The sequence below is a fragment of the Salmo salar genome, chromosome ssa10 (genome assembly GCF_905237065.1).
Source record: "Salmo salar chromosome ssa10, Ssal_v3.1, whole genome shotgun sequence".
Lineage (NCBI taxonomy): Eukaryota > Metazoa > Chordata > Actinopteri > Salmoniformes > Salmonidae > Salmo > Salmo salar.
This window is the reverse complement of record NC_059451.1, coordinates 78518996-78663174: the sequence shown is the minus strand read 5'-3', so window position 1 is coordinate 78663174 and position 144179 is coordinate 78518996. Positions and strand designations below refer to the sequence as shown.

Here is a 144179-nt window from a genome sequence, read left to right as displayed (position 1 = left end):
ATTAACTACTGGAGTGACTCTCCTCCTCATGGACTGCACCAGATTTGCCAGTTTTTGCTGTGAGATGTTACCCTACTCTTCCACCAAGGCACCTGCAAGTTCCCGGACATTTCTGGGGGGAATGGCCCTAGCCCTCACCCTCCAATCCAACAGGTCCCAGATGTGCTCAATGGGATTGAGATCCGGGCTCTTCGCTGGCAATGGCAGAACACTGACATTCCTGTCTTGCAGGAAATCATGCAGAGAACGAGCAGTATGGCTGGTGGCATTGTCATGCTGAAGGGTCATGTCAGGATGAGCCTGCAGGAAGGGTACCACATGAGTGAGGAGGATGTCTTCCATTTAATGCACAGCGTTGAGATTGCCTGCAACGACAACAAGCTCAGTCCGATGATGCTGGGACACACCGCCCCAGACCATGACACGGATCCTCCACCTCCAAATCGATCCCGCTCCAGAGTACAGGCCTCGGAGTAATGCTTATTCCTTCGACGATAAACGCGAATCCAACCATCACCCCTGGTGAGACAAAACAGCAACTCGTCAGTGAAGAGCACTTTTTGCCAGTCCAGTCTGGTCCAGTGACGGTGGGTTTGTGCCCATAAGCGATGTTGTTGCCGGTGATGTCTGGCGAGGACCTGCCTACAAGCCCTCAGTCCAGCCTCTCTCACAGACATTCTGAGCACTGATGGAGGGATTGTGCGTTCCTGGTGTAACTCCAGCAGTTGTTGTTGCCATCCTGTACCTGTCCCGCAGATGTGATGTTCGGATGTACCAATCCTGTGTAGGTGTTGTTACACGTGGTCTGCCACTGCGAAGACGATCAGCTGTCCATCCTGTCTCCCTGTAGCGCTGTCTTAGGCGTCTCACAGTACGGCCATTGCAATTTATTTCACTGCCCACATCTGCAGTCCTCATGCCTCCTTGCAGCATGCCTAAGGCACGTTCATGCAGATGAAAAGGGACACTGGGCATCTTTCTTTTGGTGTTTTCCAGAGTCAGTAGAAAGGCCTCTTTATTGTCCTAAGTTTTCATAACTGTGACCATAATTGCCTACCGTCTGTAAGCTGTTAGTGTCTTAATGACTGTTCCACAGGTGCATGTTAGTTAATTGTTTATGGTTCATTGAACAAGCATGGGAAACAGTGTTTAAATCATTTACAATGAAGTTATCTGGATATTTACGAATTCGCTTTGAAAGACAGGGTCCTGAAAAAGGGACATTTCTTTATTTGCTAAGTTTATATATTTTATATATACTGCTCAAAAAAATAAAGGGAACACTTAAACAACACAATGTAACTCCAAGTCAATCACACTTCTGTGAAATCAAACTGTCCACTTTGGAAGCAACACTGATTGACAATACATTTCACATGCTGTTGTGCAAATGGAATAGACAACAGGTGGAAATTATAGGCAATTAGCAAGACACCCCCAATAAAGGAGTGGTTCTGCAGGTGGAGACCACAGACCACTTCTCAGTTCCTATGCTTCCTGGCTGATGTTTTGGTCACTTTTGAATGCTGGCAGTGCTTTCACTCTAGTGGTAGCATGAGACGGAGTCTACAACCCACATGAGTGGCTCAGGTAGTGCAGCTCATCCAGGATGGCACATCAATGCGAGCTGTGGCAAGAAGGTTTGCTGTGTCTGTCAGCGTAGTGTCCAGAGCATGGAGGCGCTACCAGGAGACGGGCCAGTACATCATGAGACGTGGAGGAGGCCGTAGGAGGGCAACAACCCAGCAGCAGGGCCGCTACCTCCGCCTTTGTGCAAGGAGGAGCAGGAGGAGCACTGCCAGAGCCCTGCAAAATGACCTCCAGCAGGCCACAAATGTGCATGTGTCTGCTCAAATGGTCAGAAACAGACTCCATGAGGGTGGTATGAGGGTCCGACGTCCACAGGTGGGGGTTGTGCTTACAGCCCAACACCGTGCAGGACGTTTGGCATTTGCCAGAGAACACCAAGATTGGCAAATTCGTCACTGGCGCCCTGTGCTCTTCACAGATGAAAGCAGGTTCACACTGAGCACATGTGACAGACGTGACAGAGTCTGGAGATGCCGTGGAGAATGTTCTGCTGCCTGCAACATCCTCCAGCATGACCGGTTTGGCGGTGGGTCAGTCATGGTGTGGGGTGGCATTTCTTTGGGGGGCCGCACAGCCCTCCATGTGGTCGCCAGAGGTAGCCTGACTGCCATTAGGTACCGAGATGAGATCTTCAGACCCCTTGTGAGACCATATGCTGGTGCGGTTGGCCCTGGGTTCCTCCTAATGCAAGACAATGCTAGACCTCATGTGGCTGGAGTGTGTCAGCATTTCCTGCAAGAGGAAGGCATTGATGCTATGGACTGGCCCGCCCGTTCTCCAGAACTGAATCCAATTGAGCACATCTGGGACATCATGTCTCGCTCCATCCACCAACGCCACGTTGCACCACAGACTGTCCAGGAGTTGGCGGATGCTTTAGTCCAGGTTTGGGAGGAGATCCCTCAGGAGACCATCCGCCACCTCATCAGGAGCATGCCCAGGCATTGTAGGGAGGTCATACAGGCGCGTGGAGGCCACACACACTACTGAGCCTCATTTTGACTTGTTTTAAGGACATTACATCAAAGTTGGATCAGCCTGTAGTGTGGTTTTCCACTTTAACTTTGAGTGTGACTCCAAATCCATACCTCCATGGGTTGATAAATTGGATTTCCATTGATTATTTTTGTGTGATTTTGTTGTCAGCACATTCAACTATCTAAAGAAAAAAGAATTTAATAAGATTATTTCATTCATTCAGATCTAGGATGTGTTATTTTAGTGTTCCCTTTATTTTTTGAGCAGTGTATATTCATGTTTAGCTCACATGAAATAATTAAAAAGTATGCATTAAAGTAGAATTTCACCCTGGCTCTGCCACGACATATAGTCATTAGTATATTAACAACTTTACGTTTTTGTCATAAACAAGCTAGAACAAGCACATTTTCATTTCACTGGTAGAATTTGGAAGTTTTGACTTCCTGTGAGTTCGTCTGCTCATAGTGAACCACAAAGTCCAGCATTCATAACAAATACAGATACTGCCTCGCTAGGTAGATGGGGGGTGCCCACAAACTTGGTACATGGCGTTGTTTACTGTCGAAAGACCAACACACAGTAATCTCAAAACTTCTCTAAGCAAATATTTGTTTTTCACTAACGTTTGTCGTAAAGCCTGTGTGGATATCTGTCTGGCTGTGCTAACAAGCGCGAAAATGAGTTGTCCTTCACCATTCTACCTACCAGAGATTACTCCAATGCTGCCAGCGGTTTGCGGCTATCAAGAATGATGCTTATGGTAACCAAAGATTATCAGAGGGGTTTTCATGCTGAACGGATGGGCAATCCATCAGAGCTGAGAAGTGATGCGATAGCATCGTTTTCTCCTTTCACAACAACGTTAGCAGGACTTGGTAAATTAGCTACGTTAGCTAACGTTACAGTACTGTATTGAATTATGAACGCCATCAGCTAAATCATATAGCTAGCTATCTTTTGGATACACACTGTCAATCAATGTCATCTATTCCATGTTATCACTGCTAGACTGGTAGCTAGCAGAGTAAACATGTTTGTCCATTCGTTTTATCTTTGGCTAACGTAAGCTAGCTAATGTTAACAAATAAGAGTAACTCAATCCGGTTGTCATCTATTCCACCCTTGCCTCAAAAACACTCTGTTAATAAAAATCGAATTGTCAATATAGCTAACTCACTCTCGGTGTGTTGGTTGTAATGAATGTGAATACATTGTCTTTGGTTGCTTAGTTGGTTCTCAGCTGGCTAGCAATATTGCTGCCAATTAAGTGACGCCAACTAACAGAAAGCTGACAATATAAATACCCCAAAGCGGCGGCATTTTTGGGTACACGAGCATGAGGGATTGTGGGACAAAAGCGAGCAAGGACACTGAAAGTATAAAATCAAGACTACAACAGTAATGACACAACCACCTAATTCTTCTGTCTGTAGATTCTCAAAACAAAATAATAGGTCAGCAAAATTCCCCTGCTACTATGGACAAGAAGGATCTGTCAAAGTCAATGGGCTGGGGAGGTTTACAGATAAAGTAGGTTTTTGAGACGAGGAAGGGGGTTTTGGTTGTGCTTTGAGACAGTAAATGTATTGTTGTGTATGAGCACGGTTGAAAGATGCCATTTCTACTCAATCTCCCATATACAAAAATACGTACTGTGTAAGAACTGCCCTCCTAAGACTTTTCACACTTTCTGCAGCCCCCCACCCCAGCCCATTCACTTTGATGACTGATCTTTCCTCTAAAAAGCAGCTCCCAATGTCCCTCATTGTCCCTAAAGAATACAGTCTGTCTCTAAACACTTAGATCCTAATCGGTTGACACCTTCACCAACAAAAGCGTGTTTCCCTATATCCCTTCCACAAAAAGTGTAAAATGGTAACACCACAATCATGTCTGTAAACAGGTAGGCCTTCTAAAGCCATGACATCATTATCTGGAATTTTCCAAGCTGTTTAAAGGCACAGTCAACTCAGTGTTTGTACATTTTCTACCCACTGGAATTGTGATACAGTGAATTATAAGTGAAATAATCTGTCAGTAAACAATTGTTGGAAGAATTACTTGTGTCTTGCACAAAGTAGATGTCCTAACCGACTTGCCAAAACTATAGTTTGTTAACAAGACATTTGTGGAGTGGTTGAAAAATGAGTTTTAATGACTCCAACCTAAGTGTATGTAAACTTCCGACTTCAACTGTATGTATTAATTAAACAGGAGCTTGCCGACACCTGTCACAAACAGGCTCGACACCAAGCTAGTTTTTAGAAAGACTGAGTTTAGTCCAGTGAGTGCAGTGTAGGATTATTCATTGGATCAAACCATGTTTGGCACAAATAGGAGTGGACATGGTACAGAATATCTTCCCGTGTGTCATCAGTCAGCTCATTTCCTAGATCCTGTTCCCATAAAGTTTTTTTAAGCTGCAAATGAAGCATTGTGAAGAGAGTAAATGTGATCATAGCTATAAGAAATAATACCTTTTATTGTTGGGGATGGTATGAAAAATGCATCAGTGGGAGGGTCCACAGCAAGAGTGGGGAATTGAGAGGTCATATCACGGACCAAGCTGTGCATTTGTAGCTATCTAAAGAAATGACTATTCGGAAGATGGAATTTAGCTGAGAGTTGTTGGAATGATGCAAATGTGCCGTTAATAGACAAATCATTTAATGATTTGATGGCAAGGCTGAACCACATGGAAAAGGCTCCATATACTAGGGATGGATGGAAAACGTGATGGGGCCCTTAATGAATAGGTTTGCAAACCAAAGTGTTGTCTAAACTGGTTCCAGATCTTGAGCGTGGTTTTTACTAAAATGGTTTTGGTATAACTTGAAGTAGCAGAATAGATAGGGGAATGTGCCCAAGCAGCCAGTGAGGATGGCATACATGAGGAAGATTCTAAATTAAACCATGCTGGAATGATATGTGGGGTATTTGCACAGATCCAATACCAAATTACACAGAAGTTGGCAGCCCAATAATATAACTGGAAATAAGGTAGGGCCATGCCTCCTAAGGGTTTAGGCCTTTGCAGGATCCTTGGACTTTTTTTTATTCCAGATGACGTGTGAGATACTGTCACGTGTGCACCCTCTCTGGCATCCAGGTCACCAGTCTGCTCGTCATGGGTCACACCTGTCACCATCGTAACGCATAATTGTGCATTATGACACTCACCTGGACTCCATCACCTCCTTGATTACCTGTCCTATATTTGTCACTCCATTTGGTTCCTTCCCCAGTCGTCATTGTATCTGTCTCTGTTTCATGTCGGTACGCTGTTTGTGTTACGTGTTTGTTTCATTTATTTGTTAAATATATTTACTCCCTGAACTTGCTTCACGACTCTCAGTGCGCATCGCAACAAGAGTAGTAAAATTAGCCTTAAAAAGGTTATCAAATTTGTCCGTGACATGTACCCCCAAGTATGTACATTTGTTGAGAACTTCTCTGAAAGGCAATGTGTGTAATGGGAAGTTACGAGCTGCCGCATTTAAAGGGAAAAGCTCACTCTTATTCAGATTTAACTTGTAACCAAAGACTAGACCAAATAAAATAAAAAGTTTGCTTGTGCTTCTAATTCTGACCAACAAGTTCACAACAACTACCTTATACACACAAGTGTAAAGGAATGAATAAGTACATAAAAATATGAATGAGCGTTGGCCGAACTGCATATGCAAGATGCAGTATATGGTATAGAGTACAGTATACACATATGAGATAAGTAGTGTAGGGTATGTAAACATTATATAAAGTGGCATAGTTTAAAGTGACTGGTGATACATTTATTACATCAAATGTTTTATTATTAGTGGCTAGAGATTGAGTCAGTATGATGGCAGCAGCCACTCAATGTTAGTGATGGCTGTTTATCAGTCTGACGGCCTTGAGATAGAAGCAGTGTTTTCAGTCTCTCGGTCCCAGCTTTGATGCACCTGTACTGACCTTGCCTTCTGGATGATAGCGGGGTGAACAGGCAGTGGCTCGGGTGGTTGTTGTCCTTGATGAGCTTTTTGGCCTTCCTATGACATCGGGTGGTGTAGGTGTCCTGGAGAGCAGGTAGTTTGCCCCCGGTGATGCTTTGTGCAGACCTCACTACCCTCTGGAGAGCCTTACGGTTGTGGGTGGAGCAGTTGCCGTACCAGGCGGTGATACAGCCCGACAGGATGCTCTCGATTGTGCATTTGTAAAAGTTTGTGAGTGTTTTTGGTGACAAGCCGAATTTCTTCAGCCTCCTGAGGTTGAAGAGGCGCTGCTGCACCTTCTTCACCACACGCTGTCTGTGTGGGTGGACCATTTCAGTTTGTCCGTGATGTGTACGCCATGATGTGTACCTTCTCCACTACTGTCCCGTTGATGTGGATAGGGGGGTGCTCCCTCTGCTGTTTCTTGAAGTCAACGATCATCTTCTTTGTTTTGTTGACGTTGAGTGTGAGGTTATTTTCCCTGTAGGCCTTCTCGTTGTTGTTGGTAATCAAGCCTACCATTGTAGTGTCGTCTGCAAACTTGATGATTGAGTTGGAGGCGTGCATTGCAAATTGGGTGAACAGGGAGTACAGGAGAGGGCTGAGAACGCACCCTTGTGGGGCCCCAGTGTTGAGGATCAGCGAGGTGGAGATGTTGTTTCCTACCCTCACCACCTGGGAGCGGCCTGTCAGGAAGTCCAGGACCCAGTTGCACAGAGCGGGGTTGAGACCCAGGGTCTCGAGCTTAACTTCTCTAGGGCCAGTGGGACGATTTCATCCCACCTACGTAACAGCCAGTGGAATCCCGTGGCGCGTTATTCAAATACCTTAGAAATGCTATTACCTCAATTTCTCAAACATATGACTATTTTACACCATTTTAAAGACAAGACTCTCGTTAATCTAACCACACTGTCCGATTTCAAAAAGGCTTTACAACGAAAGCAAAACATTAGATTATGTCAGCAGAGTACCTAGCCAGAAATAATCAGACACCCATTTTTCAAGCTAGCATATAATGTCACATAAACCCAAACCACAGCTAAATGCAGCACTAACCTTTGATGATCTTCATCACATGACAACCCTAGGACATTATGTTATACAATACATGCATGTTTTGTTCAATCAAGTTCATATTTATATAAAAAAACAGCTTTTTACATTAGCATGTGACTAGCATGTGACTAGCATTCCCACTGAAAACTGCCGGTGAATTTACTAAATTACTCACGATAAACGTTCACAAAAAGCATAACAATTATTTTAAGAATTATAGATACAGAACTCCTCTATGCACTCGATATGTCCGATTTTAAAATAGCTTTTCGGTGAAAGCACATTTTGCAATATTCTCAGTAGATAGCCCGGCATCACAGGGCTAGCTATTTAGACACCCAGCAAGTTTCATTATATGCTAGCTTGAAAAATGGGTGTCTGATTATTTCTGGCTGGGTACTCTGCTGACATAATGTAATGTTTTGCTTTCGTTGTAAAGCCTTTTTCAAATCGGACAGTGTGGTTAGATTAACGAGAGTCTTGTCTTTAAAATGGTGTAAAATAGTCATATGTTTGAAAAATTGAAGTTTTTGCATTTTTGAGGAATTTGAATAACGCGCCACGGGATTACACTGGCTGTTGAGTAGGTGGGACGCAAGCGTGGTCCAGGATTTTCTCTGCCCAGGTAGCGCATTCAATATACTGATAGAATTTAGGGAGTCTTGTTTTCAGATTAGCCTTTTTAAAATCCCCAGCTACAATGAATGCAGCCTCAGGATATGTGGTTTCTAGTTTACATAGAGTCCAATTATGTTCATTCAGGGCCATCGTCTGCTTGGGGGGGGATATATACGGCTGTGATTATGATCGAAGAGTATTCTCTTGGTAGATAATGCGGTCGACATTTGATTGTAAGGAATTCTATGTCAGGTGAGCAAAAGGACTTGAGTTCCTGTATGTTATTATGACCACACCACGTCTTGTTAATCATAAGGCATATCCCCCCGCCCTTCTTCTTACCATAGAGATGTTTGTTTCTGTCGGCTCGATGCGTGAAGAAACCAGGTGGTTGTACCGACTCCGATAGCGTGTCTCGAGTGAGCCACGGTTCCGTGAAACAAAGAACGTTACAATCTCTGACGTCTCTCTGGAAGGCAACCCTTGCTCGGATTTCATCTACCTTGTTGTCAGGAGACTGGATGTTGGTGAGCAGTATGCTCGGGAGCGGTGCGCGATGTGCCCGTCTACAGAGCCTGACCAGAAGACCACTTCTTCTGCACCTCCTGCGGCACTGTTGTTTTGGGTCGCCGGCTGGGATCCGATCCATTGTCCTGGGTGGTCGAACAAACAGAGGATCCGCTTCGAGAAAGTCGTATTCATGGTCGTAATGTTGGTAAGTTGACGTTGCTCTTATATCCAATAGTTCTTCCTGGCTGTATGTAATAAAACTTAAGATTTCCTGGGGTAACAATGTATGAAATAAGACATTAAAAAAACAAAATACTGCATAGTTTCCTGAGAACGCGAAGCGAGGCGCCCATCTCTGTTGGCTTCGGATGGAATCGCTGACCAAATGCATTAAGACAGATAGCACAATAGGTTTGAGATATAAAGAAGCAAGTCATCTGCATAAAGTGAGACCCTTTGTTCGATGTCACCTCTGAACACTCCCATTATGTGGGTTGGATCTAAATGCAATTGCGAGGGGCTCGATGGCAGTGGCAAAAAGCAAGGGAGACATTGGACCCCCTTGTCTAGTGCCTCTGAAGAGAGGGAAATAGTCTGAGTGGGTGTTATTCATTCTGATATTATATGAATTGAGGCTTACTATTTCAGCCAACAATGAAGAAAATGTACATATAATGCAACAACAAAAAACAGGAGGCAATGTAGTAGGCTACTTGTGTCAGGCCTTAGGTTCATGCTCTACAACATTCGCAGAGTACGACCCTGCCTCACACAGGAAGCGGCGCAGGTCCTAATCCAGGCACTTGTCATCTCCCGTCTGGATTATTGCAACTCGCTGTTGGCTGGGCTCCCTGCCTGTGCCATTAACCTCTATGGGCTAGGTGGGACGCTAGCGTGCCACCCGTGGTGCACTCCATCAACAGCAGGTGCATTTCAAGAGCGGCAAATTTGAATCCAAATAAATGTCAAAATTCTAATTTTTCAAACATACAACTATTTTACACCCTTTGAAAGATAAACATCTCCTTAATCTAACCACGTTTTACGATTTCAAAAAGGTTTTACGGCGAAAGCATAAATTTAGAGTATGTTAGGACAGTACATTTACAAGAGTTGTGTGTAATGTTTTGTCAAGTCAAAGACAGGGTCACCAAAACCATAAAACCAGCTAAAATGATGCACTAACCTTTTACAATCTCCATCAGATGACACTCCTAGGACATTATGTTAGACAATGCATGCATTTTTAGTTCTATCAAGTTCATATTTATATCCAAAAACAGCGTTTTACTATGGTATTGATGTTGAGGAAATCGTTTCCCTCCAATAACCGGCAGTCAAGTCAGCGTCACAAATTAAATAATTAAAATTAGAAAACATTGGTAAAATATTATATTGTCATTTAAAGAATTATAGATTTACATCTCTTGAACGCAATCAACTTGCCAGATTTAAAAATAACCTTACTGGGAAATCACACTTTGCAATAATCTGAGCACTGCGCCCAGAAAAATACGCGTTGCGATACAGACTAGACGTCATGTTGGGGAGATCTAAAATCGAAAATACTATGTAAATAATCCATTACCTTTGATTCTCTTCATCAGATGTCACTTCCAGGTATCACAGGTCCATAACGAATGTAGTTTTGTTCAAAAAAGCTCATCATTTATGTCCAAAAATCTCCGTCTTGTTAGCACATGATCTAAGCCAGCCGGACTTCTCGTCATGAACGAGGGGAAAAAATATATTTACGTTCGTTCAAACATGTCAAACGTTGTATAGCATAAATCATTAGGGCCTTTTTTAACCAGAACATGAATAATATTCAAGGTGGACGAATGCATACTCTTTTATAACGTATTGGAACGAGGGTACCCAACATGAACTCGCGCGCCAGGTGTCTAATGGGACATCATCGTTCCATGGCTCTTGTTCGGTCAGATCTCCCTCCAGAAGACTCAAAACACTTTGTAAAGGCTGGTGACATCTAGTGGAAGCAATAGGAAGTGCCAAAATATTCCTCAGCCCCTGTGTTTTTCAATGGGATATGTTTAAAGGTAATACAACACATCAGGTATCCACTTCCTGTCAGAAAATGTCTCAGGGTTTTGCCTGCCAAATGAGTTCTGTTATACTCACAGACACCATTCAAACAGTTTTAGAAACTTTAGAGTGTTTTCTATCCATATATAATAAGTCTATGCATATTCTAGTTACTGGGTAGGATTAGTAACCAGATTAAATCGGGTACATTTTTTTACCCAGACGTGCAAATGCTGCCCCCTAGCCCTAACAGGTTAAACCCCTACAACTCATCCAGAACGCCGCAGCCCGTCTGGTGTTCAACCTTCCCAAGTTCTCTCACGTCACCCCGCTCCTCCGCTCTCTCCACTGGCTTCCAGTCGAAGCTCGCATCCGCTACAAGACCATGGTGCTTGCCTACGGAGCTGTGAGGGGAACGGCACCTCCATACCTTCAGGCTCTGATCAGGCCCTACACCCAAACAAGGGCACTCCGTTCATCCACCTCTGGCCTGCTCGCCTCCCTACCTCTGAGGAAGCACAGTTCCCGCTCAGCCCAGTCAAAACTGTTCGCTGCTCTGGCACCCCAATGGTGGAACAAGCTCCCTCACGACGCCAGGACAGCGGAGTCAATCACCACCTTCCGGAGACACCTGAAACCCCACCTCTTCAAGGAATACCTGGGATAGGATAAAGTAATCCTTCTAACCCCCCCCTTAAAAGATTTAGATGCACTATTGTAAAGTGGTTGTTCCACTGGATATTATAAGGTGAATGCACCAATTTGTAAGTCGCTCTGGATAAGAGCGTCTGCTAAATGACTAAAATGTAAATGTATGTTACCTATCAAACACTGCACCACAGATAGTCTAATTATCAATCTCATTGCTCCGGTCAGTCTGGGGGGTTCTTGTTGATAAAGTCAATTGCAGCGGTCGGGTAGCTGAACTTGTAAAGAGCTCTGCTTGGTAGTGTGATCCTAAGCTCGGCTGGGAAGAAGAGTCCAAGCTTGAAAGGTGTGCAGAAGCTGCTTTACGCTACCCAACGCCACTCAGTGAAGTCTGGGAAAATGGACAGTATCTTGCCTCTGTACAGTAAGGATGATGCTTCTCCAGCTCTGCGCAGGATCTGGTCCCAGATGTGGTAGTAATGCGCTCTAGTGACAAAGGGCCATGGAAGGGTCACCCTCTCTGGGTCTAGCTCACAGTGACCTATGGGCACAGTCTAATAGGGGTTTTTCTTCAAGGTTAAGAATTTCCTGCAATAGTTGGAGGAAAAAGTATGTTGGGCGGAGCCCTTCCAGACCTTCAGCAATGCCCACCAGGCGTATGTTGTGGCGTCTATGACGTCCTTTAAGGTCCTCACATTTTTCTTTAAGCGATTTAACAACAGATGACAGCGAATTCACTGTGGCCTGAAAGGAGGTTAAGTCATCCCTGTAAGAAACAGAGCGCGCTAGTTCAAATAGGGTAGTGCCCTGTTTAGTCACTGTTGCCTGTAGTGCAGCTACAGATGATTTCAGTTGTTCTTTAATTAAGGACATTTCTGAGTGGAGAGTTGTGGAGAGAGTGTCAATTTTCATGTGAAGTTTATCATATATGTCTCCTTTGAGCCCATCCAATGCTTCTGTGAACTTACTCAAACTAAGGGCAGCGTCCTGGCCATCACTGTCCTCCTCCCACCCTGGCAAGTTGACTGGCGGGGTTGCTCGCCCAGGCAAGACTGGGGCTTTAGTGGGGCCTCCTATTTTTATTTTTATTAAACCTTTATTTAACAATTTAATGGGGCCTCCTTTGGGAGCGTCTCTTTTAAAGCGAGTGTCTCTTTTATCGGCAATTTCCGGGAAGAGACAGATTATGTTTCGGAAATTAAGCTCAGCAATAGAAGATAAGTTGTAGACTAGAGAAGAAGTTTAAAATTACATTAATATGGCCGTTTGCTCCATTGGCGGCTGTGCTAGCTTGCTGACGAAAATTTGGTAACTGAATGCGGGCGTCTTATGTCAAGTCATGTTTACATTGACTATATCCCTTTTTTCACTGTTAAGAAGAGAAAAGAGATGAAAAACCTTGCTTCAGGCAATTCTACCGACCAAGGAAACCGAAACTGTGTCAGGAGCAGACAAATATGCCCGCCTCTCCACTTGGTAAATCGTTCAGGAAAATCCAAGGCTTTGCTGTGGCCTACTTTAGCAATCATCCATTCAGCAATTCACTGATGTTATTACCGTTCGGAAGAGCAACGAGATATGAAACTATGTCAACAATGCTTACTAAGGCGAAATGAAATAAACAATAAATGAAACTGTGCTCTAAATTAAACAAAGTTTGTCACAACTTGGCGGAGCTCCAGGAAACGTGAGTTACGTCATTTGTGCCCCCAGAAAAAAATAAAATAAAAAATTGTTTAACATAATTTTTCATGACTACCTTGTCTCTGTACCCCACACATACAATTATTTGTAATGTCCCTCAGTCGAGCAGTGAATTTCAAGCACAGATTCAACGACAAAGACCAGTGAAGTTTTCCAATGTATACTGTAAAAAAAGCAGACATTGAATACCCCTTTGAGCATAGTGAAGTTATTACTTACACTTTGGATGGTGTATCAATACACTCAGTCACTACAAAGATACAGGCGTCCTTCCTAACTCAGTTGCCAGAGAGGAAGCTGACCAAATTATGCAAGATTTTACTTCTGAGTTAACTTAGAATAGACTGCTGTAAGAAGTGATGGCAATCCACACTTTGGTTTTGGTAGAAAAATCACTGCCAAGAAATGCTTAGCATTTTTGGACAAAAATGGCGCAGCATGAGTAGCGTTCCACATCTTTATTAAATAAAGTGAAACTTGCAAACTACAAAACAAACAAAAGAATGAATAAACGGACCGTGACTACAGAGATGCTACGTCCACTAACTCAAAACAATATCCCATAAACACAGGTGGGAAAAACAGCTACTTAAATATGATCCCCAGTTAGAGACAACGATTACCAGCTGCCTCTAATTGGGAATCATACAAATCACCAACATAGAAAATCAAACCTAGAACCCCATATAGAAAAAAATCAACTAGATCAACCCCCCAGTCACGCCCTGACCTACTCTACCCTAGAAAATAAGAGCTCTCTATGGTCAGGACGTGACATACTCAAAATAAAGTGTCTGAAGTTACACATCACACTATTACAACCGTGTGACTGTTTTGGAATAAAATGTTCAATATATTTTCTTAAACATCCCTCTGTATTGTGTACTTATTGATACGTTGTAGGGGGAATTTTGAGACCATAAGGAGCACCAGGTACATTTGGAATGTCTACCAATGGCATGTCCATTTTTTTATTTGAAATTACAATGGTCACCCAAAACATTTCTAAAGTATTTCTAAAGCATAAATAGCCCACACAAAAATACTTACTGATGAATAGTAAATGGTTTAAAAGGACCGATATTAAACATATTATGATCTTATGAATCATTATTAAATACTTAATTTGCTTATAAATATGTGAATAATTAAGTTATTAACATTTACAAATGTGTAAGTAATGATTAATACACGATGAATAAACTATTTACTAATCCATTATAAATGCTTTATTATGTGGAGTTATTACCATTTTTGTTTGAGACATTTGACAACCACATCCCTAACTGTACTTACTCAAACAGTGGTAGAGTAGAGGGCCAGGGGACAGGACAGTTTTGAAACACAGATAACTTACATCTCTGCTAGCTGAGCTACGTTCAAGACCCAAAACGTTAAACGTGACACAATTAACTCTCTGGCCATGGAAGCACGATTACAATATATTAGATGCAAGATGGAATTGAACGAGAAACACATTTTAGAACAATCCAGTTCTAACGTGTGTACGTGTGCGTGTGCGTGTGCATGTGCAGTGACACTGATATTCAAGCTGCAATTATCCTGCCAAGTCAAGGGGAAAGCAGAAACTACATCTCAGCTTACAATAGGTTACAATCTGCACAAAATGAAAACATATGGGGACTTAGACTCAACACGAATAGAGAGAAAAACATAATGAGATTTTGATCAGTCACTAAATCCAACAGCACTCTCTTAACTTTTACAATGACCTTAGCGGGGTGGACACATAATGACCTTAAATCACTTTACAACTGGGTCACTTATTAGGCCCTGCATTTGCTACCTTTATGAGACCAATGGGGAGCAATATTTCATGGCATTGTGACATTAGACGAACCAGGGTAAGGATGGTGTGGTTGATTATACTATTGACCATAATATTAAGACAATAGGGAAATACCATAAAACACCCGCAGTAAAAATATTGATGAAGAATTACATTTTCCCCTAGTAACTGTGAAGAACTCTTGATAAACATCTTTCAAACGATGGATTGCTCTTTGATCTGTGATACATGTTGCACCTTGTGTATTTATATAAGTCATTTGGATGAACGTACCTCTCTGAATTAAACCCTATGGTCAAGAGGCTCGATCAGCTGTTTAATAACAGTTCAATCAGATTCACCATGAGGTAGCACAGCTTCAGTCATTTGTGCCAGCTAATGTAGTAGTCAGCTACCCAAACAAGCTGACATTAAACAGAGCAAACATGCCCCCTACAGACCTTTCCCAGGACTGGTTAAGTGAGGTGAATAACTGTAGTAAAACTATGGGAAACACTGGGACACTATGGCGTGGTCGGGGGGAAATTAACCACAGCAAACAAAATGTAAATCACATATCTCTTGTTTTTAAGTTAACATGAATAATGATTGTCTGTGACTGAAACGCTGCATTTGTGGTGAAGTTAGTTAGTACAAGTACATACAGTACCAGTCAAAGTTTTGGACACACCTACACATTGAAGGGTTTTTCTTTATTTTTACTATTATCTACATTGTAGAATAATAGTGAAGACATTACAACTATGAAATAACACATGCGGAATCATGTAGTAACCATAAAGGTGTTAAACAAATCAACATATATTTATTATTTCTGATTATTCAAAGTATCCACCCTTTGCCTTGACAGCTTTGCACACTCTTGGCATTCTCTCAACCAGCTTCAGCTGGAATGCTTTTCCAACAGTCTTGAAGGAATTCCAATATATGCTGATTACTGGTTCGCTGCTTTTCTTACACTCTGCGGCCCAACTCATCCCAAACCATCTCAATTGGGTTGAGGTCGGGTGATTGTGGAGGCCAGGTCATCTGATGCAGCACTCCATCACTCTCCTTCTTGGGCAAATAGCCTTTATAGCCCAAATAGCCTGGAGGTGTGTTGGATCATTGTCCTGTAGAAAACAAATTATAGTCCCACTAAGCGTAAACCAGATGGGATGGTTTATCGCTGCAGAATGCTGTAGTAGACATGCTGGTTAAGTGTGCCTTGAATTCTAAATAAATCACCGGCAGTGTCACCAGCAAAGCACCCCCACACATCACACCTCCTCCTCCGTACTTCACGGTGGGAACCACATATGCGGAGATCATCCATTCACCTACTCTGTGTCTCACAAAGTCACTAAGGTTGGAAGCAAAAATCTCGAATTTTGACTCATCAGACCAAAGGACAGATTTCCACCGGTCTAATGTTCATTTCTTGTGTTTCTTGGCCCAAGCATGTCTCTTCTTATTATTGGTGTCCTTTAGTAGGGTGGTGTCTTTGCAGCAATTAGACCATGAAGGCCTGATTCACAGTCTCCTGTGAATAGTTGATGTTGAGATGTGTCTGTTACTTGAACTTTGTGAAGCTTTTATTTGAGCTGCAATTTCTGTGTCTGGTAACTCTAATGAACTTATCCTCTGCAGCAGAGGTTACTCTGGGTCTTCCTTTATTTATTTGATTTATTTCACCTTTATTTAAAGGTTAGGTAAGTCAGTTAAGAACAAATTCGTATTTACAACGACGGCCTACCAAAGGCAAAAGGCCTCCTGCGGGGATGGGTGCTGGGATTAAAAATAAATTAAATAAAAATATAGGACAAACAGACATCACGACAAGAGAGAGAACACAAAACTACATAACATGACAACAACATGGTAGAACACAACATGGCAGCAGCACAACATGGTAGTGCACAAAACAGGGTACAAACATTATTGGGCACAGACAACAGCACAAAGGGCAAGAAGGTAGAGACAACAATACATCACGCAAAGCTGTCACAACTGTCAGTAAGAGTGTCCATGATTGAGTCTTTGAATGAAGAGATTGAGATAAAACTGTCCAGTTTGAGTGTTTGTTGCAGCTCGCTCCAGTCGCTAGATGTAACAAACTGAAAAGACGAGCGACCCAGGGATGTGTGTGCTTTGGGGACCTTTAACAGAATGTGACTGGCAGAATGGGTGTTGTATGTGGAGGATGAGGGCTGCAGTAGATATCTCAGATAGGGTGGAGTTAGGCCTAAGAGGGTTTTATGAATAAGCAACGGATATACAGAGATGACCAGTTTACAGAGGAGTATAGAGTGCAGTGATGTGTCCTATAAGGAGCATTGGTGGCAAATCTGATGGCCGAATAGTAAAGAACATCTGCTCAAGAGCACCCTTACCTGCTGATCTATAAATTACGTCTCCATAATCTAGCATGGGTAGGATGGTCATCTGAATCAGGGTTAGTTTGGCAGCTGGGGTGAAAGAGGAGTGATTACGATAGAGGAAACCAAGTCTAGATTTATCTTTATCCTGCAGCTTTGATATGTGATTTAATATGTGCTGAGAGCAGTACAGTGTTTCCTGTCGCAGTCCTCATGAGAGACAGTTTCATGATAGCGCTTGATGGTTTTTGCGACTGCACTTGAAGAAACTTTAAAAGTTCTTGAAAATTTCCGCATTGACTTACCTTCATGTCTTAAAGTAATGATGGACTGTTGTTTCTCTTTGCTTATTTGAGCTGTTCTTACCATAATATGGACTTGGTATTTTTGTATTTCTGTATACCACCCCTACCTTGTCACAACACAACTGATTGGCTCAAACGCATTAAGAAGGAAAGAAATTCAGCAAATTGGTTTTTAACAAGGCAAACCTGTGAATTGAAATGAATTCCAGGTGACTACCTCATGAAGCTCCTTTGAAGAATCTCAAATATACAATTGAACACTTTTTTGGTGACTACATTTTTCCATATGTGTTTTTTAATAGATTGATGTCTTCACTATTATTCTACAATGTAGAAAATAGTAAAAACAAAGAAAAACCCTGCAATGAGTTGGTGTGTCCAAACTTTTGACTGGTACTTTATGTCCTACCGTCTCTAATTGTGCTGCTACATGTATGGCCATTGCTAATCAGGGAATATTATTATCAAAAAGATATTCACAAAATGCAAGAGGCATTTAGACTACATTCCAATTGTAATTCCTAATAATGGCATCACCGATCAACATCAGGGTCAGTATGTGTCACAATCAACCCTCCATGGGGGGCGCATTCTTCCTAGTCCAACGAAGACAGTGTCCCTAGCTGCCATTTGTATTTGTATTTATTATGGATTCCTATTAGCTGGTGCCTAGGCAGCAGCTATTCTTCCTGGAGTCCAGCAAAATTAAGGCAGTTATACATTTTTTAAAACATTACAATACATTCACAACAGTTTTCACAACATATTAAGTGAATGCCGTCAGGCCCCTACTCTACTACCACATATCTACTACACAAAACCCATGTGTACGTGTGTGTATAGAGCGTACGTTATCGTGTGGTTGTATGCATGTGTCTGTGCCTAGAAGATAGGCTTTTGTCTGTGAACAGAGGATCCTTCAACCCTGATCTATGTCCCAAATGGCACCCTATTCCCTATATAGTGCACTACTCTTGACCAGGGACCGTAAGACTCTTGTCAAAAGTAGTGCACTATATAGGGGACAGGGTGCCATTTGGAACGGAACTGCTAGCCTTTCAAACAGAGCAGCAGCCTGACTTTATCAGGACCTGGACCATTCCACAGGCCAAAGGTAAGGGCTCAACATCCAAACAGTCCTGACAGGAAGAGCCTGGTCTCGGCTGGGTTACTATGGGCCATTAGAGCAGTCTGGCTGCAGTATGACCTCGTATCCCAGCTATGAGCCGCCTGGGTCCTGGGGGCATTGTGACCTGCTTCATTTGCCTAATTTCCACACAACCAGAAAATGACTCAATTGCTAATACAGTTGTAGTTAACATTCATCATTGGTGGTTATGGCTGACCCTTAAGGGTCTCATCAGAGACGGTATAGTTGGCGGTATAGTGTAACCCTTCATATACTGTAACTGTACTATGATCTTGGTACAGCAGTAGAGGGGTTAAAATAGTGTCTGAGTGTCAGAGGGTATCATTGGATGATCATAAATAAAAGAAAAGGCCCTATTGGCCATGTTGACCATTGGTATTATAAAGACATTTCAGTTCTCTCTGAATAAAGGTCAAGAAAACGGACACAGGTTCAACCCCGAATCTCTGCCAACTTTACTGTACAAGCCGGCAATAGTGTCTGTTTTTGTCTTTGCTTCTGTCAGAAGCATGTTCAGGTCAGTGAAATTACGATCATGATGAGGAAAACAAAGAGGACTTGTTTCCATATGTCCACTTGATTCTGTATATCTGGTCTACATGTGTGTTTATGAAGAAAGGATTGGTATATATTCCCCTCATGCATTTTATTGTGTTTCATTTTAGTCATTAAGCAGAGCAACTTACAGTAGTGAGTACATGCATTTTTGTACTGGTCCCCCGGGGGAATTGAACCCACAACCCTGGTGTTGTAAGTGCCATGCTCTACCAACTGAAACGCATGGGACCAAAAAACAGGGATTATTTTAAAGGCTGCCATTGCACCTACAGTAATAAATGCTATCTTGTGAATGCTCGCTCTGTTTCTACGGCTGACTGACCTGGGTTTGAAATAAGCCAGAACACAGAGTCATGACATCACTGACAGAATATCAACACATGCTTGGCTGAAGACTGGATATGCCAGTAAGGGCAATATGACTACCAATGTTAGCATTTTTCATCTATAAATGTAATTTCTTATTTCTGGATGCAATCTGTCATGCAACCAAGTCGTAAAATTAAAAGGGTCTTAACTATCTGAATAACAACCAGGCCGGCATTGTAAATAAGAATTAGTTCTTAACTGATAAAGCTTAAATAAACAGCCCTCCACTCAAATTCTCCTTTTGCCGCTCTCAAATAATAACATAAACATCCTCCATTTAGGTGTGGAGACAGAGGATCAGCAGCAAAATGATGATCTATATAACTACGTTAAGGAATATGCCTACTAGAGTTGAACCAAGGCCTAATGAAACCATAACTACCAGACTGCACCTCTTCACCAAGGGCCAGATTCAGACTTCGGAATTGTAACGCCTTTCCTGCTCACGCCTTTCCTACATGCTTCACAGTAGTTGGTGTTCAGACTTATCTTACGCAGGTGCATAACAGGCTTTGCAGACATGGTTCTCTTGCACACGCTGAATAAATGTAATTTCAACTGCTGAAAACAATCCCAAAATAATTTCTGGTGTAGTTTTCATTCAATACGCTTTTCAGTGCATTTATCTAAAACCATCCCTTTAAATTTGGTGTACCTTTAATTTTGAAAATTCTCAAAAGACTCACTAGGATATGGATGGGCAACTTTGATGGGGTAGGGGCCAAACCTTGCATGCAAAATATTTTGTGACAGCAAAGAGAAAAACTAAACTCAGCAAAAAAAGAAACGGCCCTTTTTCAGGACCCTGTCTTTCAAAGATAATTCATAAAAATCCATATAACTTCCCATTGTAAAGGGTTTAAACACTGTTTCCCATGCTTGTTCAAAGAACCATAATCAATTAATGAATATGCACCTGTGGGACGGTCATTAAGACACTAACAGCTCACAGACGGGAGGCAATTAAGGTCAAATTTATGAAAACTTAGGACAATAAAGAGGCCTTTCTACTGACTCTGAAAAACACCAAAAGAAAGATTCCCAGGGTCCCTGCTCATCTGCGTGAACGTGCCTTAGGCATGCTGCAAGGAGATATGAGGACTGCAGATGTGGCCAGGGCAATAAATTGCAATGCCCGTACTGTGAGACGCCTAAGACAGCGCTACAGGGAGACAGGACAGACAGCTGATCGTCTTCGAAGTGGCAGACCACGTGTAACAACACCTGCACAGGATCGGTACATCCAAACATCACACCTGCGGGACAGGTAAAGGATAGCAACAACAACTGCCCGAGTTACACCAGGAACGCACAATCCCTCCATCAGTGTTCAGACTGTCCGCAATAGGCTGGACTGAGGGCTTGTAGGCCAGTTCTCACCAGACATCACCGGCAACAACGTTGCCTATGGGCACAAACCCACCATCGTTGGACCAGACAGGACTGGCAAAAAGTGCTCTTCTCTGATGAGTCGTGGTTTTGTCTCACCAGGGGTGATGGTCAGATTCGCATTTATCTTCAAAGGAATGAGAGTTACACTGAGGCCTGTACTCTGGAGCAGGATTGATTTGGAGGTGGAGGCTCCATCACAGTCTGGGGCATTGTGTCACAGCATCATCAGACTGAGCTTGTTGTCAGTGCAGGTAATCTCAAGGCTATGCGTTCTAGGGAAGACATCCTCCTCCCTCATGTGGTAGCCTTCCTGCAGGCTCATCCTGACAGTACCCTCCAGGGTTTAACTGCCTTGTCCAGGGGTTGAACGCCAGATTTTTACCTTGTCAGCTCAGGGATTTGATCCAGCAACCTTTCGGTTACAGGCCCAACACTCTAACCACTAGGCTACCTGCCACCCCTGTTTGATAACTGATGATCAATGGGCCCCATCCCGGTCAGTAATTCGACCATGCTTAGATAGTTGGCTGATATGTCCATTTGCCATAGATGATCATAGGAAGTCTGCTTCTGAACCCAAAAGTCAGTAAACCATGTCCAAATGGCATAAGAAATATCCAAATGGTATTTTTACTGACCAAATGATATATATCGCTATGTTAAGCCCTGAATCAACCTCAAAGGTCTATTTGTCATGTTTGATCATAGGAAGTCATAGGAAGTAAGAATTTGGTGCAATGAGAGAGAGGTGGGACATCCAAAATGACCAGGGGTGCCCCTTATTGGATGGGCACAGGTGGGGGGTGCTCCCTACCCAGCCATGGACCACTTGCACCCCCCTAAAGGCATTAAAAACCATTGCTCCTGGTAAACTTTCAGATTACCATGTGCATGGGTGTCCATTTGCAATGTTTTACAATGGGCATTTACCATCACGAATTGGCCATGGTCTAATATAATGCATGGGGTGGCAGGTAGCCTAGTGGTTAGAGCGTTAGACCAGTAACCGAAAGGTTGCAAGGTCGAATCCTTGAACTGACTAGGTAAAAATCCATCATTCTGCTCCTGAACAAGGCAGTGTTCCTAGGCTGTCATTGAAAATAGGAAATTGTTCTTAACTGACTTGCCTAGTTAACCTCTCTAGGGTAGGGGGCAGTATTTTCACATCCGGATAAAAATATGTACCCGATTTAATCTGGTTATTACTACTGCCCAGAAACTAGAATATGCATCTAATTGTTTGATTTGGATAGAAAACACCCTAAAGTTTCTAAAACTGTTTGAATGTTGTCTGTGAGTATAACAGAACTCATATGGCAGGCAAAAACCTGAGAAGATTCTCTACAGGAAGTGCCCTCTCTGACCATTTCTTGGCCTTCTACACTCTCTTTATTGAAAACTGAGGATCTCTGCTGTAACGTGACACTTCCTACGGCTCCCATAGGCTCTCAGAGGGCGCCAGAACGTTGAATGATGACTTTGCAGCCCATGGCTGAAAAACAGTAGCGCATTTGGTAAGTGGTCGATCTGAGAACAATGAGAGGGGCGCACGCGTGCACGTGAAGAGGCCATTTTCAACTTTGAGTCTTTGAACGAAAACAGGGTTTCCCGGTCGGAATATTATCGCTTTTTTTATGAGAAAAATCGCATAGAAATTGATTTTAAACAGCGTTTGACATGCTTCGAAGTACGGTAATGGAATATTTAGACATTTTTTGTCATGATAGGCGTACGCGCGTCACCCTTCGTCACCCTTCGGATAGTGTCTTGAACGCAAGAACAAAACAGAGGATATTTGAACATAACTATGGATTATTTTTAACCAAAACAACATTTGTGGATGAAGCAGAAGTCCTGGGAGTGCATTCTGACGAAGAACAGCAAAGGTAATCCAATTTTTCTTATAGTAAATCTGAGTTTGGTGAGATTGGTGGGTGTCAAAATAGCTAGCCCGTGATGGCGAGCTATCTACTTAGAATATTGCAAAATGTGCTTTTGCCGAAAAGCTATTTTAAAATCGGACACCGCGATTGCATAAAGCAGTTCTGTATCTATAATTCTTAAAATAATTGTTATGTTTTTTGTGAACGTTTATCATGAGTAATTTAGTAAATTCACCGGAAGTTTGCTAGTTCTGAACGTCACATGCTAATGTAAAAAGCTGGTTTTTGATATAAATATGAACTTGATTGAACAAAACATGCATGTATTGTATAACATAATGTCCTAGGATTGTCATCTGATGAAGATCATCAAAGGTTAGTGCTGCATTTAGCTGTGGTTTTGTTTTTTGTGACATTATATGCTAGCTTGAAAAATGGGTGTCTGATTATTTCTGGCTGGGTACTCTGCTGACATAATCTAATGTTTTGCTTTCGTTGTAAAGCCTTTTTGAAATCGGACAGTGTGGTTAGATTAACGAGAGTCTTGTCTTTAAAATGGTGTAAAATAGTCATATGTTTGAGAAATTGAAGTAATAGCATTTCTAAGGTATTTGAATATCGCGCCACGGGATTCCACTGGTTGTTGAGTAGGTGGGACGATTTCGTCCCACATACCCTAGAGAGGTTAAATAAAGGTAAAATCAACAACAAAAAATTCTGAAGATTTTTTGAAAAACATCCAAAATGACCAGGGGTGCCCTCTATTGGATGGGCACGGGTGGGGGGGGTGCTCCCTACCCGGCCATGGACCCCTTGCACCCCCCTAAAGGCATGAAAAACAATTTCACAAAAATGCTACTGGTAACCAGTTCAGATTACCAGGTGCATGGCTGTCCATTTGCAACGTCTTACAATGGGCATTTACCATCACAAATTTGACATGCTCTAACATCCTGCAGAAATGACCAATTGACTGGCCAGTTGAACTCGGGATGGCCGGGCAGTGATAGTGGTTCCTCTCCATCGCTCGTTGGGGTTGATTTCAGCATATCCATTTGGTGATGATAAATCCCCCATTAAAAACATTGCAAATGTACTGTCCATTTGCAATGTCTTAAAATGGGCAGTTACCATCACGAATTTGACATGCTCTAATATACCGCAGAAATGCCCAATTGACTGGTCCATTGAACTCGGGATGGCTGGGCAGTGATAGTGGTTCCTCTCCATCGCTCGTTGGGGTTGATTTCAGCATGTCAGTTTGGTGATGGTTCATCACTGTTTAAACTTATTGCAAACGGACAAAAGTCAGCCATCAAGTCAGCGTCCATCAGTCAATAAGATATCAATCTGACACCAACTGATACATACTGACACCAAACCCACTTTGTCCAACACGTTTAGAAGCCAACTATCACATATTTCAGAGCAGGCACAAAATTCCCAGCGCCTTCTGTTTAAACCATAATAAAAACTTAAAACACGTAGTTACATTCTAGCTATGGGTCCAGTTCTGACATTATATATAGGCCTAGCTGAGGCAACCCTGAATCCCGAGTTTCGGCTTGATAGGTCATTTGGAGCCCAAACAGCAACCTTAATTAGTGCTGAAAATGCACTTTTTCCGGGAGCTGCTATGGGATCCCTGAATGAGCTATCGGACAGAAACTTTAGGGTCCATCTCTATGGGCCGAGGAGGTTTCAATGCACCTAGTCTTGTGATTCTGGGACTTTTCTAAATGTCATCATTTTTGCAATGATCAAAATAAATTGAAGTCATTGCAAATGGACGAGGTTGTTTCTCGTCCTGAGAAACTTCTCGTGCCACTTAACCTGTTGGGTCTAGGGGGCAGCATTTGCACGTCTGGATAAAAAAAATGTACCCGATTTAATCTGGTTACTAATCCTACCCAGTAACTAGAATATGCATATACTTATTATATATGGATAGAAAACACTCTAAAGTTTCTAAAACTGTTTGAATGGTGTCTGTGAGTATAACAGAACTCATTTGGCAGGCAAAACCCTGAGACATTTTCTGACAGGAAGTGGATACCTGATGTGTTGTATTGACTTTAAACCTATCCCATTGAAAAACACAGGGGCTTAGGAATATTTTGGCACTTCCTATTGCTTCCACTAGATGTCACCAGCCTTTACAAAGTGTTTTGAGTCTTCTGGAGGGAGATCTGACCGAACAAGAGCCATGGAACGATGATGTCCCATTAGACACCTGGCGCGAGTTCATGTTGGGTACCCTCGTTCCAATACGTTATAAAAGAGTATGCATTCGTCCACCTTGAATATTATTCATGTTCTGGTTAAAAAAGGCCCTAATGATTTATGCTATACAACGTTTGACATGTTTGAACGAACGGAAATATATTTTTTCCCCTCGTTCATGACGAGAAGTCCGACTGGCTTACATCATGTGCTAACGAGACGGAGATTTTTGGACATAAATGATGAGCTTTTTTGAACAAAACTACATTCGTTATGGACCTGTGATACCTGGAAGTGACATCTGATGAAGAGAATCAAAGGTAATGGATTATTTACATAGTATTTTCGATTTTAGATCTCCCCAACATGACGTCTAGTCTGTATCGCAACGCGTATTTTTCTGGGCGCAGTGCTCAGATTATTGCAAAGTGTGATTTCCCAGTAAGGTTATTTTTAAATCTGGCAAGTTGATTGCGTTCAAGAGATGTAAATCTATAATTCTTTAAATGACAATATAATATTTTACCAATGTTTTCTAATTTTAATTATTTAATTTGTGACGCTGACTTGACTGCCGGTTATTGGAGGGAAACGATTTCCTCAACATCAATGCCATGGTAAAACGCTGTTTTTGTATATAAATATGAACTTGATAGAACTAAAAATGCATGCATTGTCTAACATAATGTCCTAGGAGTGTCATCTGATGGAGATTGTAAAAGGTTAGTGCATCATTTTAGCTGGTTTTATGGTTTTGGTGACCCTGTCTTTGACTTGACAAAACATTACACACAACTCTTGTAAATGTACTGTCCTAACATACTCTAAATTTATGCTTTCGCCGTAAAACCTTTTTGAAATCGTAAAACGTGGTTAGATTAAGGAGATGTTTATCTTTCAAATGGTGTAAAATAGTTGTATTTTTGAAAAATTTGAATTTTGACATTTATTTGGATTCAAATTTGCCGCTCTTGAAATGCACCTGCTGTTGATGGAGTGCACCACGGGTGGCACGCTAGCGTCCCACCTAGCCCCAAGAGGTTAACCTCTCTAGGGTAGGGGGCAGTATTTTCACATCCGGATAAAAAACGTACCCTATTTAATCTGGTTATTACTACTGCCCAGAAACTAGAATATGCATATAATTGTTTGATTTGGATAGAAAACACCCTAAAGTTTCTAAAACTGTTTGAATGGTGTCTGTGAGTATATCAGAACTCATATGGCAGGCCAAAACCTGAGAAGATTCCATACAGGAAGTGCCCTGTCTGACAATTTGTTGTCCTTCTGTTGCATCTCTATCAAAAATACAGCATCTGTGCTGTAATGTGACATTTTCTAAGGCTTCCATTGGCTCTCTAAAGCCGCCAGAAAGTGGAATGGGGTGTCTGCTGTCTCTGGGCAAAGAACAGCAGCAGAATTTGTAAGTGATCAGCCTGGGGACAGTGAGACTGGAGATGCGCGGTCACGAGACTACTCCATTTTTTTCTTTCAGCCTTTGAATGAATACAACATTGCCCGGTTGGAATATTATCGCTATTTTACGAGAAAAAAATAGCATAAAAATGTATTTTAAACAGCGTTTGACATGCTTCTAAGTACGGTAATGGAATATTTTGAATTTTTTTGTCACGAAATGCACTTGCGCGTCACCCTTTGGATAGTGACCGGAACGCACGAACAAAACGGCGGTATTTGGATATAACTATGGAATATTTGGAACCAAAACAACATTTGTTGTTGAAGTAGAAGTCCTGGGAGTGCATTCTGATGAAGAACAGCAAAGGTAATCCAATTTTTCTAATAGTAATTCTGAGTTTAGTGAGCCCCAAACTTGGTGGGTGTCGAATTAGCTAGCCTGTGATGGCCGTGCTATCTACTCAGAATATTGCAAAATGTACTTTCGCCGAAAAGCTATTTTAAAATCGGACATAGCGATTGCATAAAGGAGTTCTGTATCTATAATTCTTAAAATAATTGTTATGTATTTTGTCAACGTTTATCATGAGTAATTTAGTAAATTCACCGGAAGTTTTCGGTGGGTATGCTAGTTCTGAACATCACATGTGTCATGACTGTCCTGATCAGGTTAGGGTACAGGAGACCACCATCCTACAGATTATCTCCCAAACCCCCAACAGAGGAGGAGAGATCTAGAGGTCTGAAGATTTGGGGGTTTTATGACCCCTCACGCCCATAATAAACCTTAGGCCACAGAGAAATTCCTTTGTCCTCACAATGGAGAACTGGCCTCAGAACATTAAACATGCAATAAAGGGACTTTGGAACAATGGTTTCCGTCAGCCACAATGGTGGTCATGACGAGAGGTGGAATATGAAAATGTATGTAACTTTTGTATTGTTATTAAAGTTTAAGAGATTACGTTATTATGAAAACATTGTACCTTTAAGAGTTTTCCCAGTATATGCCTGATGTTTATACATTGTACGTTGTGTGGAAAATATCCAAATCAAAGAGAATGTTTTGGTAAGGATGAAATGTGAAGTTAGTGTCTAAAATTGGATTTTAGTCAAATCTAGGCTTTGTCCCTTAACTTGGTACGCCCAGAGAATTGCCCTAAAGGCGGTTACGCCCACTTCTGACCCGAGGGTATAAGACAGGAGAGTGAAGAATTAACATATCAGACTAAGTGACCCCAAGCTGCAGTGAAGGTCTAACAAAGTCAACGAACCCCAAAACGAAACACAAGGTTGAAGACAAAGAAATATTTTTCTACACGAGCTACGGACGAGTAGCTGTGTCTGAGCGGGTGAATTCAAGCCGAACCACCCAGCCTCCACTCTCCATTGAATCGTGGTATCTACACCATTCGAGTCCTAAGCTGTGAGCTCTGAGCTACAGAGCTGTCTGTCCTCAGAAGACCCCTTTCAGATCAAGGGCGAGGGATCAGACCACTAAGCCAAGAAGGACACTGACATCGTGAGGACAACCAGAGAGTTGCGCCGGAGAAGTGCGTCATTGAGAAGCCTAAACGACCCACACGGAGCTTCCCACCTGAGACCTCCAACACGTAATTACATCATTATATTCTGACCCATAAGAGCGGCAGTTCGGGGCAAGGCTAGGTTTAAATAAGCATAGCTGACAAATGAACCCAAATGTATATTTCTCTCGTGTACTTTGTTTGTTTCTCTCTCTTTTAAATCCCCATTTTGGGTAACACGTGCCATAGTGTGTTGGCCCGTTATACTAAGTCCTAATCAATAGCCTAGACTGTGTTTTGTGTATGTGTATTTTTATCATCATTTTAGCTTGCTAGTAAATAAATAATCAACTAAGATTGGTGTGGTAAACTCATTGGTGTAGCCCGGGTTCATGCAGATTCCCGGATTATGCGACGTTCAGAAATGAGACAAGAGGTTGATTAATTTAGCGACTGTTGTAAAATCGATATTCTGATATTCTTTGAGTTAATTTGGGAAATAGAAACTCAATCAAACTAATTTTCCCATGATGCCCCAGGTTGATGAGTTAATAATTGCTTGATTCATTGCTTAATTCATTTAATCACGCAATTATAAACCGTTAATCATTCGATGAGCAACAGTCGTCACATTAACTAATACAACGTCACAACATATGGCGCCCCCTGTGAGGAGTCTAAGATAGGACTAGGCCACACTGTTGGGTGAGTCCATATCAATTGTGTAGCAAGATATATACATTCCATTAATAGCTATAGGCAGGACTAGTGCGGGAGAGAAGTGTGTGTGTCGTTCCATTTCACCCAGATACTGGTCGGAAGAGAACGACCCCTGTTGTATATCTGACCAAAGCCAGTGTGAAGGGGGGTCTACTGAATGTTACGAGCTAGGGCATATGTACCAGCCGATGTAGGCATTCTGAGAAATAATACTAGTTGGGCCTAACGTAGTGTTATTCCTGTCGATCGCTTTCAGAAGTGATCTGACTTGGTCATAAGTAATTCCTAGAGCAGAGGACATATGAGCCAGCCATTACGGAAATTAGAGTAGATCTATTCGTTTGACCGAAGCGAAGTTATTATCTCTCTACCTCTCGCGTTTGGTAACGGGAAGAGGTTAATGGTTGAACGTGAGATGTCACCAAGTAAACCTGTTCCCTTGTTGGAGGGAACTTCCCTTGTGCGGCGAGGGGGAAACCCCGCGCAAGGAAGGCTAAGCATTGCGCCAGATGCTAAGCTAACAAAGGGGAGCAGCCATTTTTGTTTTCCTCTTTGTTCATAGTGAATTCCCGCGTTAGGCGGGAATCCTGTGAGATCTCAGCTTGGGCTATCCGTAACCTCTGGCGAAGAATCGCCAGTCATTTTTCGTGAAATAAGTCAGGTTACGCTGTAGGATATCAAACCAGTCTTAACTGATATCATTGTCTTGTTCAATTTTATACATACATTAAATTGATACACTACCTTTCCAGGTTGGTTATGGGAATAATACACACACGAATGTGCCATAACCAATGAGACATGGTTAAACTGTTCCACGTTAACTTAGATATAGCAACTATTTCAGGTTAATTAAAGCTAATTCCTTTAGCCTATACGGGGTTGACTAATCATTCAAATTGATTAATAGATTAAAGCTGTTTTACCAGCTTAAGGGTGTTTAGGTAGACTTTTTAACAGTATTGTAAAATTCTATTTTCACTGGTACCCTGTCGATTTTAGCTTGTGTTAACAGTGACCTCCGGTGGTGAAGAATCACCAGTAATTATTTTTAAATAATTCAGGTTATGCTGTACGATATCTAACCAGTCTCAACTGATTGGATATCATTGTCTCGTTCAATTTAATATACATTAAATTGCTACACTACCTGTCCAGGTTGGTTATTGGAATAATACGCAAACTAATGTGTTCTAACCAATGAGACATAGTTAAACTTCTCAACGTTAACTTAGAGATAGCAACTCTTTCAGGTGAATTAAAATTAAAATTCCCAAATAGCCTATACAGGTTAGATTTATCATTAAAATCGATTTAATCAATTAAACCTGTTTTGGCAAGTTCAGTAATAACCAACTCACATTACTGACCCAGTCATGATGATTCATTGACGTTTACAAACTGAGTTAAATCGTGTTTGCAGCCTCCAACTAAAAAACCCAAACATTACGTAAATTGAAATAACTGACAATCATAATAATGAGCAATCCATCAGATGGGTTTCCACCCATTTCCCCTCTAATCAGTGGACCTTCACCCACGGAAAGATTGATCGCGGACCTCAGCAACGATGCAAATCCTAACTATGCCGAGGGGCTGAAAATGTTAGATTTCAATGCCATAAGCGAGAAAAATGCAGACATTGCGACAGACGCTCTTCAAAATAGACCATCAGGCGGAGGCCTTGTGAAGGTTCTCTCCAGTTTAGCCCTCAACTATGCCCACCAGCAGAGATGGACAGTGCACCAGTACCTCAGTGCCCAGCAGAGGCACGAGCAGGAAGCTGGGGAGTTCAAGGTACAGGTGGAGAGAACCAGGGAGCTGGCATCGAAAGCCGAAAAAGATAAGCTACTGCTAGCCGAGGAACTGTGTGTGAGAACAGATAAATTGGAAGATCTGTCTAACACTTATAACAAAGAACGCGAACAAACTCTTGACCAAGTCCGTATTCTAAAAGAACAACTCGGTTTAGCCAAAACTAAATACGATGAAGTCCACGCGAAACTAGATGAATCGGACGAGCTAGCTAGAAAACGGGGCGAGCAAATTGATGCCCTGCAAACGGTTGTGAATGAAACCACTCAAAGCAATAATGCTCTATTCCAAAAGCTGCAGACCAAAGACGATCAGTTAATGAACACAATGACCAAGTTGGAGGACAAAACAGCAGAACTCATTGAAGTCGCTGATTTAATGAAGGATGAGAAAGACCAGGTGAGAAAGTTGGAAAATGTGACCTCTAAACAAAAGGAGGACATCGCATCACTGGATCTCTCACTCCACACTCGCGACCTCTCCCTGCAAACCATGACAGATAAGTATGAGGCCGAGCGAAGAAAGGGCGACACCTACGTGTCGAAAATAAACACCCTCAACTCCCAGGTGGACTCTGCGATGCAGCATAACACCACCCTTAGGTATCATCTGGAGGAACTCCAGAACAGTCACGCGCTATCGCGGGACAACCAAACCAAGCAACCTAGCTCACATCCGGAGCTAAGAGATCGAGGGAATGTAGATGACAGGAGATTTCAGCCTCTTTCTCTTGGCCATTCGGCCCACAGTGAATTGGGGCCTCCTCGCCAACACAACCACAGCTTGACTTTTCCTCTTGGCCTCTCGGCCCACAATTCTCTACGGGAGAGTGCAGATGCTCCCCGCACACTTGGCGGGGATCGCCTTGACAAAATCGTCAAAAACTTCCGCCTCTTCGACCCCGTTCCGGGAAAGCCAAACGACACTGAGACATTCTTAGCAGACATAGAGGACGCCTTGGATGGCTACCCAAACGCTACCAATGCAGACTATCTTTTGAAGCGAACGTCCAACAGACACGTGACAAGTTTCATCCGTCTACAAGAGCAACACGTGCAAAACGACTATGCTAAACTTGCCACGGTTTTGAAAATAGAATTCAGTGGTTCTGCGACTCGCAAACACGATAGTTCGTTGGCTAACAATATCAGACAAGCTCGAAATGAACACCCACAAGCCTACTATCACCGGCTTCGTTCAGCTTACTTTGGCATGCTCACTGAAAAAAGGAATGGAAGACCTATTACCGTTCAAACAACTTTTTCTGCCAAACATGTCTCCCAACTTCATTAACTACTTGGGCCCTACTGCCCACGTCGGGTTGCCAATCTCGACGCTCCGAGAGCTGGCAAGCACCGCTTTTGAAGCATCAAAAGCAAGCCGGTCTAAGAGCCCGGACACCTCGACTTTCGAGCTTAGGCGGGAACCATCACTCGAATTAGAAGGGGCTGCATCAGCGACATATGCAGTAAAAGATGACGATCAAAGGGGGTGGCTACCAAGTAACCACCACCCCGACAACCACCGCCGTAACAATAGCTACGATGAACGTCCCCAATCTAACAGGTCCAGTAGAGATCAACCTAGCCGACATGCCCCTCCGCCTAACTCTCACAAAGGGTCAGGACACAAGGGTAACAAGCGTAACAAGGGCAACAAAGTGTTCAACAATGATTTAAATGCTAACCGAAATGATATAGAAGCTCTGATAAAAGATGTACTGCATCATAAGAAATTTGAGAAAGAGGACAAGGATAAGTCCTCATGACTAGGCGTAAAATCGTTGGAAACCAAGTCCGCCGAAATTCATGCAATTCAAGAGGACGCAAACATTTCCATTACCCCCGCCCCCACTCAAATCCCTGTCCAGGTACCGCCCATTCTAGACACAAGCCCGCAGGTTTTGTCTACAGACTTGGACACGGAGGTGGAGCTGCACGAGATAAGCAGCTTTGCAACAGATGATTCCTCTCCCATTCCGATAGAGGACCCACTGGGTCACGTAGGTGACTTATCTGTCTTGGAAATCGACGCAGATTACAAACCGCTCCGTTCTCCCAACCCACTCCATTTTGTTGGGGATATGACGAGAAAAACCAACTCGAACAGGCCATACCTTAGAACAGTCCTGGAGGACTGTGTGACCTGTCACGCTCTGATAGATTCGGGTTCGACAATTTCCCTCATATCCGAAACCTTGCTGGATGAACTAAAAAGGGCAGTGGACCCAACTGGTTGGTTGAAAACGGAACATTGCGATACGAATCTTCGAGGTTTCACTCAAGCTACCTTGCCCCTAACCAAACGTCTCCTACTTAAACTCAACTTCGAAAGCGTGTCACTGATACACCCCGTGTATGTGACTAGCATCGAAATCGAACAGATGCTGATTGGTAGTGATTTAAAGGTACAATGTTTTCATAATAACGTCATCTCTTAAACTTTAACCTGTCTGGGCCAGTGGGACGCTTGCGTCCCACCCTAATCAACAGCCAGTGGAATCGCGTTGCGCTAAATGCAAAACCTCATAAATGCTATAACTTCAATTTCTCAAACATATGACTATTTTACACCGTTTTATAGATACACCTCTCCTGAATCGAACCACGTTGTCCGATTTCAAAAAGGCTTTACAGCAAAAGCAAAACATTAGATTATGTCAGCAGAGTACCCAGCCAGAAATAATCACACCGCCATTTTCAAAGCAACTAGCAACTAGCATGCATCACAAATACCCAAAACACAGCTAAATGTCCTAGGACATCATGTTACACAACACATGCATTTTTTGTTCGATAAAGTTCATATTTATGTATAAAAACAGCATTTTACATCGGCGCATGACGTTCAGAAAATCTTTTCCCTCAAATGCTTCCGATGATCAGCGCTAAAATTTACAAAATTACTATTCGAAAACATTGTTAAAATGTAATATTGTCATTCAAAGACTTATAGATTAACCTCTTACATCTAGACGTTCCGCTAGCGGAACACCTGCTCCAATATCCAATGATAGGCGTGGCGCGAATGACAAATTCCTCAAAAATACAAAAACTTCAATTTTTCAAACATATGACTATTTCACAGCATTTTAAAGATAAGACTCTCCTTTATCTAACCACACTGTCCGATTTCAAAAAGGCTTTACAACGAAAGCAAAACATTAGATTATGTCAGCAGAGTACCAAGCCAGAAATAATCAGACACCCATTTTTCAAGCTAGCATATAATGTCACAAAAACCCAGAAGACAGCTAAATGCAGCACTAACCTTTGATGATCTTCATCAGATGACAACCCTAGGACATTATGTTATACAATACATGCATGTTTTGTTCAATCAAGTTCATATTTATATCAAAAAACAGCTTTTTACATTAGCATGTGACGTTCAGAACTAGCATACCCCCCGCAAACTTCCGGCGAATTCACTAAGAATTTACTAAATTACTCACGATAAACATTCACAAAAAGCATAACAATTATTTTAAGAATTATAGATACAGAACTCCTCTATGCACTCGATATGTCCGATTTTAAAATAGCTTTTTGGTGAAAGCACATTTTGCAATATTCTAAGCCCAGGCATCACGGGCTAGCTATTTAGACACCCGGCAAGTTTAGCACTCACCAATATCAGGTTTACTATTATAAAAGTTTGATTACCTTTTGTTGTCTTCGTCAGAATGCACTCCCAGGACTGCTACTTCAATAACAAATGTTGGTTTGGTCTAAAATAATCCATCGTTATATCCGAATAGCAGCGTTTTGTTCGTGCGTCCCAGACACTATCTGAAATGGTAAATCAGGGTCGGGCGCATGGCGCAATTCGTGATAAAAAAAAATCTAAATATTCCATTACCGTACTTCGAAGCATGTCAACCGCTGTTTAAAATCCATTTTTATGCCATTTTTCTCGTAAAAAAAGCGTTAATATTCCGACCGGGAATCTCCTTTTAGCTAAACAGAGGAAAGTAAACAAAGCTTTCGGTCGACGCGGGCACGAGCCTGAGTCTCACAGTACTGTAACCAGCCACTACCCAAACGCGCTACTTTTTTTCAGCCAGAGCCTGCAAAGCCACGATTCAGCTTTTTACCGCCTTCTGAGACCCTATGGCAGCCGTAGGAAGTGTCACGGGACAGCTAAGATCCTCACTCTTCAATAAACAGAGACAAGAAGAACGACACCTTGTCAGACAGGCCACTTCCTGCCTGAAACCTTGTCAGGTTTTTGCCTGCCAAATGAGTTCTGTTATACTCACAGACACCATTCAAACAGTTTTAGAAACTTTAGGGTGTTTTCTATCCATATGTAATAAGTATATGCATATTCTAGTTACTGGGTAGGAGTGGTAACCAGATTAAATCGGGTACGTTTTTTATCCAGCCGTGAAAATACTGCCCCCTAGCCATAACAGGTTAAATAAGCATAGCTGACAAATGAACCCAAATGTATATTTCTCTCGTGTACTTTCTTTGTTTCTCTCTCTTTTGGGTAACACGTGCCATAGTGTGTTGGCCCGTTATACTAAGTCCTAATCAATAGCCTAGACTGTGTTTTGTGTATGTGTATTTTTATCATCATTTCAGCTTGCTAGTAAATAAATAATCAACTAAGATTGGTGTGGTAAACTCATTGGTGTAGCCCGGGTTCGTGCAGATTCCCGGATTATGCGACGTTCAGACATGAGACAAGAGGTTGATTAATTTAGCGACTGTTGTAAGATCGATATTCTGATATTCTTTGAGTTAATTTGGGAAATAGAAACTCAATCAAACTAATTTTCCCATGGTGCCCCAGGTTGATGAGTTAATAATTGCTTGATTCATTGCTTAATTCATTTAATCACGCAATTATAAACCGTTAATCATTCGATGAGCAACAGTCGTCACATTAACTAATACAACGTCACGACACATGCTAATGTAAAAAGCTGTTTTTTGATATAAATATGAACTTGATTGAACAAAACATGCATGTATTGTTTAACATAATGTCCTATGAGTGTCATCTGATGAAGATCATCAAAGGTTAGTGCTGCATTTAGCTGTGGTTTGGGTTTATGTGACATATATGCTTGCTTTGAAAATGGCTGTGTTATTATTTGTGTCTATGTACTCTCCTAACATAATCTAATGTTTTGCTTTCGCTGTAAAGCTTTTTTGAAATCGGACAATGTGGTTGGATTAACGAGAGTCTTATCTTTAAAATGGTGTAAAATAGTTGATTGTTTGAGAAAATTGAATTGTGGTATTTTAGTTGGTTTTGTATTTCGCGCCGTGCGATGCCATTGGCTGTTGGCTAGGGGTTCCGCTAGTGGAACGTCTGTCCTCAACAGGATAAGCAGCCAGTCGCCATCTGGTGGAATTTTTCTGGTAGAGCAGAAAAATGACAGAAAATTTAACATTTTATAAAACGAAAACCAAATGTCCGAGACTTCATTTGATGACTTCCCGGAATAGCGGGCCCTGGCGCACGACCCGAGGCCGTCAACCTATTTTAATAACACTCGCAGATGTCTAGTATGGGACTGTACATTTGCCACATGGAGATCCTCATCCAATATATGGGAAATGCCAAATTGTTCCCTTCATGTATGTGAGGAAACTAATAAATTAAAGAGAAATTGCAGAAAGGCATTGCGGAAGTGGAGAAAGTGAAAGTTGCTATTCTGAGAGAGCAACTTGGCATATACAGTTCCTAGGAAAGTATTCAGATCCCTTGACTTTTTCCACATTTTGCTAAATTACAGCCTTATTTTAAAATGGATTAAAAGATTTTGAAACAAGATTCTATGGTCTGATGAAACCAAGATTGAACTCTTTGGCCTGAATGCCATGCGTCACATCTGGGGGAAACCTGGCACCATCCCTACGGTGAAGCATGGAGGGGGCAGCATCAAGCTGCGTGGGTGTTTTTCAGCGGCAGGGACTGGGAGACTAGTCAGGATCAAGGCAAAGATGAACAGAGCAAAGTACAGAGAGATCCTTGATGAAAACCTTCTTCAGAGCGCTCAGGACCTCAGACTGGGGCAAACATTCACCTTCTAACAGGGCAACAACCCTAAGCACACAAAGACTATGCAGGAGTGGCTTCGGGACAAGTCTCTGAATGTCCATTAGTGGCCCAGCCAGAGACTTGAACCCGATCGAACATCTCTGGAGAGACCTGGAAATAGCTGTGCAGCAACGCTCCCCATCCAACCTGACAGAGCTTTAGATGATCTGCAGAGAAGAATGGGAGAAACTACCCAAATAAAGGTGTGCCAAGCCTATAGCGTCATACCCAAGAAGACTCGAGGCTGTAATTGCTGCCAAATGTGCTTCAACAAAGTACTGAGTAAAGGGTCTGAATACTTATGTAAATGTGATATTTCCGTTTATTTTTTTATAAATTTGCACAAATGTCTACAAACCTGTTGTTGATTTGTCATTATGGGGTATTGTGTGTAGATTGATGAGAAAAAAATGGTTTAATCAATTCCAGAATAAGGCTATAACCTAACAAAATGTGAAAAAAGTCAAGGGGTCTGAATACTTTCAGAAGGCACTGTATAACAAGGCAATTAGAAATGCCAGACGAGCTCATTTTTCTAACTTGATTACTAACAATCAGAATAATTTGAGAGTTCTCTTCTCAACCATTGATGGCCTGATCAATCCTACTCCTTCAAAACTATGTGAACTTCCCTCCACATTTAAATGTGGTGAGTTTGCGGCATATTTCAAAGATAAGATAACAAACATTAGGCTGGGTAACAGTCAAGCAAGACCTAATGAGAAGTTTGATGATACGTGCCCTAGCCTACCACGCAAAGGCACTGTGGATTTATTTTCCATGGTTGACACAGACATGCTCAGGAAAGGGATATCTCAATTTAAGCCTTCTACCTGCCTTCTCGATCCTATCCCCACCAACTTCTTCAAAACAGTTTTTAATTGCATATCTTAAGAAGTGCAAGCTATTGTTAATCACTCCATATTCACAGGAACCTTCAACACTGCACTAAAAACTTCTATGGTGAAACCCCTTCTGAAGAAAAATAATCTAGATTCTTCAGCTCTTAGCAATTTTCAGCCATTCTCCAATCTTCCATTCTTAAGCAAAATTCTGGAGAAATAGGTTTTGAAGCAGCTACTGGAAATGTTTTTATTTTTATTTTACCTCCAACTTTGATCTTGTCTCATCGCTGCAACTGCCCAACAGGCTCCGGAGGCAAAGGTCAAGTCATGCTATCCTCCAAAACAACATTTTAGAGAAATATGCTTCTTGTGCATATGGAACATTTCTGGGATCTTTTATTTCACCTCATGAAACATGGGACCAACACTTTACATGTTGCGTTTATATATATTTTTTTAATGTACTTTCTATCCTTCATTTACTCAAGTGTTTCCTTTATTTTGGCAGGTACATGTAGAATGGATTGAGAGGTACTGTATCACCCAAGTTGCAACAAAATGGAATATAAAGTACAGAACAACACAATTACATGTGTACAACATCTAAAGACCTGCATCACAGTACTGAGAGCTTTGCTGTTTCTAAAAGGACTTATTTGGGTGTTATTGGAGCCTTTGTTCATGTTTTTTCAGGGCCCCCATACTAGACAAGGAGGATGAGGAAGTGATTTTCTATTTGGGGTAAGTTTCTAAAAAATGGAAATCACAAAAAAAGGTGTCTAGACCCTTCTATAACATCCCATTTACATAACAAATTGAGATTGGCTGTAAAAAAAAGGAAACTTCTCCTTTTAAGTTTAAGGTCAGAATACACTTAGAGAGAAAAGTGCATAAAAAGCCAATTACATTCCATTTACATGCGTTTAACTCTTGTCAGAATTCCCCCCCAAGTAATTCCCAGGAGAACACTGACAGTAAATCTCCACCAAGGAGTCTCCTGAATATCGTGTCTTTTATAAATGATGTGCCTTGGTGGAGTCAGATGCTCCAGATACAGTACTATGGCATCATCTTGCATTCTGAACCCGGGTCAGGGGATATACTTAGCCAGTCCTCCAGTCTTGGGACTGCATTTGAGCTTCTTGGAGGTAACCTAAGATCCCCAGCCCAGGTTTAACTGATGGCCCAGGGAGCTGAGGAGGGCCATTAAATACAGGCCATCGTGACCATAGAAGGACTGCTAAGGTATCGGTATGCCATTGGGAGGAGCTGGCTGCCTGGAGGTTTGATATCGAAACTGAATAGGCTAAGCATTCAAATATTGAGCGTGAATGGGTGGTTAGGTGCTCAGATGGGCACATCTGAGTAAATCTGTGTGTTCAACTGATAATATTTGTGGGTAAATATTATACTGCAAATGTTTATCTAGCAATGTCTGCACAATACATGTGCATGTACAGTCACCTGCCAAATTATTGGCACCCTTGAAATAGATGAGTAAAAAAGACTGTATAAAATAAATAAATACAGAGCTCCATTGAATGCTCCAAAGAATGTGAAAATTATTTTATAATAATGCAATTGCTCAGAGAAAAATATTTTGTTTGATTGGCACCCCTAAAGATTATTAGAAATAAAATCAAACAAAATTAAATCTGCATTAACATTATACACTTTTAAGGTAATTTCAGCTTAAGCCTTCCATGGCTTCCTGTTTCATTGGGGCATACAAATGAGATAACAAGCATGTAAAATCCCTTTGTGATCCATCACCATGGTAAAAGGCAAAGAGCTCACAAATGAAAAGAGACAAAGGGATATTGACTTTCACAAATTAGGCAATTGGTACAAAAGAGGAATAAAACCCCAAATATACTACTTACCACTGCTAGGGAAAAAATTAAGACATTTACAACCACTGGAACAGTGGTAAACTTGTCTAATAGAGGACCTACGTGTATCTTGTCTCCACGCACAGTGAGGAAGATGGGCCACAGTTGGAGAATTACAGAACTTGGTCGCATCTTGGGGTCACCAAGTGTCCAAATCTACAATTATATACCATCTCCATCCCAATTGGCTATTTGGAAGGGTTGCCATAAAAACAAACGTATGAGAGCAACCAACAAATGTAAACGCCTGGAGTTTGCTAAACGGCATTGGCACTTGGATTGGAACCGGGTGCTATGGTCAGATGAGACGACAATAGAGGTATTTGGCCACGCACACCAGTGGTGGGTTTGGCGTTGAAAGACAGATGCATATGCAGAATATGGTGCTGGATTTTTTTAATGTTATGGGGTTGTTTTGCTTCCATTGGTCCTGGGGCCATGGTTAAGGTCAGTGGTATCATGAACTCTACCAAGTACCAGGACATTTTTGCCAAAAATCTTGTTGCCTCTGCCAGGAGGCTGAAACTTGGCCGCATGTAGATCTTCCAGCAATGACCCAAAAGGACACATCAAAATCCACAATTGACCACAAAATCAACATTTTGCTAAGTCTCAGTTAAATTTATTGGATTGGATCTCTACACTGCACAGGTCCAATTTCCAGATCTAAATATACACTACATGACCAAAAGTATGTGAACACCTGCTCGTCGAACATCTCATTCCAAAATCATGGACATTAATCTGGAGTTGCTGCCCTCTTTGCTTCTATAAAAGCCTCCACTCTTCTGGGAAGTCTTTCCACTAAATGTTGGAACATTGCTGAGGGGACTTGCTTCCATTCAGCCACAAGCATTAGTAAGATCAGCACTGATGTTGGGCGATTAGGCCTGGCTCGCAGTCGGCATTTCAATTCATCCAAAAGGTGTTCAATGGAGTTGAGGTCAGGGCTCTGCGCAAGCCAAGATCTTTCACATCGATCATCGTCAAAACATTTCTGTATGGACCTCGCTTTGTGCATAGGGGCATTGTCATGCTGAAACGGGAACTAAGGGGCCTAGCCCAAACAATGAAAAACAGCCCCAGAACATTATTCCTCCTCCACCAAACTGTACAGTTGGCACTATGCATTGAAGCAGGTAGTGTTCTCCTGGCATTCGCCAAACCCAGATTCATCCGTCGGACTGCCAGATGGTTAAGTGTGTTTCATCACTCCAGAGAACGCATTTCAACTGCTCCAGAGTCCAATGGCGGCAAGCTTTACACCACTCCAACCAACGCTTGGCATTGCGCATGGTGATCTTAGGCTTGTGTGCGGCTGTTTGACCATGGAAACCCATTTCATGAAGCTCCCAACGAACAGTTATTGAGCTGATGTTGCTTCCAGAGGCAGTTTGGAACTCAGTAGCGAGTATTGCAACAGAAGACTGACGATTTTTACATGCTACTCGCTTCAGCACTCGGCGGTCTCGTTCCGTGAGCTTGTGTGGCCTAGCACTTCGCGGCTGAGTCATTGTTGCTGCTAGACGTTTCCACTTCACAGTAACAACACTTACTGGGGCAGCTGATTAGTTGGAAAGGTGGCATTCTATGACGGTACCACGTTGAAAATCACTGAGTTCTTCAGTAAGGCCAATGATTTTTGATATTTTATGAAAACATGACAAAAACATTTACAAGCTGTATTAAACATACACATACACACACACACACACACACACACACACACACACACACACACATACACACACACACACACACACACACACACACACACACACACACACACACACACACACACACACACACACACACAAACACACAAACACACATTTTTACAGTACCAGTCAAAAGTTTGGACACACCTACTCATTCCAGGGTTTTTCTTTATTTTTTACTATTTTCTACATTGCAGAACACTTTTTTGGTTACTACATGATCCCATATGTGTTATTTCATTGTTTGATGTCTTCACTATTATTCTACAAAGTAGAAAATAGTAAAAATAAAGAAAAACCCTTGAATGAGTCGGTGTGTCCAAACTTTTGACTTGTACTGTATATTATATATATATATATATATATATATATATATATATATATATATATATATATATATATATACAGTTTATATACAGTGCCGTGAAAAAGTATTTGCCCTCTTTCTGATTTTCTCAGATGTTTGTCAAAGGGACGTGTACACAATTCCTTGAAGCTGAAAATGTACTAGTTCTTCCATGGCCTGCATACTCAGTTGTGGGACAACATTCCATAGGCCACAATCAACAGCCTGATCAACTCTATGTGAAGGAGATGCATGCCCCTACCTTTTTTTTAAGGTATCTGTGACCAAACACTTTCCATTAGCTAAAACCATTGCCATATACAGTGACTTCGGAAAGTATTCAGACCCCTTGACTTTTTCCAGTTTGTTAGGTTACAGATTTTTTTCCCTCATCAATCTACAAACAATACCCCATAATGGCAAAGCAAAAACAGGTTTTTAGAAAATGTTGCTAATTTATTAAATATAAAAAATGAAATACAACATTTACATAAAGTAGTCAGACCCTTTACTCAGTACTTTGTTGAAGCACCTTTAGCAGCGATTACAGCCTCAAGTCTTCCTGGGTATGACGCTACAAGCTTGGCACACCTGTATTTGGGGAGGTTTTCCCATTCTTCTCTGCAGATCCTCTAAAGCTCTGTCAGGTTGGACGGGGAGCGCTGCTTCATGGTATTTTCAGATGTCTCCAGAGATGTTCGATCGGGTTTAAGTACGGGTTCTGACTAGGCCACTCAAGGACATTCAGAGACTATGTTATCTTGGCTGTGTGCTTAAGGTTGTTGCCCTGTTGGAAGGTGAACCTTCGCCGCAGTTTGAGGTCCTGAGTGCTCTGGAACAGGTTTTCATCAAGGATCTCTCTGTCCTTTGCTCCGTTCATCTTTGCTGCGATCCTGACTAGTCTTCCAGTCCCTGCCCGCTGAAAAACATCCCCACAGCATGATGCTGCTACCACCATGCTTCACCGTAAGAATGCTGCCAGGTTTCCTCCAGATGTGATGTTTGGCATTCAGGCCAAAGAGTTCAATCTTGGTTTCATCAGGCCAGAGAATATTGCTTCTCATGGTCTGAGAGTCTTTAGGTGTCTTTTGGCTAACTCCAAGCGGGCAGTCATGTGCCTTTTACTGAGGAGTGACTTCCGTCTGGCCACTCTACTGTAATGGCCTAATTGGTGGAGTGCTGCACAGATGGTTGTCCTTCTGGAAGGTTCTCCCATCTCCACCTAGGAACTCTGGAGCTCTGTCAGAGTGACCATCGGGTTCTTGGTCACTTCCCTGACCATGGCCCTTCTCTCCCGATTGCTCAGTTTGGCCGGGTGGCCAGCTCTAGGAAGAGTCTGGGTGGTTCCAATCTTCTTCCATTTAAGAATGATGGAGGTCGCTGTGTTCTTGGTGACCTTCAATGCTACAGACATGTTTTGGTACCCTTCCTCAGATCTGTGACTCAACACAATCCTATCTCGGCTCTCAACAGGCAATTCCTTTGACCTCATGGCTTGGTTTTTGCTCTGACATGCACTGTCAACTGTGGGACCCTATATAGACAGGTGTGTGCCTTTCTAAATCATGTCCAATCAATTGAATTTACCACAGGCAGACTCCAATCCGCTAGAGAAACATCTCAAGGATGATCAATGGAAACAGGATTCACCTGAGCTCAATTTCGAGTTTAATAGCAAAGGGTCTGCATACTTATGTAAATATGGATTTCTGTTTTTTCTGTCTAATAAACGTGAATATTTTTCTAAAACCTATTTACGCCTTATTTATTTCATCAATTTTAGAATAAGGCTGTCATGTAACAAAATGTGGAGAAAGTCAAGAGGTCTGAATACTTTCCGAAGGCACTGTACATAGAGAGGTAGGCCAGGTTTTAGAACGTCCGTGTTAGCACCGATATAGAATTTTATTCTTGAAAAGTTGGTGTATTCAAGTCTTTACTGTGTCAACAAATTGCATATCTGCTTTCACTGGACATCTTCACAGGTTTTGAAAACGATCAAAAATAAACAGCACAACACAGAAGCGTTAATTGTCCCTTAGCAACCTCTATGGATGATAAAGTTGTGCTTTCTGAACATTTAACCAGTTTGACCTAACTCTCTATGTACTGTATATGGCTCTGGCTAAAACTAGTAGCACAACAGATGTTAAGAACAGTATTATTACGGACTTCAGATTACATCAACAACAATTTCCTAATCTGGATGAAAAATGAGGTTGGCTATTTACTGAATAATAATTGGTTGTTCAATCCAGGGTTGTGTGTTTGTTGTTGTATCAAAAACAAAAAAACAAAAACATAAAAACTATCAATCAAACAATATATATTTTGTATATAATACTTTGCTAAATCCCAATGATATTTATTGTATTGGATCTAGCCACTGTACAGGTCTAATTTCCAGATCTAAATTTAAGCAAACGGATGACAAAACTTTCACAAGCTTTTTTTTTTGATTTTTTATTGTTTTGTTTGGCGGAGAGAGCGAGACAGAGAGAGAAAGAGATCCAAAACCATAGTGTTGAATAGTTCAACAGCTACAGTATAAAAAAATAACAGCATTTCGGATCAAAGATCCTCTTCCTGCAGGGATGCCTAACAACAAGGTCATAGAAATCCATCTCTGTACCACAATACGACAAAACACAAAAGACAGCTGTTTAACCCTGAAACTTTTTCATTCTGCCGTCCATGCCAGCCTGTTCATCAACGTTCTTGCGCCAGTCACCAACTGCATCCGCTGCCTGCATGACAGAAAGTTTGTGATAGACATGTCAAAGACATATTGAGGATATAATATCAACTGATCCTTTCATATAAAAAAAAGATTTAGTAATTTAGCAGATGTTTTTATCCAGAGTGACTTACAGTAATGAGTGCATACATTTCTATTTGTACTGGTCCCCCACGGGAATCAAACCCACAACCCTGGTGTTGCAAGTGCCATGCTCTACCAACTGAGCCACATTGGACAATCGAAGCTCAGTACAGATTCGGTACACAGTACTTTCTGCTTTGCAGGTTTCCACACAAATACCCACCTCCTCTTTGACCTCCTTCTTCACTTCTTTCAAGTTGGCTCTGAAATCCATGGAAGCCTTGTGCTTGGTGCCCAGCAGAGCCTGGAGCATAGCATCAGCAGACATACGCACTTTCTTCAGGGCTGGCTTCTTCATGCCCTGGATCTCAATCACTTTCATCTTCAAGTCCTCAATCTGGGAAGTGAGAAAGTCAGGAGAAAGATTAGATTTGCAGAATATGTTTCAATATGAGGAAAGATACAAGATACAATACAATCTACCTCTTTGTCAGCCTTATTCACTTTTGCTTCTGCGTCATATCTTTCCTCATCTACCTTGTCGATGGTATGGGCCAACTTTTTGAGCATTTCCTGTTGGTACACAAACACATCAGTCATAGAATTTGTAACACAAACTATCTTCTCCTGAAGGAATCATTCTCTCCAGGCAACAGTTATTTAGAGTAAAGGAATTGGAGTCTGTGTACTTAGTATGCAAATACACATTGCTTACTACAAGAACCACCAATGGCCTAGAACATTGGACTAGATGTGCGAAGCTTGTGTAAACGAATGAATGACTAGTATTGTACCATCAGCGCCGCTTGATCTCCAGACAAATCCAGGGCAGGGATCTCAGCCATGAAATTCTTTTTCACCTGCTCCGCCTCCTTTTTCTCCACTTCAATCAGCTCAAATGCTATCTGGAGCACCAAGCTCTGGAGAACAAAAAACAAAGTAAGGCCAAACCCAGTCTACAACATAGTATTGGTGAACAAAATGTGACTTAAGGTGGAAATCTTTGATTGCTACATAAATGTTTGGACTTTTAAATTAATAATATATACCCATATATTACAACGAATTTTGCCCACTAGATTATCTCCAGTGTGTCTCTTGTTAAACCATCAATGTGCACTGAATTCACACATGCAGCTGATTTCAACTGCAACAACATTGGCAACTGATTTGCCACTCCCTAACTCAGATGTTAGGATAATGTTTTTAGCACAGATGATCCATTATAATGACCAGATACGTTCTAGTGTCTGCTCTAACAATGAAAAGAAATGTCTTCATGGAAGGGAGTTGGGAGGAGGCACGATTAGGTGGGAACATTCTAGCCTATGAGTGGCAGATATGTGTGTGAACAACAGGCACAACGGTTTCCACTAATTACAACAGCCACAGAGTCGAAATTGGCTACATTGTAAAGATTCATGAAAACAAACATTTGCTTTTTGGTCTTCATTTAAGGTTAGGGTTAGGCACAAGGTTAGCAGTGTGGTCAAAGTTGAAAATGACCTTTTATGAAGATACATTTTAGAAATGAGCAGAGTTTAGGAATTTGTGGCTGTGGTAACTATTGGTGACCAAGCACATCTCCAATATAAAGTGGTTTTTTTATCTCAAAGTTGCTGGGATGTCACTTGTCCTACGTATATCAATACACTCCTAACAATCTTATCATTGTGAAACTTCTATTCGATCAAATAAGCCACACGTAGCAAATAAGCCATTACAGGTTTGTTAACCAAATTCAACACTTTCTCATTGACCGCCATATAAAAACTCATCACTTGGTGAGCGAAAAAAAATCGGAATAAAATGCCACCTGCTAGAGAAGACAGGTTATCCCTCTCGCTTCGCCTTTTCCTCTGGGCTTTTCAAGAAAATGTTGCCCTCTGGTGTGTATTATCATTGGAACAATTTGTTCTGGCAATTTTACCTAAAGCCGGTTTATCTATATAGCAATTTCGTATTACTAAACTAAAGTATTTCATTTTTTCATTTACCATGGCAAATCTACTATGGCAATATATCATACCCCACACATTGCATGAATGGAAAAATCTTGCTGTATGAATATTTTTTCTTTTCTAATGTATGTATGTAATCCATTAATGATTTTACTTGTCTGAATCTAATATGGACATTTCTTATCAAAAGTTGGAAATGAAATATTCCTGAACTGTAGGCTACACATTTGACATTTGAAACTAAATTGTGTTGTATTTTGAATTAAATTGCATTCTAATAAAATTATTTAAAGTTGCACAAATTACTGTATATTCCATTTTTTTTTATTTAGATGGTGGTTAGGCTGGTATAAGAGTAGCCTAACATTTCCTATGTTTTATGGCAGGCAAAGATTATTTCTTTATAGGTGAACCTTTATATTTTCTTACAGGACAAGAAGACCAGTAGTTCTACTGTGGTATAAATGCCTCATGAACTTAGCTCAACTGTCATGCCCCATCAGAAGCCAAAATATATGCTTGTTTACGCCATTGTTTGTAAATAGTGTTAACTGTAAACAAACATTGTATAGCCCCCAAAAAATAGCCCGATTTTGATATCATGAATGGTCCTTGTATCCATGGCTCTGTCTATGAATTTGAGAGTGGTTACATTTGTCCAGGCCCAAACCATTTTTTATTTATTTATGAAAAAACCACACGTTTTAGCAATTTAGTAGATGCTCTTACCTAGAGCGACTTACAGTAAGTGCATAAATTGTTGTACTTTTCTTTTTTGTACCGGTCCCCCGTGGGATTCAAACCCACAACCCTGGCGTTGCAAGTGCCATGCTCTACCAACTAAGTAAGCCATGCGGGACTATCCCTTAGCTTTTTACCAAAACAGTGGTGAGGTGTTCACTGTGTTATTGTTTGAAGTGCAGATTTCCTCTTTAAAGTATTAAAGAGGGGCCTCCCGAGAGGGGAAGTGGTCTAAGGCACTGCATTGCAGTGCTAGCTGTGCCACTAGAGATCCTGGTTCGAAACCAGGCTCTGTTGCATTTGGCCGCGACCGGGAGACCCATGGGGTGGGGCACAATTGTCCCAGCGTCGTCCGGGTTAGGGGAAGGTTTGGCCGGCAGGGATGTTTTTGTCCCATCGCGCACTAACGACTCCTGTGGCGGGCGGGGCACAATGCACGCTGACATGGTCGCCACGTGTACGGTGTTTCCTCCGACACATTGGTGCGGCTAGCTTCCCGGGTTAAGCGGGCATTGTGTCGAGAAGCAGTGCAGCTTGGCTGGGTTGTGTTTCGGAGGACGCACGGCTCTCGACCTTCACTTCTCCCAAGTCCGTACGGGAGCTGCAGCGATGGGACAAGACTGTAACTACCAATTGGATACCACGAAATCGGGGAGAAACAGGGGTAAAAAAAAGATATACAAAGTATTAAAGAGGTTAAAAGTTTTTAAACTAGTCGTGTGAAAGCCAAAACTAATCTACTCAAGTACTGGGTATTGGTGTGCCTGTAATGATTCTTTCAGACAATGGACCACAATTCATTGTATTCATTTACCTTCAGATGATGCCTGCGACTCGATGTCATCTTTTTTCTATGAAGAAAGGTGGATTTTACATGTTGTTAGGGATATAAGCGCTATTTGCATTACTGAGAGAACTTATGGCTGGATCAGACATGTTTTGTGTCAGGCTGAAAGTCTGGAATGCAACTTTTAGTGAATAAAAAAAAATATGCCAAGACTTACTCCGACATCTTGGCTGTTCTTGTGCTTCACACGCTGAATAGAAGACAGGAAGAGAGAGAACTTGTTTTGATATTTATGATATAAACCTTTTATAATATCATTAGGGTGCAATACGTTCAAAAGCAAGAGACATGTCATGTCTAAAGATCATGCTGTGATATTTAGCTGAAGATTGATAGGGTTTCACACGCTAACAACCATCAACCATAAAAAAAAGTCAGAGATGACACCTGACTCTATCGGTCCAGATTTAGCTCGCTCATAATTGCTCCAGACTCTAGCTCTGAAAAGGGATAATGTTTCCCCTAAGAACCTAGTTTGGCCAAGTGTTCCCCAACAGACTTTAACTGCTGCTGCCTTCAAAGACACACGTCTCGATTTATGAACCTGCCGCATGGGAATGTATCAGAAAAGCCTTCCTAATCACATAAATCAACAGCATCTTCTTCATTCTGCAGACAGATGTGTTGGTGTTGAATAAAGATAGTCACACTTAATCAACTAATATAATGGTTTGCTATTTTCCCTCCCCAAGATTACAGTAAGTCTCAGTTAAAAGTTAATTCAAACATTTTCAAACCTCAAAAATGTTTTGATGTGGAGATGAGCCCTCATCCAATTCCATCTGTTGTCTGGATCCAGCTACGTGACTGAGTTTTAAGTTAATTAGAAAGATAGGCCGTGTCTAAAGGGATTTAACTAATTAATTAGACCACTTTTGTGAACTGAGAACATCTGACACTTTACTTTCCCATTCATTCATAATCTAATCAAATCAATTATTTACATTTCCAATCATCGAATTAAGTCAAGTATACAATTTAGCAAGCCAAGACTGATGAAAGATCACTCATGAAATACAACTGGTTTACCTTTCTCTTCTTGTTTAACATTACACATACATAGCAATTAACATGGCACAGCATGCTGTCTATTATTCCGTTTCCCAAAGCTGTTACACCATCCAACTCCTCAAATAAACACATACAAACTTTCTGGATTTAGGTTAAATGTATTTACCAGCTTTGACTGCAAGAGTAACACCCCTAACCAGAAACCTAGCCAAAGTTTCACAATCTTCTATCTACCTCTATACACCTGAATACAAACACAGAGGCCATGGCTCACATCATTCTGTCAAGACAACTTCATTTTTCTATCAGTATCCACTGGCTGTCAGAGGGAAAACCGGACATGTATACACCTGTATTGCCAGGTGAATACATCTGTTCCATATGTTCAATTTGTAATGATCCATAAGGTGATGTACAGTAATACAGCAATGTGCAATGAGTGTGTTTGATAGTTAAGATTGACATCTGTTGGGAGGCTTTTTAGTCTCTTTCTATTTCTTTGTGCTTTTAATCCCAGTGGTGCTACACACTCAAAGAGTGTGATAGAAAGACAGGAAAAGAGAGATTCTCACCTATGAAAGGAAGAGGTAGAGGGCAGGACACACCTGGAGGAAGAAGGGAAGACTAGCACACTGGCAAGCAACAGGCAGTGAAACAGGAAACACGGTATATATGGTGTCGGATGATACATCAGCAGAAGCACTGGGTCCTCTTTATGGAAGTGGTTTCCGTGTCAGACCAATGGAACATCGAGCTCCTGAAATACATTCTGCCCAACCCTGTTCACCTCATATTATTTCCTTCAAGATGTCTTCCAATGTGTGCTCTGGGCAGTGAGTATAGAATTACAGTACAGTATGGGAGTGATAGGGGAAGTAATTATAGATATGAGTGAAGTTATTCTATGTCTATGATATTCACGGGCAACATGGATAACAAATGTAAGTATTGGAAAAAATTGACTTTCAGTTCCTTTTGGATGTCTAAATATGTAATATAAAAATGTTATTTCTAAAATCTCTATGACTTGAAGTTGGAATCTAATTAAACAAGTGAATCATAGTGATGTAATTAAACAAGTGAATCATAGTAATCTAATTAAACAAGTGAATCATAGTAATGTAATTAAACAAGTGAATCATAGTAATGTAATTAAACAAGTGAATCATAGTAATGTAATTAAACAAGTGAATCATACTATCAATTCCAGAAAACGAAGTACTTTACAATCTTAATACATTTTCAAAAGTTGTACTTTTGTCCTAACAATGAAGTACTCAGAAATTGTATTGACATCTGAAATTAATTTATTGTCTTAAAGACGAAACACAATCTAAAAAGTTGAGTGCTTAAGCAGGCCCACATATAACAAATATAGATGAACAAAATAATTAATAACACATAACTGAAGTGCTACTCTACTCATGATTCTGCTTGGTTACACATTACACTTGGTTACAAGTGCAGATTGCCTTTGTTTGTTCAAAACTCATTAACTTCCTCCCTTTTTCCATTGGCATACTTTCAATTTGAAAGGTTATGGGGGGATGTTTGATGAATGTTTGTCAAAGATGACATGCTTGTTTGTTGGTCAAAGAGGAATCAGAGTCAGAGAAAGAGGAGAGAGTGGGGTAGAGTGAATGAAAGAAAGAGGAAGGGTCATCAGAAAGAAAAATTATGTTCTATTATACTGACATCTTGTGGTTTATAATTCAGATTTGTTTATACAGTATTTTGATAGCCTTGACCCAAGCTGATCTAGGCTGATCTAGGCTTCTCCAGAATAGGGTTGCAAAACTTTCCCAAAATGTCTAGGTTTTCCAGAAATCCTGATTGGAAGATTCCCGAAATTAGAAGGGAAGCAAGTCAACTTTTTTGCAACCATACTTTAGAACATCTTACATCCAAAAGCATTGAGGGACCAAATCTGAAAGGGGTAACAAAATTGAACACAATACAGGACCACGAAATGTATATCATTTCACCATGTTGCTGACATTTATTTAATTACTGCAGTTTGGCAGTTGAATATATTTCCGATAAGCCTATACATTTGGAAAATATGTTACAATTCAATGATAGTTTACAGTTAGTATAAGTGCTTATCAGATGCTATACTCTAACTCTCTAACAGTACCACAAAATAATGAAAAAGATAAATGAATCACTCAGTAGCCTCCATAGTTTTGAACACCAAAACTAATTCAATCATTTATGTGGACTCAAACTTCTTCTTCCTGCCATCCATGCCAGCCTGTTCATCAACGTTTTTACGCCAGTCACCAACTTCCTCCTGCATGACACAAAGTTTATGATGTGACATTTTCAGTGTTTGAGGATATAATATGAAACACATGTAACTGATCTTTTCATCAAAGCTCTGAAAACGTAGGACAAATGTTGCCATCTCCTACAGTGCTGTGATTCTCTGCTCTGTAAGATTCCACACAAATACCCACCTCCTCTTTGACCTCCTTCTTCACTTCTTTCAAGTTGGCTCTAAAGTCCATGGAAGCCTTGTGCTTGGTGCCCAGCAGAGCTGCAAGCATAGCATCAGCAGACATACGCACTTTCTTCAGAGCTGGCTTCTTGATGCCCTGAACCTCAATCACTTTCATCTTCAAGTCCTCAATCTGGGAAGTGAGAAAGTCAGGAGAAATATTAGATTTCCAGAGGTATATGTTTTCAGGATGAGGACAATATGGAATGCAATGTACTGTACCTCTTTTTCTGTCTTCTTCACTTTTGCTTCTGCGTCATATCTTTCCTCATCAACCTTGTCGATGGTCTGGGACAACTTTTTGAGCATTTCCTGTTGGCACACAAACACATTACATATGATTTGTAAAAGGCACCAGAGCACCAGCGTGGCACCAGCATCTAAAGTCTGTGGAATGAACAACTTTCTGCAGGCAACAGCTATCTAGAGAGAGAGCTGATAAAGGCTTTGCCTTACACTGAGTGTACAAAATAGTAGGAACCTTCCTAATATTGAGTTGCACCCTCTTTTTTGCATTCAGAACAGCCTCAATTCGTTGGGGCATGGACTCCATAAGGTGTAGAAAGCGTTCCAGATGGATGATGGCCCATGTTGACTCCAATGCTTCCCACAGTTGTGTCAAGTGGGCGCCGGAGGGGATGGCTGCCGTTTTACGGGCTCCTAACCAACTGTGCTATTTTGTTTGTTTTTTTCGCATCGTTTGGAACTCATTTTGTACATCATTTTGCTGCCACCGTCTCTTATCACTGAAAAGAGATTCTGGATAGTAGAACAGCAATTAGTCACCTCGAACTGGATGAGGATTTTGTCTTTAATGAGACCGACACAAAGGATATACTGCTTTGTCAAAACAAGGCCCAAATCCCCCAAATCCCTGTCATCAAAAGGGTGAGGAGGACAGGGTGCCTTGTAAGAATTTGCAGACAAGTAGGTAAACCACCACTACCCTCTGTATTATTGGCCAACGTGCAATCATTGGAAAACAAAGGGGACAATCTACGTTTAAGACTAATCCTACCAACAGGACAATAAAAACGGTAATATCTTATGTTTCACCGAGACTTGGCTGAACGACGACACGGATAATATAGCTGACTTCTCTGTGTTTCGGCAGAACAGAGCAGCTACGTCTGGTAAGATGAGGGGTGGGGGTGTGTGTCTATTTGTCAGTAACTGCTGGTGCTCGATGACTAATGTTAAAGAAGACCCGAGGTATTGCTTGCCTGAGGTAGAATACCTCATGATAAGCTGTAGACCCCACTATCTACCAAGAGAGTTCTCATCTATATTATTTGTAGATGTCTATTTACCACCACAAACCGATGCCGGCACTAAGACCGCACTCAACGAGCTGTATAAGGCCATAAGCAAACAATAAAATGCTCATCCAGAAGCGGTGCACCTAGGGACTTTAACGCTGGCAAACTTAAATCCGTTTTACGTTATTTCTAACAGCATGTCACATGTGCAACCAGAAGAAAAACTCTAGGCCACCTTTACTCCACATACAGAGATGCATACAAAGCTTCCCTCGCCCTCCATTTTGGCAAATTGACCATAATTATATCCTCCTGATTCCTACTTACAAGCAAAAACCAGTGACTCGCTCAATACCGATGTGGTCAGATGATGCGGATGCTACAATACTTTTTTGCTAGCACAGACTGGAATATGTTCCGGGATTCCTCCAATGGCATTGAGGAGTATACCACCTCTTTCACAGGATTCATCAATAAGTGCATCGACGACGTAATCCCCACAGTGACCGTACGTACATTTCCCAACCAAAAGCCATGGATTACAGGCAACATCCACACCGAGCTAACAGGCTAGAGCTACCACTTTCAAGGAGTGGGACACTAATCCCGACACTTATAAGAAATCCCACTATGCCCTCAGATGAACCATCAAACAGGCAAAGCATCAATACAGGACTAAGATTGAATCCTACTACACCGGCTCTGATGCTCGTCGGATGTGGCAGGGCTTGAAAACTATTACGGACTACAAAGGGAAACCCAGCAGCGAACTGCCCAGTGACGCGAGCCTACCAGACGAGGTAAATGCCCTTTAAGCTCGCTTCAAGGCAAGCAACACTGAGGCATGCATGATAGCACCAGCTGTTCCGGACGACTGTGTGATCACGCTCTCCATAGCCGATGTGAGCAAGACCTTTAAACAGGTCAACATTCACAAACCCGCGGGGCCAGATGAATAACCAGGACATGTACTCAAAGCATGTGTGGATCAACTCATAAGTGCCTTTGCTGACATTTTCAACCTCTCCCTGGTCGAGTCTGTAATGCCTACTTTTTTCAAACAGAACACCATATTCCCTGTAGAAAAAAACGAGGAGGAAAGGAAGCGCTGCTAAGGTACACAATAGTAGATTTTGGTAGACAGAAGGTGCTCTTCGGTAAAAGGGGTAAATTGGTTATCAAAAAGAAAGGAGGACCAAGGCACTCTTCATATAATTAATTAAAATGCCTTCATTTGTATGGCATGTTCAATAGAAACAAAGTTTAAAAAATCTGACGCGTTTTGGCTGCATAGCCTTCGTCAGGGAATACAAAGAAATGATAATACAATGTCCTCTTTTGAACAGCTTTTTCCAATCAGCCCTAATTAGAAGAGGGAATGGTTACAAAATTGATTTGACAACACCTAGTAAGCAATAATATACACATTAAAAATGAAATACTGTAGATATGTTATCAACATGTTTTACTCCAAGCTAGAAGCATCAGAATGCCTAGAAAGGTAGTTCTAACCTTAAATATGACTGGGCAAAGTCCCGAGAAAATAGTCCCTGTGCCAAAGAAAGCTAAGGTAACCTGCCTTAATGATTACCGCCCCGGTAGCCATGAAGTGTTTGAGAGGCTGTTCATGGCTCACATCAACAGCATCATTCCAGAAACCCTAGACCCACTTCAATTCGCATACAGCCCCAACAGATCCACAGATGACGCAATCTCAATCAAACTCCACACTGCCCTTTCCCACATGGACAAAAGAAACACATATGTGAGAATGCTGGTCATTGAGTACAGCACCATGTTCAACACCATAGTGCCCACAAAGCTCATCACTAAGCTAAGGACCATGGGACTAAACACCTCCCTCTGCAACTGGATTCTGAACTTCCTGCCGGGCCACACCCAGGTGGTAAGGGTAGGCAACAAAACATCTGCCATGCTGATCCTCAACACTGGGGCCCCTCAGGGGTGCGTGCTTAGTCTCCTCCTGTACTCCCTGTTCACCCACGACTGCATGGCCAAGTACAACTCCAACACCATCATTAAGACGACACCACAGTGGTAGACGAGGAGGTCAGAGATCTGGCAGTGTGGTGCGAGGACAACAACCTCTCTGTCAATGTGAGCAAGACAAAGGAGCTAATCGTGGACTACAGGAAAAGGACGGCCAAACAGGCCCCCATTAACATCGACAGGACTGAAGTGGAGCAGGTCGAGAGTTTCAAGTTCCTTGGTGTCCACATCACCAACAAACTGTCATGGGCCAAAGATACCAAGATAGATGTGAAGAGGAAACGACAACACCTTTTCCCCCTCAGGAGACTGAAAAGATTTGGCCTCAAAAAGTTCTACAGCTGCACCATCGAGAGCATCCTGGCCAGTTGCATCACCACCTGGTATGGTAACTGCTCGGCATCTAACCGTAAGGCGCTACAGAGGGTAGTGGGTACATCTCAGTACATCACTGGGGCAAAGCTTCCTGCCATCCAGGACCTATATACTAGGCAGTGTCAGAGGGAGGCTTAAAAAATGGTCAATGACTCCAGTCACCCAAGTTATAGACTGTTCTGTCTTCTATCGCATGACAACGGTAATGGAGCGCCAAGTCTTGAACCAAAAGGCTCCTTAATAGCTTCTACCCCCAAGCCATAAGACTGCAGAACAAATGGCTACCCGGACTATTTACACTGACCCCCACCCCCCCACCCAACTGCTGCTACTCGCTGTTTATTATCTATGCATAGTATTGCCTCGTTATTGTTATGTACATTTCTTGTGTTTCTTTTTTCATTTTCATTTTTTACTTTAGTTTATTTAGTAATTATTTTATGAACTATTTCTTGAACTGCATTGTTGGTTAAGGGCTTGTAAGCATTTCACGGTAAATTGGTTGTATTCGGGGATGTAACAAATAACATTTGATTTGTTTTGATGTCCTTTGTGTGGAGAACCCTACTTGATACACACAGGAAACTTTTAACCATGAAAAATCCAGCAGTGTTGCAGTTCTTAAAACACTCAAACCAGTGCGCCTGGCACCTACTACCATACCCCATTCAAAGGCACTTAAATATCTTGTCTTGCCTATTCACCCTCTAAACAGGCACACATACACAACCCGTCTCAATTGTCTCAAGGCTTAAAAATCCTTCTTTAACCTGTCTCCTCTCCTTCATCTACGCTGATAGAAGTGGATTTAACAATTGAAATCAATAAGGGATCATCGCTTTCACCTGGACTCACCTGTTCAGTCATGGAAAGAGCAGGTGTTCCTAATGTTTTTTACACTCAGTGTACATTGTGATATATTGAATAAATTAAAGTAGCTTTGTGGAACTTGTAAAGGATTGAATGACTAGTATCATACCATCAGCATTGCTTGATCTCCAGACAAATCCAGGGCGGGGATGTTAGCCATGAAATTCACTTTCTCCTGCTTCATCTCCTTTTTCTCCTCTTCAATCAAATTGGCTGCAATCTGGAGCATCAAGCTCTGGATGACAAAGACATATAGTGAGGCCACCCAGTCTAGTACTTGGTTTGGTGTACATTTATGACACACTAGCTTGTTTCAGATGCTTAAAGATTATGAAGAACAAAGAGATGCGTATGTACATTGTCATACCTAGAGACAAATACTGCTTTTAAGCAAACCCATCAACAAAATTCAATTTTTGCACCAAACTCGCTGAGCACACCATAAAAATACTTAGAGTGCCTTCAGAAAGTATTTATACCCCTTGACTTATTCCACTTTTTTTAATGTTACAGCCTGAATTCAACATTTCCCTGATATATCTATACACAATACCCCACAATGACAAATTAAAAACATGTTTTTATAAATGTTTTCAAATGGATTGAAAATGAAATACAGAAATATCTCATTTACATAAGTATTCACACCCCTGAGTCAGTACTTTGCACATTTGGCAGCTATTACAGCTGTCAGTCTTTCTGGGTACATCTCTAAGAGATTTCCACATCTGGATTGTGCAACATTTACATATTATTATTTTAAAAATTCTTCAAGCTCTGTCCAATTGGTTGTTGATAATTGCTAGACAACCATTTTCAGGTCTTGCCATAGATTTTCAAGCAGATTTAAGCCAAAACTGTAACTCGGCCACAGGAACATTCACTGTCTTCTTGGTAACCAACACCAGTTTAGATTTGGCCTTGTGTTTTAGGTTATTGTTCTGCTGAAAGGTGAATCCCCCAGTGTCTGGTGGAAAGCAGACTAAACCAGGTTCTCTAGAAATGTGCCTGTGCTTAGCTCCATTCCGTTTATTTTTTATCATGAAAAACACCCCAGTATTTAAACAATGAAACCTCTCTGATCTTTGTGGTTGAATCTGTGTTTGAAATTCACTTCTCGACTGAGGGACCTTGCAGATAATTGTATAGCTGGGGTACAGCGATGAGGTAGTCATTAAAAAATAACGTTAAACACTAATATTGCACACAAAGTCCATGAAACTTATTAGGCGACTTGTTAAGCAAATCTTTACTCATGAACTTATTTAAGCTTTTCATAACAAAGGGGTTGAATACTTATTGGCTCAAGACATTTCAGCTTTTCATGTTTAATTAATTTGTAAAAATGTCAAAAAACATAATTCCACTTTGACATTATGGTATTGTGTGTAGGCCAGTGACAAAAACTATTAATTGAATCCATTTTAAATTCAGACTGTAACACAACATAATGTGGATAAAGTCAAGTGGTGTGAATACTTTGAAGGCACTGTAGAAAGTTGTCACAATGAAATGTGTTGGTTTACCTTCAGATGATGCTTACGGCTCGAAGTCATTCTTTTCCTGTGAAGAAAGGGGAGTTTGACATATAATATTGTTATATACATGACTAGTTAATATGCTGAGGGGACATAACTGGTCAATACGCTGACCAAGGGTTGTATCAATGATATTCTATGGCATGCTGCATAGAATAGAAAGGTCATAAATATCTCATTTACCTTTTCTTTTTTCAACAACAACATGAGAAAAGTAAGAGGCAAACCCAATAGTTTCTAGAGAGTTTAGGAGCAATGTGGTATCATTAGTGGAGTTATGTATTCTACTCAATTGCTATGCAATTAAAACATTTAGCCCTAAGTAAATATTAACTTTCACATACTATACATGTGTATATTTGCCCATATTAGGGTATGGTTTAGACATAGTAGCAATTGGTCGATTTGAGGGTTAGGGTTTGCTGTTTGTTTTCTGTCTGCCTGTCTACCTGTCTGCCTGTTTGTTTTGGTATAAAAGCTCCATTACTTTCTAACACCAAACTGTGGCAAACAACAAGGTAATGGATACTTACTCAGACATGATGGCGGAATGTGTGCTTCAGACCCTGTAACAAAAAGACACAACAGTCAAGAAAAATGTTTTTAGCAATAGTGTGCAATGCAGGGTGCTATCTGCCTAAAGTTAGCAAAGGCTCTTGTATCCAGCTCAAGATTGATTAATGAACACTGACTGCTAATGGAACAATCTGGACTCTTCAAGGAAGGGAGGGAAACCTGATCCTTTTTACTGATAAGACATTTTGGAGCAATTATGATCAGGCTACATTTGGACAGCTGGAGACTGGAGTCACCCATGACATTCATGGGCTGTTATTTCATTGATGCCATTAATAGACAAAACCTCAGCAGGCGTCATGGTCCTGCTCTACCCTGAGAACATCTTGGGTATCACTCATGCCAATGCAACTTGCGTCCTCAGCAAACCCTATCAGTATCTCTTTGAAAAGTCCTTTCAATCAAATACAGTGTGGTCATCAGAATGACTCAAATGTTGTAAGACACTGTTATTTAACCACACTTCAGCAATGAATATCAATGTTAAGAATAGGATATACTTTTCTTTGTCTTAATGAATTAAGAACCTCTCTGTTTTCTGTAGTTACTAATCAATGACACATTCAGTTCAAATAGGTTCACATTCAGCCATATCAATTGATGAAATAAATGGTACTATTATACTTCAGCAAACAGAGAAATAGTGAATAAAAACTCTTGCAAGCACATCCTTTTCCAATCTGTCAACTAGGATCATACACGGCGAGCAAAAGTTGCTTTAAGCTGTTACTTTCTAACGCAAGATAGACATGTCATAACTATAGAGATTCCATACTTCAAGAGAATTATACTTTAATATAATAATAATATAGTCCATTTAGCAGGTGCTTTTATCCAAAACAACTTACAGTCATGCATGCATACACTTTTGGTATAGGTGGCCCCAGTGGCAATCAACCCCACGACCCTTGGCGTTGTGACCTACCAAATGTTTTTAGCCCACACCCAGTTCTTAGCTGTAACCCAAGAGGAACTGGCCACGAACCAATGGCCCCAAAGCCCCATTCAGTAAACACTGTCTGCTGTAACCTGGTTATCGCACACTAGTTATAATCTAAGTTTTAGATCTCCATCACAAATCCCATATTGTTACCCATAACAGTTATTCACATTGAATATTGGAGCAACATAAATCACTCAAAAAAGAGAAGTGTTAAATACCACCTAAAGAAAACAGAAACTCAACTCTTTGGTATGTGGATAGCTAAGTCAACGTCTTCAACCACCTTCCACGCTAGAGTAAAGCCTGTGAGCAGGAGCCTTCACCCCCATGGGCCACATCATTCTGTCTAGACAAGCTAATTTGTCTCTCATAGTATCCACTGGCTGTCAGGAGGAAAGCATGATATATTTACCTCAATGTATTCACCTGTACTGACAGGTAAAATGTAGTGATCTTGTGACAGACGTCACTTAGTGTGATAATTTCCAGATGCCATCTGTAAATGTAGCCATGAAATCACTTTATCATCAGTCTACATGTGCACCCACTGTGTAAGTCTTCAAATTAACAGGTAAAACTACGACCCACTGTGTGACTGTATTTCGTTATTTATCAATAAGACACATCCAGACTTTATTTTCTGTAATAAAGATCAGTGAGGAGGAAAAGAGATGTTCTCACCTATGAGAAGAGGAGGACAGGACACACTCTGGTGAAGAAGGGGAGACACTGGCAAGTCACAGGCCAAGAACAAATCAAACAGGGTTTATATGTAGACTAGTGATGAATCAGCAGAAATCTAGGACCTTCTTATGGTGGTGGACACTACTTAGGCCAATGGAACTGCGAGCTCCTGAAATACCACCAACCCTTTCCTCCAACTCATATCATAAATTTCCCTTCATTCAAGATGTCTCCCAAAACCTGAGCTGCCACTTGGCTTCCATTCCTACAGTGTTGGAAGGGATAGACAAAGCCATCCCAGCTAAGCACGGACAACATGGATAGAGAAACCTGGTTAAGCAAGGGACAACATTGATATATTCTTGGAACTATTTTGGTTGAATGATGAAAAAAATCAGAAAGCAATTGTTGAAGGGGCAATCTGCAGTTCAAACGATAACAAAGTGAACACCCTGCCACTGTTTTGCAGGGCTAGAGTTCCTCATTGCAGTGCACTAACTTAATAATATTAATTGCAATGCCTGCAAATTAAATATCTACAAATAATGACAAATTCCTGAGAAAAAAGTGGGCAAGCAAATAGCCCTCTGTTGCTCAAAGGTGAGATGGGATCGGAGGTGGGGAGAAAGAGCGAGAGATTAAGAGAGAGAGAGCGGAGAAGGGAGGGAGAAAAGAAGAGGCAAGGAGAACAGAAGCTCTATGACATTTTGTGGTTTATGGTTTATATATTTATACTATTATAAATTGTTTAATAATTAAATGACTAAGTGTTTAATTAAATCGAAATAATATTTTAAAATATTAATTAACATCTAAAATGTTTAACTAAATAATGCAATCGTGATTGAGTTAAAGAACCTAGATGCAGCTGTCAGGTATCAAATTAGCTTGACACATGAGATCACATGATCTGCTGGTTTTTTATTGTGGGTTTTCGGTTGCAAGCAAGTTTGTTTTAATGCGTAGGTGCATGTAATCTGCTGTTAATAGCATTTTAATTGATAGATAATTACTTTATTACTAAGGTAAATTTGATGACATCATAATGATGACAAAGTTGTCTCCTACTAATGATTTGCCTGCTTTTTAGCAATGGCATCGAATTTCCAGGCCACTATACTGTAAAACAATCATTGGCCCCTATTATGAATGACTTTGCACCACTCCTTTTCTGGAGTCACTATGGCTGAGAGTGTCTTGAAAACATTCTTAACAATGGCGTGACACAACCGAGTGACGTAGGTGCAACACTATCAATCCTGAGACGCCAGCAAAAATGTCCATTTCATTTAGTAGCCTTTTATATGCATGTCTAGCCCTTATGTTTAGCCTCACAATGAAGGGTTTTACCATTTTCTTTTCAGGAAAACCAGGGCTACAATTAAAACACAAAACAATTTGACATAGACAGTTGACAAATGTCAATAAAAAAAATGTCAGCCCAAGAAAAAAAACCGGATAAAAATGATTTTATATGAATGCTTAAGTATATAAATGGTTTGCTCAGTGGGAAATTAATATTGAACTAGTCAGTGACACTCGTGTGGAGTTTGGAGTTTGTGATAGCAACTATTCGAGCTTATTACAGTATTATAGACACTATGTCCTGGGATTTCCTACACTCTTCTATGTAGAAGAACCCTTTACCTTCTGACTCTTGTGTCGCTTGTTTGCATCACAGAGCAAAACTTATATTTTCGTCAGTTGTCTCACCAATTTATTTCAATTGACTGATTTCTTTATATGAACTGTAACTCAATAAAATCTTAGAAATTGTCAAGACCGGCGGTATTTGTTTCCAGGGTGAGGACAATATGGAATACAATCTACTGTACCTCTTTGTGTGCCTTATTCACTTTTGCCTCTGTGTCATATCTGTCTTAAAATGTATCAATTGAAAATGTGGGTTCACAGCTACAATCCAGATGTGTTGGTCATTACTGAGACGTGGTTAAGAAAGAGAGTTTTGTGCACTGATATTAACCTTTTTGGTTATAACCTTTTTCGACAGATCTTCCAAAGGTGGTGAAGTGGCAATCTTTACCAAGGAGCACCTTGAGTGCTCTGTCACCAAGTATGTCACCCAAACAATTTGATATGCTGGTTTTAAGCATTATGAATTAAGCATTCAAATAGCTCTTGGTTGACTGTTGCTGGATGTTATCGTCCACCATCAGCACCGGCCTGTACCCTACCTGCCCTAAGCTCTCTCTTGGCCTCTTACACTAAGTCTGAGATTGTCCTGCTAGGTGACCTAAACTGGGACATGACTAAACCACCTGACCAAGTCCTAAAGCTTTGGGACTCCCTAAATCTTTCTGAGTATTACCAATTCCACAAGTTATAACACCAAACACCCAGAAAAGGCTACTCTTCTTGATGTTATCCTCACAAATAATCCTGATATTAGTTTGGTGTTTTCTGCAATGACCTTAGTGTTCACTGTTTTACAGACTGTGTTCGTAATGGCTTCTCAGTTAAACAACCTGTCCTGATTTGTCATTGCTAAAAAACTTTAATGAGCAAGCCTTCCTTCATGACCTGGCCTCTGTAAATTTGTATACAATCAGCTTGATCCCCCTCTGTCGAAGACACTTGGACCTTATTTTTTTCTATTTGTTAAACCTCTTAGGGCTAGGGGGCAGTGTTCGGAAGTTCAGATGAATGATGTGCCCAAAGTAAACTGCCTGTTACTCAGGCCCAGAAGCTAGGACACGCCCCATAAAGAAAATTAGAATTAAAAAAAGCTTCAGCCCCTGGTTCGACCGTGATCTGGCAGAGTTCCTCCACCTCAAGAACACCATTTGACAAAGGCTCGGCACACAAATAGTCAGGCTGACTGGCTGTCGTTCAGGCAAATGATAAATAATTGCACTCAGGCTATCCGGTAGGCCAAAGTTAGTTGCTTTAAGGAGCAGTTCTCTCCCTGTGGGTCTAATCCCAAGAAGTTCTGGAAAACGGTGAAAGACCTGGAAAATACACCCTCCTCCTCACAGCTACCCGTGTCCCTTAATGTTGATGATGTGGTTGTTACTGTCAAGGAGCGCATGCCTGAGCTCTTTAATCACCACTTCATTAAGTCAGGATTCCTATTTGACTCAGCCATGCCTCCTTGCCTGTCCAACATTTCCTCATCTCTCAGCCCTTCTAATGCGACTAGCCCCAATGCTCCTCCCTCTTTTTCCCCTGCCCGGGTACACAGTTTCTCCCTGCAGTCGGTCACTGAGTCCGAGGTGCTAAAGGCTCTCCTTAAACTTGACCCCAAGAAAACATCTGGTGTTAGGAAGCTCTCCTTTACATTTATATGCAGATGATACAGTCTTACACTCAGCTGGCCCATACCCGGATTTTGTGTTAAACGTTCTACAACAAAGCTTTCTTAGTGTCCAACAAGATTTCTCATCCTTAACATTGTTTTTGAACACCTACAAAACAAAGGTCATGTGGTTCAGTAAGAAGAATTCCCCTCTCCCCACCGTTGTGATTACTCACTCTGAGGGTTTAGATCTTGAGGTAGTCACCTCATACAAGTACTTGGGAGTGTGGCTAGACAGTACACTGTCCTGCTCTCAACAAATATCCAATCTGCCGGCTAAGGTTCAATCTAGACTTGGTTTCCTCTATCGTAATCACTCCTCTTTCAACCCAGCTGCCAAATGAACCCTGATTCAGATGACCATCCTACCCATGCTAGATTACGAAGATGCAATTTATAGATCGGCAGGTAAGGGTGCTTTCGAGCAGCTAGATGTTCTTTACCATTCACCATCAGATTTGCCACCAATGCTCCTTATAGGACACATCACAGCACTCTACAGTATACTCCTCTGTAAACTGGTCATCTCTGTATAACCAACGCAAGACCCACTGGTTGATGCTTATTTATAAAACCCTCTTAGTTCTCACTCCCCCCTATCTGATATACCTAATGCAGCCCTCATCCTGCACATAGAACACCCTTTCTGCCTGTTAAAGGTCCCCAAAGCACACACATCCCTGGGTCACTCCTTTTTTCAGTTCGCTGCAGCTAGCGACTGGAGTGACCTGCAAAAAAACACTCAAACTGGATAGTCTTACTGACACTTGTGCCTGCTTCGCGTAATGTATTGTTGTCTCTACCTTTTTGCCCTTTGTGCTGTTGTCTGCCCAATAATGTTTGTACCATGTTTGTTCTGCTACCATGTTGCACTGCTGTCATGTTGTGTTGCTACCGTGTTGCTGTCATGTTGTGTTGCTACCATTCTGTGTTGTCATGCGTTGCTGCCATGCTGTGTTGTTGTATTAGGTCTCCTTTTATGTAGTGTTGTGGTGTCTCTCTTGTCATGATGTATGTTTTGTCCTACATTTTTATTTTTAATCCGAGCCCCTGTCCTTGCAGGAGGCCTTTTGCCTCATGGCAGGCCGTCATTGTAAATAAAAATGTGTTCTTAACTGACTTGCCTGGTTAAATACATTTTAAATATATATATTGTCCTCATCAAACTCGTTGATGGTCTGGGCCAACTTTTTAAGCAATGTGGCACCAGTGTCTACACAGTGTGTCTCTCAATGGTCGGGTTCAGCTTTTTGCACAGATTCTAAGGAGGAAGTTTAAGATAGATACATTTCATTCAATTCATTTCATTTCTATGCAAATCAAATCCATCCAAAAGAAGTTTTAACACATACTGCAAAATCAATATGTAGCACGGAAGATAATTAAGTTAGGATTTTGTGGTACCCATTGTATGAATGGTTTTATATGTCAGTTATTCAAAGCAGATCAAATGAGAATAAACTGGTCAGAGTGGTACGATACCTGCAGCTCAGGAAGACCCCCAGGCATATCTGGGAGCAGAGCAGTTATCTTCTATATACACTGCATTTTCCTTTACTGCTTCTTCCTCCAGCAGGTCTTGGGCAATCGAAAGCATCAAGCTCTAGAGAACAGGGGGAGAATGGGTGTTAGAGCAGCTTTACACAGACCAAGACAAAGAGTTGCAAAGAAAAAGAGTTGCAAAGAAAAAGCCATATCGCAGACTGGCAAATAAAAAGAAAAGATTAAAATGGGCAAAAGAACACAGCCACTGGACAGAGGAACTCTGCCAAGAAGGCCAGCATCCCGGAGTCGCCTCTTCACTGTTGACGTTGAGACTGGTGTTGTGTGGGTACTAAACTCAGCAAAAAAAAGAAACGTCCCGTTTTCAGGACCCTGTCTTTCAAAGATAATTAGTAAACATCCAAATAACTTCACAGATCTTCATTGTAAAGGGTTTAAACACTGTTTCCCATGCTTGTTCAATGAACCATATACAATTAATGAACATGCACCTGTGGAACGGTCGTTAAGACACTAACAGCTTACAGATGGTAGGCAATTAAGGTCACAGTTATGAAAACTTAGGACACTTTAAGAGGCCTTTTTACTGACTCTCAAATACACCAAACGAAAGATGCCCAGAGTCACTGCTCATCTGCGTGAACGTGCCTTAGGCATGCTGCAAGGAGGCATGAGGACTGCAGATGTGGCCAGGGGAAAAAATTGCAATGTCCGTACTGTGAGACGCCTAAGACAGCGCTACAGGGAGACAGGGCGGACAGCTGATTGTCCTCGCAGTGGCAGACCACGTGTAACAACACCTGCACAGGATCGGTACATCCGAACATCACACCTGCAGGATAGGTACAGGATGGCAACAACAACTGCCCGAGTTACACCAGGAATGCACAATCCCTCCATCAGTGCTCAGACCGTCCGCAATAGGCTTAGAGAGGCTGGACTGAGGGCTTGTAGGCCTGTTGTAAGGCAGGTCCTCACCAGACATCACCGGCAACAACGTCGCCTATGGGCACAAACCCACCATTGCTGGACCAGACTGGACTGGCAAAAAGTGCTCTTCACTGACAAGTCACAGTTTTGTCTCACCAAGGGTGATGGTTGGATTCGCGTTTATCGTCAAAGGAATGAGCGTTACACTGAGGCCTGTACTCTGGAGCGGGATCGATTTGGAGGTGGAGGGTCCATCATGGTCTGGGGCGTTGTGTCACAGCATCATCGGACTGAGCTTGTTGTCATTGCAGGCAATCTCACCGCTGTGCGTTACAGGGAAGACATCCTCCTCCCTCGTGTGGTACTCTTCCTGCAGGCTAATCCTGTCATGACCCTCCAGCATGACAATGCCACCAGCCATACTGCTCATTTTGTGCGTGATTTCCTGCAAGAGGGGGATGTCAGTGTTCTGCCATGGCCAGCGAAAAGTCCGGATCTCAATCCCATTGAGCACATCTGGGACCTGTTGGACCGGAGGGTGAGGGCTAGGGCCATTCCCCCCAGAAATGTCCGGGAACTTGCAGGTGCCTTGGTGGAAGAGTGGGGTAACATCTCACAGCCGAAACTGGCAAATCTGGTGCAGTCCATGAGGAGGAGATGCACTGCAGCACTTAATGCAGCTGGTGGCCACACTAGATACTGACTGTTACTTTTGATTTTGACTCCCCTTTGTTCAGGAACACATTATTCAATTTCTGTTAGTCACATGTCTATGGAACTTGTTCAGTTTGTGTCTGTTGTTGAATCTTTTTATGTTCATACAAATATTTACACGTTATTAAGTTTGCTGACAATAAACGCAGATGACAGTGAGAGGGCGTTCCTTTTCTTGCTGAGTTTATAAATATACATACACTATCGGTCAGAAGTTTTAGAACACCTATGTTTACTATTTTCTACATTGTAGAATAAAAGTGAAGACATGAAACTTTGAAATATCACATATGGAATCACGTAGTAACCAAAAACGTGTTCAAAATATATTTTAAACATATCAAAATATATTTTATATTTGAGATTCTTCAAATAGCCACCCTTTGGCTTGATTACAGCTTTGCACAATCTTGGCATTCTCTCAACCAGCTTCATGTGGTAGTCACCTGGAATGCATTTTAGTTAACAGGTGTGCCCTTTTAAAAGTTAATTTGTGGAATTTATTTCCTTCTTATTGTGTTTGAGCCCTATTTGGTAAAAGACCAAGTCCATATTATGGCAAGAACAGTTCAAATCAGCAAAGAGAAATGACATTTCATAATTACTTTAAAAAATAAAGGTCAGTCAATACGGACGATTTCAAGAACTTTCTTCAAGTGCAGTCGCAACAACCATCAAGCGCTATGATGAAACTGGCTCTCATGAGGACCGACAGAGGAATGGATGACCCAAAGTTATCTCTGCTGCAGAGGAGATGTTCATTAGAGTTACCAGACTCAGAAATTGCAGCCCAAATAAATGCTTAACATAGTTCAAGTAACAGACACATCTCATCATCAACTGTTCAGAGGAGACTGTGTGAATCAGGCCTTCATGGTCAAATTGCTGCAAAGAACCCACTACTAAAAAATAAGTCTTTGTGAGACGTGGTGTGGGTGAATGGATGATCTCCACATGTGTATTTACCACCGTGAAGCACGGAGGAGGAGGTGTTATGGTGTGGGGGTGCTTTGCTGGTGACACAGTCTGTGATTCAAGGCACACTTAACCAGCATGGCTACCACAACATTCTGAAGCGATACACCCCATCTAGTTTTGGCTTAGTGGGACTATCATTTGTTTTTCAACAGAACAATGACCCAACACACCTCCATGTTGTGTAAGGACTATTTTTACCAAGGAGAGTGATGGAGTGCTGTATTTAAAAAAATATATATATTATTTTTTAAATCTTTTATTTAACTAGGCAAGTCAGTTAAGAACAAATTCTTATTTTCAGCCTAGAAACAATGAGTTAACTGCCTTGTTCAGGGGCAGAACGACAGATTTTTACCTTGTCAGCTCGGGGATTCGATCTTGCAACCTTTCGGTTACTAGTCCAACACTCTAACCACTAGGCTACCTGCCGCCCCATATAAGATGACCTGGCCTCCACAATCCCCCGACCTCAACCAAGTTGAGATGGTTTGGGATGAGTTCGACTGCAGAGTGAAGGAAAAGCAGCCAACAAGTGCTCAGCATATGTGGGCACTCCTTCAAGACTGTTGGAAAAGCATTCCAGGTGAAGCTGGTTAAGATAATGCCAAGATTGTGCAAAGCTGTCATTAACGCAAAGGGTGACTATTTGAAGAATCTCAAATATAAAATATATTTTGATTTGTTTAGCACTTTTTTGGGTTACTACATGATTCCATGTCTTCCCTGTAGAAAATAGTAAAATAAAGAAAAACCCTTGAATGAGTAGGTGTTCCAAAACTTTTTACTTAAAGTGTATATATATATTTTTTTGCTTTTCTTTCAACTTCCCTAAATTGTTGTTTTTTCCTCCTAACTGTTTCGAAAATACAATTTACGTACAGTTTGGAGAAATGACAACACTCCAAAGAAGTCGAAAACAAGCGAATAGTTCCAAAAAGTTAAATATCAGTTATTTTTTTAAAGAATGCTACAATCTTACTCAAACAAAATGCAACTTGTTTTATTAATTCATGAAACAACAAGGTTTCATATTCTGACAATTGTTTATATTTAATTTCTATGCATTCCCGACATCTAGAAGACGATCTATTCAGGAAAATACATTTTTGCATAAGATTACACAGACATAGCGGAAGCAAAACATCCAGGTAACAAGGTTCCCTTGAGCATCTTCATGCATGCAATCTGCCTACGAAGTAAACTATTCTTAGTGACCAAGATGGCTCAAACTATTGAGCTAGCTATACTTCCTGAATAGCTAGATTCACATTTGGTGACGCAAAACAATCCAGCAATGAAATAAAAGCAATTAAGCATTTCAATTCCTTAACATCTGTCAATCATGTGCACATAATGAATCATTGCAAATAACATATTTTACATACAAAACTAACTAAGGTGTGCATACAGACCTATATTTACTTCCACAATTATACTGTATGCCATTTAACAGACGCTTTTAACCAAAAGCAACTTAGCTGTCATGCATGCATAGATTTTTTGCGTGGCTGGCCCTGGGAATTTAACCCACAAGCCTATCATTGCAAGCACTGTGCTCTACCAACTGAGCCATAAAGCACCACACTTCAACTGAGATCTTAATACCTCACAATATGCAGAAACCAACAGTTAATACACAACTGCAATACTAGACACAGTTCAAAACAGAGAGACAGGAGCACATTATGGATGCTGGAGCACTATCAGATCCCACTATAATCCTCACCTATGAGAGAAACAATGATGAGAAATGAAGAGCAGCTGTGAGAGGATGGCAAGACACTGGCAGATGAACGAGGCAGTACACAGTATTAAATGCTAATAGTGGATGCCAGTTGTTTATCCCTCCCTCTACATGGTAATTTTTCCTACGGTCTTTATGGTAATAGAAAATGATGCTGCCGGCCCCCTGCAGCCTGATATACTGCCCTGTCATGCCCTGTAATATCATCATACCCTGCCATCCGCAAGCAAAGATGGGCTCTTGCATTATTCTACATCATGAGAGGTAACACGTGTCATGAGGGTCAGTCTGGGCCCCAAGCTTAAAATAGGCTCCACACTGACCAACCAGATAACTACATTATCAATAATATTTTCACGTCTTGCTCTGTAACATAAACAATAAAAAACAACATGCAACTGCTTGTCACAATTTCATCCCTCTCTCTATATGTATATCCCTCTATAGCTTTCTTGTTGTGATTGAGTTTTAATCAATTAATGTTAAATAATGTGGTCATAGTAGACCTACACTACAGAGCCAGATGTTATACGTGTTGGAAATAGTGGATCTTACTATTTAGAGTCGCTGACACCCTTCGCTGTACTTATGTATTGCGGCGGTGCCTCAGGATCTTATGGTAGGATAGGTAGGGGGTCTGATCCATACTTTGACCACATCTATACTGTTTATTTACTGTAGGTAATTTGGTGCTCGAATTACCTTGCTAACCGTGTAGGCCTAGTCCCATATTCCCCAGCCATGTAACTAAAGGCACAACGTCTGGCAAAACGATCTGCCAAAATGTAATGGTCCCTCCTAGCCAAATGTATTAGAATATGTGGTGGCAAATATTTCTGCGGCTCTTTATAAGATATTGTAGGCATCCTCTAATTTGGGGAGAAGGGCTCCTCTATATTAGTGACATGCAAACTTGGAATGCAACGTTTGCTTAATGTGAAACTGTAAGGGAATCTGTCCATTAAAGACACAGTCGGTTAAATTTGATATCCAGTGAAAAGTGCCACCTTGAAAGTAAGAGGGACGATTTTGCAAATGGGCCTTACAGCAACCAAGAAGTAGAGGCAGAGACTAAGACAGACACCAAGACGTAGAGACAGGGGAATCATGCACCCTATGGTTTATCAGTTAATATATAGAAGATATTGTCACGCATTGTTTACACAGAGTTATGATCCTGTAGAGTTCAACAATGCAATCACACAACCATTTCCTTTTCACCTCATAAAGCACCATGATCTAAACAGTACTTACATCACTCACCCAATATCCTTTTTCCATTAGATGTCTCAATTGTTCATGTAACCAGACTGAATTCTACACTGTAATTGACAATAAAACCAAGGCACTTGTCAATAAATCACATCAAAGCTATTGTAAGTAAAAGGTAAAGATAGGTGTACCACACTGATGGTCGCTGTATTGATTCGTTTTTACATCGTCCAGCAAACAGGTTTCTTATTTCTTCCTTACCTGCAGTTGTGTGAGCTATGGTGGGGCAGTAGAGGGCATCATACCCATGCTAGTCCTCCACTGTCTTGCTCTCACTGCATCGGAGATGTCACAAGATACAGCACCAACCTATGGTGTCACAAGACACAACAAACCATAACTTTTTCATCATGAATACTCAACTACCCTTGTCAACACATGCATGCTGATTTTTGTGTGAGAAATACTAACAATCATATATTCTGTAACTCTTTAAGCTTTATAGCATGTATTTAAATGTACTTTGTTTACAAACATTGGAGTAAAGCAAGCTTATATTTTGGGTTCTGATGGGGCACAACACTTGAACTAAGTTCATGAGGCATTTATAAGAATTATTCTTCAAGAGTCAATGGGTATATATAATTCATTTAGGATTCCAAAAATGTATGTACTGTAGCAACTGCAGATTGCCCCTTTAAAATAACTCTCACGAATAAGCCATTACAAATGCTTACAAAAGCTTTATAGGCCTAAATTATCATACATGTTATAAATGCTTATGAATTGTAATGCTGTTTCTGCTTATAAAAGTCTATAAATGTTTACAAATAAGAGATTATAAATAGTTAATTAAGACATTCATAAAATGTGTTATAACATGTTAGTCTATATTCATTCTTCATTACTTATATCAAATGAGTGTTGTAATTTAGTGTTAGTACTGATAAAACATCAACAATTGATTCAATCCTAGCTTAAATATGTTTCCATCAGTTTTCATGCACAAAATGCTCACACAATACAAATATGCCATACCAGTTATAGGAGTCATAATTACCTCAAGTGCACTAGGTCAGCAGATTGACACAGAGAGAGAGACAGGGGGAGAGGGAGAGCGAGAGAGAGATGGGAGAGAGGAGGCAAGGAGAACAGGTGCTCCACTGACATCTTGTGGTTTTGGTTAATATATATATAAATAGTTTATTGTTCTATTATTTAAAAAGTTATGCAATGATTAATTCATGAAATTATTATTCATTATAAGAGAGCAAAAGAGTACATGCACAGAGAATATGCCTTTTGGTGTGTGTGATATGTTCCAATAAATAAAGTCCTAGGTTTAAAGTCCTTTAGTTATTCCGTTTTTTTTTTTACACCTAGCTTTTCATGCCCATTACCTTCTATTGAGTAATATTGAATAGTATAATAATCCTACCCAAATCAAGTAGTCTTCTGCATAAGTAGTTTTCGTTTTTTAATCTCACACATTATGAAGACATGCAAGAAAAATAAAACTGCTATTCCAGTTGTAAATGTTGAAATATTTATTTCATATACAGTAAGTGCTTTTCAAAATGTGTTCAAGTTGCTGTAAGGTAATTACCTGGGTCTGGCGTATATGGACAAAAAGGAATCAGTGAAATCGATAACAAGATCATACAAATCCACCTCTGACTTAACCACAATACCACCTTATATATCCAACACAAAAGACGGCCATGGCTGACAACTGATTTATTAAGACACAGAGAAAAGCAGGTGAAATGGTCTTGCCATAGCGTTTATGCGGCCTCAAACATCTTCTTCCTGCCGTCCATGCCGGCCTTGTCGTCAATGTTCTTACGCCAGTCTCCAACTGTATCTTTTTCCTTTAATGGAGAGTGGGTGTTACAGCAGAGATATCAGGTCAAGAGTGACTATAAGCTATTTGTTTAGGTCAAGGAAATGCTTTATTTTGAGCTTTAAGGGGTTTATAAAAGGAAAATAAATACATAGGATGATATTAGTCAATATTAAGTGATATTTGTGCCAAAATAATTGAATATAAGTAAAATGGTTGACTACAAATGTGATGTATATTGGCACTGATACATAGCCTTGGGATGTAAGGGTGCTGGAGGTTCTGCAGCACCCTCTGATAAATGAAATACAGTTAACCAAAATTATAGAACTACTCCTGTCTGTACAGAAATAAAATAAAATAATTCAAATTACTACACCAGACAGCATAATTTAGCCAGAGAGGATCAATAGCTTCTTTAGCTGTGGATTGTGTGTAATCACAAGCGCATACTGTCAGGAATCCTGTTACAATTTGGACAGCACAAATATCAAGCAGCTGATTTTTGAATGAACAGCAGCTAAAATATCCTTGCCTCTCGCAATATTTTGAAATACAATCACGGGAAAAACAGTTTGGAAATCAAATGGCTACTGCTGAAAAGAGAAGTTAGGCTACAAAAGTATTATGTTATGTTATCAACTTTGCAATATTGAGTGCACAGCATTGTTTTACAAAGTATCTATGAGAGATAGGCTATTGGCACGACCGCATCTGCCATCGCTGGTGAGGCGTGAATTCAGTATCTTCATCACTGGTAGTCAAAGCTTTTGAGGACTATAAATTCCTCCTCATATTGTACAGTCTGTGTGTCTCCACTCTTTTCGTTGGCCTAGGCTATTGGTTGATTTCAAGGCTAGGTCGTTTCAATTGATCTTAGTTTGTCAGTGTCAGAACCCTGTCTATTTGATCATTTGTGTGGTATTAAAAAATACTCTGGTAAAGTCTCCACACACGTAAAATTATGTAGAATTGCATGAAATGCGTTTTTAAAATGCCACATTTTCCCTGGACCTTACTAAAAGTCTGGATTCCTTTTTCCCCATGTGTGAAAATCCTAGAAACACCTCTGCTCTACTCTATGCCACAATACGCAAATAAGATGATAGACGTACCCCCCCCCCCAACTCAAAACATCTTCCCGCGGCTATGCACTGATATCAATCCATAGTATATATATATATATATATATTTTTGAACATTATTATGCCGCCATGTTACTCACATCCTCTTTGACTTCCTTCTTCACTTGTTTCAGGTTGGATCTCAGATCCATGGTCACCTTGTGCTTGGAGCCCAGCAGAGCCTGGAGCATAGCATCAGCAGACATACGCACTTTCTTCAGAGCTGGCTTCTTAATGCCCTGGAGCTCAACCACTTTAATCCTCAAATCATCAATCTGTAAAGAGAGAAGATCAGGAAAAACACAAGATATGCACTTTTATCTTCAGGTCTTCAATCTAAGCAAGAGAAAGAGAAAATCAACAAATGTAATCAACCTCAACTGGATGACAATACCTCTTTGTCACACTTGCCCACTTTGCCTGCCAGGTCGTATCTCTCCTCATCCACTTTATCAAGCTGGTGATGGATTGTCTTGCACATTTCCTGCAGTTGGTTATCAACAAAAGGAACCTTCAACAACTGTACTGTGGGGTTACAGTGAATTTCCTGACAGTGTAGATTGAAAATTCAGTTTAAAGGCCCAGTGCAGTCAAAAACATGATTTACCTGTGTTTTAAAAACACAGAGTGTATAAAACATTAGGAACACTTGCTCTTTCCATGACATAGACTGACCAGGTGAATGCTAGGATCCCTTATTGATGTCACTTATTAAATCCACTTCAATCAGTGTAGATGAAGAAGAGGAGACAGGTTAAAGAAGAACTTTTAAGCCTTGAGACAATTGAGACATGGATTGTGTATATGTGCCATTCAGAGCGTGAATGGGCATGACAAAAGATTTAAGTGCTTTGAACCGGGTATGGTTGTAGGTGACAGGCGCACCGGTTTGAGTGTGTCAAGAACTGCAATGTTGCTGGGTTTTTGACGCTCAACAGTTTCCCTGTGTATATCAAGAATGGTCCACCACCCAAAGGACATCCAGCCAACTTGACACAACTGTGGGAAGCCTGGAGTCAACATGGGCAAGCATCCATGTGGAGTGCTTTCGACACCTTCGACACAGTTCATGCCCTGACAAATTGAGGCTGTTCTGAGGGCAGAAGGGAGTGCAACTCAATATTAGGAAGGTGTTCCTAATGTTTTGTACACTCAGTGTATATTTCCACACTATGAGGTTGGAATAATACTATGAAATTGTGAAAATTATGATAATTCCCTTTAAAACTTCTTTGGGATCAGTGTCCCCTCCTCGGGACGGTTGAGCTAATGTAGGCTAATGCGATTAGCATGAGGTTGTAAGTAACAAGCACATTTCCCAGGGCATAGACATATCTGATATTGGCAGAAAGCTTAAATTCTTGTTAATCTAACTGCACTGTCCAATTCACAGTAGCTATTACAGTGAAATAATACCATGCTATTGTTTGAGGAGAGTGCACAATTTTGAAAATGAGAAGTTATTAATAAACAAATTATGCACATTTGGGCAGTCTTGATACAACATTTTGAACAGAAATTCAATGGTTCATTGGATCAGTCTAAAACTTTGCATATACACTGATGCCATCTAGAGGCCAAAATCTAAATTGCACCTGGGCTGGAATAGTACATTATGGCCTTTCTATTGCATTTCAAAGATGATTGTACAAAAAAATACAAAAGAACAGTTGGTTTTTTCTTTGTATTATCTTTTACCAGGTCTATTGTGTTATATTGTACTAGATTCCTTTCACATTTCCATAAACTTCAAAGTGTTTCCTTTCAAATGGTACCAATAATATGTATATCCTTGCTTCAGGGCCTGAGCTAGGCAGTTAGATTTGGGTATGTCATTTTAGGCTAAAACATTTTTTAAAAAGGGGCTAATCCTCAAGTGTAAGACCGCATGAAATTTCATCCTGTTTTGGTGGGATGGAGTTTTGGCCTGATATACTACATTAATTAACAGACCGATAAGAGAGTTCCAAACCTCTCTGCTAATGAAAGCTAGTCTTCAGTTTTCCACACCACCCCTCAGACCACTCCAAGACAGTTCTCGCAAAATTCTTGCTTGAGAAATTGCTCTTTGCTAAGAAGCTATTTTTGTTTCCTTTTGACCATTGTATTTGAAAACAATCACAGTAAGGTACTTAAACATTACCCATAAATTATGCCTACATTGGACCGTTATGAATGGCTGTTTAAGCACTGCTTTGTGAAGCTTTGGTAAACACTGGTGATTTCAACTATTGCTGATACTGTACCTGCAGTTCCCCCAATGACCCAGGCAGGTCCAATGCGGGGCAGTTCTCATTCATGTACCTTTTTTTCTCTTCCACTACCTCTATGGCCTCTGCCTCTAGCAAGTCCTTAGCAATCTGGAGCATCACGCTCTGGAGGAGAGAGAAGCATGAATAGTGACACAACTGGATTATGGTTACCAGGGGAATACATAACACACAGAGACTTTTATAATAATAATAATATAATATATCTTGCTCAAGATTAAGTTTCATTACAAAAATAACAATTCAATGTTACGAGTGACCATTTACCTTCAGATGATGCTTGCGACTCGATGACATTTTTTTCCTAAAATAATTCATGAAAAGATGTGTGAATTTCCAGAAAGGTACACATTTCTGACACATATCATGGTTTGACATGGGGCACTGGGGAGGTAAAGATGAGTTTCTAACCATTAATTTAAAAAAGGCCATTTCTTGATTTCCATGGATGCCCAAGATCCTGAAGATGATATCATAATTAGAGTGAATACTATATTTCCTTTTCCACATTGAGCATCTCTCCTCTAATAGGAGGATATTACATAGATGAACACCAATATAAAATATAATATAAATATAATTCAAACAGGGCATAAAATATACAGTTGAAGTCGAACGTTTACATACACTTAGGTTGAAGTCATTAAAACTTGTTTGTCAACCACACCACACATTTCTTGTTAACAAACTATAGTTTTGGCAAGTTGGTTAGGACATCTACTTTGTACATGACACAAGTCATTTTTCCAACAATTGTTTACAGAAAGATTATTTCATTTATAACTCACTGTATCACAATTCCAGTGGGTCAGAAGTTCACATACACTAAGTTGACTGTGCCTTTAAACAGCTTGGAAAATTCCAGAAAATGATGTCATGGCTTTAGAAGCTTCTGATAGGCTAAATGCATAATTTGAATCAATTGGAGTTGTACCTGTGGATGTATTTCAAGGCCTACCTTCAAACTCTGTGCTTCTTTGCTTGACATAATTGGAAAATCAAAAGAAATCAGCCAAGATCTAAGAAAAAAAATTGTAGACCTCCACAAGTCTTGTTCATCCTTGGGAGGAATTTCCAAACACCTGAAGGTACCACGTTCATCTGTACGAAAATAGTATACAAGTATAAACACCATGGGACCATGCAGCCTTCATACCGCTCAGGAAGGAGACACGTTCTGGCTCCTAGAGATGAACGTACTTTGGTGCAAAAAGTGCAAATCAATCCCAGATTAACAGCAAAGGACCTTGTGAAGATGCTGGAGGAAACAGGTTCAAAAGTATCTATATCCACAGCAAAACAAGTCCTATATTAACATAACCTGAAAGGCCACGCAGCAAGGAAGAAGCCACTGTTCCAAAACTGCCATAAAAAAGCCAGACTACGGTTTGCAACTGCACATGGGGACAAAGATCGCACTTTTTGTAGTAATGTCCTCTGTTCTGATGAAACAAAAATAAAATTGTTTGGTCAAAATGACCATCATGGAGGAAAAAGGGGGAGGCTTGTAAGCCGAAGAACACCATTCCAACCGTGAAGCACGGGGGTGGCAGCATCATGTTGTGGGGGTGTTTTGCTGCAGGAGGGACTGTTCCACTTCTTATGATAGATGGCATCATGAGGCAGGAAAATTATGTGGATATTTTGAAGCAACATCTCAAGACATCAGTCGGGAAGTTAAAGCTTGGTCACAAATGGGTCTTCCAAATGGACAATGACCCTATGCATACTTCCAAAGTTGTGGCAAAATGGCTTAAGGACAAAGGCAAGGTATTGGAGTGGCCATCACAAAGCCCTGACCTCAGTCCTATAGAAAATGTGTGGGCAAAACTGAAAAAGCATGTGCGAGCAACTTATTGTGGGAAACTTGTGGAAGGATCCCCAAAACGTTTGACCCAAGTTAAACAATTTAAAGGCAATGCTACCAAATACAAATTGAGTGTATTACATTTCTGACCCACTGGGAATGTGATGAAAGAAATAAAAATTGAAATAAATCATTCCTTCTATTATTATTCTGACATTTCACATTCTTACAATAAAGTGGTGATCCTAGCTGACCTAAAACAGGGAATTGTTACTAGAATTAAATGTCAGGAATTGTGAAAAACTGAGTTTAAATGTATTTGGCCAAGGTGTATGTAAACCTCCGACTACAACTGTATACTGACATCATAAAAACATATTGGAACTTACTCAGACATCTTAGACTCTTGTTTCTTTCCAAAGGGGTCTGAAGCAAACAATACAACAATGTAAAAAACTCACAAAATATGCAGTTCACTTGCAAATGATTTTGTGCTGTTGACAACCTTTTCTTTATTCGAATAACATTTGAATACCAATAGCAATCTTTGACCAAAAATAATTGACTTCAATGACTGAGATGTTTATCAAAAGTGTTGGAGAAACTTGTCAATAATCAACTGACTGGCTTTCTTGATGTTTATAGTATTCTCTCTGGTATGCAATCTGGTTTCCCCTCAGGTTATGGATGTGTCACTCCAACCTTAAAGGTCCTCAATGATGTCACAATTGCTCTTTATTCTAAGAAAAGTTGTGCTGCTATTTTTATTGATTTGGCCAAAACGTTTGATACGGTAGACCATTCCATTCTTGTGGGCCGGCTAAGGAGTATTGGTGTCTTTGACCTGGTTTGCTAACTACCTCTCTCAAAGAGTGCAGTGTATAATGTCTGCAGAAAATCTGCTGTCTCAGCCACTGCCTGTCACCAAGGGAGTACACCAAGGCTCAATCCTAGGCCACACGCTCTTCTCAATTTACATCAACAACATAGCTCAGGCAGTAGGAAGCTCTCCCATCCATTTATATGCAGATGATACAGTCTTATATTCAGCTGGCCCCTCCCCGGATTTTGTGTTCAATGCTCTACAACAAAGCTTTCTTAGTGTCCAATAAACTTTCTCTACCCTTAACCTCGTTCTGAACAAGAAAGAAGAATGCCCCTCTCCCCACCGGGGTGATTACTACCTCTGAGAGTTTAGAGCTTGAGGTAGTAACCTCATACAAGTACTTGGGAGTATGGCTATATGGTACACTGTCCTTCTCTCAGCACATACCAAAGCTGCAAGCTAAAGTTAAATCTAGACTAGTTGCTCCTCTTTCACCCCAGCTGCCAAACTAACCCTGATTCAGATGACCATTCTACCCATGCAAGATTACAGAGACATAATTTATAGATCGGCAGGTAAGGGTGCTCTCGAGCAGTTAGATGTTCTTTACCATTCGGCCATCAGATTTGCCACCAATGCTCCTTATAGGACACATCACTACACTCTATACTCTTCAGTAAACTGGTCATCTCTGTATATCCGTCACAAGACCCACTGGTTGATGCTTATTTATAAAACCCTCTTAGGCCTCACTCCCCCCATCTGAGATATCTACTGTGCTGACAACAAAATCACACAAAAATAATCAATGGATATCCAATTTATCAACCCATGGAGGTCTGGATTTGGAGTTACACTCAAAATTAAAGTGGAAAACCACACTACAGGCTGATCCAACTTTGATGTAATGTCCTTAAAACAAGTCAAAATGAGGCTCAGTAGTGTGTGTGGCCTCCACGTGCCTGTATGACCTCCCTACAATGCCTGGGCCTGCTCCTGATGAGGTGGCGGATGGTCTCCTGAGGGATCTCCTACCAGACCTGGACTAAAGCATCCGCCAACTCCTGGACAGTCTGTGGTGCAATGTGGCGTTGGTGGATGGAGCGAGACATGATGTCCCATATGTGCTCAATTGGATTCAGGTCTGGGGAACGGGCGGGCCAGTCCATAGCATCAATGCCTTCCTCTTGCAGGAACTGCTGACACACTCCAGCCACATGAGGTCTAGCATTGTCTTGCATTAGGAGGAACCCAGGGCCAACCGCACCAGCATATGGTCTCACAAGGGGTCTGAGGATCTCATCTCGGTACCTAATGGCAGTCAGGCTACCTCTGGCGAGCACATGGAGGGCTGTGCGGCCCCCCAAAGAAATGCCACCCCACACCATGACTGACCCACCGCCAAACCGGTCATGCTGGAGGATGTTGCAGGCAGCAGAACGTTCTCCACGGCGTCTCCAAACTCTGTCACATCTGTCACATGTGCTCAGTGTAAACCTGCTTTCATCTGTGAAGAGCACAGAGTGCCAGTGGCGAATTTGCCAATCTTGGTGTTCTCTGGCAAATGCCAAACGTCCTGCACGGTGTTGGGCTGTAAGCACAACCCCCACCTGTGGACGTCGGGCCCTCATATCACCCTCATGGAGTCTGTTTCTGACCGTTTGAGCAGACACATGCACATTTGTGGCCTGCTGGAGGTCATTTTGCAGGGCTCTGGCAGTGCTCCTCCTGCTCCTCCTAGCACAAAGGTGGAGGTAGCGGTCCTGCTGCTGGGTTGTTGCCCTCCTACGGCCTCCTCCACGTCTCCTGATGTACTGGCCTGTCTCCTGGTAGCGCCTCCATGCTCTGGACACTACGCTGACAGACACAGCAAACCTTCTTGCCACAGCTTGCATTGATGTGCCATCCTGGATGAGCTGCACTAACTGAGCCACTTGTGTGGGTTGTAGACTCCGTCTCATGCTACCACTAGTGGGAAAGCACCGCCAGCATTCAAAAGTGACCAAAACATCAGCCAGGGAGCATAGGAACTGAGAAGTGGTCTGTGGTCACCACCTGCAGAACCACTCCTTTATTGGGGGTGTCTTGCTAATTGCCTATAATTTCCACCTGTTGTCTATTCCATTTGCACAACAGCATGTGAAATTTATTGTCAATCAGTGTTGCTTCCTAAGTGGACAGTTTGATTTCACAGAAGTGTGATTGACTTGGAGTTACATTGTGTTGTTTAAGTGTTCCCTTAATTTTTTTGAGCAGTATATATATTTGTGTTTCTATAACAATTATAAAGATAAACAGAAAGAGTATCACATGCACATAATATTTTCCATATAAAACAAATTCAAAGAGCAGCAGACATAATTTTCACCAGCCGATACAATTTTAAAGTACAGTTAGGGCTCGATTCAATAGGATCTTCTTTAGCCAACATCCGCATAGTGGTTGTTTTGGAGGTGTCGGAGGTGAAACTTCATTAGAGCTGTCATATCCACAAGTAGCTACCGGAATTACACCTATGAGTGGGGCGGGTATGGCTTCGGGACAATGATCACAAGGGCAAAAAAAATTGGCTCCAACACTGTTCCACCTCTGACACTGCAAAAACATCCGCTATACGAGTGTCTGCTATCGCCGGTTAATGCAGGATCTGATTTGAATCTAGGCCTTAGTATTACAACTTAGCAGTAGATAGCAGCAGATATAATTTCATAATACTGTTAGTGTTGTTAATACAGATATATTTTCAGAGTTAATCAAAACAAGTACTATAAATGTAGATACAATTTGAAATAGGGGTACTTGCTGGGTCTCAGGATGCTGGACACTTTTTAAGAGCTTTGTTCTATTAATAAGCTACGCCTCTTGAAAATAGCCTAAAGATTACGTTAAAAAAACAGCTGCTAGGTTAACCCAGCATGAAAGTAAAAAATACCCAACCAATGGTTAAATTAACCCGTGTTTGGGTAATTTCAATAACCCAACATGTTGGGTGATTCACACAACTCAATTGGCTGGGTCAAAATAACCGTTCTGTCCATTATTTCTGTCCAATATTTACCCAGCGCTGGTTTACCAAATTTTAACGCAGCATTTTTTTATAGTGTATGTTCCCTGCAATGGTCCTTAAAACCTCTTAAGGTTCCGCCCCCTTTTTTCAATTTCCGCCTAAAATGACATACCCAAATCTAACTGCCTGTAGCTCAGGCCCTGAAGCAAAGATATGCATATTCTTGGTACCATTTGAAAGGAAACACTTTGAAATTTATGGATCCGTGGAAGGGACAACGATCCCGAAGAAGTTAAGGGCATGGCTTTCCGATAGATCTTATTGACCACCCGTGAGAGTAAACGTCATTCCTGTTCATCATGTTAAGTTCACATACTGCACATGTTTTCACAAATTCCTCTATAATATGACAGTTATTTATTACATATTATAATAAAGTATACCACCTAATTGCATAAGGTATACCATGTTATTGCATCCCAATAATTTACATAGGCTTTTAGGGAACTCATACACTTCTGTAAGCCTCATTGAAGCTACACTAATGGCAATGTTCAGTTGGTGGGATGTAATTCTTCCAACACACAAGAATACGCTTCTTTGCAAAGTATAAATAGTTATCAGCAACCTTATCTTGTCTGAATCAAGCATGTAATTAACAAGGTAAAGGCTTGGGGATTGTACCATTCCGTATTTAAATAATCTGTCTGAGTAGCTGTATGAATATGTGCCAGAAATCCATTGGTTTATTGCACTGCCAAAAAAGTTCCTTTTCTCGGCGTTACATTTCAGGCAATTTGGTGAAGTGTCTGGGAACATACGGTTAAATTAAACAGGAGTAAAATACAACTTTAAGATGAATTTGTAGTTAGTTTCTTTAATATTGGGACTAGTAAGTGGGTAGTGGATCTTTTTACAGATCTCAAGCCATACCTCTAATCAAATTCCATGCCGAGGTTGTTTTCCCACACCCTTTGAAGATGGACATAGGAGGATTCACATTGTTTGGATAATGTACAATACAGCTTAGCAAATATTCCTTTGATAGATATTTATGCGGCTATTCATTCTTCAACTTCTGACAAGTGAAATCTCAACCTTTCCTTCTTTTAAAAACATAAAGACAAGCGCTCTAATTTGAAGATACATTAAAAAAATCTGTACCAGGGATGTTATATTCAGTACGGATTTCGTTAAAATTCTTCATTGTATTAGATCCACTATGGAACAAGGCTGCAAACCTCCTAACATACAGTGCCTTGCAAAAGTATTCATCCCCCTTGGCGTTTTTCCTAATTTGTTGCATTACAACCTTTTATTTGGATTTCATGTAATGGGCATACACAAAATATTCCAAATTGGTGAAATGAAATGAAAAAAATAACTTGTTTCAAAATATTCAAAAAAAGGAAAAAAGAAAAAGTGATGCTTGAATATGTATTCACCCCCTTTGCTGTGAAGCCCCTAAATAAGATCTGGTTCAACCAATTACCTTCAGAAGTCACATAATTAGTTAAATAAAGTCCACCTGTGTACAATCTAAATGTCACATGATCTGTCACACAATCTCAGTATATATACACTTGTTCTAAAAGGCCCCAGAGTCTGCAACACCACTATGCAAGGGGCACCACCAAGCAAGCAGCACCATGACGACCAAGGAGCTCTCCAAACAGGTCAGGGACAAATTTGTGGAGAAGTACAGGGTTGGGTTATAAAAAAATATCAGAAACTTTGAACATCCCATGGAGCACCATTAAATACGTTATTATAAAATGGAAAGAATATGGCACCACAACAAACCTGCCAAGAGAGGGCCACCCACCAAAACTCACAGACCAGGCAAGAAGGGCATTAATCAGAGAGGCAACAAAGAGACCAAAGATTACCCTGAAGGAGCTGCAAAGCTCCACAGCAGAGATTGGAGTATCTGTTCTTAGGACTACTTTATGCCGTACACTCCACAGAGCTGGGCTTTACGGAAGAGTGGCCAGAAAAAAAAGCCATAGCTTAAAGAAAAAAATAAGCAAACAGGTTTGGTGTTCGCCAAAATGCATGTGGGAGACTCCCCTGGTCAGATGAGACTAAAATTGAGCTTTTTGGCCATCAAGGAAAACACTATGCCTGGCGCAAACCCAACACCTCTCATCACCCGAGAACACCATCCCCACAGTAAAGCATGGTGGTGGCAGCATCATGCTGTGGGGATGTTTTTCATCGGCAGGGACTGGGAAACTGGTCAGAACTGAAGGAATGATGGATGGCACTAAATACAGGGAAATTCTTGAGGGAAACCTGTTTCAGTCTTCCTGGGATTTGAAACTGGTACGGAGGTTCACCTTCCAGCAGGACAATGACCCTAAGCATACTGCTAAAGCAACACTTGAGTGGTTTAAGGGGAAACATTTAAATTACTTGGAATGGCCTAGTCAAAGCCCAGACCTCAGTCCAATTGAGAATCTGTGGTATGACTTATAGATTGCTGTACACCAGCGGAACCCATCCAACTTGAAGGAGCTGGAGCAGTTTTGCCTTGAAGAATGGGCAAAAATCCCAGTGGCTAGATGTGCCAAGCTTATAGAGACATATTCCAATAGCCTGGCAGCTGTAGGTGCTGCAAAAGGTGGCTCTACAAAGTATTGACTTTGGGGAGGGGGTGAATAGTTATGCACGCTCAACTTTTCTGTTATTTTGTCTAATTTCTTGTTTGTTTTACACAAAAAAATATGTTGTACCTTCAAAGTGGTTGACATGTTATGTAAATCAAATGATACAAACCTCCAAAAAAATCCAATTTAGTTCCAGATTGTAAGGCAACAAAATAGTCAAAATGCCAAGGGGGGTGAATACTTTTGCAAGCCACTGTAGAAGGTTGGTGGCACCTTAATTGGGAAGGACAGGCTCGTGGAAATGGTATCAAATACATCAAAAATATGGTTTCCATGGGTTTGATGCCATTCCATTCACTCCGTTAGAGACATTATTATGAGCCGTCCTCCCATCAGTAGCATCCAATGCCTCATAAGACCCCACAAGCATCAATTATGAATGCCAACCTTTTAGAGACACATTGGTCAACTCAGGGTTAGAAGAAATAGGAGCAGGTGTTTGAAATACCCAAGTGTTTTCTGCAGTCTGCCCATGCCATTCATGTGTTGTACATAGTGAAGGTCTTACTGACATCACAAATATCTTCAGAGGTAAAGGATGGCTAGATTGAGATTCAATCTGAACCCATAGGGAGTCCAGTCTGCCCAAAGTCCAGGACAGCAAATTGCAAGTTTGGGCTGACCAATAGTAAAGTTGCAATTGGGAAAACCCAGAACCCCTATAGACTCAGGTTTGACCAGAGTAGAGTACTTAATTCTGCGTTTTTTGTTGCACCATATAAACATCCTGATTATGTTTATCCATCCAATCATTGTTACTGGGAGTGGAGAAACTGATCAGGTCTTCTTTAATTTTGCTAACAAAGGGAGTGTTATATTCTTTAAACAGATTCTTTATGTCTGTGGTAACATTTATTCCCAGATATTTCAATCCATTTGGTTTCCAAGAGAAAGGGCAGACTAAACTCAACTCATCTGATATCTGGCTATTTAAAAAAACAAGCATTAGATTTGCTTTGTTGCCATAGAATTTACGAAATTGGGCAAGAATATCAAAGATATGTGGAATAGAGTTAATTGGGTTGAGGAGGAGTAGCTGCTGCCAAAGCAGCAGCTAATGGGGATCCATAATAAATACAAATACATTCAACTCTGTCAAACACCTTCTCAGCATCCGATGACAACAGTATAGGAGTCTTATACTCATTTAAGTGGTCAATAACATCAAACAGTCCTGACTTTATCCGATAAATAGCCTTTTTTTATAAATCCCATTTGGTCGGGTTTATTAAGCGAGTGTAATAGGGACGCTAGTCGTCTGGCTATCAATTTATAATCAAAATTCAACAAACTTCAAATGAAGAGCATTCTAATGGGTCTTTCCACTTTTTAGCAAGACAGTGATACAAGCTCTTTTCATAAAATCAGGCAAAATTCCCTTAGTACAAAAGTTGTCTACCATAGCCATAAATATAGGACATAGTTCTGGCAAGGACTGCTTGTAAAATTCACCTGGGAAGCCATCTGGGCCTGGGGATTTATTAGCAGGCATGGACTTAATAGCTACTAACACTTCCTCATGTGTAAAACGAGAATTGAGAAGCAGCTGATCTGGTTCTGATAGTTTGGGGAGGAAAATGCCGTCCAAATATGATAGTAGTTCACTCAGGAACATTCAATGTCATCTTGGTACAGTTAGCAACTCCAGTGTATATTTGGCCTTGTGTTTTAGGTTATTGTCCTGCTGAAAGGTGAATTTGTCTCCCAGTGTCAGTTGGAAAGCACAGTGAACAAGGTTTTCCTCTTGGGTTTTTCCTGTGCTTAGCTCTATTCTGATGAAAAGCATACCCATAACATGATGCAGCCACCACCAGTCTTGAAAATATGTATAGTGGTACTCAGTGATGTCTTGCATTTGGCCCAAACATAATGTTTTGTATTTAGATTGTATAGTTCATTTCTTTGCCACAATTTTTTTTCTTTGTACTTCAAATCAAATCAAATGTTATTAGTCACATGCGTTGAATACAACAGGTATAGACCTTACAGTAAAATGCTTATTTACGAGCCCCTAACCGACAGTGCAGTTCCAAAAAATACAGATAAGAATAAGAGATAAAAGTAACATGTAAATAAAGAGGAGTAGTAAAAAATAAAAATATATATAGGTTAGTATTGTGGAGTAACTACAATGTTGTTGAGCCATCCTCAGTTTTCTCCAATCACAGCCATTAAACTCCTTAACTGTTTTAAAGTCACTATTGGCCTCATGGTGAAATCCCTGACAGCTTTCCTTCCCCTCCGGCAACTGAGTTAGGAAGGACGGCTGTATCTTTGTAGTGACTGGGTGTATTGATACACCATCAGTGTAATTATAAACTTAACCATGCTCAAGAGGATATTCAATGTCTGTTTTTTTTTTACCCATCTACCAATAGATGCTCTTCTGTGCGAGGCTTTGGAACATTTCCCAGGACTTTGTGGTTAAATCTGTGTTGGAAATTCACTACGTGACTGAAGGACCTTACAGATAAGTATATATGTGGGGGTACAGAGATGAGGTAGTCAATCAAAAATAATGTTAAACACTATTGTTTCACACAGAGTGAGTCCATGCAACTTATTATGTGACTTGATAAGCACATTTTTACTCCTGAACATATATAGGCTTGCCACAACAAAGTGGTTGAATCCTTACTGACTCAAGACATTTCAGCTTTTTATTTTCAATTAATAAAAAAATGAAAATGAAAAACATAATTCCACTTTCACATTATGGGTGTGTTAAGCCAGTGACACAAATACTTCATTTAATCAATTTTAAATTCAGGCAGTAACCTAACAAAATGTGGAAAAAGTCAAGGGGCATGAGTACTTTCTGAAGGCACTGTAGCTTTCTAAACAAATTGCTTGTGTAGGAGTCTGGTTTCTGAATGTCACATCAACAGTTCATATATCAAATAGCTGGCAATGTCCCCAAGAATTAGCTACACTTCATCAGACAGCGATGTTCTCCAGAATTGGAATCTGATTCGGTCACGTCAGTCACAAAATTGGAAAGAATATGATACATGTAACACTATATTCCAGAGTATACGGAACTGAAACAAACCTATTAAATGAGATCACCATGTTCTACCCAGCAGTTATTTTTCGCTGTATGATTTCATTTTTCTAAATGAATTCCAGGTGTACATAATATACACTCCCCTACGCATTTGTTAGGCGAGTGAAGGTGACACGTTTAATTTGGCTCTATACTCTGGCATTTTGGTTTTTGATAATATGTTTTATGAGGTGAAAGTACGGAATATGAACTTTTATTTTCATAGAAATGAATATGTCTAGTCCCCCCATTTGAAGGTGTCATAAGTATTTGGAGAAATTCACTTATGGTGTATTACATTTAGTCAAAGTGTAGTATTTTGTCATATTCCTAGCACACAATGTCTACATCAAGCCTGTGACTCTACAAACTTTTTGGATGCATTTGAAGTTTGGTTGGTTGAGTTTTGGATTTCGTTGTGCCCAATATAAATGCATTTTGGAGTCACTTTTATTGTCACTTTTAACAATATAAGTTGTTTCTGAACACTTCTACATTAGTGTGGATGCTACCATGATTACAGATTTTCATAAATGAATCATGAATAATGATGATTGAGAAAGTTAAAAACATGCTAACTTTCTTGGTTATTGGTAACGGTTACAGGTTAGTATTTTTGGGTGGGTATAATCTTTATTCCCTTTAACTTTCTCACTCATCATTATTCACTACTTATTCATGATTATCCATAATCATGGTAGCATCAACATTAATGTCGAAGTGTTCAGAAACATCTTCTATTCTAATTTACAATAATCCTATTGGGCAAAACATAATCCGAAACATAACCAAAACAAACTGCAAATATATCCAAAAAGTTTGTAGAGATACAAGCTTTATGTAGTCATTGCATGCTCGGAATATGGGACCAAATACTAGAACTTTTAACTACTTTAATACACTGTAAGTGAATTTGTTCAAATACTTATGAAAAAAACCTACGTATTCAGTTGGGGGGGGGACTAGATACATAAAGTGCTTTCATTTCTAAATGATCAAATATATATTTATGAAAATACCCTCAAATGAAACATTGTACCTCAAATCCAAAATGCTGGAGAGTAGAGCCACATTTTTTTTTAAATGTGCTTACACATTTTAATTATGTATGGAGTGTATAATGCTGCCTATGTTAGGAAGACCAATTTGCTTGTTAGGGTCAATACTTCTTAATGCCCTCTACACATGGTAAATGTGGAACACTAATAGGACATGCTCAATATAAAATACATAGCTATTGCAGTCATGCCACCTTTCAATGAAAAAACATCATAGCACATGCAGCTCTGCAATAATAATATTAAACAGTCTAATATGCAAATTAAATCACATACAGTAGGTTAGTTCAAATCAACTCACACAATCATAATGGCAATAATAAAGTGTCTCTTTCTCTATTATCGCAATAGCTGAATATGTATTCAGGTACAGTAGGTTTACACCAACAGGTATGAGGCAAACATGGATGGCTTCACAATTTTATGACTAAAAGACAAGTGAGCAAAGTCATTCATGCTCTATAATATGTGTGTTGTGACAGGACTATGTCCTAGGGTTATCACTAGTTACTTTATCATCCAAGCTTTATATATACCAATTTGAACAAGTCATTTTGCACATAGAGAGACAAATGGTCTGATCTCACGTATGCAGCTGATTGCAGAGTTTCCAAATAGAAAAAGTAGTGCTAATCCAGAACGGGAGAGCCGGTGGAGTTGCTGAAATCCTGTCATGCTTAACCAAGCCGAGAACAGAGAGCAGATAGAGTGAGGATAGACAGGTGAAAGGTTCTCACCTATTAAAGAAAGCTGGCGATCAAGCAGGACACACGCTTGGGACTGGGACAGGCAACTGAAATGCTCTGAGGGTTTTAATGGGTTTCTATGATGGGTCAGCAAAACTCTGCATTTCTCTTTATGAAATTGGAACGGAGTCCCACTCCAGACCAATGGTTCAGCAAGCTGCTGAAACTCTAGCCACAACCTAACCTCCATGCATATAAATAACCAACCCTTCAAGATTGTTATTCTAGTTTTATTGCTTATTTATTTAAGCTTTGATGAGTTACAAAACTACAGTGCAGATCGGATAGTTCAACTCTACATCTTTGTACAATCTTGATAAAGAAATAAGCATTGGCCTAATATTCAACAACTCTTTCTGTGAATATAATATGCATGTGAACTGACATAACTGACAGGGTGGCAGGCAGCCTAACGGTTAAGTGCATTGAGCCAGCAAGGTTGTTGGGCCAGCAAGGTTGTTGGGTCGAATCCTTGAGCTGACTAGGTGAGATAAAAAAATAAAATAGATTTTCCCTTGAGCACTTAACGCTAATTGCTCCTGTAAATGTAAAACATATTTATGTGATTTTTAAAAATGTATTTAACTAGGCAAGTCAATTATAAGGTGAATGCACCAATTTGTAAGTCGCTCTGGATAAGAGCGTCTGCTAAATGACGTAAATGTAAAATTAAGAACACATTCTTATTTACAATGATGGCCTAGGAACAGTGGGTTAACTGCCTTGTTCAGGGGCAGAACAACAGATTTATACCGTGTCAGCTCAGGGATTCAATCTAGCAACCTTTCAGTTACTGGCTCAAAGTTCTAACAACTAGGCTACCTGCCGCCCCAAATGATGATGGTGGGAGATGTGATGGCTGGAGAATAAATAAATATCCTCAATATATAGACACTTACCACTGAAGACTCCATCTGATGTTCAAGTGACTGTTTCTGTTGAGAGTAGGAAAGTAATAAATTACAGTAAATGGCAATGTAAATGGGAAAGAATTTGAAACAATTTAACTCTGATTTTGAAAACATAAAATTGCTTAGTCAATGTGTTACTTTTAAAACAATTCAACAATGAAGTAATAATATACTTGATAACTTTGTGATGCAAAAAAAGAAAGAAAAACAAATAAAGAAACTCACCTTATTTTCAATTGCCCTAGTGGTAAAAAAAAAGAACAGAATTAGGAATTAGAATATGCAGAATAGCAGGATCTCTATGGGGAAAAGACCTCAAAAAGTAGAAACTGGTACAGAATGCAACAGAAAAAAGCTGTGCCCAATTTTTCAAGCTCTTAAAATACATACACAATCTCTAAAACAGACCTCGTGATTTTACTTAACATGTCTTGGAAAGTGATCTTTATCCAACAGTAAATGAATAACAATCCAAATACAGTTGTATAACATGATAGAAAGCATTGATTTCAAAACCTCTAGAAACTAGTTACATGTTGCTCCATTTAGACTCAATTGAGATGAGTATCAACTATAGCAGTGATTTGCATGTTTGAAAGAGATATGGGCAGCTCAGCACTCTAGTGTAGAACATTACCAAGGGTCCACCCTGGACGGTAACAGTACAGGATAGTGGTTCTGAGATATAGCATTTTAGTTCTCTTGGTGTATCAGCATGACAAAATATAAATAACACAAACTAAGAAAGATTTCCTTTAATGGCAATTTATTAGAAAAGTTGTTCACTTTTACCTCTACTACAGTAAATCAACTGTCAAACAATTACATACATCTTGTTTCTGTTTCCTTCTGTTTCTTTCCATCTTCAAAAGAAACAAAGATTTTACACAGATTACATAGTCATGATATTAGTTGTAATGAATATCAGTATGTGTTTGACAGCTAGACATTGCAGGACAGTAGCCAGCCACGTCACACAAACACATCCCAATGACCTAAGAATCTCCCTGAAACATCTTCTTCCTGCCGTCCATGCCAGCCTTGTCGTCAATGTTCTTACGCCAGTCACCAACGTCACGCAAATCCTTATCCTGTGATGATTGAAAGGGTGAGAAGACATTGAAGGGTGGAATATTAAGGCCCAAAATTCCTTCAACATTGACAATGTCTCGCGATGCGATATCTCTGTAATATATTGTGTTAGCCTAATGGACAGATACTCACCTCTTTCTTCTCGTCTTTCTTCACTTGTTTTAGGTTGGATCTCAGATCCATGGTCACCTTGTGCTTGGAGCCCAGCAGAGCCTGGAGCATAGCATCAGCAGACATACGCACTTTCTTCAGAGCTGGCTTCTTGAACTTGCCCCTCATGTCAATGATTTTTATGTTTAGGTCTATAACCTGGTGGGTGGAATTGTTATACAGGAAAATCAGTGATTTAGGAGGGCTCAATGGAGGAAACATATACAAAGTTTGGACGCACCTACTCATTCCAGGGTTTTTCTTTATTTTCACTATTTTCTACATTGTAGAATAATAGTTCAGACATCAAAACAATGAAATAACACATATGGAATCATGTAGTAACCAATATATTTTATATTTCAGATTCTTCAAAGTAGCCACCCTTTGTCTTGATGACTACTTTCTGCAGTGATACGCCATCCCATCTGGTTTGAGCTTAGTGCAACTATCATTTTTTTTTCAACAGGACAGTGACCCAACACACCTCCAGGCTGTGTAAGGGCTATTTGACCAAGAAGGAAAGTGATGAAGTTCTGCATCAGATGACCTGGCCTCCACAATCACCTGACCTCAACCCAATTAAGATGGTTTGGGATGAGTTGGCCCACAGGGTGAAGGAAAAGCAGCCAACAAGTGCTCAGCATATGTGAGAACTTCTTCAAATCTGTTGGGAAAGCATTCCAGGTGAAGCTGGTTGAGAGAATGCCAAGAGTGTGCAAAGTTGTCATCAAGGCTGGTGGTTAGAGTGTTGGACTAGTAACTGATAGGTTAAAAGATCAAATCCCAGAGCTGACAAGGTAAAAAATCTGTTGTTCTGCTCCTTAACAAGGCCATCATTGAAAATAAGAATTAGTTCTTAACTGACTTGCCTAGGCTAAGGGTGGCTACTTAGAAGAATCTAAAATATAATTAGATTTGTTTAACACTTTTTTGATTACTACATGATTCCATGTGTTATTTCATGGTTTTGATGTCTTCAATATTATTATACAATGTAGAAAATAGTCAAAATAAAGAAAAAACCCTGAATGAGTAGGCGTGTCCAAAATTTTGACTGTTACTGTATATACAGTATATACAGTAAATTCAATCAGTGTAGATGAAGGGGAGGAGACAGGACAAAGAAGGATTTTTAAGTGCCTTTGAACGGGCTATGGTAGTCGATGCCAGGCGCTCCGGTTTGAGTGTGTAAAGAACTGCATCGCTGCCGGGTATTTCATGCTTAACAGTTTCTCATGTGTATCAAGAATGGTTCAACACCCAAAGGACATCCAGCCAACTTGACACAACCGTGGGAAGCATTGGAGACAACATCAGCCAGCATCCCTGTGGAACGCTTTCGACAGCTTGTAGAGTCCATGCCCAGACGAATTGAGACTGTTCTGAGGGCAAAAGGGGGTGCAAAATTAGGAAGGTGTTCCTAATGTTTTGTAGACTCATATATATATATATATATATATATATATATATATATATATATATATATATATATACATACATACACACACACACACAGTTGAAGTTGGAAGTTTACCTACACTTGGGTTGGAGTCATTAAAACTCGTTTTTCAACCACTCCACAAATTTCTTGCTAACAGACTATAGTTTTGGCAAGTCGGTTAGGACATCTACTTTGTGCATGACACAAGTAATTTTTCCAACAATTGTTTACAGACAAATTATTTCCCTTATAATTCCAGTGGGTCAGAAGTTTACATACACTAAGTTGACTGTGCCTTTACACAGCTTGGAAAAATCCAGAATGAAGTCATGGCTTTAAAAGCTTCTGAAAGTCTAATTGACATCATTTAAGTCAATTGGAGTTGTACCTGTGGATGTATTCCAAGGCCTACCTTCAAACTCTGTGCCTCTTTGCTTGACATCATGAGAAAATCTAAAGAAATCAGCCAAGTCTGGTTCATCCTTGGGAGCAATTTCCAAATGCCTGAAGGTACCACGTTCATCTGTACAAACAATAGTACGCAAGTATAAACACCATAGGGCCACGCAGCCGTCATACCGCTCAGGAAGGAGACGCGTTCTGTCTACTAGAAATGAAAGTACTTTGTTGCAAAAAGTGCAAATCAATCTCAGAACAACAGCAAAGGACCTTGTGAAGATGCTGGGGGAAACAGGTACAAAAGTATCTATATCCACAGTAAAACGAGTCCTATATCGACATAACCTGAAAGGCCGCTCAGCAAGGAAGAAGCCACTGCTCCGAAACTGCCATAAAAAAGCCAGACTACGGTTTGCAACTGCACATGGGGGACAAAGATTGTACTTTTTGGAGAAATGTCCTCTGGTCTGATGAAACAAAATATAACTGTTTGGCCATAATGAACATCGTTATGTTTGGAGGAAAAAGGGGGAGACTTGCAAGCTGAAGAACACCATCCCAACCGTGAAGCACGGGGGTGGCAGCATCATGTTGTGGGGGTGCTTTGCTGCAGAAGGGACTGGTGAACTTCACAAAATAGATGGCATCACGAGGAAGGAAAATTATGTAGATATATTGAAGCAACATCACAAGACATCAGTCAGGAAGTTAAGGCTTGGTCGCAAATGGGTCTTCCAAATGGACAGTGACCCCAAGCATACTTCCAAAGTTGTGGCAAAATGGCTTAAGGACAACAAAGTCAAGGTATTGGAGTGGCCATCACAAAGCCCTGATCTCATTCTATAGAAAATGTGTGGGCAGAACTGAAAAAGCATGTGTAAACTTCTGACCCACTGGGAATGTGATGAAAGAAATAAAAGCTGAAAGAAATCATTCTCTCTACTATTATTCTGACTTTTTACATTCTTAAAATGAAATGGTGATCTTAACTGACCTAAGACAGGGAATTTTTACTAGGATTAAATGTCAGGAATTGTGAAAATCTGAGTTTAAATGTATTTGGCTAAAATGTATTTAAACTTCCGACTTCAACTGTACATATATATACACAACATTAACAATGTCTACACTGTATTTCTGATCAATTTCATCTTATTTTAATGGACCATTTTTTAAAATTTTCTTTCAAAAACAAGGACATTTCTATGTGACTCCAAACTTTTGAATGGTAGTGTATATATATTATACTAATACAATTGAAAAAAAGAAAGAGAATTTGTTTAACAAGTCAGAAAACAAGATAGGGAGTCAAAATTATTGGCACCCCTGTTTTCAATACCTTTCTATACCTCACCCTGCGAGGATTACGACACAGACATTTTCTCAAATGTTTTATGAGACTGGAGAAATATATATATATATATAAAATACAGTACCAGTCAAAAAAGTTTGTACACCTACTCATTCATAGTTTTGATGTCTTCACTATTATTATAAAATGTAGAAAATAGTAAAAATAAAGAAAAACCCTGGAATGAGTAGGTGTGTCCAAACTTTTGACTGGTACTGTATATACACAAATACTTTATTGTAAATAAGAATAGAATATGTATCTCAACATTTCTAGATTAATGTGGATGCTACCATGATTACAGATAATCCTGAATGAATTGTGAAAAATGATGAGTGAGAAAGGTGGGTCAAAGATCATACTCCCAAGACATGCTAACCTCTCCCCATTATCAGTAACAATTCATCCAGTAATTTCCTTAACCATGGAAGCATCCACATTAACGTAGCAGTGTTTAGAAACATATATTCCTATTTACAATAAAAGTGACTCCAAAATGACAGAATACATTATTTAACATTAATTTCTATTTGGCACAAAATAATCTGAAACAATGAAAACTAACTGAAAATGCATCCAACAAGATTGTACGCTCCCAAACTTTATGTAGTCATTGCGTGCTAGGAATATGGGACCAAATGCTGAACTTTTGAGTACTTAATTTATAAGAATTTTTAGGGTAGTCAATAATTTTGTCCCCTAACTTTTTGAGAAAAATGATATTACTTGTTAAACAATATCGCTTTCTCTGAGCAATTGTATTCCTATAAAACAATATAATTTCCTTTTTTTTGCATAAAATATAGCTCAAAATGTTTATTATATATTTTATATAGTCATTATTGCTCATCTTTATCAAGGGTGTCAATAATTTTGAACCCCACTGTATGGTAGATAGAACAGAAAGTATTCACACCGATTGACTTTTTCCACATTTGTTGTGTTACAGCCTGAATTGTAAATTGATATAATTTAGATTTTTTGTCACTGACCCACAAACAATACCCCATCATTTCAAGGTGGAATTATGTTATTTCTAAATGTGTACAAATTAATAAAAAATGGAAAACTGAAATGTCTTACAATAAGTCAATAAGTATTCAATCCCTTTGTTATGGCAAGCCTAAGTAAGTTCAGGAGTAAAAATATGTTTAACAAGTCATATAAGTTGTATAGGCAGCACTCAGTGCGCAGTAATATAGTTTGAAATGATTTGTTTGAATGACTACATCATTTCTGTACCCCACATATACAGATAATTGTAAGGTCCCTCAGTCGAGCAGTGAATTTCAAACACAGATTCAACCACAAAGACCAGGGAGGTTTTCCAATGCCTCACAAAAAAAGGGTAGATGGGTAAAAAAAAACAAAAAAACAGACACTGAATATCCCTTTGAGCATGGTGAAGTTTTTAATTACACTTTGGATGGTGTATCAATACACCCAGTCACTACAAAGACACAGGCGTACTTCCAAACTCAGTTGGTGGAGAGGAAGGAAAGCGCTCAGGGATTTCACCATGAGGCCAATGGTGACTTTAAAACAGTTACCAATTGTAATGGCTGTGATGAGAAAACTGAGGATGGATCAACAACATTGTAGTTACTCCACAATGCTAACCTAAATGTCAGAGTGAAAAGAAAGAAATCTGTACAGAATACAAATATTCCAAAACATGCATCCTGTTTGCAATAAGGCACTAAAGTAAAACTGCAAAATATGTGGCATATAAATGAACTTCATGCTCTTAATACAAAGTGTTACGTTTGGAGAAAATCCAACACAACGTCTCATTGAGTACCACTCTTCATATTTTCAAGCATGGAAAAGAGCTAACCGGAAAATCCTAGAGGAAAACCTAATAAAGCCAAATAAACACTGGAGTTGCTTACTAAGACAACATTGAATGTTCCTGAATGGCTTAATAAGAGTTTTGACTTAAAATGGCAAGACTTAAAAATTGTTGTCTAGCAATGATGAACAACCAACTTGATACAACTTGAAGAATTTAAAAAAATAATTATGTGCTAATACTGTACAATACAGGTTTGCAAAGCTCTCAGAGACTTACCCAAAAAGACTCACAGCTGTAATTGCTGCCAAAGGTGATTCTAACGTGTGTATACTTATGTTAATTATATAATAGTGTATTTTATTTTTATTTGTCATTTTTTTGTTGTTAGAATTTTTCTTCCACTTTGACATTAGTGTATTTTGTGTAGATCATAGACCAAAAAAATGACAATTAAATCCATTTTATTCTGTTAAAATGTTTGTTGGGGTGTGAATACTTTCTGAAGGCACTGTATAAATATTTATATTGAAACATAAATCAATTAAAAGAGGGTTGCTTACCTCATTGCAAACCATGACTGCTTTGTATTCTAAGTTGTATCTCTCCTCATCAATCACATTAATTTTGTCGTATATCTTTGTGCAAAGGTCCTAATGAAATAATACAACAAAGAAAAATGTTACCACCAGCATATAATACCTATTTTTATGCCTTAACTTCCTTGGTACAGCTGAACCTGATAGAAGCACAACTCATACAGCACACTGTATCAAGCAGGTATGATATGTTTTCATAATATCTGTGAATATCTGAATATCATACCACCAAATCATCCTTGGAGTGGGGAATCTCCAGAAGAGGGCAGTTCTCGTCCATGTATCTCTCCCTTTCTTTAACTTTCTCTAATGCTTCAGCTTCGAGCAAATCCTTAGCGACTGCCAGCATACAACTCTGGAGACACATTTATGACAACGTATATTTTGACAGTTGATAAGACGATTGACCAATATCTCCCTTTGTTTTACTACTTTATAAAAAAGTATGTATTATTAAGATTTTTATACATTATTTACATTTATTTATGTTTTTATTACATAAAAAACAAAACATTAAAGGAAGGGCTGAGTGGGATTCCTTACCTTCAGAGTATGCTTACGGCTTGAGGACACATTGCCTTTCTTGCTATTGGACAAAGGAGAGAAAGTCAGGTTTAGTAACACTCCAAACCAACTCATATTACTCATAATCCAATTCTGAATGATGTCTCTGCACATTTTTTTTTTTAAGTGTTCCACTGTCCATACTTGCATATTTTTGTTGTTGCTATAAAAAGCATCATTCAAACATGGATTTATGGCACAGGGGACAAATGTTTTTTTTATTTAGTGCAGAGACTATTCAGAATGGGATTCTGATTTAATATGAGTTGGTTTGGAGTGTTTTGGAGCATTTTCCAACATGCTTTAGACACATTTTCATAATGCATTGTAGTCAATGGCAAGTTTTCTCTGTAAGGAAACAAGATATAAAACAACGGTTTGGGGGATCAACTACAAATCCAGATAGAGTGAAAATAAGGCCATGTAAAAATGAGTGAACGACCCCTTTGAAACAAAACATGCAAACGAATTGGCATATACTTACTCAGCCATCTTGGGTGTTTGGAGTCTTCTATTCCTAGAAATGCAAAACAATAATAATCATGAAATGTGTACTTATAACAGCAAACATTTTACCAACAATACTGGTATATCCTCCATCAACTATACAAATACGGAAACTATACCAATATGATTACTGATACTATTATATACAGTCCCAGTCAAAAGTTTGGACACTTATTCCAGGGTTTTTATTTATTTTTACTATTTTCTACATTGTAGAATACTAGTGAAGACATCGAAACTATGAAATAACACATATGGAATCATGTAGTAACCAAAAAATGTTAAACATATCAAAATATATTTTATATACTTCAAAGTAGCCACCCTTTGCCTTGATGACAGCTTTGCACACTCTTAGCATTCTCTCAACCAGCTTCATGAGGTAGGTACCTGGAAACATTTCAATTACCAGGTGTGCCTTCTTAAAAGTTATTTTGTGGATTTTCTTAATGCGTTTGAACCAATCAGTTGTATTGTGACCATTTATTTAATTTTACCTTTATTTAACTAGGCAAGTCAGTTATTTTCAATGACAGCCTAGGAACAGTGGGTTAACTGCCTTGTTCAGGGGCAGAATGACAGATCTTTACCTTGTCAGCTCAGGGATTCGATCTTGCATCCTTTCGGTTACTAGTCCAACACTCTAACCACTAGGCTACCTGCTGTCACTACAATTTAGAGGTGGTATACAGAAGATAGCCCTATTTGGTAAAATACAAAGTCCATATTATCCATCTTTGAATGATTCTGTTTACAGCAACAACAAAAATATGCAACAGCGTCTCTTCAACCTCAGGAGGCTGAAGAAATGTAGCTTGTCACCAAAAACTCACAAACTTTTACAGATGCACAATCGAGAGCATCCTGTCGGGCTGCATCACTGCCTGGTACGGCAACTGCTCCACCCACAACCGTAAGGTTCTCCAGAGGGTAGTGAGGTCTGCACAACGCATCACCGGTGCAAACTACCTGCCCTCCAGGACACCTACACCACCCGATGTCACAGGAAGGCCAAAAAGATCATCAAGGACAGCAACCACCCGAGCCACTGCATGTTCACCCCACTGTCATCCAGATGGCGAGGTTAGTACAGGTGCATCAAAGCTGGGACCGAGAGACTGAAAAACATCTTCTATCTCAAGGCCATCAGACTGTTAAACAGCTGCCAACATACTGACTCAAATCTCTAGCCACTTAATAATTAAAAATTGGATGTAACAAATGTATCCCTAGTCACTTTAAACAATGCCACTTTATATGTTTACATACCCTACATTACTCATCTCATATGTATTTACTGTACTCTATACCATCTACTGCATCTTGCCTATGCCGTTCGGCCATCACTCATACATATATTTATATGAACATATTCTTATTCATTCCTTTACACTTGTGTGTATAAGGTAGTTGTTGTGAAATTGTTAGATTGCTTGTTAGATATTACTGCATGGTCAAAACTAGAAGCACAAGCATTTTGCTACACTCACATTAACATCTGCTAACCATGTGTATGTGACCAATAAAATTTGATTTGATTATGTCAAGAATGGATGACGCAAACTCAATTGCACTCCACACTGCTCTATCCCACCTGGACAAAATGAACATCTATGTGAGAATGCTGATCATTGACTACAGCTCAGCGTTCAACACCATAGTGCCCACAAAGCTCATCACTAAGCTAAGGACCATGAGACTAAACACCTCCCTCTCCAACTAGATCCTGGACTCCCTGATGGGCCGCCCTCAGGTGGTAAGGGTAGGCAACAACATGTCTGCCACACTGATCCTCAACACTGGGGCCTCTCAGGGGTGTGTACTTTGTTCCCTCCTGTACACCCTGTTCACCCATGACTGTGTGGCCAAACACGACTCCAACACCATCATTAAGTTTGCTGATGACACAACACTGGTACGCCTGATCACCAACAACGATGAGACAGCCTATAGGGAGGAGGTCAGAGGACTGGCAGTGTGGTGCCAGGACAACAACTTCTCCCTCAATGTGAGCAAGACGAAGGAGCTGATCGTGGACTACAGGAAAAGTCAGGCTAAACAGGCCCCCATTAACATCAACAGAGCTGTAGTGGAGCAGGTCGAGAGTTTCAAGTTCCTTGGTGACCACATCACCAACGATCTATCACGGTCCAAACACACCAAGACAGTCGTGAAGAGGGCATGACAAAACCTTTTCCCCCTCAGGAGACTGAAAATATTTGGCATGGGTCCCCAGATCCTCAATAAGTTCTACAGATGCACCATCGAGAGCATCCTGACCGGTTGCATCACCGCCTGGTATGGTAACTGCTCGGCATAAGGCGCTGCAGAGGGTAGTGCGTATGGGCCACTACATCACTGGGGTCAAGCTTCCTGCCATCCAGGACCTATATAATAGGTGGTGTCAGAGGAAAGCCCATCAAATTGTCAGAGACTCCAGTCACCCAAGTCATAGACTGTTTTCTCTGCTACAGCATGGCAAGCGGTACCGGAGCGCCAAGTCTAGGACCAAAATGCTCCTTAACAGCTTCTACCCCCAAGCCATAAGACTGCTGAACAATTAATCAAATGGTCACTGGACAATTACATTGACCCGCCCCACCCCCCCTCCAATTGTTTTGTACATTGCTGCTACTCGCTGTTATTATCTATGCATAGTCACTTCACCCCTTCCTAAATGTACAAATTACCTCTAACCTGTACCTCCTCACACTGACCCGGTACCGGTACCCCCTGTATAAAGCCTCATTATTGTTATATTATTGTGTTACTTTTTATATTTTTTTACTTTAGTTTATTTGGTAAATATTTTATTAACTCTTCTTGGACTGCGTTGTTGGTTAAGGGCCTGTAAGTAAGCATTTCACGGTAAGGTCTACACTTGTATTCGGCGCATGTGACAAATAAAGTTTGATTTGATTTGAAATGAGCAAAGAGAAATGACAGTCCATCATTACTTTAAGACATGAAGGTCAGTCAATCCGGAACATTTCAATAACTTTAAAAGTTTCTTCAAGTGCAGTCGCAAAAAACATTAAGCGCTATGATGAAACTGGCTCTCATGAGGACCGCCACAGGAAAGGAAGACCCAGAGTTACCTCTGCTGCAGAGGATAAGTTCATTAGAGTTAATTGCACATCAGATTGCAGCCCAAATAAATGCTTCATGGAGTTCAAGTAACAGGCACATCTCAACATCAACTGTTCAGAGATGACAGTGCGAATCAGGCCTTCATGGTCGAATTGCTGGAAAGAAACCACGACTAAAGGACACCATCCAATAAGAAGACGAGACTTGCTTGGGCCAAGAAACACAAGCAATAGAGATTAGACCGGTGGAAATCTGTCCTTTGGTGTAAATTTCAGATTTGATATTTTTGGTTCCAACCGCCGTGTCTTTGTGAGACGCAGCAGAGTCGGTGAATGGACGATCTCCGCATATGTGGTTCCCACCATGTCACTTTGGTGGTGTCACTGTCAGTAATTTATTTAGAATTGAAGGCACATTTAACCAGCATGTCTACCGCAACATTCTACAGTGATACGCCATCACATCTGGTTTACACTTAGTGGGACTATCATTTATTTTTCAACAGGACAATGACCCAAAACACCCCTTCAGGCTGTGTAAGGGCTATTTGACCAAGAAGGAGAGTGATCGAGTGCTGCATCAGATGACGTGGCCTCCACAATCATCCGATCTCAACCCAATTGAGATGGTTTGGGATGAGTTGGACCACAGAGTGAAGGAGATGCAGCAAACATGTGTTCAGCATATGTGGGAACTCCTTCAAGACTGCTGGAAAAGCATTCCTCATGAAGCTGTTGAGAGAATGCCAAGAGTGTGCAAAGCTGTCATCAAGGCAAAGGGTGGCTACGTTTCTCTTTGCTTATTTGAGCTGTTCTTCCCATAATATGAACTTGGTCTTTTACCAAATAGGGCTGTCTTCTGTATACCACCCCTACCTTGTCACAAACAACTGATTGGCTCAAACGCATTAAGAAGGAAAGACATTGCAAGGCACACCTGTTAATTGAAATGAATTCCAGGTGACTATCTCATGAAGCTGGTTGAGAGATTACCAAGAGTGTGCAAAGATGTCATCAAGGAAAAAGAGTGGCTACTTTGAAGAATCTAAAATATCAAATATATTTTAATTTGCTAAACACTTACGGTTACTTTCTGTTTCCATATGTGTTCTTTCATAGTTTTGATGTCTTCACTATTATTCTACAATGTAGAAAATAGTAAAAAGGAAGAAAAACCCTGGAATGAGTAGGTGTGTCCAAAGTTTGACTGGTACTGCAGGTTTAGATAAATTGAGAATGTTAGACAGGTCAATACAAAACAGTTTCCCTTTTTTCAAGCACATCGAATAACAGCACTCTAGATTGTTTCTAATTTGTGTTATTGAGTATGTCCCTTCTTATAATTGCCCCCACTCTCCCATACTTCCAACAGGGGCCATGCAGCCAGAATTTACAATGGACTTCTTTGCTTGGGTTTGTAATGGAGACAAGTAATTAGAATACATTCTGAATCTCTTAAGCTCAGCCGACTCAATCTTTGGTCTGGGCTCGGGGTGTCCCCGGAGATGGGAACGTTATCTTGAGTTGAGTGGAGGAGATCTAAATTGGTCCTAGATCTTGTCTTAAGTGGCTCTACTTTATGTCAGACTTGTCTCCGAGAGGTCACAGTAAGCCAACACGACAGCTGGTGGTGCCTTCTAGAACATCCCTTAGATGACCAAGACGTTAGGCCATGATAGGCCAAAAATAACTGCTTCTGCTCTATCAGGTCTGTTCAGTGCACTAACTCAACTGTCTCCACTCTTCATGATTACATACACTGAATAGATGTATTGTCAAAATAAATTTATAAGCATCTCTTTTTCTTTCGAGGGTAACTATTGTTCAGATTCAAATTCAGATTAGTTTATTGTGTAATAAACCAAAGCCATGAATGTCTCATAATGCTATTTAAAGGAGTAGAGTTCTCAAAAACTTCAGTCCAAGACAGTACATTTCAGACCTGCAGAAGAGCGGGTACTTCACAGAGCGGCACAGTACTTTTAAAACTGGAATAGTATCACTCCAGCTTTAATAAGATCAACTACACAGGCATAGAGGTATTTACAATACAGCAACTCTTGTGTGCTGACATGTCAGCTGTTCAACTTGCCGTGGTATGGGGTCATCTATTAACAAAGACGTATCCTCACTATGCCCATGAACTCAAGTACAGTAACTCAAGCGCTTTAGTCATATCGAAAATCAAAACGCAGGACGTTTTTGCGGCTCCGAAAATGGAGTGGAGCTAATGTTGTGAATTAGGTTATACACTGGGTGTACTAAACATTAGGAACACCTGCCCTTTCCATGACATAGACTGACCAGGTGAATCCAGGTGAAAGTTATGATCCCTTATTGATGTCACTTGTTAAAGCCACTTCAATCAGTGTAGCTGAAGGAGTGGAGACAGGTTAAAGAAAGATTTTTGAGACATGGATTGTGTATGTGTGCCATTCAGAGGGTGAATGGGCAAGCCAAACTATTTAAGTGCCCTTGAAAGGGGTGTGGTAGGTGACAGGTGCACCGGTTTGAGTGTGTCAGGAACTGCAACACTGCTGGGTTTTTCACACTCAACAATTTCCTGTGTATATCAAAAATGGTCCACCACCCAAAGGACATCCAGCCAACTTGATACAACTGTGGGAATCATTGGAGTCAACATGGTCCAACATCCCTGTGGAACGCTTTTGACACCTTGTAAAGTCTATCCCCCAACAAGTTGAGGCTGTTCTGAAGGCAAAAGTGGGCGCAACTCAATATTAGGAAAGTGTTCCTAATGTTTTGTACACTCAGTGTATGTTCAGATGGCGAATTAGGTGATGTATCAGAGATGTCTACGATGTTGTAACAGGCTGTTTGGTTATGTCCAATATATGTTGACAGGAAGGAAAACATTTGTAGATCACTTTCAGATTTATGTCTTGTGGTGGTGTACCCTTTCAGCATGTCAAATCATCAGTCCATATATCAATCATTTACCACCCCATGGATAATTATACAGTTGATGTCTGCTCACTAAAACATATTTAATACCCTACTGGTACCTGAGAAACGTTTCTTTATGCAAATACTACTATTGAAATGTTACACATTAAGATACATCGACAACATAAATCAAGAAATACTGTACAAAACAACTGAAATATCAAATGTATTGAAATAAACCACGTAATTAAGTAATTTATGTATGCTTTTTAAACACTGATAATTTATATTTGAGTCATTTAAACATGTATCATTTTATTGCAATTCAGCCGACTATGAAAATATGTATTAGTGAGAGACATTACATTTGTTTAAATAGGAATAAAATGTAATAGACAGAGAGCATTATCATGTGAAGCAACAATCCAAAAACCTTAATTTATGATTACAGGAAATAAATCAATATTTCCAAAACATTCTAACACTCTTGGACTATAGCCAATGTTAATAGCCAATTAAAAAATGAGTAATCACATTCAAATACAATTACAATGCACAATACAATTCTCATACATTTCACAAATTAAAATGCATTTCACATGCTAAAATCTTTATACAAACAATCTTATTTTTCTCAACCAACAGCTAAGAAATTACATTCAATCTGTAATAGGCATATCACTATAATACTACAAGTACTCATGAATAAGTTGTCGCAAAGACGTCATGCTACTATATAGTAATTAAGTTTCTCCGAAAATCAAAATCTCTAAATGATTCTTCTTTCCTCTGGATAGTGTCTAACTAGATAGAAGTACAGAACAGAGACAGACTGGATGGTTCTCACCTTGGAACTGAGGAGAGCAGCACAGGCTTGTTAAGGGATGTCCAACTGACTGACTGACTGCAGGCAACTCAAGTGTTAAGAAGGTATAAATTGCATTCTCTGATCACTCTCTATAATCCTACATTCTCTTTATGGAATCGGATTACAGACCAAACCAATGGGATGACAAGGTCATGAAATACAGTACAGTGTTTCCCTGTTCGCTCCCCTCCCAAGCGTCTCCATTATAAATAACCCGTCCTTCAAGATTGTTGTTCTTATTACATTATCTTTTATTTAGCATATGCCATCACCCATAAGAAGCAGAGAGGGGTAGAACTTTAAAGGCCACTCACATCAACAGTAATAGAGAATGCTGTAATTCACACACATGCAGTATGTTCAGAACACCAGACATGCAACTGTCTGGCATCCATGTTGTATATTGTAAAAGGATGACAAACTATTAAACTGGTCATACCTCGGAGGCGTCATGTGTCTGGGATTGATGTCCGTGCCTCCTGAGGCGCCCAAAGGACCTGATGACAGTTCTCTCACTTTCGGATCTCTTACTGAAAGAAAAGTAAGATAGACAAGGATTTCAAGGATGATTTATGGATATTTATTTTACTACAAACTCAAGTTTTCATTATGGATGAAATAATGAACCTTGGAAACATATTGAGTGCTACTTGGAAACATTAATCAGCAATACCTAAATACTAACATTTGTAATCAGTTCTCGCTCTATTTTAACAAACCTAATGCAATGGTAAATCTACGCGATCACAGTAGCACTATAGGTCTGGGTGTATGTAAAATATTTTGGCTATTTTCACAGCCATTACCATGAGTGCAATAGCTGGAGGTGGTTCAAAAAGGCTGGGTTTTGATCAATAAACAAGTTGGAAGTGTGACACGGGTTTGTCCACTCACGGCATTCCATGGCTTAATACTTCATGCATTTGTCTCAAGTTTTGTAAGTTATTGACACCAGTGTGTCATGAACAACATTTGCATGAGCAACAATAATGGAATTCAAAATAAAAGCCCCCCCCCCCCATTACAACTGTAATTGTGAAAAAAAATGCCACAATTGGACTAAATAATATTACACAAGGTTGGAGTGTTATTATATACATTAAACAAAATACAATTGTTAGTTGAATTCGCACTGGGGGAATTGCATTGGGGGCATACTTACAGTGGCAAGAAAAAGTATTTGAACCCCTTGGAATTACCTGGATTTCTGCATAAATTGGTCATCAAAATTGATCTGATCTTCATCTTAGTCACAACAATAGATAAACACAGTGTGCTTAAACTAATGACACACAAAGTATTGTATTTTTCTTGTCTATATTGAAAACATAATTTAAACATTCACACTGTAGGTTGGAAAAAGTATGTGAACCCCTAGGCTAATGACTTCTCCAAAATCTAATTGGAGTCAGAAGTCAGCTAACCTGGAATACAATCAATGAGACGAGATTGGAGATGTTGGTTAGAGCTGCCCTGCCCTGTAAAAACATTCACAAAATTTGAGTTTGCTATTCATAAGAAGTATTGCCTGATGTGAACCGTGCCTCAAACAAAGAGATCTCAGAAGACCTAAGATTAAGAATTGTTGATATGAATACAGCTGGAAAGTGTTGCAAAAGTATCTCTAAAAGCCTTGATGTTCATCAGTCCGCGGTAAGACAAATTGTGTATAAATGGAGAAACTTTAGCACTGTTGTTACTAGGAGTGACCGTCCTGCAAAGATTACTGCAAGAGCACAGTGCAGAATTCTCTATGAGGTTAAGAAGAATCCTAGAGTGTCAGCTATAGACTTACATAAATCTCTGGAACATGCTAACATCTCTGTTGACGAGTCTACGATGTGTAAAACACTAAACAAGAATGGTGTTCATGGGAGGACACCGTGGAAGAATCCACTGCTGTCCAAAAAAACATTGCTGCACATCTGAAGTTTGCAAAAGAGCACGTAGATGTTCCACAGCGCTTCTGGCAAAATATTCTGTGGACAGATTAAACTGAAGTTGAGTTGTTTGGAAGGAACACACAACACTATGTGTGGAGGAAAAAAGGCACAGCACACCAAAACCTCATCCCAGCTGTAAATTATGGTGGAGGGAGCATCATGGTTTGGGGCTGCTTTGCTGCCTCAGGGCCTGGACAGCTTGCTATCATCGACAGAAAAATTAAGTTTATCAAGACATTTCGCAGGAGAATGTAAGGCTATCTGTCCGCCAATTGAAGCTCAACAGATGTTGGGTGATGCAACAGGACAACGACCCAAAACAGAAGTAAATCAACAACAGAATGGCTTCAGAAGAAAATATGCCTTCCGGAGTGGCCCAGTCAGAGTCCTGACCTCAACCCGATATAAAATGCTGTGGCATGACCTAGAGAGCGGTTCACACCAGACATCCTAAGAATATTGATGAACTGAAACAGTTTTATAAAGATGAATGGTCCAAAATTCCTCCTGACCATTGTGGAGGTCTGATCCGCAACTACAGAAAATGTTTGGTTGAGTTTATTGCTGCCAAAGGAGGGTCAACAAGTTATTAAATCCAAGGGTTCACATACTTTTTCCACCCTACACTGTGAAAGTTTACACGGTGTGCTCAAGAAAGACATGAAAGCACATTATTGTTTGTGTTATTAGTTTATATAAGGGCACCGGGCGAGACGCAGATGCAGACACGGGAAGCAGATGGTTTGAGTCTCTGATATTTATTAGTATCCATGGGGAAGGCAAGAGAATGGTCGTGGACAGGCAAAAAGTTCATGACAAGGTCAGATGTACAGAGTGGCAGGCAGGCTCGAGGTCAGGGCAGGCGGAATAGTCAGGCAGGCGGGTACAGAGTCAGAGCAGGCAAGGGTCAAAACCGTGAGGACTAGAAAAAGAGACAATAGAAAAAGCAGGAGCACGGGAAAAACACGCTGGTTGACTTGACAAGACTAACTGGCACAGAGAGACAGGAAACACAGGGATAAATACACTGGGGAAAATAAGCGACACCTGTAGAGTGTGGAGACAATCTCAACGACAGGTGAAACAGATCAGGCCGTGACAGTTTAAGTAGACTGTGTTTGTCTATTGTTGTGACTTAGATGAAGATCAGATAAAATTTTATGACCAATTTATGCAGAAGCCCAGGTAATTCCAAAGGGTTCACATCATTTTCTTGACACTGTATATGCACTGTACAACCTAACCTATGGATTGTGCACCCATGAAAGGGGCATATCATCCTACTCAGTGACACCCACAGAACACAACTATGTAGAGTTTACACAAATATTAGCATCTAGCTGTTATTGCAGGACTTTGACTGTGGGAAATCACCTCACTGTTCAGCCTATTGTGCATATTGACATTAACATTGCACACCCAAGAAATGGTGTATCAGCCTACTCAGTGACACTCACAGAACACAGCCGTGAAGAGTTTACTCAAATATTGGCATCGTCGCTCTTATTGCGGTAATCTGAAACCGCTGTGAAATAAGCAACATTAAGCTCACCAGTCAAATCAAATCAATTTTATTGGTCACATACACATGGTAAGCAGATGTTAATGCGAGTGCAGCGAAATGCTTGTGCTTCTACTTCCGACCGTGCAGTAAAATCTAACAAGTAATCTAACAATTTCACAACAACCTTATACACACAAGTGTAAAGGAATGAATAAGAATATGTACATATAAATATATGGATGAGCGATGGCAGAACGGCATAGGCAAGATGCAGTAGATGGTATAGAGTAAAGTATATACATATGAGATGAGTAATGTAAGGTATGTAAACATTATATAAAGTGGCATTGTTTAAAGTGACTAGTGATACATTTATTAGATCCAATTTTTAATAATTAAAGTGGCTAGAGATTTGAGTCAGTATGTTGGCAGCAGCCACTCAATGTTAGTGATGACTGTTTACCAGTCTGATGGCCTTGAAACAGAAGCTGTTGTTCAGTCTCTCGGTCCCAGCTTTGATGCACCTGTACTGACCTCGCTTTCTGGATGATAGTGGGGTGAACAGGCAGTGGCCCCCGGTGATGCGTTGAGCAGACCTCACTACCCTCTGAAGAGCCTTACGGTTGTGGGCGGAGCAGTTGCCATGCCAGGCGGTGATACAGCCCGACAGGATGCTCTCGATTGTGCATCTGTAAAAGTTTGTGAGTTTTTGGTGACAAGCTACATTTCTTGAGGTTGAAGAGGCCTTCTTCACCACGCTGTCTGTGTGGGTGGACCATTTCAGTTTGTCCGTGATGTGTATGCCAAGGAACTTAAACCTTTTCACCTTCTCTACTACTGTCCCGTCGATGTGGATAGGGGGGTGCTCCCTCTGCTGTTTCCTGAAGTCCACGATCATCTCCTTTGTTTTGTTGACTTTGAGTGTGAGGTTATTTTCCTGACACCACACTACGAGGGCCCTCACCTCCTCCCTGTAGGCCGTCTCATCGTTGTTGGTAATCAAGCCTACCACTGTAGTGTCGTCTGAAAACTTGATGATTGAGTTGGAGGCATGCATGGCCATGCAGTCATGGTTGAACAGGGAGTACAGGAGAGGGCTGAGAATGCACCCTTGTGGGGCCCCAGTTTTGAGGATCAGCGGGGTGGAGATGTTTTTTCCTACCCTCACCACCTGGGGGCGGCCCGTCAGAAAGTCCAAGACCAAGTTGCACAGAGCGGGGTCGAGACCCAGGGTCTCGAGCTTAATGACGAGTTTGGAGGGTACTATGGTGTTAAATGCTGAGCTGTAATCGATGAACAGTATTTTTACATAAGTATTCCTCTTGTCCAGATGGGTTAGGGCAGTGTGCAGTGTGATTGCGATTGCGTCGTCTGTGGACCTATTGGGGCGGTAAGCAAATTGGAGTGGGCCTAGGGTGTCAGGTCGGGTGGAGGTGATATGATCCTTGACTAGTCTCTCAAAGCACTTCATGATGACGGAAGTGTGTGATACGGGGCAATAGTCATTTAGTTCAGTTAACTTAGCTTTCTTGGGGACAGGAACAATGGTGGCTCTCTTGAAGCATGTGGGAACAGCATGTGGGAACAGCAGACTGGGATAGGAATGTATTTAATATGTCCGTAAACACATCAGCCAGCTGGTTTTACTCACGTTGGCTGTGGTGAAGGAGAGCCCACAGGTTTTGGTAGCGGGCCATGTCAGTGGCACTGTATTGTCCTCAAAGCGAGCAAAGAAATTGTTTAGTTTGTCTGAGAGCAAGACATTGGTGTCCGTGACGGGGCTGGTTTTCTTTTTGTAATCCGTGACTGACTGTAGACCCTGCCACATACGTCGCGTGTGTGAGCCGTTGAATTGCGACTCTACTTTGTCTCTACACTGACGCTTAGCTCGTTTGATTGCCTTGCGGAGGGAATAGCTACACTGTTTGTATTCAGTCATGTTTCCGGTCACCTTGCCCTGATTAAAAGCAGTGGTTCGCGCGTTCAGTTTTGCGTGAATGCTGCCATCAATCCACGGTTTCTGGTTGGGGAAGGTTTTAATATTCACCGTGGGTACACCATCACCGATGCACTTGCTAATAAATTCGCTCACCGAATCAGTGTATACATCAATGTTGTTGTCCGATGCTATCCGGAACATATCCTAGTCCACGTGATCGAAGCAATCTTGAAGCGTGGAATCAGATTGGTCGGACCAGCATTGAACACACCGGAGCACGGGCGTTTCCTGTTTTAGTTTCTGTCTATAGGCTGGGAGCAACAAAATGGAGTCATGGTCAGATTTTCCGAAAGGAGGGCGAGGGAGGGCTTTGTATGTGTTGCGGAAGTTAGAGTAGCAATGACCCAGAATTTTGCCAGCTCAGGTCGCGCATTTGATATGCTGATAACATTTAGGAAGCCTTGTTTTCAGATTAGACTTGCTAAAATCCCCAGCTACAATAAATGCAGCCTCAGGATATGTGGCTTCCAGTTTACATAGAGTCCAATGAAGTTCTTTCAGGGCCGTCGTGGTGTCTGCTTGGGGGGGATATACACGGCTGTGATTATAATCGAAGACAATTCTCTTGGTAGATAATGCGGTCGGCATTTGATAGTTTGGAATTCTAGGTCAGGTGAACAAAAGGACTTGAGTTCCTGTATGGTGTTATGATCACACCACGACTTATTAATCATAAGGCATACACCCCCGCCCTTCTTCTTACCAGAAAGATATTTGTTTCTGTCAGCGCGATGCGTGAAGGAACCGGGTGGCTGTACCAACTCTGATAACGTATCCTGAGTGAGCCATGTTTCCATGAAACAGAGAATGTTACAATCTCTGATGTCTCTCTGGAAGGCAACCCTTGCTCAAATTTCGCTTACCTTGTCAAGAGACTGGACATTGGCGAGTAGTATACTTGGGAGCGGTGAGCGATGTGCCCGTCTATGGAGCCTGACCAGAAGACCGCTCCGTCTGCCCCTTCTGCGGCGCCGTTGTTTTGGGTCGCCTACTGGGATCCGATCCATTGTCCTGGGTGGTGGTCCAAACAGAGGATCCGCTTCGGGAAAGTCGTATTCCTGGTCGTAATGTTGGTAAGTTGACGTTGCTCTTATATCCAATTGTTCCTCACGGCTGTATGTAACAAGACTTAAGATTTCCTGGGGTAACAGTGTAAGAAATAATACATTAAAAAACAAAATACTGCATAGTTTCGCCATCAAGTACATTCATATTCCAATGTACAGCCTAATCTATGGATTGTATGCCCCCAATACAATTCTGAATTCAAAAACATCCACAATGCAATAACAAGGTTTGGTCAAATTAACAAAAAATCTTCTTTTGTTTAATTTATATAACAACATTCCAACCTTGTTTAGCATTATCTAGTACAATTGTGTCGTTTTCACAATTTTTATATGTTTGCATCAGATTCAATGTGGGGACTTTTATTTTGAAAGCAACCTGCAGATTACACTATTGTTGCTAAGGCTAATGTTGTTCATGATGATACACACGTGTTATTGACAGTCTTTGCGTTGTCATCAACTCCAATTCGCCTGGGGGCACGAAATATTCTCGACCTACTCCATTGTGGATTGATTGGTTAATACAGTTTATTAACTACAGTGACAAGTGATAGCAACAGAAAAAAAACAACCAGTGTTTGCTCAATATGTTTGGAGCACCGGAGGTTGGTGGCACCTTAATTGGGGAGGACAGGCTCGTGGTAATGGCTGGAGTGGAATCAGTGGATACCAGCCATTATTACGAGCCGCCCTCTCCTCAGCAGCCTTCACTGGTTTGGAGTGTTGACAGTCAACATTGTTGTAATTGGTTTCAACGAATATAGGCCTTTAAGCATCGCACTTCTCGTCACATAAAAAAATAGGCTCCCATAAATTGAATTGTATGTGTGAGGCACGTTCTCAATAAGCAAGCTATAGCCTCGGCCTACCGTTGTATGGCGTTATACACTCTAAAAAGAAAAGGTTCCTGGAGTATCCTTTAGGGGTTCTTCACATTGAAATTGTGGGGGATCCCCAACAAGTTCTTCGATGAACCCTTGAAAAGGGTTCTTCAAAGAATCCCTTTTACTGGGTCCTTGAAGAACCTTTTGAAGAACATTTTGGGATTAATCTTTTAAACTACCCACCTCCCGTTGTTATTATTATTAATCATAATAATAAGCATAACAATAACACAATATTTTAGTACTCAATGTTTATTATGATTTTAGTGGTCACATGTGTATATCTTTTGGCGTGTAGATGTTAATGTGTTGATGTTCTCTGTATCCATAGCCAGAATGATTTTGCAGTGAATGTTGATCGAACATGTTTCCTGTTATATTCATCAGAGGTGTAGGGAGGGTAAACTCTGCAAATCCCCAAAATAGTAATTATACTGCTGATTAACAAAACATGCACACGGCAGTATTCATACCTTGGTTTTCGTGGTAGATGTGAATGAAAAAAACTGTTTTGATAATGGTTTTCATACACATTCCTTGTCCATAATGTAGAGGCCTATGGGATATTCATTGAAGCGGTAAGGGAGAAGGATGCTAAATGTGATCTGCATAACATACCCGACCAATTGACATACCTTTGTATGCCTCCTCGTCTGTATACCTGCAGACAGACACAAAAGTGAGCAGTTCAGTCATCTGCACCCAATACAGCTATACATCAACATATTGTTATAGCCTACATATTCTTACCTCTTTGTTGATTGATATCCATTGAATTGTGTCCATTTTCTGCTTTAGAAAGATTTGTACAAATATGAAAAGATAGATGCTATCATCATAAATCAATATCAATTTAGATCATACAATCAACAAACCTTATCTTAAATTGAGGAGCTCTTTACATTTTTCAGTTAAGTGACTACACCTGCTGTCCTTTCAAATTCAAATCCAAATGTTTCTCTTGGGCAGTTAGGTTCCTGCAGAGGGACGGAAGCAATACTTTTACACGGGCACCATCTTTTAGAGCTTTGGACTAATAACCGAAAGGTTGCAAGATCGAATCCCCGAGCTGACAAGGTAAAAATCTGTTGTTCTGCCCCTGAACAAGGCAGTTAACCCACTGTTCCTAGGCTGTCACTGAAAATAAGAATTTGTTCTTAACTGACTTGCCTAGTAAAATTAAAATAAAAAAAATCAGGAGAATCTCCTCATTGTAATTATGTAAGTCTGGGCAGCGAGCCCCTTTGTCATTGATCGCTAGACCAGAAATAAATCAGAAGTTTTTATTTTTTCCCTACTTTTTTATTAAGCAGACATAAGCACAGTTGACCCCATGGAGGTGCGGATGTTTACTTTCTACACAAGTTGTTTTTTTCCCCAGTTTTGTCCGACGAACAGATTGTAGTGGTAAAATAAAAAGGGATACATTTTTTTAATGAAATTCTAAGCATCACTCCAGTCAAAACAGGCTCTGCGAACGTTCCATTCCATTAATTTGCTATGGGCTCGCGCTAATGTTCCAGTTTAGCCAACCTTAAGCCGGTTTGATTTGTTCTATTGTCCAGCCTATAGATAGCCAGAGCGAATTTACGAAAGCACCCGAATGTCCATTGAGAAAGCACAGTTATACCATTTAGCTAAGCTAAGAATGATGAGATTAATCAAGTCAATAAACGTTGGGTAGTTAGATAGCCTATAGTTAACTACTAACGTTAGGTAGCTAGCTAACATACCAGTACATACTGCTGTAATGATATGCCCTGTGGTTCGTAAGGACAGCGTAGCTAACAAATTGTCAGCCAACATAACGTGTAAGGTAAGTTATTTGAAAAGTCATTACTTTATTACATTGAGTAGCAAGCTATCCCATGGTCGTTAGGGCAAATCTGGTCTGTGGTAGGAGGGGGGTTTCACACCTAGCTTGGTTATTATACTATTCTTTAGTGAAAGTTGAATAGTCTATTGTTCAGCTATTAGCCCTCCTCCCCAGCTTGCAACAAATTTCTGTTCCCATCTAATACCATTCCCTCTTCCACACGTCATCATTCTGTCCTGAGTGGCTCCCTTGTGGGCGTGCTGGCAGGATATGGCAGCATCTTCAGTTGTACGTCAAGAATTCTGCATACAGTTGCACGTTTGTATGAAGGTGTGGTTATAGCAAATTGTTATATGCTATTGAGGTACATTTGTGTTTTTGTCGAGAGCAAAACCTTTTATTTTCAATCAAAAATAATTGATCTGAAAGCAACTTTTTTTCCGACACAAAGGAAGTCAAAGCGGACACCTACGAAGATGGCATCTCAGGTAAGCAGCACTGGGCTGTATTGACGTATCCTAAAAATGACATTTGCTGCTTTAGATTGAATGGTCATATTGTTTTCTTTGCTTTCAGAGAGCGAGCTGACCAAGGGGTTGAAAAAATAGATATTGCCAGATGTTCACTGTCCGAGGAACAGGCTGTGGAAGCTTTATTGCTGGCAAAAGTGTCCATAACTAGAGGTAATTAAACTGGTCTGTGTTCTTTTTCTCCATCTCTGCCTGTCTCTACACAATAAGCAAGTAAATAGTTAGCTAGCTATGTTACTTCAGCTGCATTGCAAGGTAAGCTTACACAATTGTACATTCAATTTGCAAGAAATACTTTAGCTAGCTAGATTCTTTACATCCACTGATTCACAAGACGACAGCCTGGTTTTCTGGTCTTCTCGGGAGTCCCTTAAACATTAAACAACACGAATTACAAATTCATTCTCCTAACACTAGCTAGCTGGCTAATGTTAGCTAGACAGATAACTTGCTAAATAGCAATTTTCGTAAATTAACTTTATGACAAAAAATATGCACAAACGTTTGTCTCTACATTAACTAACATATTCCTCTCAATTGTACTTTTTTGCTTGACTCGTTATGACTTTATAACAACTTACATCTGGATCCACCGTAATGTTTTGTCAGCCATTTTTGTTGAAGAACGCCACAAGGCAAGGGTAGCTTGCGTCAAAATTCGTCATTGGAACCACTCAATATGATTGGACATATAAAAACATTGGGACCCAAATGCATAATGAGTGCTCTAACTCCCCCTTGTGGTGGTCTGGAGCAATGAAGCCGTGACGCTCGGTACCTCTAAGTCCCATAGTGCAAGCTCGCAACTTTTAAATGAGGAACCACTGTAAGGACTGATGACAACAGAGCCTAAATAAAAAGGGAAGTGATGAAGTCCAGATATGTCTAATGATGAGGCGCAGGTGTGCGTAATGAAGGTTGCCAGGTGTGTGTAATGATGGGTTGCCAGGATCGGTGTTTAGTAGACCGCCGATGTCAAGCGCCAGAGAGGGGGAGCGGCGGTAGACGTGACCGAAGATAGCCTAATATTAGTTTTTTTTATAGTTTGCCAAGTGTTTCCTGCTCAGAGATTTTGAGATCCTCTGTCCAACTTTCATCACTCAAACTCTCCTATCGAATTTATCTGTAGCTATGCAAATTCTCAAAAGGGATTTATTCATGATTATAAACTGGGTTCGAGCCCTGAATGCTGATTAGCTGAAAGCCGTGCTATATCGTTTTGCTTAATCATAGCAGTCAAATTAGTTAAATCGACATCCATTGATGGAAAATTATCTGGTGAGTTGAACAAGGGCAAATTATATTTTCTCTTGCAACATATTCAAAATGGTGTATTACTTCATGTCATAGTTTGCAATAATTATTATTTTGATGAAAACCAAATTTAGCTTCTAACATCATTAGAAGTTACATCGATATTCCTTCTTAATTGGTTCACTAAAGTTATGGAAAAGGGTTTACTGTATAAATGTGGCAACTACTCTCTTTCCATGAAAAGGGATGTGGCTGGCTTGGGATGTGGCTGGCTGGCAGGCAAAGCAGCAGGGACTCTCGAAGCAACAGGATCACCATCCTTTCTTCTCTGCCTGTGGGATGGTTACATGTCAGGAACCTTATGGTCGGAGAGAATGTTGTACTAACTAGCAAAAATTTTTTATCCTGATAGTTTGATCCTGATCTTATGTCAAATGCTCACTCAAACGTTTTCCCATTCAGTGAAACAAATAACTTTGGCTTATTACAAACGCGGTATTGTAATCACATTGTGTCCAGTGTGCGTGCCTGTTTGCAGCGTTTTAATATTATAGAAGGATGTGTCAAATGCACACAAATAAAAATGTTATGTGCAGTATGTAAATTTAACATGATGAACAGGAATTACATGTACTCTCACGGGTGGCCAATAAGGTCTGAAAGCCATGCCTCTACTAAACCACAGATCCTGAAAATAATCTGAGGATTAATATAAAAAGACCCAGCTGCTAGGTCAACCTGGCATGACAGTAAATAATACCCAACTGATGGTTAAATGAACCCGTGTTTGGGAAATCCTAACAACCCAACATGTTGGGTTATTCACACAACCCAACTGGCTGGATCAAAATAACCCAACATGTGTTGTGTTCTATATTCACCCAGCACTGGGTTACCAAATAATCCAAATTGGGTTGTTTTTAACCCAGCATGTTTTAGAGAGTAGACAGAGACAAGTCATAAACAAAACAGACTTGATCACACAGGGACAAGAAATTGTGGCCAACTGAAAAGCATTTATTAATAAGTTTCTGTTCCACTGCTAGCATTAGCCATTAAAGATGGTCACACAAACGTTTTCCCATTCGGTCGAACAAATAACTTTGTCTTATTACAAACGCGGTATTGTAATCACATCGTGTCTGGTGTGTGTGCCTGTTTGCCGAGTTTTTTTTTATAGCTTTGACAGTGCTACTGACCATAGTGGTGGCGCTTGACTTCAATGGATTGCGCATGCAAATTCAGCGCACACAACATTCTATAATAGACTTGTGTTTTTTGAAGTGTCAAATTAAAATATTTTTGGACGTGTCAAATAGTGTTATTTGACGTGTATCTTTTGTGTATAATTTATTAATACTTTTCTGTTCCACTAATAAAATGTCGTTGTACTTTTGTTTTACAGAAACATACACTGGTGCAAATTATACCATGGTGGTAAATATGACAAACTCTGAGCTATGTGTTGCTTATCAGCCATTGCTACCATCAGCCATTAAAGATGCTCACACAAATGTTTTCCCCATTCGGTCGAACAAATAACTTTGGCTTATCGGGATCTATACAGGGAAAATATGTGGACTAATTTAACTCTCGGACTCAAACATCTTCTTCCTGCCATCCATGCCAGACTTGTCTTCAATGTTCTGACGCCAGTCTCCAACATTACGCAGTTCCTTATCCTGCAATAGCAACATAGTCAAAGGTTCAGGGTTTAGAATTCACTAAATGGTGTCCATGAAACCTTCAGATAATAGAGTGGGGAAGGAAAGTAAGGCGGCTTGTTTGTCATGTCACATAATCGTTCCAGCAGAAGTTGTTGGCAGCAGTTCTATGGCCAATTTTAAGGCTTGCAGTAGAAGTTGTCCCTAACCACAGATCTACTGTAGATTACCCTAGACCCTTCTCCCAATCCTACTTACAGTAGGGGGATAAAAATATATCTTACCCTGTATTAGTGGTTTGGGGCAACTCTATATAAAATCAATCAGCCTTATTAACATAGGTACCCTCTGCTGAGCTTATCTATGAACTCATTTCAGTAAGACCAACCTCTTACAATAGAACATAATAACAAGGCCTCAGGTTTGACAATAACAATGTCTCCCAATGGGTCACCTTGGACACCCAGAACTAAAATCTTGTGTAATTGCGTCAGATGCTCGATTGAGTTCTGGGGGGAGACGTGTTAGAAAATGTGCTAATGAGACAAGTTAAGTCTCCACCCCTCTAAATGGAAACTCTCATACAATTTTCGGCAAGTCTATGGTCCAAATGTCCCCTCCCCTTCTGAAATTCGAAAGACTTCCGAAATTGTGATTTGTCTAAATGATCAGTGACTCAGAATAAGTGCACCAGAATAAAGTTAGTCGATGAGACAACTCTACAATATACTGTTATGTTATTGAACAGTTACACACCTCTTCTTTCACCTCCTTCTTTACTTGTTTCAGGTTGGCTCTCAGATCCATGGACACCTTGTGCTTGGAGCCCAGCAGAGCCTGGAGCATAGCATCAGCAGACATACGCACTTTCCTCAAAGTTGGCTTCTTGAACTTGCCCTTCAAGTCAATAACTTTAATGTTCAAATCTTCAATCTGGTCAATGGAAGAAGGGAACAACAACTGTCACCACATTGTTGTTACTGATGGAATGGATTTCAAGTTTTAGGAGGTGTGAGGGAAAGTGAATTTGATATACCTCCTTAGTGGATTTGTTCACTTTGTTCTCCAGATCATATCTCTCCTCATCTATCACGTCAATCTTATGGTGTAACTCTTTCAAGAACTCCTGAGGTGATATCAACAAATATCAGACATTAATAATAATAATCAGCATCATCATCACACTGATAATACTAGTCCAACTACTAATATTATTATTTTTTGTATTATAAAATAGTGAAAACGTTATTCAACACGTTTGAATACAGCAACAAATGATGTAATCATTTTTATACAAAGGCACATCCATCCACCCCCTCCTCCAAATTGATTTAGGGTTAGACCAAACTTTGATTGTGGAGTGAAATACCACATTAAAGATGCACTCCAGATATTTTTGAATCTTTCCTGTTGAAAACAATATCCCAAGTATATTTTTTTTACACAACTGCAAATTTCAATGAGTAGGGCATTCAAGGAGTTTGTCTGATGTGATGGCATCGGCCACCCCCCTTGCTTGAGGACAATAATGTAATTATTTGATTAGTTGTTTGGTTTACCATTAGCTGTTGAGTACCCCCTGGTAGGGAAAGGGGAGGGCAGTTCTCCTCCATCCATCTTATTCTCTCCAGCTCATTCTCCTTTGCCTCTTCTTCCAGTAAGCCTTTAGCAATGGAGAGCATCAAGCTCTGGAGACAATGAAAAGCATGCAGGTTACACTTATGAAAAGCCTAGCCCGACCAGAATCAAGTAGACTTTTTTGTAAACGGCTTTCATGTAAAACTTAACCGCAAGATATGATATACTTGTGTTCTCCAGTATAACCCTTGTATTTATGGTTGCTGACATAGCCGAAGGAAGTAGGGGTGCTGGAGGTGCTGCAGCACCCCCTGATTAATTGAAATAAATTGGGTAAAATTGTATAAACATTTTTTTTTTAAATTACATTTATATTACTCCTGTCTGTACAGACATAAATAAAATTCTACACCAGAGAGCATAATTTAGCCACAGAGGATCAAAAGCTTCTAAAAATAGCTGTGGATTAATTTTTATCACAAGCATTTACAGTCGGGAAGGTCACAATTTGGGCAGCATGCACACATAATTTGGAACAGATTGTTGCGTTTTGGCCATAGACATATAATCCATAGAAGGGTTTTGGAACCTCTAACCCTGGAAATTTGACGATTAAACTCATGGGTGAGCTAGCAATGGCTGCCAGTCCTGACTTGAATGGGAACTGCCATCTACGGATTATATTTCTATGGTTGGTTGCCACTGTTAGGCTATAGGCATGAGCGCATCAAACATCACCGGTGAGTAGCCTAGGCTTCATCTTCACCATTGGGTGAGTCAGTGCCACGAAAGTTTGTTTACTAGCCTAGTGTCTCTTCATTGGCCGGAGCCATTGTTTGAATTTAAGACCAGGTCGTTTTTATTGCTCTCAGTTTGTCACGGTCAGAGTATTAAAAAAATAAAAAATGTATAAAAAAAGATTCTGGTAATGTCTTCTATCATGTAAATGACATAGAATTGCATGGAATTAGTTTAGGAAAGGCCTTTTTTTCAAACCCGAAAAATGCCTCAACTGTATACCACTATACGCAAATTCAATTTATTGATAAAGGAGTTTTTTCACTCTCCCCCCACCAGCACCCCAACTCAAAGAATGTTCCCATGGTTGCTACTGCAGTAAAGAAAATAATAAGAAAACAACGATTAACATCAGATTTTTGAAAATGTTTACCTTCAGGTAATGCCTCCGACTCGATGACATCTTTTTCCTGTGGAGGTATAATATATTGTTTGATAAAAAAAAAGGGAAAACTTGGACTGGGTCATTTACGTCATAATAAATGTTTGATCATAATCAATGTTCGTTCTAAGTTACTCACTCCGACATCTTGGCGTTTCTTTAATTTTACACCCTGTGAAAAAAAGAGAGGTCAATTATTTATAGTGATGGGGACTGATATGGAAAATCTATATTGATATACAGTGCCTTTGGAAAGTATTCAGACCCCTTGATTTTCCACATTTTGTTAGGTTACAGCCTTATTTTAAAATTGATTAAATCGTTTTTTCCCCCTCATCAATCTACACACAATACCACATAATGACAAAGCAAAAACAGGTTTTAAGAATATTATGCAAATTCATAAGAAATTTAAACTGAAATATCACATTTACATAAGTATTCAGACCCTTTACTCAGTACTTTGTTCAAGCACCTTTGGCAGCGATTACAGCCTTTAAGTCTTCTTGGGTATGATTCTACAAGCTTGGCACACCTGTATTTGGGGACTTCCTCCCATTCATCTCTGCAGATTCTCTCAAGCTCTGTCAGGTTGGCTGGGGAGCGTCACTGCACAGCTATTTTTAGGTCTCTCCAGAGATGTTTAAACGGGTTCAAGTCCGGACTCAGTTGGGCCACTCCCTAAGCCACTCCTGCGTAGTCTTGGCTGTGTGCTTAGGGTTGTTGTCCTGTTGGAAGGTGAACCTTCGCCCCAGTCTGAGGTCCTGAGCACTATGGAGCAAGTTTTCATCAAGGATCTCTCTGTACTTTGCTCCGTTCATCTTTCCCTCAATCCTGACTAGTCTCCCAGTCCCTGCTGCTGAAAAACATCCCCACAGCATGATGCTGTCACCACCATGCTTCACCGTAGGGATGTGTCAGGTTTCCTCCAGACATGACGCTTGGCATTCAGGCCAAAGTGTTCAATCTTGGTTTCATCAGACCAGATCATCTTGTTTATCCTGGTCTGAGAGTCCTTTAGGTGCCTTTTGGCAAACTCCAAGCGGGCTGTCATGTACCTTTTGCTGAGGAGTGACTTCCGTCTGGCCACTCTACCATAAAGGCCTGATTAGTGGAGTGCTGCAAAGATGGTTGTCCTTCTGGACTGTTCTCCCATCTCCACAGAGGGACTCTGGAGCTCTTTCAAAGTGACCATTAGGTTCTTGGTCACCTCCCTGACCAAGGCCCTTCTTCCACGATTGCTTAGTTTGGCTGGGCGGTCAGCTCAGTCTTGGTGGTTCCAAACTTCTTCAATTTAAGAATGATGGAGGCAACTGTGTTCTTGGAGACCTTCAATGCTGCAGAAATTTTTTGGTACCCTTCCCCAGATCTGTGCCTCCACACAATCCTGTCTCGGAGCTCTACGGACAATTCCTTCGACCTCATGGTTTGGTTTTTGCTCTGACGTGGACTGTCAACTGTGGGACCTTATATAGACAGGTGTGTACCTTATCAAATCATGTCCAATCAATTGACTTTACCACAGGTGGACTCCAATCAAGTTGTAGAAAAAATCTCAAGGATGATCAATGGAAACAGGATGCACCCGAGCTCAATTTTGTGTCTCATAGCAAAGGGTCTGAATACTTATGTAAATAAGGTATTTCAGGGTTTTTTTTCTTCTAAAAACCTATTTTCGCTTTGTCATTATTGGGTATTGTGTGCAGATTGATTATTGTGTGTAAATTATTTAATCCATTTTAGTCAAGCGGTCTGAATACTTTCCGAATGCACTGTAAGTTGCAGTTTTGAAATTATATCAGATTTATAAATAACATTGCAACAGTGACATGCATTCAAGGTAGGTGGGGCGTACCCGTGTCATAATCAAATAAAAAAAGCTGTTATGAAAAAATGTTTTTGCTATCTAATGTTTTTTCTCAATGATTCTGGTGATTTTATGCTCAAAATCTCAAAATTGTCTTAAACTTCATCAAAACCTTTCTATCCATCCATTCAAATCCATTAGAATCCTTGATGCGAGAGACCTTATCTGACTCCAGTCACTTTAATAGACAGGGTCAGCATAGGCATCACTGCTTTGCCTTGCTTGAAGTAGCTTAAATCGAGAAGATTACATATTTTGAGATGCATATTGCATCAACATGTTGTCTGGGTTTTGCCCTGGGTAAGCTGTCCAGAGGTAACCACCATGACACCATCTCCTTCACTGCTAGCTGTTGGCAGGTGAACAGAGTGAGCACTGGACTGTACATTTGTCTGAAATGTCATTACCAATTAAAACTTGTTACCCAGACTTTTACACATCTTGGACATTTACTTTTACTTTGTGGACGTAAGGAATGGAAATGACATTGTGTTAGTGTCAAGAGTGACCCTCGTATTCGCTTTCACAAAGTGGAGATAGTGTACTTGCTAGCTAGCTAAGGGATTCAAAACCGGATGGCTGAAAAGGTAAGAGATAGCTATATTTTGCAAAATAATATGTTATATATATATATATGTTGTGATATGATATATGATATGTTGTGTTTGCTATGTTGTTTTAAATATGTATGCGAGTGTCATAGCTACTATGGATTACTTGTTTTGATTTTCAAACTATACTAGCAGCCAGGTAGCTAGTGTAGCTAGCTTGTATTAAAAAAATGATGACAAAGTGAAAACATTCTTTTAGAAATGTTCGCAAATGTATTGAAAATGAAATACAGAAATATCGAATTTACATACAGTACCAGTCAAAAGTATGGACACACCTACTCATTCAAGGGTTTTTCTATATTTTTACTATGTTCTACGTTGTAGAATACTAGTTCAGACATCAAAACTATGAAATAACACATATGGAATCATGTAGTAACCAAAAGAGTGTAAATAAATCAAAATATATTTTCTATTTGAGAATCTTCAAAGTAGCCACCGTTTGCCTTTGCACACTCCTGCCATTCTCTCAACCAGCTTCATGAGGTAGTCATTTTTGTATTTTTTTTATTTAACCTTTATTTAAGTCACCTGGAATTCATTTCAATTAAGAGGTGTACATGGCTGAAAGTTAATTTGTGGAATTTCTTTCCTTCTTAATGCTTTTGAGCCAAACAGTTGTGTTGTGACAAGGTTGGGGTGGTATACAGAAGATAGCCCTATTTGGTAAAAGACCAAGTCCATATTATGGAAAAAACTGCTCAAATAAGCAAAGAGAAACAACAGTCCATCATTACTTTAAGGCATGAAGGTCAGATAATATGGAACATTTCAAGAACTTCAAAAGTTTCTTCAAGTGCAGTTGCAAAAACCATTAAGCGCTATGATGCAACTGGCTCTCATGAGGACCACCACAGGAAAGGAAGACCCAGAGTTACCTCTGCTGCAGAGGATAAGTTCATTACAATTACCAGCCTCAGAAATTGCAGCCCAAAAGAGTTCAAGTAAAAAGACACATCTCAACATCAACTGTTCAAAGGAGACTGTGTGAATCAGGCCTTCATGGTCGAATTGCTGTAAAGAAACCAATACTAAAGGACACCTATAATAAGATGAGACGCTTGGGCCAAGAAACACGAGCAATGGAAATTAGACTGGTATAAATCTGTCCTTTGGTTTGATGTGTCCAAATTTGAGACTTTTGGTTCCAACCGCTATGTCTTTGTGAGACGCAGAGTAGATGAATGGATGATCTCCGCATGTGTGGTTCCCACCGTGAAGCATGGAGGAGGAGGTGTGATGGTATGGGGGTGCTTTGCTGGTGACACTGTCAGTGATTTATTTTGAATTCAAGGCACATTTAACCAGCATGGCTACCACAGAATTCTGCAGCGATACGCCATCACATATGGTTTGCGCTTAGTGGGACTATTATTTGTTTTTCAACAGACAATTACACAAAACACACCTCCAGGCTGTGTAAGGGCTATTTGACCAAGAACGAGAGTGATGGTGCTGCATCAGATGACCTGGCCTCCACAATCACCCGACCTCAACCCAATTGAGATGGTTTGGGATTAGTTGAACAGAGAGTGAAGGAAAAGCAGCCAACAAGTGCTCAACATATGTGGGAACTCCTTCAAGACTGGTGTAAAAGCATTCCTCATAAAGCTGGATAAGAGAATGCCAAGAGTACGCAAAGCTGTCATCAAGGCAAATGGTGGCTACTTTGAAGAATCTCAAATGTAACATATATTTTGATTTGTTTAGCACTTTTTTGGTTACTACATGATTCCATATGTGTTATTTCATATTGTTGATGTCTTCGCTATTCTTCTACAATGTAGAAAATAGTTTTAATTTTTTTTTTGAAAATCCCTTGAATGAGTAGGTACTGTAAGTGTTCACACCCCTGAGTCAATACTTTGTAGAAGCACCTTTAGCAGTGATTACAGCTTTGAGTCTTTTTGGGTAAGTCTGTAACTGCTTTTCACACCTGGATTGTGCAACATTTGCCTATTATTCTTTTCAAAATGTTTCAAGCTCTGTCAAATTGGTTGTTGATCATTGCTAGAGAACCATTTTCAGGTCTTGCCATAGATTTTCAAGGAGATTTACGTCAAGACTGTAATTTGTCCTGCTGAAAGGTGAATTCATCTCCCAGTGTCTGGTGGAAAACACACTGAACAAAGTTTTCCTATAGGATTTTTCCTGTGCTTAGCTCCATTCCGTTTTTTTTTTAATCCTGAAAAACCCCACAGTCCTTAATGATTAGAAGCACACCCATAACATGATACAGCCACCACTATGCTTGAAAATATGGAGAGTGGTACTCAGTAAAGTGTTGTATTGGATTTGCCCCAAACATAACACTCTGTAAATCAGTATTACTTTAAAGTGCCTTGTTGCAAACAGGATGCATGTTTTAGAATATTTTTATTATGTACAGGCTTCCTGCTTTTCACTACAATGTTGTTGATCCATCCTCATGGCCTCATGGTGAAATCCCTAAGCGGTTTCCTTCCTTTCTGACAACTAAACGCCTGTATCTTTGTAGTGACTGGGTATATGGACACATCATCCAATGTGTAATTAATAACTTCACCTTGCTCAAAAGGATATTCAATGTCTGATTTTTTTTATATTTACTCATCTACCAATAGGTGCCCTTCTTTGCGAGTCATTGGAAAACCTCCTGGTCTTTGTGGTTGAATCTGTGGTTGAAATTCACTGCTCGATTGAGCGACCTTACAGATAATTGTATGTGTGGGGTACAGAGATGAGGTAGTCATTCAAAAACCATGTAAACCGCTATTGCACACAGAGTGAGTCCATGCACCACTTATTATGTGACTTGTTAAGAAGATTTTTACTCCTGAACTTATTTAGGCTTGCCATAACAAAGGGGTTGAATACGTATTGACTCAAGACACTTCATAATTCCAGTTTGATATTGTGTGTAGGCCAGTAAACAAAAATCTCAATTTGTTACATTTTACATTTTGGCTGTAATACAACAAAGTGTGGAAAAAGTCAAGGGGTGTGAATAGTTTCTGAAGGCACTGTATATGTATCCTTGATGTTGTGTTATGTTTTTGATGTCTGTGATCTTAGAGCCATGTATCTGATTAGCTAGCTAGCCAGCTAGTCTACTTCAAACTAGAGGCACGGAATAGCCATGGTCATTGGAAGAAATGTAGATCCATGGTAAAAGGCTTTGGAGTTTGCATTGAATTATTTAGATGAAATATGTTCATATGTTGGTATTTCAGTGCTAGCTATCAGTTGTAACTGGATGCTACATCGGTCTATGGCTGAACTGTAATGAGAAGTGTGTCATTTTGTCGGATGAAATTTAAACATTCCGACATCGGAGGCTATCCTTTGTGTATCTTGGGTACATTGATATTTATAGTACATTTGGTGGAAATTGTTTGTCAATTTCGGTTAATAGCCTATGTCACTGGTTGTTGGAGCTATCTGTTTTTTGGTGAACTTAGACTTCATCAAGGTTTATTTGTGAGTAAATCTGTCTTTGATAATAGCCAGTGCTTACCCGGCCACCGACCTCACTGCTTCGCCTACGGTGTTCATTTTCTGTTCACTTCAAAGGCTTTGTGAAGTCCAGACAGCTACTTGTTGATTGCGCATTGTGCCAGGTGGGAATGTTTTGGAGGCCTTAACCTACCTAACCAGTTTGAATACAATGAGAAGTTCATCAGCAAGCAAGTTGATAGCCTGTGAGAAGGTCTGTGAAAGAGTTTTGTGCCTACAGGAACAGTCATGTACGTATATTGTACTGTAGGTTAACAGCATGGATAAATCGATGTGTTATATAATGCCGCCGGAGGAGATGGCTGCCATTATATGGGCTCCTAACCAATTGTGCTATTGTGTGTATTTTTTAGCGTTATTTGTACCTTATTTTGTGCATAATGTTTCTGCCACTGTCTCATATGACTGAAAAGAGCTTCCGGATATCAGAACAGCGAATACTCACCTGGGCAAAGATTTTTTTTTTAATGAGTCGGACGCAAAGGATATACTTCAGACACTGGACAAGAACCAAATCCCCATAATTTGCAAGAAGAAGAGACGGAGATATAGGGCTCATAGGTCGGGGTGCCTTGTAAGAATCTGACGGCGAGTGGGTAACACACCTCTACCATCAGTCCTATTAGCCAACGTGCAATCATTTGATAATAGACTGGATGAGCTCCGATCAAGACTATCCTACCAACGGGACATTAAAAACTATAATATCTTAGGTTTTACCGAGTCGTGGCTGAAAGACGACATGAACAACATACAGCTGGCTGGGTTTTCCGTACATCAGCAAGATAGAACAGCTGCCTCCGGTAAGACATGGGGTGGCAGTCTGTGTCTATTTGTCAATAACCGCTGGTGCACGAAATCTAATATTAATGAAGTCTCAAGGTTTTGCTCGTCTGAGGTAGAGTATCTCATGATAAGCTGTAGACCACACTATTTACCAAGAGAGTTTTCATCTGTATTTTCATTGCTGTCTATTTACCACCACAAACCGATGCTGGCACTGAGACCACACTCAACAAAATGTATAAGGCCACAAGCAAATAAGAAAATGATCATCCATAGGTGGCGCTCCTAGTGGCCGGGGACGTTTAATGCAGGGAAACTTAAATCCGTACAACCACAGGAGAAAAAAAAACTCTAGACCACCTTTACTCCACACATAGAGGTGCGTACAAAACTCTATCCTCCTGATTCCGGCTTACAAGCAAACACTAAAGCTGGAAGTACCAGTGACTCGCCAGTACCCCAACCAGAAGCGATAGATTACAGGCAACATCTGCACTGAGCTAAAGGTTAGAGCTGCCACTTTCAAGGAATGGAACACTAATCCGGATGCTTATAAGAAATCCAGGTATGCCCTCCGACGAACTATCAAACAAGCAAAGCGTCAATACAGGACTAAGATTGAATCCTACTACACTGGCTCTGATGCTCGTCGGATGTGGCAGGGCTTGCAAACTATTACGGACAACAAATGGAAGCACAGCTGCAAGCTGCCCAATGACACGAGAGTACCAGACAAGCTAAATTACTTCTATGTTCACTTTGAGGCAAGAAACACTGAAGCATGCATGAGAACACCAGCTGTTTCAGACAACTGTGTGATCACGCTCTCCGTAGCCAATGTGAGTAAGACCTTTAAACAGGTCAACATTCACAAGGCCGCAGGGCAAGGCGGATTACCAGGATGTGCACTCGTAGCATGCGCAGACCAACTGACAAGTGTCTTCACTGACATTTTCAACCTGTCCCTGACCAAGACTGTAATACCAACATGTTTCAGACAGACCACAATAGTCCCTGTGCCCAAGAACACAAAGGTAACCTGCCTAAATGACTACCGACCCTTAGTACTCACATCTGTAGCCATGAAGTACTTTGAAAGGCTGGTCATGGCTCACATTAACACCATTATCCCAGAAACCCTAGACCCACTCCAATTTGCATACCGCCCCAACAGATCCACAGATGATGCAATCTCTATTGCACTCTACACTGCCCTTTCCCACCTGGACAAAAGGAACACCTACACGAGAATGCTTTTTTTTCATTGACTACAGCTCAGCATTCAACACCATAGTGCCCTCAAAGCTCATCACTAAGCTAAGGACCTTGGGACTAAACACCTCCCTCTGCAACTGGACTTCCAGACGGGCCGCCCCAAATGGTAAGGGTAGGTAACAACACGTTTGCCACGCTGATCCTCAACACGAGGGCCCCTCAGGGGTGCGTGCTCAGTCTCTTCCTGTATTCCCTGTTCACCCATGACTGCATGGCCAAGCACAACTCCAACACCATCATTAAGTTTTCCGACAACACAACAGTGGTAGGCCTGATAACCGACAACGACGAGACAGCGTATAGGGAGGAGGTCAGAGACCTGGCAGTGTGGTGCCAGGATAACAACCTCTCCCTCAACATGATCAAGAAAAAGGAGCTGATTGTGGACTACAGGAAAAGGGGGCCAAGCACGCCCCCATTCTCATCGACGGGGCTGTAGTGGAGCAGGTTGAGAGCTTCAAGTTCCTTGTTGTCCACATCACAAACAAACTGTCATGGTCCAAACACACCAAGACAGTCATGAAGAGGAACGACAATGCCTTTTCACCCTCAGGAGACTGAAAAGATTTGGCATGGTTTCATCACCGCCTAGTATGGCAACTGCTTGTCCTCTGATTGCAAGGCACTACAGAGGGTAGTGTGTACGGCCAAGCTTCCTGCCATCCAGGACCTCTATACCAGGCGGTGTCAGAGGAAGGCCCTAAAAATTGTCAAAGACTCCAGCCACCCTAGTCATAGACTGTTCTCTTTGCTACCGCATGGCAAGCGGTACCAGAGCGCCAAGTCTAGGACCAAAAGGCTTCTTAACAGCTTCTATCCCCAAGCCATAAGACTCCTGAACAGCTAACCAAATGGCAACCCAGACTATTTGAATTGCCCCCCCACCCCTCCCCATTTTTATGCTCCTGCTACTGTTTATTATCTATGCATAGTCACTTTAACTCCACTGTACCTACATGTACAGTACATATTACCTCAATTACCTTGACTAACCTGTGCCCCCACACATTGACTCTGTTCTGGTACCCCCTGTATATAGCCTCGCTATTGTTGCTTTATTGTTGCTCTTTAATCATTGTTTTTCTTATTTTTTTTCTTTTTTTATTTGTATTTATTTGTTTACTTCAGTTTGTTTAGTAAATACTTTTTCAACACTTATTTTTCTTAACTGCGTTGTTGGTTAAGGGCTTGTAAGTAAGCATTTCACTGTAAGGTCTACACCTGTTTTATTCAGCCTATGTGACAAATAACATTTTATTTTATTACAATATGCCTATCTCATATCGATACCAATATTATATTGAATTATTGATATTGGTGCCCACCACAAATTATTTCATATACATTTCCAACTCATTTAGTACAATTACTTGCCAATGAGAAATTACCTGTTTTTTTCCCCCGTTGCTGCAGAAATGTTTCAAGTTGTTGTATTTCAAAGTGGGACACTTCAAATCTTGTTTGTATCATGAATTAGTTTTAGATTTACTTGGCAACTTTTTGTTATAAACTACCTGGTTTTGTTGTACAGTGTAAAAAAATAAGAATACAACTCACCATTATGTCAACTTATGTGACATAACTACAATGGTTAAAGGTCTTAAATTTTCACATATTCTAATGAGAGTATGAGTATCGTACTATCAATTTGTTTGTGTTTTCCATTCCTGTTCAGATTAACGTTGATGGAACGTGGGAGGATACCAAAAATAATTACACATGACTGTGTTCACCTAACCTAAACAGATGTACCAATTAAGCTCTCCCCGAATCTCTTAAGGAGGATCGTGCAGAAGTCATGCCAAGTTGAGTCACCTAGGAATGTCCCTATACAGTGGATTCTGCCATAAGTGTTCCACTAAGGGGAAACACTATAGCCTACCAATGAAAGTGAGGTCCATTTGGCCCTGGAAAAAAGCAGCAGGGTCTAAATTAGGCTAAATCCATGAGAAGTGCCATAATGGAAGGCTGGGAGATTATCAACAACTTGATACCACCTCTGTTGATGTCCACCTTACCCTCTAGAACATCCCTGGGATGGCAGAGACGTTACACACCATCTGAAATAAAGGCTCCCCTGCCTGCAACAGACCAATGAGACCACTCCAGTGCTTCAAGACTTAACATAACTACTTTGAGTTGGCGTTTAAGCACCTATGGTCAGAACTGATGTCAAATACCACAATAAAAGCCCCTGGATAAATCTGCTAAACCTAAATCTCCTATAAACATGTATTGTGAATTTGATAATCCCGTGTTTTCGTAAAGGATTAGATGTGGCTTTGACTCTTCTTCTTTGGCAGATGGTGCCATGGACAGTGACTATCCTCAGTAAAAATCAAAGAGGCTTATCAACTGGGGATGTTTTAAAGGAAACAACTTTCAAAGATGGTCATCATCAGTGACATTGATATCAGTGAAAAACATATCTAATTCCTCAAAATAGACAAAAAGTAGATCTGTGTTCTCCTTGTAATGAACACGAGGGGAGACAGAGCTGGTTTCAAGCACAGGGCACAGCAGGTGTTTTTTGCAAAGGACCACAAGAGGCGGCAGGTAGCTGGGTCCAGGGGCAGGTAGAAGGTCATACACAGGGGGTCCAAAAGAGCAACAGTACAGGCAGGGAAAAGGTGAGTAACATAGTCCGGGAGATCAGGAAATAGGTAGAGAACAGGATATCCGGCTAAAGTACTGGCAGGGAATAGGCGTCATTAATGAGGCATGCAAAAACTATCATACACAGGTGTGCCTCACAGGAAACCCAGCACACTGAAAGACATGTGTCACAAAACAAACAATACCTCACAGTGATGGGGTGCAAAGAACTGAACTAAATAGTGTGTGATAATGACATACAGGTGTGTGAACAGGTGATTAGAATTCAGGTGATTGGGATCTGGAGAGTGAGCTGCGTTCAGGGGATCCAGGTATTTGAGAGTGTGAGCTGGAAAGTGTGCAGGAAAGTGAGCTGCGTTCAGGGGATCTACGTGTCTGAGGGTGGGATTTGGAAGCAGACGTTACACTCACTGTCCAAAAGGGAACACTTCTTGTTGTACTTTGGATATGTACACATCTTTAGAAAGACATTATTTGAGGGTGTTGCATGCTAAAACGCATCAACGCATGTGATAAAAAATATTTCTGTGACATGAGTGTTGGTATCATTACAGATACATAAAACCATGGAATATCAACATGCAGCCTTCAATGCTTGAAGTTAACTTCACACTTGATTAAACACTGACATACAAATGCAGTGACTTCATTTAGCACACAAAGACATGTTTAGAAAGCTGACAATCACTGTATCACATTACAATGGCAGGACAAAAGTCTTAACTGATATCACCTCTGTGATAACGTAGTATAATCCTCTATGATCTCTTTTATTATGCAAACCCAATTCATCAACCTGAGGTAGCTGCTTAAACACGGTACACGCCTTCCCATCCCCACCATCAACATAACCATCCTCCAGTTTGAGATACTCCAGCCGAGCCTTCATCTTTAAAGTATTAGTTACAACAAAATAGCTTGTGTTGACACCAAGATAAACACTGGGGGTATTACACCGCAATCCAGCAGTTAAAGGTTCCACGTTTCAACACGTTGTCGGACCACATATCAAGGCAGGTGACTGTATGAACATAGCCCACCTATATCTCCGCAATATTGGTTGGATTACCTCTTGTTTACCTGTTTACCTCAGAAATGGACATGGTGTTGATATTAGCAATGTCTAACGGCCCCCATAAACAACATCTAAGAACAACTGAGACACAACTTACTGTAATATAGAAAGTGCTGGATATCTCTTTCACAAATGTTTGCAAGGTACTTCAATAAAAACATGCTGTAATCTTAAACATTTGGGCAATAAATCTGCTTGAAACAACCATGCCGACAGAATTCAAGAAAGCAACACCACAAAAACCTCCAGGTCCAAACAGATGCATTAAGTCCAAAACCCCAAATATAAAACTAACATAAACCAGCACCAACGGATTTAAAACTAGGAAACAGAAAACGACTAAATGAATAGATCCAACCAATTCACCAGCAGAGCAGGCTGAAAGAATAGCAGTTCTTACCTAAGAGCTAAGTAGGAAGAGGAGAGCGACAGATTTCGGCAGAGGGATGGGTGAGACTGGCTAGTGGCTACAGCAGCAGATGGAATTATAAGATGGTATATATTGCATTCCCCAATGGCCAAGGAAATCCAATCTTTCTGTTTATGGAAGTAAATTCATCCACGGGCCAATAGGCTGGCAAGCAAGAACCCCCTCCTTCACACTTAACTTAAGACAACAACCTTATTTAGTACTTCCTTTTTGATTGGTTGTGGGTATCTTGGTTAACTACTGCCAGTTAGATAGGCACCTTCGCTTAGAAAGTGTGAAGTATTGAGAGACCGGTTTAGAGTTGCTAGTGTGTTTGATAGGGAGATTTAGAAAAACATGTCAACAAAGAAGTGCCGGTGTGATATGGAAGTGTACCACCAGTTTAAGCAGGGAGAAGAAAAGAGGGAAAGGAGGGAACAATCAGTGATGAAAGTAAGGAGACGGCAGGTGTAAGTGTGACGTGATAAAAGTTCTCAGGGAATTTGTTTTGTCTGCACAGTGAAGGAGACTGTTCAGGAAGCTGTTAATCAAGTGACCATAGACTTATAATTATCAAGAACTGACAACAGTGTGGCCTACAGTGCAAGCTACTGTAGAGAAACAGTGAGCAGTTAATGGCTATGCAATATATACTGAACAAAAATATGAACCCAACATGTAAAGGGTCGGTCCCATGTTTCATGAGCTGAAATAAAAGATCCCAGAAATGTTCCATATGCGCAAAAAGCTTATTTCTCTAATGTTATGCAGAATTTTGTTAACATCCCTGTTAGTGAGCATTTCTCCTTCGCCAAGATAATCCAGCCACCTGACAGGTGTGGCATATCAAGAATCTGATTAAAAGCATGATCACTACACAGGTGCACCTTGTGCTGAAGACAATAAAAGGCAACTCTAAAATGTGCAGTTTTGTCACACAACACAATGCTACAGATGTCTCATGTTTTGAGGGAGCGTGCAATTGGCATGTTGAATGCAGGAATGTCCTCCAGAGCTATCGGCAGAAAATGTTATGTTAGTTTCTCAACCATAAGCCGCCTCCGTCATTTTATAGAATTTGTCAGTACGTTCAACCGGCCTCACAACCGCAGAACAACTGTAACCACGCCAGCCCAGACCTCCCACAGGCTTCTTCACCTGTGGGATCGTCTGAGGGAGGTGGGGGGAAGGTGGGGGGGAGGGGTGTTGAGGAATATTTCTGTCTGTAATAAAGCCCTTTTGTGGAGGAAAAAAATCATTCTGATAAGCTGGGCCTGGCTCCCCAGTGGGTGGGCCTGTCCCCCAACTGGGTGGGCCTACAGTATGCCCTCCCAGGTCCACCCATGGCTGTGCCCCTTTCCAGGCCTAATTAATTAATTTTAATTGACTGATTTTCTTCTATGAGCTGTAACTCAGTAAAATCTTATGAAATTGTTGCATGTTGCATTTATATTTTTGTTCACTATAGAACAGCATCATGCTTGGGCTTTTCTTCCAGAACTTACCAGGTTGAGGTGGCGCTGAGCAGTGTTCATCCTAAACAGAGAACAGCACTGAGACAAAGTGTTCATCCGAACAGAAGAAAGTAGTGTTGTAGTGCCTTATACAGTATTGTATGATTTGATAAAGTGTATGATGTTAGCTAAGGAGCTGTTTCTTTCAGACCGCCAGACTACATTGAATCCAACACTGTGTTGCAATGGGCAATAATTTGTTTTATTACACTCATATAGCAGTCAATACAAACTGAATACAATGTGCATACAAAATAATAATGGGTAAAAAAATAAAAAATAAGAATAAAAACATTTAAATCAATTATGTCCTGCAGTCTTAAAGTGACTCATGAATCAATGAGTAGAAATATGGGATTGGTGACCTCATGTACTGTTCAGTTCTAGACTTTGGTATAACTTAATTTATTTCTTTGGACTTTGGGTTGTAATGATATCAAATGCCCGATTGTATGTAAAAAGGGCTTTTTACAGATGTCACATCACTAATGGGTTGGACAGACGAGTTAGTGAAGACAGCAGCCTCAGCATGCAATCAGGGAATGGGGAGATAGAAGGGAAGGAGGAGAAGAGAGGAAAACCGTAAGGGAAATGTTGCACGACTGAGCGCCAGAAGGGGAGGACCCCGTGGCCGTGGATTGATGAAAGGGAGAGCTGAAGTCATGCCGGTTATAGAAGTCATGGAGGCTGGTGACAGACAGGCCACAGCAGAGGTTGTGTTATCCCTGAGTGTTTGGGATGAGGCTAATAATACTGTGATGGGGTCAGGGTTAGGAAACCCCCACCCCCCCTACAGGAATGTGTGATGTCATCAAGATGCAATTTCAAGTCAAGTCAAATGTATTTGTCACATGCGCCGAATGTGTAGACCTTACCATGAAATGCTTACTTACAAGCCCTTAACCAACAAAGAAGTTTTAAGAAAATAGAGTAAAGAAAAAGGATTTACTATATGAACTAAAGAAGAAAAAAAAGTAACATAATAAAATAACAATAATGAGGCTACATTGTGCGGGGCTACAGGTTAGTCGAGGTAATTTGTACATGTAGGTAGGGGTAAAGTGACTATGGATAGATAATAAACAGCGAGTCGCTGCAGTGTAAAAACAAAGGGGTGGGAGTGTCAATGCAAATAGTCCGGGAGGCCATTTGATTAAGCAGTCAAATGGCTTGGGGCTAGAAGCTGTTAAGGTGCCTTTTGGACCTAAACTTGGCACTCTGGTTCCTATTGCAGTGCGGTAGCAGAGAGAAAAGTCTATGACTTGGGTGACTGAAGTCGTTGACAATATTTTGGGCCTTCCTCTGACACTACCTAGTATATAGGTCCTGGAAAGCAGGAAGCTTGGTCCCAGTGATGTACTGGGCTGTACGCACTATCCTCTGTAGCGCCTTACAGTCGGATGCCGAGCATTTGCAATACCAGGAGATGATGCAACTGGTCAGGATGCTCTCGATGGTGCAGCTACAGAACTTTTGGAGGATCTGGGGCCCCATGACAAATATTTTAAGTCTCCTGAGGGTTACAAGGCATTGCCGTGCCCTTTTCATTACTGTCTTGGTGTGTTTGGACTATGATCGTTTGTTGGTGATGTGGACATCAAGGAACTTGGAACTCTCAACCCGCTCCACTACAGCCCTGTGAATGGGGGGGCGTGTATAGCCCTTCTTTTCCTGTAGTCCATGATCATCTCCTTTGTCTTCCCCACATTGAGGGAGAGGTTTTTCTCTTGCCACAACAATGCCAGATCTCTGACCTCCTCCCTATAGTCTCATCGTTGTCAGTAATCAGGCCTACCAGTGTTGTGTCATCAGCAAACTTAATGATGGTTTTGGAGTCGTGCTTGGCCATACAGTCGTGGGTGAACAGAGAGTACGTTAGGGGACTACGCACACACCCCTGAGGGGCCCCCGTGTTGAGGATCAGTGTGCCAGATGTGTTGTTACCTACCCTTACCATCTGGGGGCGGCCCGTCAGGAATTCCAGGATCCAGTTGCAGAGGGAGGTGTTTAACCTGTTGGGGCTAGGGGGCAGTATTTTCACGGCTGGATAAAAAACGTACCCGATTTAATCTGGTTACTAATCCTACCCAGTAACTAGAATATGCATATACTTATTATATATGGATAGAAAACACCCTAAAGTTTCTAAAACTGTTTGAATGGTGTCTGTGAGTATAACAGAACTCAAATGGCAGGTCAAAACCTGAGACATTCCTTTACAGGAAGTGGCCTGTCTGACCATTTCTGGAACTTCTTTGCCATCTCTATCTTTTACAAAGGATCTCTGTTCTAACGTGACACTTCCTACGTCGTCCATGGGCGCTCAGAGCCCGGGAAAAAACAGAATGTCGTCATCCCAGCCCCAGGCTGAAACACATTATCGCCTTTCTCAAGTGGCCGATCAAGGGACTGTGGGCTTAGGCGCGTGACCTGGCTGCCCCCGTCTTTGTGATTTTTTCCTCTGTTTGCCGAAAAGGAGATTCCCGGTCGGAATATTATCGCTTTTCTACGAGAAAAATGGCATAAAAATTGATTTTAAACAGCGGTTGACATGCTTCGAAGTACGGTAAAGGAATATTTAGAATTTTTTTGTCACGAAATGCGCCATTTGCGCGACCGTTATTTACCATTTCGGATAGTTTCTGGAACGCACGGACAAAACGACGCTATTCGGATATAACGATGGATTATTTGGGACCAAACCAACATTTGTTATTGAAGTAGAAGTCCTGGGAGTGCATTCTGACGAAGAACAGGAAAGGTAAGACCATTTTTCTTATAGTAAATCTGATTATGGTGAATGCTAAACTTGCTGGGTGTCTAAATAGCTAGCCCTGTGATGCCGGGCTATGTACTTAGAATATTGCAAAATGTGCTTCATCCGAAAAGCTATTTTAAAATCGGACATATCGAGTGCATAGAGGAGTTCTGTATCTATAATTCTTAAAATAATTGTTATGCTTTTTGTGAACGTTTATCGTGAGTAATTTAGTAAATTGTTAGCGAATTCCCCGGAAGTTTGCGGGGGGTATGCTAGTTCTGAACGTCACATGCTAATGTAAAAAGCTGTTTTTTGATATAAATATGAACTTGATTGAACAAAACATGCATGTATTGTATAACATAATGTCCTAGGGTTGTCATCTGATGAAGATCATCAAAGGTTAGTGCTGCATTTAGCTGTCTTCTGGGTTTTTGTGACATTATATGCTAGCTTGAAAAATGGGTGTCTGATTATTTCTGGCTGGGTAGTCTGCTGACATAATCTAATGTTTTGCTTTCGTTGTAAAGCCTTTTTGAAATCGGACAGTGTGGTTAGATTAACGAGAGTCTTGTCTTTAAATAGCTGTAAAATAGTCATATGTTTGAGAAATTGAAGTAATAGCATTTCAAACGTTTTGAAAATCGCGCCACAGGATTCAACTGGCTGTTACGTAGGTGGGACGAATTTGGGACGAATTCGTCCCACCTAGCCCAGAGAGGTTAATCCCAGGGTCCTTAGCTTAGTGATGAGGTTTGAGGGCACTACGGTGTTGAACGGTGAGCTTTATTCAATGAACAGCATTCTCGTGTCGGTGTTCCTTTTGTCCAGATGGGAACGGATAGTGTGGAGTACGATTGAGATTGCATCACCTGTGGATCTGTTGGGGCGGTATGTAAATTGGAGTGGGTCTAGGGTTTCCGGGATGATATTGTTGATGTGAGCCATGACCAGCCTTTCAAAGCACTATATGACGTGTGTGCTACGGGGCGGTAGTCATTAGGCAGGTTACCTTCGCTTCCTTGGGCACAGGGACTATGGTGGTCTGCTTGAAACATGTTGGTATTACAGACTCGGTCAGGGAGAGGTTAAAAATGTCAGTGAAGACACTTGTCAGTTGGTCTGAGCATGCTCTGAATGCACGTCCTGGTAATCCGTCTGGCCCTGCGGCCTTGTGAATGTTGACCTGTTTAAAGGTCTTGCTCACATCGGCTATGGAGAGCGTTATCACATAGTTGTCCGGAACAGCTGGTGCTCTCATGCATGCTTCAGTGTTGCTCACCTCAAAGTGAGCAAAAAAAGCATTTAGCCCACCTGCTAGGCTCGCATCACTGGGCAGCTCACGGACGGGTTTTCCTTTGTAGTCCTTATCAGTTGTCAAGCCCTGCCACATCAAACGAGCATCAGAGCCAGTGTAGTAGGATTCAATCTTAGTCCTGTATTGAAGCTTTGCCTGTTTGATGGTTCGTCTGAGGGCATAGCTGGATTTCTTATAAGCGTCCGGATTAGTGTTCCGCTCTTGTAAGCGGCAGCTCTAGCCTTTAGCTCGGTGCGGATGTTGCCTGTAATCCATGGCTTCTGGTTGGGATATGTACGTACGGTCACTGTGGGGACGACGTCGTCGATGCACTTATTAATGAAGCCGGAGACTGAGGTGGTATACTCCTCAATGCCATTAGATGAATCCCGGAACATATTCCAGTCTGTGCTAGCAAAATAGTCCTGTAGCGTGGCATCTGCGTCATCTGACCACCTCCGTATTGAGTGAGTCACTTGTACTTCCTGCTTTAGTTTTTGCTTGTAAGTAGGAATCAAGAGGATAGAATTATGGTCACATTTACCAAATGGAGGAAGAGGGAAAGCCTTGTAAGCATCTTTATGTGTGGAGTAAAGGTGGTCTAGAGTTTTTTTTCCCTCTGGTTGCACGTGACAAGCTCGTAGAAATTAGGTAAAACAGATTTAAGTTTGCCTGCACTAAAGTCCTCGGCCACTAGGAGCGCCGCTTCTGGATGAGCATTTTCTTGTTTGCTTATGGCCTTATACAGCTCGTTGAGTGCAGTCTTAGTGCCAGCGTCGGTTTGTAGTGGTAAATAGACAAAAAATATAGATTCTCTTGATAGATAGTGAGGTCTACAATGTATCATGAGGTACTTTACCTCAGGCGAGCAGTAACTCGAGACTACCTTAATATTAGACATCTCGCACGAGCTCTTATTGACAAAGAGACACACAACCCCACCCCTCTTCATACCAGACGTAGCTGTCCTGCCGATGCACGGAAAACCCAGTCAAGATGCCCAGAAAACCCAGTTATATTGTCTGTGTCGTTCATTAGTCACGACTCAGTGAAACATAAGATATTACAGTTTTTAATGTCCCGTTGGTAGAATAGTCTTGAACGGAGCTCATCCAGTTTATTCTCCAGCGATTGCAAGTTGGCCAATAGAACGTATAGTAGAGGCAGGTTACCCACTCGCCGACTAATTCTCACAAGGCACCCTGATCTGCGCCCCTGTATTTCTTATTTTCTTCATGCGAATGACAGGGATTTGGGCCTTGTCTGGAAGCAGCATTATATCCTTTGCGTCAAACTCATTAAAGAAAAAATCTTTGTCCAGTTCGAGTTGAGTAATTGCTGTTCTGATACACAGAAGCTCTTTTTGGTCATAAGAGACGATAGCATCAACATTATATACAAAATAAGTTACAAACAATGCAAAAAAACACACAAAATAGCACAATTGGTTCGGAGCCCGTAAAACCGCAGCCATCCCCTCCGGCGCCATTCTTTCAATTTCTTAATGAATGTGCAATTTTATAGTTGTGCCTGGCTCCTTTTTAAGCATAGAGTGTTGTGTGTGATTTTCTCGTCTTCAGAGAGCAGAATAAGAGTTTCCTTATATTGAACCTCAGACCTTGAAGCCCCTATTCTCCTAGTTCCCTAGGATTCCTTTTCCCTTAGTGTGCATTTCTTTACATCACGACTGATATTGATGGGGGAATCCAAGATGAAACGAGCCTTGTGTAAATACTGGGTTGTATTCACTAGACACCCAACAAAAGAAAATGGACCGAAATGGGGAGGGACTACCTTAACCGATAAGAAACTCTCCTTTTTGTTGCATAAACGTTTTGCTATGGAATGCACTAATGAAAACATTCCTGGGAACACTATCAAGAAAAAACTCATTCAGGTTTTTGTTTAAGCCTATACAGAATAATCCAGTCAAACAATATACATAATGGCAACAATGTATCAGGTATTTATTTTATATTTAGACCTACCAATACATTTGACTCTTAAAACCATGACACAGGAAATGCATTTCTTCACATGTTCTGGTTTTATATTCAGTTCAGTCAGAACATTCTGGGTCATGATTATACAGTTCAGCTAAGAACAAGTTGTAAAACCAAACAAGTTGAGAGACGACCCAAACACTCACCACAAGGGTCAAATTAACCTTCAATAACAGTTTATTTTTAAATAAATCATTTTCCCCATGAAAATATTAAAACTTCTGTCTAGATATATCATGGCCTAAATTACATGTCTAGGTATATCATGGCCTAAATTATATGGTGCAGAAGTGCACAAAATGTTCAATGACCACATCTAGGTTTGCAAAATTCTGGTAACTTAAAAAATATGTTAAGGGTCCAAAACAGTTACAGAAATAACCAGTTCACATAACTGTATTATTTCATAAAATCATTACATCATGTATTCCAATCAAAACACTGATAGCATCAATTAATAGACAACATTTTACAGCATAAAAAACTTTTATTGATGCCCAACAACTGCATACAAAGTGTGCAAGTGTCACCGTACAGTACTCTGATAGCTACCATTCCACCCATACTGGTCACAAAGGAACAAAAATGTATTACCACCACTGCCGACGAAAATAAGTAATTCTAATATTACATCTCTGTCAGAGAAAATAGCAGTTGATGATCATTATAATATTTCAAAAACATTAGATCAGAAGCATTTCACAAATAAGATCAATTACTGTAGCAAGCCATCCGTTTTGAGTTTTTAAAACAGTAATGTAACCATTTTTGAAATCATATGAGCCTCTGCACAATTTCCTCTGAGAAAGTGCTGCTCCCCAATGTGATATTACTTTGAGTTGATTTTGCAATTCAGACAGTGCTAAACTGGGCAACATTCAACCCTTGGGTTTTGTGGTAGAGGATGGTAACATTTAGCCTGTGGTGGCTGAAGCAAGGTAATGAAACCCTAATCATAGACACAGTCACTACTGGCATATAACTTCTTCCAAGATAAGTAAAATTATGGAAATATTACAATTGAACAAACTGCCCCTTTAAGGGAGAAATATTGGGACCAAATTAACTGAATCGAACACTAGATCCAGAAAAGTATCATCCGCAGCCACTCTGAAGCCTCTGTGCATGTGGATTCTCTTCTCTACTCGTAGAAAACAAGCTACTCTGGCGATTGGTGCTCGTTTAATAAAGTTAGATCAAAGCTGAATCAATTTCTGCAAGATCACATAATGATAGTATTGTACAGTACATAACAGAACCAACTAATAGCATAGTATAACATTCATTACTGTAAAACATTTCTTGCATATTCCCATGTAACTGATTGAGATAAAAATTGTTGACATGCAGATGGTCAGATGGTGCATGGACATTTCAGCAGTAAAACTTGAAGAATTATCATTCATGATTGACAGTGACAAATGTGAAGGTAGGGTGACCCCAAAAACGTGTACGTAAAGTAGAGGTAACAAAATGAATGCGCAGAACGTGATTCGGATCTTTCTGGGGGGGTTAAATTATTGTGTAAGCTTACTAATACCATCAAACTGTGCATTTTTGGAGAACCTTGCAGGTAGTGCAATAGAATTTCTCGCAGTAAATCAAATTTATTTGTCACATACACATGATTAGCAGGTGTTAAAGCGAGTGTAGCGAAATGCTTGTGCTTCTAGTTCCGACCATGCAGTAATAACTAAGAAGTAATATAACCTAACAATTCCACAACAACTACCTTATACACACAAGTGTAAAGGAATGAATACGAATATGTACATAAAAATATATAAATGAGTGATGGCCGAATAGCATAGGCAAGATGCAGTAGATGGTAAGAGTACAGTATATACATATGAGATGAATAATGTAGGGTATGAAACATATAAAGCGGCATTGTTTAAAGTGGCTAGTGATACATTACATCAAGATGGCAAGATGCAGTAGATGTTATAGAGTACAGTATATACATATGAGATGAGTAATGTAGGGTATGAGAACATTATATAAAGTGGCATTGTTTAAACTGGCTAGTGATACATTTAATTACATCAAGATGGCAAGATGCAGTAGATGGTATAGAGTATAGTATATACATATGAGATGAGTAAAGTAGGGTATGAGAACATTATGTAAAGTGGCATTGTTTAAACTGGCTAGTGATACATTTAATTACATCAAGCTGGCAAGATGCAGTAGATGGTATAGCGTACAGTATATATATATATGGGATAAGTAATGTAGGGTATGTAAACATTATATAAATTGGCAAGTGATAAATTGATTACATCCATTTTTCCATTATTAAAGTGGCTGGAGTTGAGTCAGTATGTTGGCAGCAGCCACTCAATGTTAGTGATGGCTGTTTAACAGTCTGATGGCCTTGAGATAAAAGCTGTTTTTCAGTCTCTCGGTCCCAGCTTTGATGCACCAGTACTAATCTCGCCTTCTCGATGATAGCGGGGTGAACAGGCAATGGCTCAGGTGGTTGTTGTCCTTAATGATCTTTTTGGCCTTCCTGTGACATCGCGTGGTGTAGGTGTCCTGGAGGGCAGGTAGTTTGCACCCGGTGATGCGTTGTGCAGACCTCAATACCCTCTGGAGATCCTTCCGGTTGTGGGCGGAGCAGCTGCCGCACCAGGCGGTGATACAGCCCAACAGGATGCTCTCGATTGAGCATCTGTAAAATTTTGTGAATGTTTTTGGTGACAAGCCAAATTTCTTCAGCCTCCTGAGGTTGAAGAGGCGCTGCCGCGCCTTCTTCACCACACTGTCTGTGTGGGTGGACCATTTCAGTTTGTCCGTGATGTGTACGCTGAGGAACTTAAAACTCTCCACCCTCTCCACTACTGTCCCGTCAATGTAGATAGGGGGGTGCTCCCTCTGCTGTTTCCTGAAGTCCACGATCATCTCCTTTGTTTTGTTGACATTGAGTTTGAGGTTATTTTCCTGACACCACACTCCGAGGGCCCTCACCTCCTCCCTGTAGGCCGTCTCGTCGTTGTTGGTAATCAAGCCTACCACTGTAGTGTCGTCTGCAAACTTGATGATTGAGTTGCAGGCGTGCATGGCCACGCAGTCATGGGTGAATAGGGAAGTACAGGAGAGGGCTGAGAACGCACCCTTGTGGGGACCCAGTATTGAGGATCAGCGGGGTGGAGATGTTGTTACCTACCCTCACCACCTGGGGGCAGCCCGTCAGGTAGTCCAGGACCCAGTTGCACAGGGCGGGGTCGAGACCCAGGGTCTATGGTGTTAAAATGCTGAGCTGTAATCGATGAACAGCATTCTTACATAGGTATTCCTCTTGTCTAGATGGGTAAGGGCAGTGTGCAGTGTGATGGCGATTGCGTCGTCTGTGGACCTATTGGGGCGGTAAGCAAATTTGAGTGGGTCTAGGGTGTCAGGTAGGGTGGAGGTGATATGGTCCTTGACTAGTTTCTCAAAGCACTTCGTGATGACGGAAGTGAGTGCTACAGGGTGGAAGTCATTTAGCTCAGTTACCTTAGCTTTCTTGGGAACAGGAACAATGGTGGCCCTCTTGAAGCATGTGGGGACAGCAGACTGGGATAAGGATTGATTATGTCTGTAAACACACCAGCCAGCTGGTCTGCGCATGCTCTGAGGACACAGCCGGGGATGCCGTCTGGGCCTGCAGCCTTGCGAGGGTTAACACGTTTAAATGTTTTACTCACGTTGGCTGCAGTGAAAGAGAGCCCACAGGTTTTGGTACCGGGCTGTGTCAGTGGCACTGTATTGTCCTCAAAGTGAGCAAAGAAGTTGTTTAGTTTGTCTGGGAGCAAGACATCGCGGTTCGCGATGGGGCTGGTTTTCCTTTTGTAGTCCGTGATTGACTGTAGATCCTGCCACATACCTCTCGTGTTTGAGCTGTTGAATTGCGACTCTACTTTGTCTCGATACTGATGCTTAGCTTGTTTGATTGCCTTGCGGAGGGAATAGCTACACTTGTCTGTATTCGGTCATGTTTCCGCTCACCTTACCCTGATTAAAAGCAGTGGTTCGCGCGTTCAGTTTTGCACGAATGCTGCTATCAATCCACGGTTTCTGGTTGGAGAATGTTTTAATAGACGCTGTGGGTACAACATCACCGATGCACTTGTTAATAAACTCACACACCGAATCAGCGTTTTCGTCAATGTTGTTGTTCGCCGCAATGCGGAACATATCCCAGTCCACGTGATCGAAGCAATCTTGAAGCGTGGAATCCGATTGTTCGGACCAGCGTTGAACAGACCTGAGGGCGGGTGCTTACTGTTTTAGTCTCTGTCTATAGGCTGGGAGTAACAAAATTGAGTCGTGGTCAGCTTTCCGAAGGGAGGGCGGGGGAGGGCCTTATATGCGTCGCAGAAGTTAGAATAACAGTGGTCCAGGGTTTTACCAGCCCTGGTAGCACAATCGATATGCTGATAGAATTTGGGGAGCCTTGTTTTCAGATTAACCTTGTTAAAATCCCCGGCTACAATAAATGCAGCCTCAGGATATGTGGTTTCCAGTTTACATAGAGTCCAATGAAGTTCTTTCAGGGCCGTCGATGTTTCTGCTTGGGGGGGAATATACACGACTGTGATTATGATCGAAGAGAATTCTCTTGGTAGATAATGCGGTCGGCATTTGATTGTGAGGAATTCTAAGTCAGGTGAACAAAAGGACTTGAGTTCCTGTATGTTGTTATGATCACACCATGTCTCGTTAATCATAAGGCATACACCCCCGCCCTTCTTTTTACCAGAGAGATGCTTGTTTCTGTCGGCGCAATGCATGAAAAAAACAGGTGGCTGTTACGACTCAGATAGCGTGTCTCGAGTGAGCCATGTTTCCGTGAAACAAAGAAGGTTATAGTCTCAGATGTCTCTCTGGAATGCTACCCTTGCTCTGATTTCGTCTACCTTGTTGTCAAGAGACTGGACATTGGCGAG

The 144179-nt window shown here is 40.8% G+C and overlaps 5 protein-coding genes across 9 annotated transcripts; all 5 read right to left on the bottom strand.

Annotated features, from left to right (window-relative positions):
* Nucleotides 1-43398: 43398 nt before the first annotated feature.
* Nucleotides 43399-49694, bottom strand: LOC106561017 (troponin I, fast skeletal muscle). The gene is made up of 7 exons (XM_014124565.2): nt 49466-49694; nt 48040-48072; nt 47850-47886; nt 45128-45253; nt 44817-44906; nt 44557-44730; nt 43399-44259 (listed from the first exon to the last, which is right to left on the bottom strand). The coding sequence occupies exons 2-7, from the start codon at nt 48045-48047 to the stop codon at nt 44176-44178; spliced, it is 519 nt and encodes a 172-aa protein (XP_013980040.1). The 5' UTR covers nt 48048-48072; nt 49466-49694; the 3' UTR covers nt 43399-44175.
* On the bottom strand, nt 48040-68824 carry LOC100136569 (fast myotomal muscle troponin-I). 2 transcript variants are annotated; one of them, NM_001123659.1, is given in 9 exon segments: nt 50920-51117; nt 51119-51186; nt 51353-51526; nt 51616-51705; nt 56017-56142; nt 57434-57470; nt 57979-58011; nt 64447-64567; nt 68816-68824. In NM_001123659.1, coding segments are annotated over 7 exon segments (519 nt in total). In that variant the 5' UTR covers nt 57987-58011; nt 64447-64567; nt 68816-68824; the 3' UTR covers nt 50920-51101.
* A 2753-nt stretch (nt 68825-71577) lies between these two features.
* LOC106561014 (troponin I, fast skeletal muscle) lies at nt 71578-89357 on the bottom strand. Of its 3 annotated transcripts, none has more exons than XM_045688117.1 (7): nt 89341-89357; nt 77479-77515; nt 75550-75586; nt 75259-75387; nt 73407-73496; nt 73114-73287; nt 71578-71916 (listed from the first exon to the last, which is right to left on the bottom strand). In XM_045688117.1, the coding sequence occupies exons 2-7, from the start codon at nt 77484-77486 to the stop codon at nt 71830-71832; spliced, it is 525 nt and encodes a 174-aa protein (XP_045544073.1). In that variant the 5' UTR covers nt 77487-77515; nt 89341-89357; the 3' UTR covers nt 71578-71829. The 3 variants fall into 3 exon arrangements, with proteins under 3 accessions (XP_045544073.1, XP_013980037.1, XP_045544072.1); XM_014124562.2 differs by lacking the exon at nt 89341-89357 and adding an exon at nt 88433-88646; XM_045688116.1 differs by lacking the exon at nt 89341-89357 and adding an exon at nt 88433-88646 and having other exon boundaries at nt 71578-71716; nt 73267-73287.
* A 744-nt stretch (nt 89358-90101) lies between these two features.
* Nucleotides 90102-104202, bottom strand: tnni2a.2 (troponin I type 2a (skeletal, fast), tandem duplicate 2). 2 transcript variants are annotated; one of them, XM_045688118.1, is made up of 8 exons: nt 104094-104154; nt 101424-101480; nt 97228-97260; nt 96723-96765; nt 96406-96534; nt 96144-96233; nt 90577-90753; nt 90102-90443 (listed from the first exon to the last, which is right to left on the bottom strand). In XM_045688118.1, the coding sequence occupies exons 3-8, from the start codon at nt 97233-97235 to the stop codon at nt 90348-90350; spliced, it is 543 nt and encodes a 180-aa protein (XP_045544074.1). In that variant the 5' UTR covers nt 97236-97260; nt 101424-101480; nt 104094-104154; the 3' UTR covers nt 90102-90347. The 2 variants fall into 2 exon arrangements, with proteins under 2 accessions (XP_045544074.1, XP_013980038.1); XM_014124563.2 differs by lacking the exon at nt 101424-101480 and having other exon boundaries at nt 104094-104202.
* An 11908-nt stretch (nt 104203-116110) lies between these two features.
* Nucleotides 116111-131769, bottom strand: LOC106561016 (troponin I, fast skeletal muscle). Its single transcript, XM_014124564.2, has 7 exons — nt 131665-131769; nt 119676-119708; nt 119528-119564; nt 118338-118466; nt 117815-117904; nt 117535-117711; nt 116111-116796 (listed from the first exon to the last, which is right to left on the bottom strand). The coding sequence occupies exons 2-7, from the start codon at nt 119681-119683 to the stop codon at nt 116701-116703; spliced, it is 537 nt and encodes a 178-aa protein (XP_013980039.1). The 5' UTR covers nt 119684-119708; nt 131665-131769; the 3' UTR covers nt 116111-116700.
* Between the last annotated feature and the right edge of the window lie 12410 nt (nt 131770-144179).

Bases quoted from the DNA above. Each gene is read 5' to 3' on its own strand.
- tnni2a.2 (XM_014124563.2), bottom strand. The intron at 90,754-96,143 runs GTAAGCAACCCT...TCCACCCACCAG, and splicing joins CAGTCATGGTTTGCAATGAG to GTTATAGACCTAAACATAAA. The intron at 90,444-90,576 runs GTGAGTATCTGT...CAATCATCACAG, and splicing joins AGAAAGACGAGAAGAAAGAG to GATAAGGATTTGCGTGACGT.
- LOC106561014 (XM_014124562.2), bottom strand. From the start codon at position 88,631: ATGGAGGTTAGGTTGTGGCTAGAGTTTCAGCAGCTTGCTGAACCATTG. The intron at 77,516-88,432 runs GTGAGAACCTTT...TGTTTGCTTCAG, and splicing joins TCGCCAGCTTTCTTTAATAG to ACCCCTTTGGAAAGAAACAA. The intron at 75,587-77,478 runs GTAAGTTCCAAT...GAATTATTTTAG, and splicing joins CAAGAGTCTAAGATGTCTGA to GAAAAAAATGTCATCGAGTC.
- LOC100136569 (XM_014124070.2), bottom strand. The intron at 56,143-57,433 runs GTAAACCAACAC...TTTGTCATCCAG, and splicing joins GCCGTAAGCATCATCTGAAG to AGCTTGATGCTCCAGATTGC. The intron at 51,706-56,016 runs GTATGATACTAG...GTGTGCCAACAG, and splicing joins GAGATCAAGCAATGCTGATG to GAAATGCTCAAAAAGTTGTC.
- LOC106561017 (XM_014124565.2), bottom strand. The intron at 45,254-47,849 runs GTAAATGAATAC...TTTGTTCTCCAG, and splicing joins GTCGCAGGCATCATCTGAAG to AGCTTGGTGCTCCAGATAGC. The intron at 44,907-45,127 runs GTACAATACTAG...GTGTACCAACAG, and splicing joins GAGATCAAGCGGCGCTGATG to GAAATGCTCAAAAAGTTGGC.
- LOC106561016 (XM_014124564.2), bottom strand. The intron at 118,467-119,527 runs GTAAACATTTTC...CATTGTCTCCAG, and splicing joins GTCGGAGGCATTACCTGAAG to AGCTTGATGCTCTCCATTGC. The intron at 116,797-117,534 runs GTGTGTAACTGT...TTGCTATTGCAG, and splicing joins AGAAGGAGGTGAAAGAAGAG to GATAAGGAACTGCGTAATGT.